The sequence below is a fragment of the Limanda limanda genome, chromosome 1 (assembly GCF_963576545.1).
Source record: "Limanda limanda chromosome 1, fLimLim1.1, whole genome shotgun sequence".
Taxonomy (NCBI): Eukaryota; Metazoa; Chordata; class Actinopteri; order Pleuronectiformes; family Pleuronectidae; genus Limanda; species Limanda limanda.
In genome coordinates, this window is record NC_083636.1 from 12518242 (window position 1) to 12662420 (window position 144179).

At 43.0% G+C, this 144179-nt stretch overlaps 1 protein-coding gene across 1 annotated transcript; it reads right to left on the minus strand.

Annotated features, from left to right (window-relative positions):
• Positions 1–7492: 7492 nt before the first annotated feature.
• dock4b (dedicator of cytokinesis 4b) lies at positions 7493–116656 on the minus strand. The gene is made up of 52 exons (XM_061071210.1): positions 116567–116656; positions 86380–86463; positions 83690–83730; positions 81558–81613; positions 81381–81477; positions 80682–80830; positions 78655–78739; positions 72792–72943; positions 67145–67226; positions 66929–66989; positions 66676–66808; positions 65697–65785; positions 60206–60331; positions 57402–57526; positions 56664–56826; positions 54311–54417; positions 52612–52765; positions 51554–51651; positions 51274–51357; positions 50032–50132; positions 49032–49113; positions 47189–47359; positions 44689–44881; positions 43740–43876; positions 41924–42058; positions 41406–41504; positions 40228–40322; positions 39501–39576; positions 38890–38990; positions 38738–38796; positions 37033–37181; positions 36741–36826; positions 34755–34850; positions 34610–34670; positions 34177–34270; positions 33928–34076; positions 32761–32847; positions 32344–32448; positions 31935–32076; positions 30483–30649; positions 28135–28221; positions 26686–26862; positions 23768–23851; positions 22670–22789; positions 21850–21971; positions 20413–20524; positions 18592–18673; positions 17307–17416; positions 16313–16385; positions 13165–13281; positions 12262–12323; positions 7493–9259 (listed from the first exon to the last, which is right to left on the minus strand). The coding sequence occupies exons 1-52, from the start codon at positions 116601–116603 to the stop codon at positions 8804–8806; spliced, it is 5910 nt and encodes a 1969-aa protein (XP_060927193.1). The 5' UTR covers positions 116604–116656; the 3' UTR covers positions 7493–8803.
• Between the last annotated feature and the right edge of the window lie 27523 nt (positions 116657–144179).

Below are 144179 nucleotides of genomic sequence, written 5' to 3' on the forward strand. Positions count from 1 at the left end.
TCACGATTCAAGCCACATACAATTTGATGACATGACCAGAAAAATCAATAGGAATTCATTGTGAGAAACCCCCTCAGAGCTTCACTGCCAGAACAAAAGAACAATTCACTGCTGTCTAGCTGAAGCGGTAATAGCCCAGTAAAGATATTGTCCTGCAGGAATCAAACCATGCATGCTCAAACAGTGCATTATCCCCGCATTGGTGGACCCCCCCCCCCCCCCCCCCCGCTGCCACGCTCCCTTCATCACATATCCGGGGACCAAATTCTGACAGTGTTGTCTTTTGAAACACCATTTACAGCTCGAGGGCAATGGAAAAACAAGCAGCAAAATGAGAAGTTTGCAGAAAGGCACAGAAACAAAAGTGTTTGTGTTGTTTCTTTTGGCAGCCAGTTAGCTGCTGTTGTTGAACCCTGCAGAAAAAAGTCAGAACCACTTTGTAACCAAGGAGTTGCGAGCGGTTGCTGCGCAGCTTTCCAGCTTCTGTTAGCTCTGATCATGAGCGCTGATAAGAGGGTCAGTAAGTTATAAACATCACTGCTGGATATTGGTGTATAAGAAACTTTACTGATATTTATAGAAACAACAAACTGTATGTTAAAAAGAAACACCCACCATTGACAGATAAAACCTTTTCCTTCTAAAAGGTTTTACTGGTCAACATAAACCTCTTGAAAATGAAGGCCCCTTACTTCTCCATATTGAAACACTGCATACTAGACTCAATAGGGTCTATAACAGACAGCCACTTTTGTCACTGTGCAGCAAGAGGGTGGCACAAAATTGCCAACTAGTTGCAGTCGGTCTGTTTCCACAGGTCCTTCGATTTCTCTGCAGTCATACGCTTTGAACACCAGCACAATATCAAAACCGATTAATTTTGCAATGGCCGCTGCTTCAGGATCAGGACAGATCCACATTATGAGTCTGGTATCCTTGTACTGTGCCGTATAACCCTTCCGCATATCCTCCCTCCTCACTTCCCCGCTGACCTCCCCTCACTTTACACGTAAACATTAAACAGCATCACTAATCAGAAATGATAAGGACCTAAACAGCACTGACTGTTTTTGTTTGATTCGCTCAAGAGTTTATGAGACACGTATTTTAACACATTGGGAAAAAAAGTCCATCATTTTGCACGCACCCTGTACACACAATACGAGACGTGACGCAAATAGCCGGGACATCCGGGGTTAAAGTGAGTGGAACGATCCATATTCATGATGCGACACCATCGATTAATAACTAGATAAATTATGTTTTTTGGAAGCGACAGAGACGGGCAGACACCCACACACACACAAACACACTCACACACACACACACAGGATAGTTCTTCCGGCAGATTATGAAGCAACACAGTGTTTTAACTCTATTGTTGTTTTTGGCCAGCCGTGTGCAGTGCCAGAGTTTTAAGTAATTTGTTTAGAAATATGATGCACTGTCACATAATAGAAATATCCAATAGCACATGAAGCAGCTAAAAATAACACAACACATACTATGATGTTAAAGTACCACTAACATGATACAGTATGCCCCAGTGCACATAAGAGTGTACTGCATGCATGTTCACTAAGACAAAGTCATTAATCAACCACCCCTCTGGGTATTAAAAGCAGAGGGAAGAAAGCAGGATATTACATGATTTATATTTTTAAAAAATGGATGCATGATGCCTGTGTTATCCACAACTGAACAAGAGCAGGGAGCTCCCTGCTCTTGTTCAGTCGTAGATAACAGCAGCAGGTAGGTAAGCAACATGTCTTTCAAACTTCAGGTGTATTTCAAATTTGTAGTCTCCTAGTATCACATATTATTGTCCCAATTATATCACCTTCCCTTCAGGGCACTTCCTCTTTAAACGTATTAAATTGTGTTCTACTACTCTGAGGTAGTCTGGTTTATACTGATAGAAGCTTACTTCTCTCCGCTCCTATGTGTGCCATCCCGCCTGCCATAATGGAGCCTCCGAGCTGGTGGTAAACTCAACAGCAGATGCTTGAAGATCTCACCTGACTTTATGTTTATTCATGTGTGTAGGAGAATAAGAAAGGGCCTCTTCAAAGCTGAGTTATCCAGGCAGAACTAAGGCAATCACCCAAGAGAGTGGAGACGGAAAGGAGCCCAAACATCTAATTTAATACACGGCCCTCTGAGAATGAGGGCAAGTGACAGCAAGAGGTTAGATAAGGGCAGAGCGGTACCTTGAAACATGGCTGGCCGGATGCAGGTCTCGACGCCGCTGCCCTCTGGTCCTGCCGCGTAGAATACTGAACCGCAGGGTCTGGTGTGGAAGGAGGGATCGAGACCCCTTGGTGGGCGCCAAAGCTCAATAACCAGGGTCCCGGTTCACTGACCTTGGGAGGATGACTCACTGGGAGTGATTGGGATATATGATAATGAGATGAGATTTTAATATAAATGCTGGATACAAATTAATCTCAAGAGCCATGAGGCACAGCTGTAGCATACAGAGATTACTTCATACTTTAATACATGTATTTCATAGAAGTTCCCTAAATTCTTTGATTACTTCCTTTAACTTTCAGATATTTCAAGGATTATTTCTTTGCAAATGATCCATATTCAATGATCAGCTTGATATTCCTCTTTACTAAAGTTATGTGAAGAGGTTCGCATGGAGGAAAGATTTTGAAATTGTTTATTTTTTGTTGCAAATGGAACTAGAAGGCTGCTCTAAAAGTGCGGACCTCTGCCAAGGTTACGGCCTAGTGAAAAAAATCCCTAGATCTCATCTCATTGAAATTGGTTCAGATGTTTTTGAATCCTGCTTATTTAATCACAAACGCTGATGAAAACATAACCTTGTTATGGATCTGAGCACTAGAGGGTTTAATAAATACAATCTTTGTCGTTAAATGGGTCAATATAATCAATTATTATTCGGTGGAAATCAAATTTGCATAATGTGTTTAAATTGGGAAAAATTACAGAAAACTGTTGTCAGATTAACCACAGGTGTATTAATGCATGTTTCCTTTATATTTAATAAGTTATTTAAGAGATTTTACAAGCATCAACCCTTAATGTAATGAGTAGTCTTTTGATTTGGGTAAAAAGACATGTATTTGGAATTCCTGATTCCCCATAGACCAATAAACCAAAAATTGCTCCAACATCAATATTCCCTGAAGGATTACAGCTCTGCTGTATTAGAATGGACAAAGATATTAAGGGGGTTTAATATTAGCTTTTTTGAAATCCTAGTTTTCAAGTAAATTTGAACCTTTAAGCTTGGAATATCCCAAACTCATATTCTTCAGGGCTTTTGAATTGTTTTAAGATAACGGAATATTCCACTGCTACACACGCTGGTTCAATGTGTGTACAAATACTGTTTGTGAGCACATTTAGGGACTTAAATCCATCAGATATCTAAAAATATTCAAAGAACTACTATACATCTGTTCTATGTCAGAATTTATTATTCACTGTTGACAATAAACACCATTACTCACATATTTTTGTTCTTTATCATCGTTAAGATTCATACGAACTGCTTACTTCATTGATCTTGTTTTCAAGTGAATACATTTATTTACTCATGTCAACGATTGTGATGATAGAGAGGAAACCGTTTCCTTCTTCTCTTCAACGTTACTACCGTTACTACCTTCCTGCTTTCGGAAAAATACTGCATACGCACTGGCAGGAATATGTACAGTCTCTTTTATAAATATACATTATATATATATATATATATGCACGCGCACGTACACACACACACGCACACACACACACACAGACACACACACACACACACACACACACACACATCGGCCTGATTTAGTTTTGCCTTGTGCACCTCTTCGGCATTCAAAACATCTTAAACCAAGAGTCAACTCCCTGTTCAGCTGAGGCAATTGTCTCCTCTGAGAGCAGCACAAGTCCAAAAATTAAACTTCACTGATCCTGCCATTAAAAACATCCTGGAGTATTTGAAGCTGGCAGGTGAAAAATCCAAGCGGTAGCTGCAGAACACAGGAGAGCAGATATGGGAGAGAGGAGCAGGGAGATAAAACACGGCACCTGTTCTCTGCGAGTTACTCTCTTTGAAACTTCTCTCTTTAGATGGAGGTTCTTTGCTCCCTGCAGAGCTGCTCCAGCTTCTCCTCTCCCTGGGGAGATTTGCAGAGTGAGACAAACACCTTGGGTTTCTCTGCGGCTGTGTGTTCTCCAAAATTCACCACGGGCAACTTTAAATTAATACCTAGCATTGCCTTTCCCCTGATAATTATGTATCATCATCCATGAATGCTATAAATGGGGGATGTTTAGTGCTTGTATAATGGGGCTAGACCGTTCCGCAGAAAACCTTGTGCCGGATATAATGAATGCTGCATCTTTTATAAATGTGCTGAGCGACTCCACAATTACAGTGAGCTCTGCAGGTTCATAATATTTACATGTTATTACAGCTCTGTGGCTTCCAGCTATGGATTCCCGTTGTTGTAAGGAAGCTACCTCTGAACTCCAAATGCAAAAATGTCACTTTCTGGGATGAGCAGAAATTTGTCGCCTGCTTAACTCTCTCTTGTCCTTTAACCAGGAGGGGCTTTGTGTGTCTCCGCTACAGCCAAATGCAGCTCCTTTCTCAATAATGGGCCAACTGACAAGCCTGAGGAGGTTTGAAACTGACAACAATCCTCCCGAGTCCCGCTAAATGGCGAAGGCATGTCTTTCCCGTCGCTGCAGTACGCCCCCCCCCCCCCCCCCCCCCCTGTTAAAAGGGAGACTCTGCGATGAAGCGGGAACTTGTGCCTTGGCGTGATAATTGCTGTCAAATTGCCAACCACCAACAATTATGAGGAGCGATGACAGGTGAATGGTGTTCGTTCTTCATCCGCCACCATCACTTCCAGACGAGCGCACGCAGTTCGCCTTTGAGCAAGGGCGTTGAGGGACTACATGTAATTTACACAAACGCCTAAACAGTTTACAATTGTCCAAGGTCCCCCGGTCGAGCGGCACAGTCCAATCAACACGTAACTGTTGTGCTGATTACAGAGTGAGAGCTGTCTTCAGTTCGACTGCAGCAGTGGGATAATTAGACACTTTGTGATGAACAGGGAACTCGCTCCCATGTGAGAATGTGTCCTCTGCTTTCACACACCAGTAACTGCATCCTTCTGAACCTCACGCGGCAGAACTAGATTTCTATGGGGCTTTGTATGACAGAAACTTATGGAAAGGAGCATTCAAGCTAATTATAGCCGTGTATCAATTCAGAGGTTGCCTTCTCCAGAGGCTGCAATCCATAGATGGGTGCGTCTCAGCTGCGTGAATAGGCAGTCCCATTTCACAGGCTCCTTCAAATATGTCCATCAAATGTGTCCTTTCATCCCCAAGGAACAAAAGCTCCAATACATGGATCCCCCGCGACCAACCTATCCCAGAATCCATTACGCTTCGGCGACGAACCCTTTTCCCAAGAGGTAATGGCGCCTGCAAGCGACAAGTATCTTGCTTCAACTAAACCAATCAGCTTACCTTACAAATATATATTTTTTAAACATTTAAACTTTCTTGTCATGTCCAACTTCAGCTCTGTTGCTAGACGACAACAAGGGCAGGATGAGCTGATGATGCCGATCATGGAAATCCTCTGTAGATCAAACCGTCCTATTTCAGCTGTTCATGGGCAGAGTAGACCACCTTCCTCTGAGACTTGGGACCCAGCTGTCGTTTAAATGCAATGTGAATGGCCCCGTTCAGAAGTACGGACACAAGCTCCTCCAACTCACTGACTAACATTGTTGCGATTTAATTTATTCTATTTTTTATTGTGATTTTAATTGTCAGTTTGTCCTCCTTTAATCTCCTAACCTAGCACTTTACTTGAGTTTTGAAAGGTGCAGCATAAATACAATTGTACCTACTTACTTATTGAGTTAATCGTCAAGTAGTTTTTATTTCATGAGTTTGATTTAGCCTGCCAAATGTTTTATTTTGTATGTTAAAACTGGCAGAAATGGGCGTCCATAGATAACCAACAATTTGCTAAACTAGTGATATTGATAATCATGTTTTTGGTACATATTTTTAACAGACCTGCTGACAGAACTCATCTTTATGGCTAACACAAATACCAAATTGGCCTAATTCATATAACAGACTATTATAACTGATGAAAACAGGACAAGAATGTTATATTAATGTCAGAATAATAATTTAATGCTGTTACGTGATCATTTACCTACATATTAATATAAAGTCTGCAAACATCATACATGCCCAGTAGTTAGCTAGCTTGCACTAAGGCATGCTAGCACGTATACATGGCTGTTATTTAAGCTGAAAGCTAATGTCAACAGGTTTGCGGCAGCATGTTCGATGCGTTAGCTCGTGTGTTAGCATGCTAAGGTGCTGGGAATGTGACGTACTGAACAAAAACAAATGGGGATAGAAAAAATATTAGCATCGCCATTAGCCGTTTTCCAAAGTTAGCATTTCTGCAAGTAACACCAACTACATAAACTAATTAAATCTCACTTTAAACAAGGCTGATAGGAGGCTAACACAGAGCTAGCTACAGCCATAGACATAAAGGCTAGATGTCTCGTCTGTCAGCCTCACATATTTAACCTTGTGATTTTCAATTTGTGAAATATATGGTTTTTACTTCACAAGTTATAATAAAACAAGTCAGAGTTTTCATTTAAATCGACCTTGGTTTTGCTTTTAGACAAATTAAAGACTTATTTTATGTAGAAATTATAATTACCCGTGTTTTCCAATTTCCTCAAATTGCTGAATTTTGAACCATTACTCTAATAAACCTTTTCTTTTTTAATTAGAGTAGACAAACCTTCACCTCTGTTTCCAGACGTATTTCTTTCAGGATTCTCCTCCCGACCTAAGATGACTTCGATTTTCAAGGAGCTAAACGCATCCTTGGGTGTTTTTCTCAATTCTTAAGTGAATTAGCACCCTCCTTGTTTTTTTAAATTGCCATTGTGTTCCTGTTATCACCCCCAAATTGTGTTAACATGGAGGAAAGGCAGAACGTCTAATAATAAATTGTGTAATAAGTGGTTTTAGTTTAAGATCCTCACACACACCCACACAAACCGGAAGTAGAAACAAACGTCCATCACAAATCTCTCTGTTCTCATCACGTAGAAATCCGTCTATTAATGCGTTTGTATTACATAGGGCAGTTTATTGAAATTGTAAATGTGTTAGGTGCCATTATGCATGATCTTCTACACTCACAAAACCATAAAAGTTTGAACATTTATAATAATAATAATAATCATTTGCTGCTTCAACATTACATTCAAAGCTGTAAATTGTTATAGCTACATTTTTGTTAAAAACACAATATTTACATTAATTGTAATACACAAATGTTTATATTTGGCATACGTACATTAATCTCATCGTATAATTTACAGTTTCTCAAGAAACATACAAACAATACTAAAAGCTAACCCCCCTCACACCCTCCCACAAAAATGTTGCACAATATTTAAGATTGATGAATATCTTATACCAAAAAATGTCCATCTGTTTCACGAGGCTGTCTGAAGTCCACCCGCCACAGAACACGTACTCCCCTGCGACAATGGCGTTGAACCGAGCAACTATGTATAGTGCAGTCGACTCACGTCCATTTTTTAATCAAACAGAAAGTAAATTTCAACTGTACAAATATTTGACAATGATTAATTTGTAAATATTTCTCTGATAGAGTCAGTCGTGGTGCCTTTTAAGGTCACCGCTGACAGCGACACTCCTGTTTCAATCACGTCTTCGTCACATGGAGACTCCGCGGTGACGGAGCAGATGATAAAATATTGTTTGTGCTTATCTAGAGTTTACATGTGATCAGTAGATTACAGTTTCAATCAGGATGAGAGGGTACAATTCATTTTTTTCAATTCTTAAAAATGTCTCTTCAGCAGAGCATTTCCAAAACGTCTTGATTCCAGGTCCCAGTTTTAAAAAAAGAAAAAAAGTTTTGTTACAGCACATTGTACATTTTCCTTTGGCACAATACTTGGTAGCCCCCACCCCCCTAAAGATCTGTTACCATTTACATCATGCAGGAGGATAAGGGTGTGTTCACATAATCGGCAATGACCAATGGTAAACTCTTCATTTGAAGGTTTTAAGAAGAGTAGAGTTGTGGCAATTAACTTTTAAAAACTTCTTTAATTTATATGAATCAATATCGAATTAAAATATGTCTTAAAATTGTCAGAGTTTTTTGCTCTGTACCATTGGTTGTGTGGATATGAGAACACACCCTAGTCTACTACACGTCACTGAAATGCATACTAAAGGCCTCTAGCACCTTGTTAGCCACATCCAATACAAATGTACTGAGATGTTAAAAAAAAAAAAAAAAAAAAACGTGCAAGACTCACGGATAAAAGACTCTGTTTCCAATACTTAAGGCAAAAACAACTCTCATATATACCAATATACATATATTTGAGATTATTACATCTATCAAAAACTGTGTTCTGGTAAACATATGTTGTGACTGACCGTGGCGACCTACTGTATGTACTAGAGCTAAAAGTGCTGAATGACTGAGTCGAAGTCAATGCAATGCCCTCTAGTAAATACAAAAAGAAAGTTTCTTCCTTTTGTTTTTTTGACTGCCAGTTAATCTGTAGGCCTGTTTCTTTTATTGGAGTGAAGGTCAGGAATGCCAAACTGTAGATCACAAAAAAAAAACAATTGAGTGCCCAGTAGAAAAGTGCAAATTACGCCAGTGTTGTTTCCTTCCACAAACCCCCCTTTGACCTGGAGCCTCAACCAGCATCTATAGCTGGGACACCTTCCTGGGCAGAGGCCTCGGTCTGGGGACCCGAGGGTCCGAGGTTCCGTCCAGCTTCATGCTGCACGTGCGGAGCTGGTGAGGCTTGGGCGGCAGCGCGGGGGGGTCAATCTGTGGGGGGATGGAGAGGCTGTGGGGCAGCGGCACAGGTCTGCGCGGGTTGTTCCTCTCGTACACGCTGTAAGGAGGCGGGGTCTTGTTCTCCCTGCGGATGGGCTCGTCGGAGCTGCTGGAGACCGAGTTTGGCAAGGTGGTGGGCGGAGGCAGCGGGTGGGGCAGGTGGTCGCCCGCGGGCAGCTCCGTGCCCGAGGCCTCCGACACGCTGCAGCGACTGAGCGACGAGATGCCGCTGCTGTAGCTGCCGGAGAGGACGGGAGAGTTGGAGACCAGGCTGGTCGACTGGCACTCGGTGGGCGAAGGGGTGAAAGGTGGCACCGAGGTCTGGAGGGAGAACAAACAACAGGATGTGATATACATCTTTTATCATTTTTACTTCTCAGATAGATTCAATCCAAGGGCTTTTAGTAGTTCAAAAAATTAGATAAAGTTTGTCACATGCTTTTATACAACACATTTCTTCAGGGCTTTTTTTATCTCCCCGTTTCATCTCGGGAACCCTTTTGGGTTTTTGACCTTTAAGTTGGAAACCACTGTTTCCTCATAGCAAGACTTAGGTTCGGCCTCTTAGCTTCCTTTGACAGTCCAAAGATGTGCAACTTAGGTAAATTGATGATTCTAAATTGTGCACAATTTACTTCATCTTTCCCCTATGTTTTATACTTACGATGATTTTTATGCACCAAACACCGTTGTGAATTACTTGTATGTTGAAAACAATAAAAACAACTCTGATTCTAGATGGTTGTTTGTCTGTCCAACCGGCCCTGCGCTGGTGACCCGTCTACAATGTCCTCGACCTAAACCCTCCAAGGTTAAGCAGTATCGATAATTAATCTTTTTCCCGGAATTTTGTCCTTCAGAAACTCTGTGAGCCATTTCTGTGGTAAGCATGTAGCCATATTGAATCCAAAATGCTGACACAGCCATGAAACAACAATAAAAACTAAAAAAAAAGAAAGTTGAGTCGGTGAACAGATTGAGAGGAGCAGGTTTTCCGCCCCGTCTGCTGGCCCTGTGCACTGAGTTGAAATAAGGCAATATGCTGCACCAACCCCTCCTCCTCCTCCTCAAAAAATCCAATCACTCATCAAAAATGTTTTTCTAAGCAATTACACCATTCTGCTATTATATCTGCTGAGACTTAATTGGATCTAGTGGAGTATGCAATTGATCAGTAAGGTTGTACTGTTCATGCTACAAGGGGTCTACACAAATAGTTCATCCTTTTGACATGCAAAATTGACCAAACATTTCCACGTAGCGGTTAGCCTGGTAAGTGTATTTAAAACAGTGCTGACGAGCTGATCCAACTCCTGGTCAAGTTTTCAGCAGAGAGACTAAAACTACAACTTAATATGATTTCTACCTCTGGAGATAAGAATGTGCAGCTGTTGTCAGTCTGGCACTGTGAGTTTTCTGCCGGTTCGCTACTGTCCTGGGGTTTGTGGTCTGGTAATGGGCCCCTGACTGATGTGTGTGTCTATGTTTGTGTGCGGTTGTGTGTGTGTGCATGTGCCAGATAATGGGGCCAGCTGGAGGTCCGTGGAGGACCCGTCTGTGGCTGCGCCGTGATGGGCAGCTTGAAACTTCGCTCCAGGCCTCTTCTGTCGCAGCAACACACAAATGCGGAGACGGGCGCACACCAATCCACACAAACACACATGCACACACAAATCTGATTGACAGAGCGTGCTGAGTGCCAAGCTGTCACTCACACTTTGGTTTCCTTTCCCTCATCCACCTCATACGCTTGCACACACACACACACACACACATACACATTCTCAGCTGTCACATGTAAGAAGACGCATCACACTTGCAACAAAGCCAGAAGCTCAGCACTGCTGCTTGTGACGAAGTCCACAAAGAAGAGTTAACAAGAGAAAAAGCTTTGGTTCACCAGAGATTCTAAAACCAAACTCATTCACTGCTTAGTTAACCTCTGCTCGACCTCCTCTGCTTCTGCAGACTGCTATTAACTACTAAGAGCCTCATTAACATTACATCAGAGCTGGGAGACAAAGCGAGAGTAATCAGTTATCTGTAGATAAACACAATAAGAAAAGAAAACTCGAGGTCAGAGAGATTAAAAACTTGTTCTATCACATCATAGGTTAGAGAAGATAAAGGGAACATGGAGTACACATGAACAGTAAAGGGAAAAAAATTAACAAAAGGGTTCACGCTTTGAAATTTAAATTCACCGACAAATGCATGTTGTCAAGTTGAATAAATCCATCTGGTTTTGCATATTTTTTAGGAAAGATCCCATCCAGCTTGAATTAAAGAAGCATTATGGAAGGTTTTTAATCCTAAAAGAGCAGCTTCGAAATGAGTTTGATGGTTAACTGACGCCCCTTTTCCGCTGGTCAAAAAAAACAACTAACACCCACTAACATCTGGATTTTATCTGCAATGGATTCAATCAGCACTCACTCCCTCTCCAAATGACTCTGCAGCAGACACAGGATTCCATCGGCTCCGGCTCTAGACTGAATTCACTAGAGTGAAAGGGCTAATTTGGCGAGACAGCGAGGTGAGGGAGTACTTCATTTTTGGGTGCATTAGTGACTTTGAATATGTTGTTCCTGCGGGGGGAAAACAGGAAAGCAAGCTTCTTTACTGGCAATGGCAAAACAGCCAATCACCTTTTCTGAGCAGGTTTACTCACGTTAAAAAATAACTTGGAGTAGGCAGAATGATTTACCAGTCGTAGCCCTGAATGTCTGTTCATGCTCTATGTAAGTTGTATGAGTGGGTACGATCTCCGGTGAGAAGTGTGGAACTGACTGATAGTCACAGTTTAATCAGGCCCAGGAAGTAACGCTGAGCTGTTGGTCAGTTAAAAAGACTTGAAAGTCATGAAAAAACAGCGTTTATCTCTGATATCCAGCCAGGAATTTCTTTTAAATAGAAAGAATTCTAAACAGAATTTGGTGTATATGTTAAAGCGGCAGCTTCAGCAAGCTGGGGATCATGGGTAATAACCACTGTTCAGTTCTTGTTGCTTTAACCCTCTGGAGTCTGAGGACTCATCATCCACTTTCATATATTTCACCAACCTGAAATCATTGATCTCAAAGAACTACATAGGCTTCTAGTGTCTGGTCACACCTACATGCCAATGGTTCCATTCATACTAAAATGAGGGTTTGTATCAGTCTGGCTTTCCATGCATGCATATGTACTGCTATTTCAGTAGGTGGGGACCGTGCGTAACCTGTCGCTAAGCAGGGTCTCGTGGAGAGAAGGTGAGACGGAGAAAAGCCCCCATACTGAAAACTAAAAGGAGAGAGGAAGTGAGTGACAGGAACATAACCAACCTTTTGTGGCGATCGGGACACAGGGACGGGCGAATGCGACCTCGTGTTTTTAGCCAAGGAGCCTGCTGACAGTCAGAGGAGAGAGAGAGAGAGAGAGAGAGAGAGAGAGAGAGAGAGAGAGAGAGAGAGAGAGAGAGAGAGAGAGAGAGAGAGAGAGAGAGAGAGAGAGAGAGAGAGAGAGAGAGAGAGAGAGAGAGAGAGAGAGAGAGAGAGAGAGAGAGAGAGAGAGAGAGAGAGAGAGAGAGAGAAGAAAAGAGGCCAAATTCAAATTAGCGGTGCATTTTCTTCTGTACACGAGGATGACACAGCGTGAGTCATGCAAACATACACACAGGGAGATGAGAGGGCCAGTCGCTTAAAGCATCAATGAATCAAATACGTGCTGATGTTCCTGCAGGTCCTTAAGGCTGCTTTAAGCTGTTTCTACATCCAACAGCTGCCTCTGCTCCACGCAGAGAGGGCACGAAGGAGGAGGGGAGGAGGCGAAAAACACTCCATCTGCTCATAACGCTGCTGGGCAACGTGATACATCACAGAGCAGTGGGAAATAAGTGGGATCTGTTAGATCTGCAAATAAGTAAATAACTTAAACACAGTTTGAGTTGATGAAGGAGAAAACTGTCGTTGAGAGATAATGACATGCATTTCTCAGGGGGATCGAAAGGAGCAAAAATACAAATCCGGGAATTGACTGGAATATCAATCTGCATTGATTTCAGTTTTTTCTCAAAGCTGCTGGCGTCGTCGTGTGTGTGAGCTGAAGCGAAGGAAGCGGCAGCTGAGAGCCTCAGATGGGGGGGGGGAATGCCAAGAAGAGGCGGAGAAAGCACCAGGTGTCAAAAGTCAGAGAGGAAGATTAGTATCGTTCTTCACTGGAGGAGTCGCAGCGACGGGCTGGTTTACCTGAGTACGGAGGCCTAGGAGGGACAGGAGGGCAGAGCAGTTTGCCCACAGAGTCAGTGAAGGATGGGGCGCCCGTTTTGACACTGTCTAGGCTCCAGCTACTGGGTGTGGGTCTCACTTCACAGCACACAGAGACATCACAAGTCACATGACAGGAAATGGACAACACAAAAGACAACATGGAGAGGTGGGATCATGTGTGAAATGGAGGATGAAAAGGTTTATCATAAAAAACACACCCAAAAAATTCTGATGGAGTTTGGTGGTGGAAATAAACACCAGTTAAGTTTGATTGGTGCTCACTTAAGTATGAACTTTTAATAATTGGTAGAACAATAAATAATACTTATAAATAGAAATAACCTTCTCAAATTAATTTAACTGACGGTACTTTGAGTCACAGACTGTCCTTGCTCTGTTCATTAGTTTACAGGTCACTGTTAATCAAACCTTAAGACATTCAGACTTTAAATGGAGAAGTTTCTGTAAAAAAGTTAAGCTGTCTGTCTTTTTAACGATCATATAAACAGTGATGACTTTGAAGGGATTTAATACAATATATTTAGTCATAATGAGCATATGAGTTCTTCAATTATGGCCCAAAACATATCAGATCGAATCTGTTCATCCTTTGAGTCTAGGTGAATGTAAATTACGTCATAATTTAACTTTATATTTTACTGACGCTATATTTGGAACCGAGAGTTAAAGGTTCAAGACGAATTACACTTTTTTATACAATCACGGGTTCGGTGTTAATTCTTGCACATTTTTTCATTGTCATATGCACAAAGGTGTGATGTCAGCACGTTGTGTCAGTTCATCTGTCTCTCGCTGCATTATTCACAGATCCCACTCCAATCACATGGAGGGGCGTGTGTGTTCCTGCGCAAGTCTCACGGAAGCTTTTGCATCCACACACCTCGCACCTCCTTCCGAGGCGTCGTCTCCTTAATTACTTCACAAAGTGCTTTGAAAGCTGCTCCTGTTTTGTGTCTGCGAGCGGCCATGATGGAGGGGGAGGAAGAAACTGCACATGTTCAGTTTTGTGGAAAGTTCAGAGAAAAGCAATCAAACCGCTCAGGTTTCTTGTGTTTTAATTACACACTTGGGAGCAGCTCTCGATTTACATGCACATTTCTCCTTAAAAACATAAATAAATGTATGGATCACCTGACTCTGCTTAGCAAAATGACAACCTCGGGGATATGGATTCATACATATGAATGTCACGCATGTCCCCTAGCCCTGCAGGGATAAAACCTGCCATTTTATCACACTTATACACCAAGGGAAGATCAAATGCTATAATCTAGACAGATTGTCTGGTATAATGGTGTGTGTGTGTGTGTGTGTGTGTGTGTGTGTGTGTGTGTGTGTGTGTATGTGTGATCTGACATGCTCCCTGAAGCAGCTGTGTGAAGACAGATGCCCCCAGTCGCTCTGTGGTCGAACTGTTACACACTCACACTGCTTGTCCAGACAGATGACCACCACGCTGGGCAGTGGTGTTAGCATCAGTGAGTAATAGGGAAGTTGTCGGCTACTGCTGCAGCATCCATGCAATATTATAGCGTTAAAGCAACTCAGCGACCAGAAATAGTTGAGTTCTCGCCGCAGCCTGCAGCTCTATTGCAGGGATCTACTCCGTGGGGTAAATGTCAGAGGATTTTTTAGGTAAACTTTGCCCAAGGGGACACCCACCATGACATGAACACTCAACTCTGGCATTTTTCATCATGGTTTTTTGAAACTAGAAGTATTTGGAGGATCGGAGGGTGGAGCCTGACTCACGGCGGGTTCACACCGGACGCGTAAGCGCTGCCTAAGTGTCGCGTAAGCGCTAATCCCTAGCACGCCGGCGCTAGGCTGGTCACACCGGACGCTGAAGCGTCGCTTAAGCGTCGCGTAAACGCTGGTCACACCGGACACTCTTAACTCCGCGGCGGTCATTCTGCGATTCCTCTCCGTAATCACACATACAGCTGATATTTGTCATTAACTGCAACGGCGTCCCAGCATTTGTCCTTTTTAATGTTGTCTTTATACAACATGTGCCGAGGATCATACAGCTCACTGTACTACTTCTCCACTTCAATTATTAATTTAATGTCATCCATCTTCAAGAACTTCTCCGCTGTGTGCTCCCCCCCCCCCCCCCCCCTGTCTTTTTATCTAAAAAATAGACTCAACGCCGAAATGATCGCTGCACGCGCGAGGCAGCCTTGGCGCAGCGCGGGGCTTCAGCCTCCGGTGGGGCCGGCCCAAAGGATTAACATGGGAGTGGATGGAAGCCAGCTGTTATTTAAGTCTTGATGTTGCGCTTACGCGACGCTTACGCATCCGATGTGAACCCGGCGTAAGAGCTCCAGGAAACTGCACGCCCAGCTACACCTGCAACCTGCACCCATTGGACAGTACTAGCGGTCAATATCAGAGTATCCCCGCCTCAATAGACGATGTGCCTAATCGTTTATTTTACTCTAAGTGGGAGCATTTACGAAATCAACATCATGCTGTATTAAGGACTGCAATCTGTGATTTTACAGACCTTACAAATGAAGTGAGAAGACATTTTATTGTTGATTTCTATAGAAACTGACTTCTTTTTGCAACCAGTGGAGTCGTCCCTACTGGTCATTTGAGAGAATACAGGTTCCAGGCAGTGATGCATTGACACATTTATTTTCAATCATTTCGCAGTTTTAAATTACATTTTTGCAGTTAAATCAGCTGACTATTCAATTAGCTAATGCTTCTTTGCATATGATTTTGTCATTTGAAGCCATGAGCAGTTCTTTATAAGCTGATTTGATTGAGGATTTGAGTCCTAGCATTTAGGACAGCTAAGTAAGCTCACACTGGTCGGCATGGATATGCAACTTGTCTGCTTTGACTCTTTTGTATTTAATCATTCGTATATATCTTTTGGGTATAGTTTTTATACAAGCCATTACTGTTGTCTCCACCCACCCTACATGCACATTTACATTTCATTCATGCATTTATGTTGAAAAAAATATGACTCGACACAGGCTGGCATTATGATTCTCCTGGTGGTGAAAGGTGAGAGTATATTCAGAGTGTTCACGGGAGTGTGAGAGAGGTCATTGGTCGGAGGTGAGATTAAAAAATAACAGTGTTTTACCTTTGTCTGGCGCTGAGAGGTTGGGGTCACTGCGTGGTAAAGTGGAGTCTCCTATCTGATGGGGAGGAGCTCTCTGCACACAGAAGAATGAGCCCACATTCAAACAAACACACACAGCAAGAACACAATATAAAACTGGTATATAACAGTTTTAAGGCAGAGAGGAATAAATGATTATTGTAAATAAATAAATAAATATAGTGTGAAGTTATTCCCTAAGAAAAGATAGATGGAGTAAAGACAGCAGCAGCAGAGACGGAGAGGAAGAGTGTTGAATGTGTATGGATCTATATGTCGAGCAGTGGTGTTTGTAGCAGTCTGTGAGCACATCCATCCTCAAACATATATAAATAAGACGTTTTTTTACCCAGTTGCTGTAATTACAGTAGAATGTATACACTTAATCTATGTTTGTAATAATCAATATTCCATTAGCAGCGAGCAGTGTTTCACTGTTGTCAGGTTGGAATCATTCTTTCCCCCCCCTGACATCAAACCGACTCTTGTGAGTCAACTGGACAAGGGAAACAGGGGAACTGTCGCAGCAGCATTGACTGGAAGACGTACGACTCTGAGCAGCAAACACAATAAGTTTCTGTTACAGTAGCTTTCTCACAGAGGACGGAGTGTGTGGGATTGTGTGACGTACTGCCCTTCAGCGAGAGAAGAACCTGCAGTATCATGTTGTTCAAGTTGGTATTGTGGTAACATTAGTTTATTGTGCGGGAATGTGCGTTTTCTATTAACAATAACTTAACTAATAAATTGACAACTTGACTCAAAAGGCAAAACTCTGCACTATTTGTGTCTGTGGGTTTGTGTAATTCTTTGCTGTAGTACTAACAATGTGGCGATGCCGTAGTCATTATGGTCAAAAACTGTGGTTGTGTCTGTCGTTGTGTCGGTGTATGTGTGTGTGTGTGTGTGTGTGTGTGTGTGTGTGTGTGTGTGTGTGTGTGTGCGTGCGTGCGTACGTTGTGTGTGTGTGTTCTACCTGTGCAGGGTCCAGGGGGTTGGGAAAGATGGCACTGACTGGTCTCTCTCTCGGAGACAAACATGTGTTTTCTCTGGAATGCTTGTGTTTCTCTGCCATTTGGGGAGAACCTGTAAAACACACACAGTATGAGATAACACAGTGTTAACACACAACGTTTACACACACACACACTTAAGAGCGCGTGCAAACGCATAAGGGACCAAATAACAGCAACGTGTTCAACTGTTACCCAGAAATGCTGGCCACAAATCAGGAGAGACCAGTCTCTCCTCTCTCCAAGACTCCACACCGTTCTTTCAGCCTCACTAGCTCCATAACATGATAAATGGCCTGACACACACACACACACACACACACACACACACACACACACACACACACACACACACACACACACACACACACACACACACACACACACACACACACACACACACACACACACACACACACACACACACACACACACACACACACACACACCTCCTCTGTAACACTGGACAATCACAGCTGACCGAGACACGTGCAAACCCTCAAATAAGGAATCGCATGCACACAAACTCACAACTACTCGCTTGTACCATTTTCTTAATCCATTAGCTAAGACGATAGCACTTGGAAGGCTATCGTATGAGGGTGAGATACCCATCACCGGCTCTCATTCAGATTAGACCCCACTAGTAATAATTCTCTAAAGGCTTTATTGTAGACAGAGGCCGCTTTTCATGAGGGTGCAGCCAAATGCCGGCAACTCGCCAAAGGGGGGTGTATACACTCACGTAAACGTCATCATAAATTCTTAATCTATACAATGTGGATCAGGCTGAAAACACAGATGTTCACACTCCACTGTGAAGGTGCACTTGGTTCAACGCTGGCCTGGCGATTGCACTGAGGTCAAAGAGGGACACTCCACGTCGCTGTTATTGTCTCTCACTCGCTCTTGATTCTTCACTGGGTGCATGTTTCTCTCGACGGCATTTGTCCCCACATCTCATCCCAATTCAGTTTTTCAACTTGGCTCATTTCGTATTCTCTCCATTTCTCAGCCTCTAACTTTCCATTCAAGCCTTTCTTCTCATTGTTTTCTCTCTCTCTCTTTTTTCCCTCCTTGTCCTCATCTCCCTCTTCTACATGGATCCCCCCAGCTGTCTTCTAACCTCGCCGTCCTCGCCAGAGAAACCTCTGTCTGCCAGCCACTCTGGATTGAGATATCGGTTAAAAGCTGTTTACTGTGTATCACGTTGCAAAATGAGTGGGTGGCGCAGAGCGCAGGTCTCACCTCTGGCACTGGACGGTGCTGAGCTGGTGACGTTGGGCGAGGCAGAATGGTTGGAGCTGAGGCTCGAGGTAGACGGACTGGGCTGTTGGGGGGGGGGACAGACAACAAAAGAGGCAACTGCATTATCACCAAAAGAATATCATGTACATGTTATTAACGTGATATACAATGAAAAACAAGAATAAGCTTAATTTAAACCACAATTCAAACACACACTGTGATAATACACCTTACACGAAACGGTACTTGATCTATAGAATTAAAGCTACGATGATCAAATATAACGTGGTAATCTCTTCAGTCAGATCCTCTCTCTCTCCTCTCATGCTACTCGCTGTATAGTTCCAGGCCTGCCAGGTGCGGAGTACGAGCATGCCAGGAGTTGTCAGCAGCTTTCTGAATTGGCCAAATCCAGTTTAGATTACTGCCCAACTCCAGCAGGCTCCCTGGACAGAGCGCACAAAGAATCGTGTCCTTATTTGATATAATCACGACAATTTGCTCGGCCAGACAAAGCTCCAAACAAACAGAGGGGAAGGCGGAGAGGGAAAGGGGGCCAGAGGAGAAGAGGAATGAGGCCAGAACAGACGGAGGGTGGATTAAAAAGTATTTTAAGGGAAATCTGCAGGGAGCATGAGGGCAAACGCTGGGATGTGGATTCAATCTACTACCTTAAGCGCCTTTGTTTGGGTGTGTGGTGAGGCATAAGAGATTGCACTGGGTGTCTGTCGGCCTTTTTTTGAGTTTTTAAACTATGTCCACACAAGTATTTTGGCTCAGTTTAAATCCCTGAACATACTAAAGCACCTGAAAACGCACAGCCTGCACATGCAGGTGTACAGAGATATTTCAAATACTACCATAATAACCTACTCATAACTGTGTATGTGTAAAATACAGAATTTAACTACACAACAGCTGTTAGCAATGACAACAGGGTCAGAAACACTTGAAATTGATCATCCGTGTTGCGTTCTACACAGGCAGCCAAGGCTAATGTCTGTTGTTTTCTTACGGAAGGGGGTCATGTGATAGGAGCCTAACGAATCAGCAAAGGCTCCATCGTGACTGAAAGGGACCCAATCAACAAGCTGTTGTGACTCTCTCTACTTCCTCGTTTCCAGGAAGTCAGAAGCAGTGTGGACGAACGGTGTATTCATAACAAAGGACCCTGAGGCGTGCAGGTAAGATTGTGGCCGATCCTTCTCACCCGGGTCACAAACTCTTTGAGGTTCTTCCCTCGGGCAGGAGGCTGCGGGCCATCAGGACCAAAACCTCCCGCCACAAGACCAGCTTCTTCCCGACTGCAGTTGGCCTTATCAACAAGGCCCGGGACCCCCACCTGACTCGGACTTTTATTCCACCCCCACACCTCTAGGATGTGTTAAATTAACACATTATATCATATCATATTATACTGCATTACATTGCATATTGCAATATGACACTGTTAACTGTTTTGCATTTAGCATTTCACTTTTTACTTCACTTTTTATACTTTATATTTTTTATATATTTTTATTCAGAAATGTTTATCTCAAAATAAATGTTACTTTGTATAAATATTGATAAAAAGTGAGTAAATTAGAAGTAAACAGTGAGTAAATATATACTGGTTTCCCATTTTTTATTGCTCTCCATGTATGCTGTATTTATTGCGTCTTTATGTTCTATGTTCATTGTTTGCACCAATTACCAGAGCAAATTCCTTGTTTGTGTGAATGTACTTGGCAATAAAATACTTCTGATTCTGATTCTGAAATGATTTTAAACCGAACCATGGTGTGGATGTAGCCTGATAGAGGAAGAGAGAGATTATACCTGCATGTTGAAGACTTCATCCGAGCTCTCCGATTGTCCCGTGATGTTACTGACTTCATTGGAGGCTTGAGACGACAGCGAGGACGAGGAGTAGCGGTTCACCGCCGGGTAGCTGAGGGGACTGAGGGTGAGACAAGGACAGAGAGAGATGGTTGTGGCAGCTTTTCGTAAATGGAAACAGATGCTGCGTTAGCTTTGAGAGGTTTCACTCACCGACAAATTCAGCAGAACGGGCCGCGCAACGTCAGATGAAAAAGAGGGAACAAGACAAACAGAGAGAAAATGTCAGATTAGAATGAAATAGTCGATTCGGCAATCACAGCATTTCATCAAGTATTTGTCCGGCGAAAGGTCAAAGTGTAAAAGAAAGGTTATGGAACAAACACAATGTGGCTGTTTAAAAGAAGGTGAAAGCAGAGGACTGTAAACCGGTTTTGTGTTGGCAAACGAAAAGAAGCAAAATCAAAACTCAACAAGCAAAACACAAAATGTCACTTGGCGATTGAGGTGATGTGACTGTGTGTATTCCCTCTGTGTGGCCATGCCCCCTGGGATCAGGCTGAGGAGGCAGAATGTCGCAGGTAGACAGAGTGGTAGGGTCAGTGAACACATCAACACACACACACACACACACACACACACAGAGACACACACACACTACGCCTAGATGGAGGCACACTCGTAAAGAACGAAGGAAGAAGAAGAGAGCAGAGGCAGAGAGCGTGATGTTCGAGGTGGGGGGGGGGCAGCTAAGGTGAAGACCGATGTCTGCGGTGAAGGGCAGCACATCAAGAAAGCATAGAAAGGTCAAACACCACGAAGGAGAAATTCTTAATAAATCCTGATCCTAAAGTAAATGAGCCTTTTGGTGCTTTTTAAACTAACTGACATTCAATTTAGTCAGTATTGAATATACTGTATTTATATTCCAAATTGAATATTTGCATACTGAATCTGAGTATACGCAGCATAATCTCTTCAAGCCGTTTGAAATAAAGCTGCCCTGCTCGCCTGTTACACTGATTCTGAAAGGCTGGTCAAATATGGAATAACTTTCACTCGAAATCTCCTTTCGCACTATTAGTTTGGCTTATAGCAACTGGAAAAAAGGTTGCCACATGTTGGAAGCCTCCCAACTCGCTCTCTCTTTTCTTGGCGTCTGATGTATGAAGAGTTCTCATCTGCTCGAGGTCATGGAGCTAAGGGATCAGTTAGTTAGTTCTTGTCTAAATCTCAACGTTCTTTACCTGGATCTGGGGGATGGATGGGTGTGATTCCTTTTTTTCTTTAGTTGTTTATTTTTTAATTATTGTTATTTCGAAATGTAGTATATTTAGGTCCTGTCTAGATACATTTTAAAAATGAAAAAAAGACATACATACAATAAAAACACAGACATACAACATAGAATATTAAAGAAGAGAGAAAAGGAGTCACCTCCGCCTGACAATCCCTCTGCCACCGTCTGGGCTGATGATGTTAGGCACAGAGTTCCTGCAGGTTCGCGGGCTTCCGTTGGTAAAGTGCACCGGACTTGCACCAACGTAAGCAGGAAACTCCTGGGGTTTCAAGTTAGAGACGAGGAAATACACACGATTAAATGCTTATTTACACCAGCATGAGGTATGCGAGTGAAATACACATTTAGTGGAGAGTGCTCCATGAGGGGTGACACAGAGTGCTTCATGAGGGGGGGCACAGGGTGCTTCTGTAAAATATTCCAGTTAATGATTAGAGCAAAAAAGTGGAAAGGTTTTAATCTTCCTTGCACATGATTTATCATCACAAACTAACTTTCAAGGAGACATAATCATTTTTCATGCTCTAATCTTCAAAAAAATCCCTTTCCTCATAGTCCATTGCTGCAGCTCCTCTCTTCAGCCTCTGTCTGAAACACTCGGATTCAGCTGCTGTCTCTTTAAGGTCCCCCTCCTGATAAAGCCCAGTCTGCTCTGACTGGCTAGCTGCTCCACTCTTTTAAGATTCGTCCACCGCCTCCAGTTTGTGTAGCAGACATCAGCCTCTGCTGCCGCTTGACCGGGCTTTATCAGGAAGTGAACCAGACTAGCCACTAGGGGTGCATTATGCAAATGTGTGCTACATGGTGCGGAAGTATCAGGAGCTTCAGGAGCAGCCAGTGTTTTCAGAGTTTGAACTTTTTGACAAATTTTGCACTACACACTGAAGGAAAGACAAAACTAAGATAGCTTCACATGTCTCCTTTCAAAATTCACATCGTCCCCATGTTTTGTCTAACCTGTATGCCGAGACTGGACTTCATCAAGTGAAACTGGTCCACCAGCTTCTTGTGGAGAGGTCTCATGTCCTGAGGAACAACCTTCTCATGCACAGCCAGGCCGTACTCCAGGATATGAGCCTGTGAGAGGAGAGCTACAAGTTAAAGTCTCCCCCAACATCATCTGTGTATCTCTGCTCATTTCTTCCACACATAACGATAATAATAATAATAATAATAATAACTTTATGTGTTTGGCACTTTTCAATAAAAGTAACAAAGTGCTTTACGACAAACAATAAGAAATTCACAAACAATCAGAGCAAAGAAAGTGTAATAACAAAGAGCCAAATAATAAAAGTCATAGACATCATACAATAAAAATATTTATGCTTGGTAAAATAAAATATGAATATATTATATGTAAATTGCAATATTTTACATGATTTTACTGGAACAATTGAATCAAGTGACATATCTGGAAATGATATGGGTCAAATCAGATAAATCAATTTCATCTCGTCATGCGTTATATATGCTAAAGCTGAATTGATAAATTGCGACATTAGCTTATCTTATATTAGCATCAACATATTTGTTAGCTGATAAGAAACCGCAGAATATGGTAGTAGCTGCAAATCACACAGTATCCAAGCCCAAATAAATACATTTCTTTATTGTCTACTTTACTCTCAATGGGACCATAAGTTAGAAAATGATCATAATAATATAGTATATAACATATCACCAATGAATCTACTTTACCTCATTAACATTTTATCCCATTTTAAAAAGACTTTAACCCTAATATCAATTTCTAATCTAAATGCATTAAAGCATTGTCACACTAAAAACCAACACACGGTAGTTTATTGTTGAGCTTTTGACAGCCTCATCAAATCTTCATCTGCAGAACAAGCGAGTTAGAGACCTTGTCTTGAGAGTGTTGTGTCACAAGCTGTATCCGAGGTTATTTTTATATTTTCGTTTCCATGTCAAAGGACAAACGCGTTGTCAGATCATTTATACATCAACATCATAAACATCGTTATTTATTTTCCTTGCATATGAAACACATTAGGAACATATACTCCACCTTTTAATCTCATGTTTACCAACCTGTTCAAACATGAGCTCCCTCAGACGCCCGATCTTCTCTCCGTCCTCGGGGTGATTCATTACGTAGTCCTTCACGAAAAAGGCCTGCGTGGAAACAAAATGCAGAGGATCTGTTACGCACACGCACCAGGAGCTGATGCACCGGCGCTTTCTGCATTGCAGTCATACCTGAATCCCAGCTGGGCTGACAAAGTGAAATAGTGCCCCTAAGTTTTTGTTCTTGCTTTTGTTAAAAAAGCAAACAGAATAAACTAACAACAAGCTCTGATGGGGTGTAATATTCCTGTCTGGGTTTAAGTGTTGTGATATTAATATCAACTTCAGGGACCAGACCAAAGCCAAAAAGCTGCTAAAAATACGCCAACTCTGTGCCAAACGGACGTTTGAGGATTTAAATGATTACACTTTGATTTTGGGGCCAATTTGGTCTCAGGTTTTGAAAGCATTTTTCATGTTCATTCATGTCTTTGCTTTCTTGTTACAGATCACGCCTCTTCAAAAACATCATGCTCCTTGATTACCGCGCCTTCTCTTCCCTTTCCCAGACATAGCCTTCCAAAAAAAACACAAGAAAGCAACTCCAAAGAGAAACGGATGAGATGAAAAATGCCCCCGGTCGGCTCTGAATCACGATAACGCCAGGTCCCCGCTGTTTGCGACGCCATAAACACCTGTGATGTGTCTGCGGATTATGGCAAAGGCTTTTAAATCTTCATCAGAGAATGCAAAGGGGCGAGACAACGGGCCGATGAAATACCCCTGCTCGCTATCACGCTTTCAAATCTGCCACAGAGGGAAACAGGAGGTAAAAGGGGGGAGATTGCAGCGAAAAAAAAAAAAAGATCAGCACAATTTCTCCCCTCGGGACACAGCTGTCTATCTCCAAAGAAACAGAGCTCGATGCCGATTAAAGAGAAAAAGATGCTGCTTCAATAGGGAGCAGACACAAACAAGGAGATACTCATCAATGAATCAAGTCAATGGCTCAGTGAAACAAGGAACAACAGTATTCCAGTCACACCACAACCTTTATTAAAAAAGCAGAAATTAGTATGCACGGTTCATGATATAATGTTCCACTCGTTCAACAGTATTACTACGTGATTATGAAGTATGAATGCAGTGCATCTTCTCTGGTGCTGTCAGGTTGTTTATGCCTTTTGGCGTAGTATTAGGAGATATTTCAGAAACAGACGGTGACATGATTGTGTTGAGAAAAAGACGCATATTCTTTGAATATTTATAAATTTAGAATGGTTAATAAACGTTCATTTATTTAGGAAGGAAAGTAGCAAGGAGGCAAATGTCGTAATGGGTTTCATGTTTTTGTCTTTGAAAAGTTGAAGTCTTTGTCCTTATCAAAATTTAAAAAATAAATAAATTTGTCAAAAAAGAACAAGCGCAGTAGTGCCCACGTAGTGCTAAAGAGAAGTGCTGCGTTTCAGCAAGAAAAATTCCATCCGAGGACCTCCGGAAAAGCCAGCGAAAATAATCAATAATCTTCAATGAGTGATGGAAATTTCTCGTCGGGCTGCGGGGAGAGAGACCTCGGCATGGAGTGGTTCAGTTAATCATTAGAAAAGTCCAATTAGAGATGGAATGCTGAGGGGAGGGTGGGTGGGGGGGGGAATAAATCAGACAGCATTCCCCCTCGAGGGTCTCGACTCATACTTAAGCAATAAATCTGAATATTAACAACGACAATTTCTCCTTCATTTGTTGCCGAGCGAACCTCCACAGCTGTCAATCGGCATTACGCTGAGAAATTAATAGATTTACAGAGGCGCGTTCCGCGGGGCACTGCTGCATGTGAGATTCTGCGATGAGAAAAATGAGCACTGATGTGAGTGGCAACGCGTTTGCTGCAGATATCGTTCCAACTGGGTCCCACTCTTGCTAAATAAAACCGATACTTTCTATAGTGTGTAACATAAACATACACTTTAGAAATGGCTGGATGAAGTTGGTGGTCAATCTTTAGCCACTGAAACAGCATTTACGCACTTGCATGCATGGGAACGGTAGCGCCAAGTAAAGTGTGTTTCTGTAATTGTAATGGAAGCTGAAAACTATGTGTTATGCTTCTTTTTTGTAATGGCAGTAAGGGTGGAAATCACTTGAGCAAAGCCATGCCTTTGTTGCTCTATCAAGTATCCTACAAACCCTAATGGGCTACTTCTTCACAGAGGCACGCTCTCTTTCACAAACCTAATAAACACTTGCACGCAACACACACTGACACACACACACACATGAACATTCAACCCCATCTACGCACTCCCGGTGGAAAAGAATGGTTGCTATGCGACAAAGAGCTCGTCGCCTGATCCACTCAGTCTGTTATGAGAAGATCCTTAGTTGTGTTTTTCTTCAATTGTGCTCCTCCTGGTTTAGAAATTGCTCCGTACTGTTGCCCTGCAATTGTCTCCCATCAGGGAGCTTTTGGAGGAGCAGTAGATACAAGTGTGTGTCAATGAGATTGACCATATTTGGATTTTGCCCCTTCAGCGTGTGATACACCAGCAGCATCAAACACTCCCTTCCCATTATTCCAGCCATTTTTAATCATTTATCTCGCTCCATTCCTTCCTCCCAGCCCTCTGTCTGTCATTTCTCCCCACGTCTATCCTCCCATGCATCCATTCCTGCATCACCATCCATCTCATTTCCCCGCTTCCGCCCCTTCCTGCTCGATACTCATCTATCCGTCCGGTCGGACTTTAACCCTGCCATCCATTCACGCATCCATCCATCCATCCATCTATTCCCTCCCTCCACCTGCTGCAAAACGATTTCTGTCCATACATCTCCTCGCTAAAACCCACCTTCATGCATCATTAGGCAATCCATAAGTCACGGCTTCTCACGCCTCGCTAAAAAAAAAACATCAACCTTTTCCTCCACATATCCATCCATACCTCTTGGTAGCGGGCCAGCCCCCCGTTGACAGCGGCGTCGATGACTCCGTTGAGGCACATGGTGAGAGGGTTGATGTTGGACATCTGCCGGCTCTGACACTGGGTGATCAATGTGCGCAACTGCAGATTCTTGTTCTCGATCACCTCGATGGCGTTCTCCAGCGGGCTTACCTCCACCTGCGAAGGGAGTGAATATAGAAGAGGAAAAAAATACATCAAGAGAAGAGTTATGTACAATCTGAAGGTGCGAATAAAATAACCCTAATGAAAGTGTACTGAAAACAAAATATAGTGCTGAGGTCCATTATGTTAAAACTTACAACCAGAATATCAAGGCCGTGTTGCCTTAACCATTATATTTGTAATGGTCCGTAGCAGCCATAGGTCAAAGATTTCATTAATTTGAAATCTTATATTCTAATGGCTCAGTTTTTGGTCCGCACCACCTGCTGATCGAGGGGAAATCAACCTAAATGTTCCATTACGTTGACCAGCAGGTTGCTAACTCTGTGTTTACACTGTTTGGTGCGGGGTCAGTAGCATTCAGTGTCATTTGTTTAAGTGCTGCTTGCTTCATCAGAAAACAAAGCCAATGCTGTCAGACTGAATCAAAACACCAACATTTTAGGCTGCGACACAAAAACAATGAGCTGAGAGGGAAATGCGTGGTTGGGTGATGGGTGGTTTTATCTCTACCAGTGACACATTGTACATCCATCTGAGCCACTTTTGATATAAAAACAACGACTGCAGCAGCTTTAAATATAAGACATTCTCTCTATTGCTGCAAAAGCACACATGATTAGTATATGGTTACTTTAGCACACACTCACGCACAAAAACAATATCTTCCCCGTTCTTATTCTTCCTCTGTCTCCGACAAACCTAAATCCTCTTGCTAATAGAGCTTTTGCCAGTTCTGTATTTTATATGCCATTGCACTGCATAACCATCGCAGAATAACACTGGGCTCACCAACCACAATTACACACAGCACGCCGCAGCAGCTCGGCACGAAGGAATACGCGCTTAGACAAACAGAGACAGACACTCGGTTGTGTTTTGCATTCGGTGGACAAAACCGCATTTCAAATCCTCCCACTCCTCAGAGATAAGAATGACGAGATCCGAGACGAAAGGCTTCTGAGGGGGACTTACGTGCAAGACGGTGCAGAAATGGACGCAAATGTGAAAGTGATTCCTGGCTAAAAAACAGGGTATTGAAAAAAAAAAAGAATCCTGAGGAAAATATTGGAAAAGTAATGACATTTAGCATCCAAGCAATCCAATGTAGGAAATCAAATGTGTCCAATGACCCTGAACTCATGACCCGGGCTCTTATTGTTTTTCAATGTAATGGCCTGGAATCGATACTCTAAATCGTAAGTTAAATTGTATTACGCCGTCCCCTGTGTGGCTGCGTGTGGCAGTTATGTATTTGTCACTCACCAGCTCCCTCTTCTCCACCTCAAACCAGCGGGAGATGCCCGGGAGGCTCTGGACCAGAGTCAGGGTCGTTCTCTCCACCCACAGGCTCTGCAGGAACACACAAAAACACTCAAGAGTTAATAATAAAATCCATAGCTACTTATACCTGATGCACACACTTTAATTGCTGAGGCCTAATGCGAGGAAAAACATGTTGAGTGCACCCACTGCCAAACACCCTCTGTTAGGTGTAGGTCAGATGCCATGTCTTATATCTCATATCATCATTCATGTTCCACCACTTAGCCTGTCAGCCATCACGCTCGTCAAAATGCCAACATCCCACAAGGTCACTCTGACAGCACGCAATCTATGGAAACTATAGCATTCACAGCAGGTGATTAACATGAGAGTCTTCTTTCTGTTTGTTGTATGCGTGTGAAGAAATTTGGGGTCAAGCTTCACCCAATGATGCTGGAAGTGCACTAAGTGAAGTTCCATCCCGCCGGAGTCTCCGTCCAGTACTTCTACAACGCTTATTTTTGTTTATATTTGCATTCACAATAATAAAGACGAATTTTACTTAAGGTTTAGTTGTTGATTATTTTTTTCCCAACTAATCGAAGATGTTCAGTTATCATCACTTAAGAAAGAGAGATACAGTAAATCATCAAAATTGCGGGAGCGAAGCTAAAACGAGTAAATGTGAATTTCTACTTGAAAAAGGACTGCTTTAAATTCTCACCATTGACTAATCAACCCATGATTTTAGTGTTAGTTTCTGTCTTGCTTCCTGATCTCTATCAAAACTAAATCTAATTTTGCTTATTTTTCTCAAATCAACATTACATATTTTGTTTAATTAGAAAAAAAAGACTTCATATAAAGATCCTCCCAACTGCAGTCAAATCGTCTCAACCGCCTCCTGCTGGCTGGTTGCTGTCTAGGTCATAAATCCTGCCTTCTCGATGTTCGCAGATGGGGCATGGACCAAACTAAAAAGTAAAAGTACATTTTAAATACATTTTTCGTAATAGATGGTTTTAATTGGTTGATGGTATAGAAACAGATAGGCAGCTAAGACTGATTCCTTATTGGTTGAGGGTATGATCCAGGAGACCCTGCTCCGGCTTCTCAGACTAAAATGGCGGTTTTCCTAGCTGACATTTTTGGGCTTCATTTCTGGATAGCGAGAAGAAGTGGAGATGCCATTCATCTTTACTCAGTCTACCTTCTCGATGAGTCAAATATGGTCTGAAAGGTGAAACTGTATTGCTGTGATCACAGCGGTTTTCTGCCGAGCCCTATCCCCACAGCCAAGTGAGGATCAAGGTGCTGACACGGTGCCGCTTAATTTAAGTTTAGGATGCAGTGTCTTGCTCAAGGACACTCCAGCAGGGCAGATAAGTGCTGACACGCCGCATCGATCCAGCGTCCTGAGGTAGAAATGGAGGCTTTCATGTCACTACACGACCCTGTTGCCCTCTATTGATTTGGGGCGTTTTAAGGCTAAGGGGCGGACCTGAACAACACTTGTGTTACAGTGTAGAGAGCAGAGAAGTTAAAAGATGAAAAAATAACTCAAGTCTTGACCTTTCTCCTATAGACACAGGCTTCTTTGAAAACTGATTATTTTTCTTTGTGCCTTTATCGTGACAGATCCATATGCAGGAGGACGCACGCTCTTGTTACCACGCAGACGTTCACCATATTTATTATTCCCACCTGAGGCCAGCAGTATCGAGTCCTGATGGAAATGTGATATCATGATTACATTTATCCAAATAGCCTTGATGGAGCCGCGATAACACGTCTGCATGGTGCGTGTGTGTTATCATTGAATATTTATGAGCCTAATATCAGGGTCTCTGAGATGTGTGTGTGTTTTTGTGTGAAGCTTCATGCAGCACAGACTGGAACCAGTTTTTTGACGATAATTAGTAATGCAGCAGTCAAGATGAATAAAACATTTGCGACACGCAGACTAATACCTGGGTGCAGGTTCAAACTGTCACTGCCTACACAGGCTCACGATCGATGAGCGCGGTAAGAAAGGGAGTAAATGAAGGTGTTTCGGTTCGCAGCGAGAAAAAAAAAATACAATCATAAATGTATAATTGAAAGTTACTGAAAATATTTCATAGCGCGACATCTTGCAGCGACTCCGCTAGCAGTAGGAGGCCATGAGTTATTTTTTAATGCCTGATTTTCCATTCGCAATAAAATCTGTGATTTGTATGGAGTGAAAAAAGGGAGGAAATTGTACAGAAGATGAGAAATGTGTGTATGACATGGCCCTCTTCGCATTTACCCATGCTTCATGTGGCTGTCTATATTCTTCTGTATTTCTGGTGAATTCCCCCCTGTACCTTGAACTCGTTCTCCTTGTCTTTGGTGCCCTTGTGAAAGGGCCGGTCGTATCTGAACCTCCAGATGTGATTGAACTTGTAGAAGCTTTTGATGTTGTCGGGCACCCCGTCTCTCTGCAGCACGTCCTGACTGTCCGGGATGGGAGTGACGGCGTAGATCTGCAGGTCTGGAAGGCGCCGGAAGTTAAGGAAAGAAGCGAGAGAGCGACAGGAGAAAGCACTCGAGACCGAAACGGACAACACTTCTTCACTGACCTGAAAGGAACATCGGGAAGTCGCGAGATGCAATTACACACAGATGACAAGAATACACACACACACCAGACAGGCAGGCAGGGGTTTGCAGGGTTGTTTAAGTGCGTCATCGGTGCAGCATGAGACATTTTAAAGGATCGCACCAGAGGCTGGAAATTATTGGACATGAGTCACAACTAGGAAAACAAATATGGGTAAATAGTTCCAAAACACAGCAATGTTAAGACAAGCAAGTCTGACACTGCCTGTGTCTCATCATCCACGGCAAATTGTTTTTACGGAAAATATTTGAGGAGATGCATCCAAGAAACACTTGGGGTCCATGTTGATGTTCAAGCAGGAAACATAGACACAGGATCCATGTTTCACTGTACTGACTATAACGACTCTTTTTACTGTCACTTAAGATAAGAATTTGTACCCCCGTCGATAAAGCTTTTACCTTCCGTACAGACAGTCAGACCTTGACGTTTTTGCGTAACTGCACTTCCCATGAAATGTTGTTCCCTGCCTCTCTTTAGTCTATGTCCTTGTCACTAGGAATCTGTTGCATGTGAGAGCAACCTTTCTGCGGGTGCACCCCCGCCACTGCCGTAGACTGAATTCGTTCTGTGAGAGAATTTTGGCAGCATTGATCGTAAAAATGCGATATCTTGCCCCACAGACCTCTTGTGAAACCACATATAAATTAACTAGATGTGGATTTTTATTGGGAACTGCACCAAATTGCACACCCTCATGAATATCAAGTCAATATTTTGCTTGTGTGATGGAATCCAGGTCAAAGAAGTCCTCCATGTACTCACTTCGGCTTGTAAAGCTTACCGCGATAAGTGCATCGTAATAAATGAGGCAACTCACATCACCATTTTTATCAATGTCGAGTTTCTCTCATCTGGATTATAGCGAGCACGAGGACGCTGCTCAAAGACGGCAAATCAGCACAGGGAGTTTGTGTGGTTTCCTGGAAATGGGCCGTTTGATAATGACAAGAAAGCGATTGTGAGAGAGGACGAGTGAAGCACGGAGCGTGATAAAGTGCCTCATTACAGGATATAGTGTGTGTAAGGGTCTGTGTGTGAGTGGGTGTATGATGTGCTGCCTTTACTTTGTCTGCGTCTGCTCAGCCTGGATGTATTTGTACATAAACGCATGTTCATTTTGTTGTGTCTCTCTATAAAATAAAAGCAAGGATACACTGTGCGTCCGCCTGGTAGATGGTCTGGTCCGGCTGGTTGACGTGCTGCATGGCGATGGCGTGGGGGAACTCGTTGAGCATCCGCTGCTGGAAAGCCTCCAGCCTCTCGTAGTCATGGCCGCGGCACACAAACTCCTTATTCTGCAAAGGGGAGGAGGGGGAGTGGAGGACAGTGTGGGGTTAGCTTGACATCTGGTGGCCGCGCACCGGAACTGCAGCCTCATCTGCAAACTTCGCCAAGGACGGAGGCTGTTACATCATTAAATGGCATTGAAAAAGAGTGGCTGAATGTCACCTCACTGGCGGAGTCTTATATAAGGGAAGTTAATTCTTCTTGCAGGTCTTGTACGGAGAAGGTGAAAATATGACTGCTCAACCGTCACACAGGGAATATGGAGATTTCTTTACCCGCAAGAAGAAAGGGAACTTTTTTCCATAGAAGCCGACTCTGAAGAACTCCGGTTCTAGTCTTTGCTGGTCCATGATCTTGTCGTACAGGGAGGCTTCCATCATCTAGCAAGGAAAAACACATTTTATCAACAAAAAAAAGCTTTGTTCAGGGGCAGATCCAGGGGGGCACAGGCCCCTGCTTGAATATGATTGCCCCCTGAATTGCCCCTGTCCTTAAAAAGTGGACAAACATGATAAAAAACCCAATTCAGGTTGTAATTGTGAATATATAATTGTAAAGCCTTAACATGTGAGTGCAGAGCTTGAATAATTTATTTTTTTAATCTTCAATTTGTCATGTGGCTAGAGAAAGACTTGATCCAACGATCTTCTCCAGTGAGTGTGTCTGCAGCGTGTTTGTTGTGGTAAACTCACCCTCATCTTGCTCAAGTTCCTGTAGTCGTAGTCAGACTCGTACTGGTCGGCCAGCTCTCTGCACAGGATGATGCCATTCTCCCAACACTTCAGAATAAGAAACACACAACCACACAATTTGAGTGAATACAAACAAAAACAAAAGAAAAATAAATCAGAATCCCTCCTGCTGTGCTGCTGTGCCGCTTCATCCCCACTGGATGGCACTGGTGAGTCAACAATGTAAGGAGTCAGATCAAGCCTCTTCATGCAGGTACAAGCGGCTCTCAGCCATCTTGCTAATTAAATGAAATGCTTTCCTTCCCTGCTGCCTGCTAATCCCTGTTCGGCAGCATCGGCAGATGGCAGAGCTCATGAACGTGAAGGGAAATTGGACGATGAGTAACGGCAGGAGCGTTTTTAATGATTCCGTAGAGATGGTATTTCAGCGGGGATGCAGATTTTTCTTTCCTTTTTCAGAGTGTGTGTGTGTGTGTGTGTGTGTGTGTGTGTGTGTGTGTGTGTGTGTGTGTGTGTGTGTGTGTGTGTATTGGGAGGTGTTTCATAATGTCACTTTTCCCTGAGAGTGTGAAACATTGACACTGGTACTGAAAGCACTTGGGCATCCTGAATCAAATAAGCTCTGTTTAAGTCCATACTTTCATTGCACCACCTAAGCATGTCACGCTTCACCTGTCAGGCTCGCCTTCACCCTCGTCATCATCTCCAGCTAGATTTCTTCCGGGGGTGGCGCAGGTAGGATATTGTGTGGATGATACGGACGCCGCTTTAATTAGCCGGGCTGCCGGCCACTCATCTGATCAGACCGAGAGAAGGGTGCTGACGCCTCGAGCCGCTGTCACAGTTCACGAGAGATGGAAATGAAATGTGTGACCGCCAGCTACATATTTTTTTCACCGCTCTGTGATTTTAATCTTATGTGAGTGACGTCACGTCTCCAATAAACAAGTGGGGCAACTTGTCAGCTGTCGTCTTCTGTCCTGCTGCAGCTGCAATTAACTAAATAAATGTGCGGTGCTAAAACTATGAACAGAAAACTGGTCTCCATGCAGCAGCAGCCTGTTCAGAAGATAAGTGCAGCAAATTCAAATGCAGAGCAGGGAAGAGAAGTGGAATAAAAGAGTGTGTGTGTGTGTGTGTGTGTGTGTGTGTGTTGCTGCAGCTCACCTTCCCCCTGTCGAAGTTCTGGACGATGGTGAGATGCAGATACTCTTTTCTCTGCCACTCGCTCTGCATGGGGTAGTTGAGGAACTCTCTGAGCGGCCGGTCGGACCACTCCAGCAGCTCGTCGTACAGCAACAGAGTGTATGACGCCTCTGTGACACACAAAATCAAACAGTCAGGAGAGAATTCAGTGTCTCAGGAATAGACACAGATCAGAACACATGTACTGTGTGTTCGGGGCCTTTTCTGTACCTGTGTAGTTTTGTGCTTTCAAGTGCAGGTCGTACAGTTTGTGAATGTAGCGGATGTACATCTCCTCTTTGTTCAGCTCCGTTTTGTAGAAGTTCTGACAGCAGCAGTGGGCGGTCGGACGATGATTAAACATAAAACAGAAGAAAAATATAAAAATTATAGAGTTTATACATGCAAATGAGGACAATTTTCAAAAGTGTGGCAGATTGTTCTGTGGTCAGAAAATCTTGCATCCTATCATTTGCCTGATTGAAAAATCTAAGTAAACAGCTACTCAGTCAGATTCTTTTTGTTTCTTTCTCTACTTGTTTCCTTAATTGCTACTGTCTTCTCTTGTGTGTTTGTTGTTGTGTGTGCATTTGTTTAGCTTTCCAAAGCAAAAACAGAGCTGAGAAAACAGACAGAACACAGACAGAGAGTGACTGCTACTCACCAGTAAACTGACAGTGCATCCAATCTTTTTACCGTCCACCTCTCCCAGCTTCATACAATCCCTACAAAAGAAACAGACTCCATTAGACATGCACAAAGATATGATTGAGAAGGATAAATTGTGTGTGTGTATTGTGTGCCCCCACCTATAATCCAGCAATCTCTCCATTAAGCGAGTGACGGTGGCGATCAGAGAGATGCCGCTCTCTCTCCATGTCTCTCTCTCAATCTTCTTCAGAAGGCTGGAGGACAAATGAAGACAGACAGAGCGAGACAGAGGGATGTGAGGACCCAAGGAGACGAGATGTAGACGAGAGCAGATGAGGAGGGACGGGCGATTGGGGGAAGAAAAGAAAGGATAAATTACTAAGAAAAAGAAAAGGAGGTGAAGCAAAGAAAGGACATCCCAGTCACACCAGTGTCACCTATGCTTGCTGGCCTGCCTGTGGGATTCAACAAAGTAAAATACCCCAAATAGCGGCTAAAATTTGAAAGTGTTTAAAAGTTGCAGTTGATTCCCCCCCCGATGCCCCTCACACAGACGACACTGAGAGAACAAATAGGAGAGCGTCTTACCTAGGGTACGGACCAAACAGAGGAATTCTACTCCAGGCGGGAAGCATAGGCGGAATAAATTAATATTAATACTATTAATGTCAGCACACACAGTCACACAGGTTACTTCAGGGGTTAGTGGTGTTAGTGGGAGGGAAATAAATGAACTGATAAATTTATTAAGCAAGGAAACACAAAAAAATTGAATTTGTAAACTGCATTGAGGGTGAATTATAAATCAGCAGCTGTAATGGCTTCTCATGCATAATTCAAATATACAGTACATTATAGATTATATATAGATATGGCTTTAATAATATGTACTTATATAACACTATTCTCAGTATTAATTCACATATAAAAATGGTGGCCAGGACAATGATTGACTATGAAGGACAAAGGGACAATTACAGTAGATGCTTATGTTGGTAAATACTTGGATTCACATGTTTGTGATACTTAGAGACAAACAGCACGTTTGTGTGAATCAGAAATATGGCTTTGTTTCATGAAATTATATTCTTAGGTGTAAAGATAAATAATTTGTAGTTAATTAGAGATATAAAGATATAAAAAGGCACAGAAAAAAATATGGGATATATATATACACTCACACACACATACACATGCTAAAACACACAAAGCATGCAAGAGCACAAACCTGGAAACACAAAGACAGAGTGGACAAGGACTGGACGTGGAGGAGGTGACCGTGAAGATGAAGGTGACTCGAGATGAATAGTGATCACTTACCTCTTATTATTATTTTCTAAACAATCACCTCCAAACCATCACTTTTAAATACAAGATCCCAACATTTAGGTATTTGTCGAGGACAGAAACCTTGCACACGAGGTCCGATGCGTTTTATTATTATTATTTGTTCTGATGATTTGCAGCTTGATACCAGCACAGACCGCATATTAAAAACAGAAAACAATTTCTGTGATCCGGTTGATCTCGAACAGCTTAAAAATTTCTCTAGAAAAAACGCCTTTAGAAATAAGCAACAAAAAAAAAAAAATAGAACCTGTCACGAAATATTGATGCATGAGTGACTTTTATTCTTTATTACCAACAAACTTTCTTTTAAAAGAATCCGAATGCAAATGAGATTCGTTCAATTTCGAAAAACACTTTCCTTCTCAGCAGCAGGTTGTCACAGTTTTGTTCAGGTGGCGCAGGGCTTATCTGAGGAGTAATGCAGTCATCTGTGCAGGTTTAAAAGCTCATTTTCCAAAGCAGGAAACTGAGACGCAGATAAAACGGCTGCTTAAGGAGGAAAACGACCTGCGAGGTGTCGCCCACGCAGGCATTAGCCTGATGAGGTCTTGTGTGGGTCGTATCACTGCGATCCGAAGACTCCGTAAACAGCTATTTTGACTGTCAGTGTAATGGTTGTCCCGAGCTGGCCTCTGTCCGAGCCAATTTGTCACTGCTGTTGTTATTATACTGTCGAGCTCTGCCACTTAACCGTGAAATGCTTCTCCTACAAAAGAACTAAAGCGGCTGGGGAAATTTGAAGCAAATATGCACCCTCACATCAGCAACTATTCCCGTTGCTTTCTCTGACTCACATGCTGTTGAAGAGCTCCCTGTACGTCTCGTCTCCTTTGCCCTCGGACATCAGGCTGTCCAGTTTGTCGATCAGCTTGGCCTCCACCTGTGAAGAAGGGGAAAGAGTTTAAATCTCAAAAGAGGCTGCCGGATCAAACGATTGGAAAATAGCGTCAGTCCTTCAGAGATTGAAATCGTCAGTCGTTGGATACCAGAATTTATTGAAAGAAAGTTTCAGTCTGGATGAAAGAGGTGAAGGATTCTTTTCTCCCCTTGTCTGCTAATGGGAGATGAACTTTTTCTGCTGAGTACCTGTTTGAAATTGCCACTGCGTCTCTGCTCCCAGTCCATCATGTCGTGGAAGATGGGGATCATGACATTCCTCAGATCGGGCTGCGGCACCAGCGTCACCTCCAGGAAGGGACCAATCATCGCCGGGATGAAGTTCAACTTGTGTTCCCCTGGAGGAGAGAGGTGACACTGAGGTCAGAGTCTGAGGGCAGCAAGTCAGAGGCAATTTTCAACATCTATAGAAACTGCTTTTTCTAATGTGGTTTCCGGCATCAACCGAACCCCCCTCAAAAAAGTTTTTCATCAACTAAATAGTGACAAAGCATCTAGTTTAATTAATTTCCGTCACATTGAAATCAAATGTGACAAAAACAAAAATGAAGTGGCTTCATGATGCATTTCTTATTGTACAAAAACGCTATTTAATCCACAAAAACAAACCTGTGATTATTATAAAAACCTACAAATTGTATAAATTCATCACTGAAGCAGAACAGAACAAAAGCCCCCACACAAAGCACAGTGAGGCATCCAGCTTGTTGCCATAGCGACAAATCATTTTTAGCATAAAGTTAAAAAAGCACTAATGTTCAAAGAAATACCAGAGTTAATTTTACTTTTACTTTCTAATGTTGGTGGGTCACTGCCTTCACACTGTTAGAGATACAGAACAAGCTGCTGGAATAAGACAGACAGTTTTCTGTTCCTCACTTTATGGTCTTTCCTTTCTTTTCAGAATAAGAGTTACTAAATAATATTTCACAGATTAAACTAGAGATTTGGTCGCCCTGAACTACAGAGCAGAGATGTTGAGCCCATATGAGTCCTTTAGGCCATTCCAAATTCAAGGCTTCTGTGTAAAGGAGGCTCTACTTTTGCTATCCGGACCCCCTTCTTCCCCCCTTGGAACGACCTGCCTGAGGAGATGAGGCTTGCAGATTCCTTGCAGAGTGACTAACACTTCTTAAAACCTATTTTTACAGACCTACCTTTTATGTGATGTCATCTTTTTTATGTTTCATGACATCTTTTTATTTCTATTAAATTGCTCTTTTCTTTTATTGTTCCTATTCTTTTATTTGAGGTTACGGTTTTAACGGGATGCCGTCCTTAAATGACAATAAAAACAACAATATAGTCCATGTTAAGCATGCGTGTTGGGCCCATCTATGTTTTATCATCTTTTTTTTTTATTTTTATAAACATATTTATTGATTTCACATTTGCAGTAGACAAAACAATCAAAGACAGTTTCATTTCCATTTTGTATAACCCCATGCCCATCCCACCCATCCAAGAGATCTTCAAACATTTTAACAACAGTATAATATACCAGATCGGTTTTAGATAACACGACATACAGACATAGATAAATAAATAAATAATAAACAACAACAATAATAATAAAATAATAAGGTAATAAAAATAAATAAAATAAAATAAAATAGATAAAGAAGGGGGGTGTAATATAAGTTGTTTGCTGCCTGCGTCTCTGCATGCTCAACTGACTAGCCCACTATTCCTGGGTCAGGTTGAGTACCAGGAGTCATATCAAATGGGGTGGGGGTCGGCGGACTATTCAAGGTGTGAGCAAAGGATCAGGGGGACGTTTCAGTGGCAAGGAGTTTACATAATCCAGAAGTGATTTCCAGTGCAAATAAAACTTCTCAGGGCGGCCTCTAGGGCTGAATTTGATTTTCTCCAGTTTCATGTTTTATCATCTTACCTAAATTCTGCCACATGCTGAAGATCTCACAGCCCATCATCACCCTCATGTCTCCGTACCTGCATGAGAAAATGCCATGGTTAGAAATGTTTGCTCGCTGCACTACGAACAGCATGTTAAGTACTTGTTATGTATTTGCAAAAATTACTTACTTTTCTAGGATCTTCTTCCTCTTGGAGGGAGAGAAGGACTCCAGTTGAAGACAGGGCTGGTTGATGAATATTACAGACAGATAGAAATACGAGTCCCACACCTGAAAGTGGCAACACAAACTAATCAGTGAACTTCAATAACAACCTCAGACAAATTAAATGTTCACGAATTCAGGTACAAAAAAATAAACAGATAATTTAATATTTTGGTCTGTATTGAAACTACAAAAGGACATGTGTATCTATAGCATTTGAGAGGGAAGACAATCATTTAATCTCTTAATTTTTGTTGCTGTTTCTTCTTCTCTTTCCTTCCTATGTCACTTCTGTCTCTGTCTATTTTTGTTTTCTGGCTTCCAGTTATTTTTTATCCTCTGCCCTCAGTTCTTGACTCATGGATTTTATCTCCGTTTTATGTCTGCATCTCCGTGCAGGCTTTTGTTTTGGAAAAAGAGTGACGTGCAAAAATAAATGAAAATGTGCATCTGCCTGTGTGTATGTGTGTGTGTGCGCAGTTGCAGTGATGTTTGATGCTCGCAAAGTTTTGAAGCACGGCGGCGGCGCTCAGATCTCCACACGTCTACAGACACACGGCACATCTCTCCACCTACCTTGTAGTCAAACTTGTCATTGAGGAAGTTTTTCCTCAGAGCGTCGGAGAGGTACAGGACCGTCGTGATGATGACACTGAAAGGAGAAGCGAGCAGGAGGTGAGGAGGGTCACCTTAGAGGGAAATGCATCACCATGAACAGTCTACATGTTTATCAAGTAGCACTTTTAAAGAGTTATGGCGCCACCGACTGTCCAATAGGATGAAGGTCAAATAGAAAAACCCACAAAGATAAAAAGAGCCAAATGTCTCTTTCTTTTGCTTTGAGCTCATGACGTTCACTTTCATTTTTATGCATTCGAAAAGTTTGTTTGACTAACGACACATAAGTGTTACAATGTTAGTATCCACAGACTCTGGTCAATTTCTACTTGAGCATTTCCATTGACCTTTAGGTGTTTCACAGTGTCCTCCATTGAGGTGCAGCACGTTAGCCTTGGATTAACTCTCCTTTCATCGAGAGCCCTACATCAAAATCCCTCTACGCTTCTGGTTATATATTTTACTTATGTTTGTGCCTTCACCTAAGACCCGCAGTCTTAGTGAGATAAATCATCACCTTGGTTCTTACTGGTGATGGTTGAGCTTTAAAAGAAGACAATAGACTTGGTAAATTCCTTAAAGCTGCTTTCAAACATGAACTGAAGTACATATTTTTTTTCTGAATTTTTTTTATTTGATTTGTGTATTGTTTTGTATCATCTCTCCCCTGTATGTGTGGTCTTACTTGTTGGTGACCAACCGCATGACGGTCCAGTCTTTGGGGAACATTTCTGGTCGGATTAGGATCCTGAAGACTGTGAAGATCTGAAGGAGGAAGTCCTGGAACCACAACAGCAGACCTAGTGTTAATGGAAACCGTATCATCGTCTCTCTCCATGGTGCTGAAATAGTTGCTGCACCGTTCACTCTTCACTCTGCACTTATTTAATTTAAGACACTATTGCTTTACATCCCTCCTCGCAGGTGATGTGGTGCATACCTGTACTAACATAAAGAATTACATCATAAAATATGATATGTATAAAATATTAACAATTATTACTGCAAAAGTCACATTAAATGAGATTCAACTCAGCCAGAATCGGGCTTTAGGCACTGCAGACTTGTGTCTAAGACTTAGTATGCAGTCTGTGACGAGACAAAACGAAAAACCTCAGATTGAGAAATAGGAATAGAGACAAACAGAGATGCCGCACTTTATCACTTTAACAAGTCCTTCTCTGTTCTTTTGTTTTATAAATCAAGTCTCTCAGTTGCCCTTGAAACTCAGGAGGATTTTCCTGTGGCTCTAATTATGTTTCTGTTCCTCCTCAGAACGCCGCTGTCAGTCTCTACCAAATACGACCTTGGGGTGTTGGCAGTTCTTTATACAGTTCCTGGAGCTTCCTCTGTGGTGATCCACACTCCCTATCCACAGGTGGGTTTGGCAGCCGGGCTCCAACTTCATTGCTTCCACTGAAATGATTACATTGATATAATGCAGCCTGTAGTTGCATCTATGACAAGAATGTGGCTCTGGCTGCAATTTTTTCTGTCTGAGCCCAAGAGAAAACTGATCGGACCAAACCAGAGCAGAACCTGGTTTTCCCTGATTAAAGGCATGTGTAGTGTAAAATAATCAAACAGAAAGCCTGTCCAATGTCACCAGAACCTCATCCAAGCCCCAATATAATTCCCAATATTTTGTCTGAACCCGACCAGAGCTCATCAGGACACATCTGGACTCAGATTAATGAATGACACAGCGGTCACTAACTGTATTCATCTATCATTGTTTATTCTTTTACTTCAGATTCACACAGGTACTGAGTGAATCAAGAGGTTGCCACAGACAGAGGGACAGACAGACAGACAGACCTAGATGCATAAAGAGAGAGAGACAGATGGAGGTGGGGGTCTTACCCTCAGGTCATCTTTGCTGCTGAACGCCTGCAACAGCTGCTGATAGTGTCTGTCACTCATCTGTCGCAGCAGATTCAACAAACAAGCCACAAACTCTCCCTGGTAGGAAAACACACACACATATTTTTATTTTTTACCCTCATTATGATACAGTTACAATCAGCTTCAGGTGATATTTTAACAGACCATAAACTTTATTAGCCTCTACTGGCAACACATCAGAATTGTAGTAACATTAGAAGAACTGTATTACAACCCTCAATCTTCACACAGTGATAATGATGATGGCTATCTCATCATTATCCACTTCACCGTGCTTCACTTCAGCGCTGTATTACAAATTTTAATTATTGCTATTACTGTTAATAATGTAAGTGGAATCATAGCAGCAGCTCAATTTAAAAATCTATAATTACTTTTGCACATTTTGGGAAGTCCCAAAACAATTTACAGGGGGTAATACACACACAGCCCGACACACACACACACACACACACATGCAAGGTGCACACACATACCGTGACATCCTGGAACTGAAGTCTCATGGCGGGCCCAGCAGACGGCGGCCGGTTGCTTATTTCCAGGATGGTCCTGAGGAGAACTCCCAGCAGGCTTTCCACAATCAGCTCCACCTCCTCAGACACCACAGGCTCCTAAACAGTGAGGAAACACACACAAGCTAATGAGAGTGTTCACAAAAACACAAAGGAAGAAACATGAAATCAATTTCTCTCCGAAAATATATGAACGTTCCCTGAAAGCCATCTCGGCTAATTTGCATTCGCAACCGTGATCGGCAGCCGATTTCATTCAGCCTCTGAGCCAAACTCTGCACCTCTGAGCCCAGTTATCGCACTTTCATTACAATTTTAATGAAAAGAAGTTTCAAGGCCAAAAGCAACATTTGTATACAGTAAGTTCACATCGAAGAAGAAGAAGAAAGAACTAAAAGAAGGTGGAATACCAATGAGAAATTGACGGTGAGAGATTAAAGCATTTGAAAGGGAGCAGAAGATAAAATGGTGTGTGTTTGTGTGTGTGTGTGTGTGTGTGTGTGTGTGTGTGTTTGTGTGTGTGTGTGTCTCCCTCTAGTCTCTACTGCTACAGGCAGGTCTTGGACAGAGCGATAATGAGAAGGAGCTTGAGACTGGCACATTGGCTGCCACCGCTGTCACTTCCCTTTAGATGCGGTGCCACTCTGTGTGTGTGTGTGTGTGTGTGTGTGTGTGTGTGTGTGTGTGTGTGAGTGTGTGAGTGTGTGTGAGTGTGTGAGTGTGTGTGCGTGTGTGTGGTTGTACGTGTGTGTGTGTCTGTGTCCCACTGGACGCCTTTACCAATAGCTGCCCCTCTGGCAGCGCACAGTACAAGTCAGGCCAACCCAGGCTGCAGCCACACAAACACACATAAATCACACAAACATACAGTACACACACACAGCTAAAAGTGACTGCCGCTTGAACAATACCCATTGCTAAATTGATGGGTCTCATTACCGCACTGCGAGGCCGCCAAAGTCCCTGTTTCCGAGACTAATTGACCGTAAACACACAACAAAACAATCTGTTGTCGCAAAGTATTGGCGAGGAAATTGCCATAAGACTAATCCCTGGAGCCTTGACTTCCTTTAAAGCTATTTTCCAGTTGTTATGTAGGCAAATCGTACCCGTTGCCCTCTGGAATAGCAGAGAAGTTGTAGCTGCAGCTCAGGATAGTGTCACATGGTTGTGTCATCTATAATGAAATCTATAAGGTATTAATCTATATGAGGGAGATCTGAGACAAAGGTACATCTTGTGTTGGATTTGAACTTATTTGTTGAAGCTGAATTTCTACAATATTTTGGAAAATACACTTGATCGAGTAAACTCTCAACATTGTCAAATTACTCTTTAGAGCTGGTGTACCTTTAAAGCTTGGTTGGTAAAACAGAATCCAATAATAATTATAATAATATTGAATAATAATACCTTATATAAAGCACTGTTCAGTTGCAAAGTGCTTCTCAAGAAGCAAGACAACAAATTAATCAAAATTTCACAAGAGATTTTCACTGTTGTTATTGTAAATTACTGTTCAGAGGAAATAAAATCTTTCATTGACTCCAGTAGCATCGATACTGATGCTTCAACCTCTTTAAAAACTTGTACAGTGTTACATCTATATAGATATCAACACTATTCCAATAGACCCTGTGGTTTGCGGAGATATACACTATTCATTTGAGGCATGACATTTCCCAGCAGGGATTTGGGAAAAGGGCCTTGTGAGCGGGAGGTTAAAAGAAGACACTGATGACTCTGTCGGCCTAATTTCCTCGGGCAGGTGAACACTCACCGCGGTGCCGTTCTCCTCCTTCTTGATGAGCGACAGCATGCTGGTGAGGATGCGGGCGCACATGACCAGGTCACGCTGCTCCTGCATGTGAGCCTGCAGGACACGGAGCACCACCGGCAGCAGGATGCACCGCGATTCTGCAACACACACACACACACACACACACACACAAACACACACACACACACACACACACACACACACACACACACACACACACACACACACACACACACACACACACACACACACACACACACACACACACACACACACACACACACACACACACACACACACACACACACACACACACACACACACACACACACACACACACACACACACACGGTGAGCTCCCAGACATCAAACACAGAAAACATTTGCATTAGTTTTCTGTGCGTGGCTTGAGTTCATGTTTTGCTTTCATTTCATTTCTATAACATAATTAAATGTATATGTGAGGTAATTCTCTATGTGACATTAATGTGTTTTGCATGAGAGATGTTTATCGTGTTCCATTTAGCCTTCAGGAGGAGACTGGAAATAAAACACTGCCACAGTAATTTGTTTCGGTGCACCGTCTTTATTAAGAGCAGCTTAATGACATGAGTAAGTTGCACTGTAGGGCAACAATTAGCCGAGGTGTGCTCTTGAATTAGTGCAGGACTGTGTCCTGTTACAGTGTAATATGGACTAAAAGCCTGTGTGTACAAGCTGCAGGAGAAAACAAAATGCCACTTATCAGTTTGTCAGATTCATTGTGGATGAAGCCATTTATTCTGTTTATCTGTTTGTTTCCCTCTGTGCTGTTTATTTTTCCTTCGTGTTCATAATCTCCTTGCAAACATCTTTTGTATTGGTGTTATTTGCTCACAGTAGTGTGTTTACCAGGCTTAATCGTGCTGGTGTTTCAGAGTGTAAATAAACTGTGCGACTGTTTGGTTACCTGGGTTAATGTAAAGCTGGCTCTCCACGGTTTTGGCGATGCACTGCAGTTTGACGGCCTCCAGGGGGCAGTCAGCGTGGACGGTGGTGGGCAGGCTGCCCAGCATCTCCCTGACGAACCCGGCCACCTCCCGCACGGTGAAGATCTTCAGCAGCTCGCTGTAGACGGCTGGGAATGTCCTCAGGAACACGGCCTGGACAGAAACAGGCAGTGTTGGACATGCAGACACAAAATTGAAAAAGCCACCACTGGCAAAATATCATATATTTCTGAAATTAATTTGCTGATTCTTGACAGGCAAAATCCCTCAAGCAAAGCATTTCAATTTATGAATATAATGCTTAATCAGTACATTTCAACACATTTTCCACATCACATACTATTATACTAGATATTATAAGGGAATCACACTATCATGCTGATGCAAAGCTCCTGGGCAAAGCTTAGAAATAACAAGTTCTGTTAAATGATAGAAGTGCTTATTACACACGATTCTGTTCATTTTATTAGCAATATGCAAACAGAATTTATTCTCAGAGAGCTGGGAGAACATTTCTTCATGTGTGGGAACCTGTTTTAAATCACTGGCCTAGACTGGTTTTGGTAGTCAGGGATAACGTGGATTAATGTGAAGAAGTGCTCACTGTCACGTTTGACAAAAGTTTAGTTAAAACAGTTAGAACAAGGACTTTTACAGTACAGACACTTTTTAAAAGGTTCATCGTTGGAATCTGCTAATTTGGAAACTTTCAGATAGACACTGGCTCCAGAGAGAATTTAGATTTTTGTTTTGCATTTATCTAAATAGATTAAATCCATTCTAGTGAGGTGATTTAACACACCTACCCATTCAACACACCAGTTGATGCCCCCAAAAAGTTTAAAGATAAAGGTTATGTTTCGCAGGTAGTTACAAACCTGGGAGGACCAGGTTAAATAAACAAAATTCTGAGAGCATCAATTGTGGAAACTTTTCACCTTCTAGTTTGTGTTACTATTGTCCAGCACCGAGTGTTTATCAAGTTTGGAGGTTTGTGCTTCTGTGTATTTTCCTGATGAAAAACATGGTGGCAAGTCAACACAGATTGTCCCTATGAGCATTTAGCAGAGGATTCAAATTCCATCTGTGCACAATCCTCTATCGACACGGAATTCACAATATTCATTCATCACCACTCTGATGGGACGACATCAGATGTTGAGTCGACCTGTGATGTAAAGTCTGACATTAGAGGTTCCAGATTGTGTGTACCTGGCCCCCGCGGCCTGTGTGTGCCCACGTCCCACAGATTAACAGGCATTAGCCTGACCTGTATCCTCAGGCTGCAATTGTTGTGTTGAGAATACGGATTAGTCCAAATCAGAAGTAAGTGGAGGGATGACGCAGCGCTTTTCAGATTACACAGAGAGAGCCCGACGAGAATCTAATGTTACACTCATGATCTCACTCTCACGTACGGCGGCAGAGGAGTTTCACTCAAGAGCTTTAACAGAAAACAAGAATTCCAAAAGCAGCCAAAGTGAGCCATTGTTTATGAAAAAACTGAAATTAACTTCTTCACAATAGACAGCTCACTTAACCTAACATCTATGACTTGACCGCAGTGAGCTGCTCTGCTGGTTTCATTGTGAACATCCGCTGTCCCTCACTTCCTTCGTGGTTTTGTTTCCGTTCTGTTGTGGCTTTGCATTAGTGTTTTCAGTTCATGGCTTCAAAAAGAGGCCGACGCAGTACAAAAGGATTTCTATTATTACAAAGAAGTACTCTGCTTTTGATTACGTTACTCTTTCTGTCTCTCGAGCGCATCGGTATAATTGTTCAAATGAGCTGTGAAAAGAAAACCTGGTGGAGGAATAAACCTGATGAGAATTATTTTTGCCTTAATCCTTGAACAAAACATATGCTCAGGGCTGACACGGGGGAGATAAACACCAAGAAATTAAAAGAAAAGAAACTGCTATCACGCTTTGGAGAATTAATACGTGCACAGAGGTCTGACTTGAATAGTGAGAATACAGGAAAGGCGATGAGGAGAAGGAGGAGCAGGCAAATGGGAGACGATGATCAGATAAAACACAAACAGACTCACAGAGGAACACACAGGTAGCACCGAGGCGGTAATTCTGGTATTTCTCGGAGGATAATGCTTAAAAAAAACGCCACACACAAACAGCTGCCGTGTAATTACAATTATCTATGGCGTCTTTAACTTGTTTGTTTAGCTCTGGTTTGAAATGAGCGAAGGCGGCCGTCCTGCTGTGTGAACCTCCCACCGGAAAAAAGGAAAAGCTGCCGCAGAAAATTCCTGTTCCGACTCCAGGCCCTCCGGCGGCGTGAAATTAAATTACAGTCAATTTCTCACCTATCACGGCTGCATTAAAAATCAGTCCTCGAGACAGACAGCGTCATGTGGTGCACATGTGTCAGCAGGCAGAGATTTAGATATTCACGGACGCACACTATGACCATAAAAAGGCAACAGCTGCATGTGTACAGTACCTGTGTTTGTGAGACGGGGCTGATGCCTTTGCTTTCCTGCGACAGGAAGAAGCGGATGGACATGAAGAGCTCGTGGATGCAGACCCTGAACTCGTCCTCGCTCTGGCCTCCCGTCGCCAACGAGAAGAGCCGGCGGGATTGGATGATGTACTTGAAGATGTACTCGCTGGCCTGGAGGACAAAGGGAACAATCATTCTTCATTTGTGCCGGGTAATAAAAAAAAAGCAAGCCAGACTCCCCTTCAAGCGAAAGAACAATGTCATACTGAACTTTCACCTCATGTGTATTTAATCCACAGATGAAGTTTTACGACTCAATTTCATTTTAATTTAACTGTGAACACTTGTGTTGAAATTACAAGGTCATTCACCAACTGTGATAGTAAAATCATTGTTTAAAGTGATTTAGGATTTCATAAATATTTGAAAGTTATGGCAAATGTTTGCTTGACCTTTTTATAGGAGTGTTAACAGGAGATGTTTTAGTTTTTTGAGAAGCAATAAGAGAAATTAAAAATCTTAAAGCAACGCTCTGCAACTTTTAACCTTGAAGTAGCAGCTTCAAAATGAGTTGATGGTTCACTGACGTGTGTCAATCGTAAGAATCAGGCCCGGCAGTTGTTTCAGTTACATGAGTGGTTTGTTATTTTTCAATAAATGAAGCAGGGGGCGCTGTTGCTTAATAAATCAACACAATGTTGCTTTAAGACCTGAACTTGGATTTGGGACTTATGACGGTTAATTTACATGATTTCATAAATTTTATAGAAATATAACTGGACAAGTAATTGAAAAATAATTTTAACTAAAATAACCACATTTTGACAATGATTTAGATAATTTAATTCAAACATTGTTGGATTACTTATAGTACTAGATAACACTGTACTATTGCATTGTCATATCATTAAAAGTATCAGTAAATAGATTTTCTAGGGAAATTGAACTTGTTAAAAGTAGGTGCTCTAAAGCAGAGGTTCTAAACTTTCCAGCCCCTGACCCCAAATGAACGGTGCCTTGTGACCCCCACTGTCTACAGAGATGGTTGAGGCAGACAGAGGATATTGATCTGAGTAAGTCCACAGAAAAAAACCCTACATGCACATGTTTCCTGTGATGCTGTAAACCGACCTGTTAAAAACTGATGGTTTCAAAGAAAGCCTGAAAGCAGAATATATTATATTGATGGTTTTATTTTAAATTTAACTTATTTTCTTTGTCATTTTTTTGATGATCATTGCTAAATGTGCTTCTTCTAATTGTTTGTTTTCTGAGAACCCTCTCGGGCACACCCATCGTCGTCCACAGCTTGGGAACCACTGCTCTAGAAGCCTGATAACAGATGTTTTATTGATCGAGTACATGAGGAAACACATCTGCTCTCTTATTTAGTATTTCCTGCATGACAACAGTTACTTGCATCAAACATTAGCTCCTGGTGCAGGATATATTCAGTGAATGATAAATGGGGAAACTGCACAACAGGAGCTGCACGTTGCTTCTCTGATGGTGCATCTGCATGAGCCATTAGAATAATGTGATGTGCATTCCAAGCACCAGAGGCACTGCATTTTATTTTCTGCTGATTAAAATTGCAAGCGGCGTATCAGACAGAGGAAGGGAATAATGAATGGCATTGTGACATACTCACTGCTGATGTGGAGATAAATTAGCCTGGGGGGAGCTGACAGAAGTGTCAAGTTTGTTTGTTTGTGTTTCTGGATGCATCTGTGTTGACTGTGTAATGTGTGCGCTGCTTGACTCTGCGTCTGCGGAGACGGCTGCATGTAGGAGTGTACGACGGAAATATCTCAGTCTGCTTCAGTGATTCCAAGCGCCTCACCTTGAGGACCTGCTGTATGTGATCCTGGTGCTCTGCGTCAACAATGCGGTCCACGTACCACTTCAGCACTTTGATCAGGTCCCTGGAGAGAAAACACACGGACATGCACGCGCACGCACACGCGCACACGCACACGCACACACACACACACACACACACACACACACACACACACACACACACACACACACACACACACACACACCATCAGCATTCCCCTCCAGCAACATCACACAAGGTCTCCCAGTGGATTTGGAAAAAATATAGATCAAGCAACGCACAGTTTATAAATGAAACACTTCACATCTGTTTACATCAATTTCTGGAAAAAACTTCTACCACTCATTTACTCATAAATGTTTCATGAAGCTTTAATGTATAAAAAGCTGATTTGAATGTTGTAGTGAGGAATACTGATCTTAGGATGACCAACAAATCCAATAAAACATTTAAATATGGACATTTTGGAAAGAATATTAGATATCAGATACTCTAGAGAGGCATTGTTTCCATCCAACAGGAAACTGGTGTCAGAAAAGGAAATTTTCTCATTTTGATCAGGACTAATTGACACCTTGCTTCTCTATTTATAACTTAAGATAGTTCCAATTAATGTGTAATACTTCTAATGAAACAAAATCACAGGTAGAAGAGTTTAAAGCAGATGGATGTGCCAGGAGCAGCAGCAGCCTGTGAGCAGTGAGAACTGAAAAAAACATGAAGACAGCTGCAGCACAGTGTCTTAGCCTGTGACAGATGGGAGGAGAAGAGATGTGATTTAATAATTCACTTTTCCTCAGCCAGGGGGCACCATTTTATTCGCACTTCAAATCAAAGCCTGGAGCTGAGTGGAGCAGCCTCTCAGCTCTGATGCCGGTTGACCTCTACAACTGCCTGTGATGTGACACTTCATTATAATACAGTACTGCAGGCTCGAGCTGTCGTCTTAAAACAGCCACGTTCACAGACATGAAGGCAGAAATATCATCGTCCCACGTACCTGTAGGACAAAGCTCCAGCAAAGTGGCTCTCGATGTAGGTGTCCATGACGGGTTTGAAGTGCTGGAATTTGCTGTCCTGGAGAAGGTTGATGATATGGACCTGGACGTAATGTATTAAGAGAATTGATTATTAAACAGGATTCCTTTACATAGAACATGCCCTTCTTTTAACCCTTTAAAATACAGTTTTCTAACGAGGAGTATTCGGGCAAGCCGTAGGAAAATAAAATGAGCTTTCATTTTGACGACACAGAAAACAGTTTAAATTACAAGATAAGAGTCACTTTAAGAATAAATCAGGTTGTAAAAAGCAATCTGTAGAGTTCATATCACCACCAAGAACAAACAAGTCTCCTTAAATTTAATCATGTGGAACCACATAACACTCACTCGTGTTCATTTCTGGAATTTTTTTCGTCAAGACCCATGAATTATCCACTGATATATTGGTAAAAACGTCACAAGATATTGATGTTTACACTGAGTGAAATATTCAAAGTAAAAATTATATATTTTCCTGACTACACCCTCATCAGATGCATATCTCGTCAATAAATTTACACACATTTACCAAACAGATTTGGTTCTTTGAGGACTTCAGGGAGATTAAACTGCTGAAGACAACTAATTTAATAAATTATAGTGATATCTCTGAAAGAGTTGATTTATGAATTTTCAACTTGAAATTGATGGGGTTGAAAAAAAATAGTAGATTACACATTTGAGTATAGAAAACAAATCAAAAAACGAAATAAAATCCCATAAACCCCCAAAAAACTGAAAGTTAATCAATAATGACAAGCAAGCTACAGCCATTCCGAAAGTTCACTTGTCAGACTTGTTGGATTGATCTCAGAAACCACAAAAAGGAAAGTTGATGACTGCACCGGCTCGCTGGACCTTTCCATCATTTATAATGCTGCACTGCGAGGAGAGAGTGTACTTGTGTCAGTGTGAGAGACTGATGAAGAGAGAGAGCGAGACAGACAGAGAGAAAAGAGACGTAGAGAGAGAGAGAGAGAGAGAGAGAGATATCGATTCCCGACCTCGCTCTATCGGCGCAGTGCAGCATGACCAGGGTGAGATTGGTTCAGCGAGCTCTGGAGCGATACATCACGAGACATTCACCTGTTTCTCTGGGTTTGACTGAAATGCGATGAGATTGTGCTCGACACAAAGGAAACGGAGAATATCACAAAACCTCCACGGAAACGAGTGGACCATGAGGACGACTTACTTACCAGTGAGTCAAACACCTTCAGCCCGTATCTCTGAGAACTTTCATCCAGAATACCGAAGAGAGTGTCCAGTGTGTCCTGAAGAAACTGGCAACGGGAGAGGGAGAAAAAATAAGTTTGAACCTAGTGCCACAGAGCTGAAGCTTTAAATTAACTCCACTTCTACAGAACTTGCTGAAAAACACACGTGGACTCAAATCCAATCAAAAACAATCAATACTATGAGAAGAGAGAGAGCAGGAGAACTCAGGGGGCCCGAGAATGTGATGATCTGTGAGCCTACTTTGACAATCTCCGAGCCATCGATCTCCTTCAGCTTGGAGAGGCTGTCGTTGATCCTTTCGGGGTGCGCTCTCCACTTCAACAAGTCCAACATATCACCTGCAGAGAAATAAGAGGGAGACAAGACAGTGAATGAAGAAGATAGGAAAATCAGAAGTAACAAGCAGAAGAGAAACGTCTTTGTTTGTTTGTTACGCGCACCTCGCCACACTCTTCAATTAAAGCCCCAAAATCCAGATAAATTATATTTTCAAGTGCAGAGGGATAAAGGAGATATAAAGTAATTTTCCTGAGACACGGCCCCCAAACGTAGGCATGAATAAAACATAAACCTGGAGAAGAAAGTCTTTCAGCCGTCTCTTCGGATTCTGTTCAATCTGAAGCGTGCGTGTCTGCAACTTTATGTGGGAATTTGTGTCCATGTGTGCATCTGCTTGTTTATCTGTGCGTGTGGTTGCTTTGTTTGTTGCAATCTGTCAAATAAAGTCTCCTTCAGCAAATACTCGTAATCAATTCACCAACAGACTCCAGTATATTAAGGAAGTCAATTCTGTCCGTAGCTTTTTCTGTTTATTTATTCTACCAGATATTTTATGAGATAAAAAGAAAAATTATTCACAGTGTTTGAAATTCTGAAGATGCACTTGACTGGTAATATAGTGACGTTTGAAATGCAAAAGTAACTGAGTGAAGAAAAACAAACGTCTCCTTTGAAGTTCACTATATTTTAATTCATCCTCATAGTTGGATAAGGATTTTTTTCATCATAGATAAGACTACAGATCCGTACTCTGCAGCCTGGATGCACATACACATACTTTCTCACTTTCTCTTGAGACCAGGTATTAACATCCATCATTTACCTTAAACATGTGGCAGTTCACCCTTTTGTTTGCCCTATGTGAGGTGTTGATCACCATCTTTGGCTGCAGTGCTTCAGTGCTTCGCTTTCTGAATTATACATATGCACGGGACTAGATTGTGCCGCAATATACAAGTTAACTCACACCTCGCTAGGCAAGTAGCCAAAAGACGACTCAATCCCAGAGTCTAGTTTACCATTCTGTGTGAGCTTGGTGGAGCAGAGGAAGCTGGTGATCCAGAAAGACTCCTTGGTGCCCTTCAGCGTCTGGTTGTTGGACGGGAGGTTGGCCTTAGAGAACGGCAGCTTCAGGTAGCGCAAGCAGTCGGCCAAGCTGGTGTTCTCCTCACACTGAAGAGAAACAAGAGAGGCAACAGAGCACAGTTTAAATGAGGAGAAGGAGGCGATGCTACCACAATGCTAAAGATATGATGGAAACACTGTTTAAATGCCAGATTATTTGTCAACATGAGTCTGGATCAACTATGAGCGGTTTGCCGGGTGTTTATTAGTTATGACTGAAACATGTGAATCTACCAGTCCCAGAGCATCAACAACATGATGTGGTTTCTGAGATGTGTTTCCATTCTGTTGCGATGAAGAGACTGCACATAATGGTGAGGTTTAGTTATTTTCAGGGCTTTAATGCGGAGCCCTGGTGCACAGCTGAGGTTGTTTGAGCTCCAAAGCTTCCACACAGTTTGGACTGATTCGTCTGTCTATTTTGGGTCTGATGAGAAACTAGGCCATGCCGGTTTCATTGAGCTTTTCAGCAACTTCCATCTGGCATTACAATGGGCCCTTAACTCCCCCCTCTTCCCCGTCCACCCCGATGGTGGGAACACACCAGGTAACCAAAGTGGTCCTCCCGAACTGGCAGGCTCAGTCTAGGAAGTTATGTAACAGTAAATCTGAGAAAGAAAAAAAAAAACGAGGACCATAATAAGAGGAGACTTTGTTTTATAAGACATCTAAAATAAACCGGAGTTAACAGCGGAATAAATAATCAGACTTTTTGGTCACTGCTCCGCCACAGCAATAAAATGTATTATTGTGCTCCATGCTTTTTTCCGCTCTCCGCAAAAGCCTCGTTTGTGCACACACCCCTCTTGCCTGCAGCTGAGGAAAAGCATGTAGTCTGCAATTATTGTCAATTACACCCAAGAGGATCTCGCACAGGCTTTTAACTCAGGAAGACGGACATTTTATTTGTTTTAGTCGTTTGATGTGTCGAAGACGAAAAGTGTGAAAAGATGACTGGGAGTCTCCGAAGGTCTGTAAAACGCAGAAACTGGACATAAAGGTCAAAACTAAACACTGAGATAGAGACGGGCGCTGCCGCTCTGAGACGACATGCATCAGCCTCGGCCTGAAATGAAATGTGCCAACTTCCATTCGAGCGCCAAGTGTTTCTTACAGGAGCAAACAGACATATATTAACACTCACTTGTGGTAAAAATTGAAACCTCACAGCTTGGCGATGTTGCATAAGTGGACGTTAGTCACTGAGCTGTAATGGAGGGATGTGAGCTGTTTGTCAGGCTGCAGCGGCAAACGGCTCAACAGCAGAGTGACCGTGTTTTGCTATTTAGAGCAAATGATTTGCGTGATCATATCTAGATATAAAGTAGCCTTGACGACCTGTGTGACACAATACTGTGAGTAGGTTCACACATGACAAATTCACTGGGTGATCATGAACATTTGTTCCCTCTGCTTGGAGACATCTACTGTTATGTCCGTTCATATAATGTCTAATCTCAAATATGAGGTATTAAATCCTGAAATTGAATCAAAATATAACTGTGTAGCCCAAATTTACAGATATAGATGAACATTTCTGCAGTGCACTGTGTCATTGTCCGAGTGTTGGTAGTGAGGGTGAGTGGGTCTTACCTTGTGGATAATGAGCTCATGGGTGCCATCTGGCAGAGTCCTGCCATCCTCCTGCATCAGAGGAACAAAGGAGTAGCCAAACAGTTTCTTCTCTCCCTTGTCTTTAGCTGCCAAACAACAACACATGGACATGACATTGAGTCCAAAACACACCAGCACAGGCTGCCAGCAAGCAAATACATATCAAAAGATAATATTGTGACACCGATGCTGCTTTTCCTCATAGTGCAGTCTAAGGTGTATATGTTGAAAAAGGAGAGAAGAAGAACAACTCAGAATTTTAAACTTTTCATTGGGGCAGAAAACTATTGTTGAACTATTATGTCTAGAAGTTAAAGGTAGACTGAGTTGTGCTGCGGAGCGGAGAAACAGTATTACCTCTGCCAAAGTCTTCACACCAACTTTGTCAGCAGGATTATGCAAAAACTACCTTCCATAAAACTTGGTGGAAGGGTGGGACACGGGCCAGAGAACAACCCATTAAACTTTGACATGGATCTGGACTGCACAGATCTATTTTACTTTCTCTAGTGAAGTTGTTGGTCAGGCTTTGATGTGTTCATGTACTTTGAATGTGAAAAAAGCATAACATGGAGGATATAGACAAAATGTGCTGCATTTATGTGATTAGAGAGTTTAAACAAAGAGCAAGAAAAATAATCAGGTGTGACAGGCATATAAATAATTTAAAACATTTGCTTGTTAATCATACAAACATCTGTTTTGGTTAAGAAGTGATATTAGGTGCTTGTGAGAGATGAGCAGCCCTGATGAGCCCTCGATGACAACCGCAATGCATTTTGATGAGAAACACAACAGGAAACCATCAAGTTCCGACCATAGCATGGAAACACTCTTGTGGGCAGCGTGACATCTAATGCATCTATACCCACATAGTCCCCCCCTCCTCCTCCTCCTCCCAGCCCTCTAAACAACCTCGATCGACAGCTCAAACAGCGTCTGATTACGGTGCCTCTGTGTATTTAAGAAGCTTTTTAAGCTCTGGGCATCATTTGCATGATTACATGTAATCTGATTTATCTGCTGCTTTGACAATAATGCGCTAAAGCGCGCACAGCAGGAAGCAAAGGTTTCTATTCAGATTCATTCATCCAGCGTCAGTCTTGTGTTTATGTTTTGTGTCTGTGTTGTCTCCCCCAGGGGAAGCACGAGTTACTCCACCGGTGACATTTTATGTCTGTCTTACTTTGCTGTGATTAAGTTTTCACACCAGGGAATTTATTGCTTGTATGTGGTTTTTGTTTTTTTTGCTTTTCGTTGTGTGTGGTTCTCCTCAGACAGGTTTTTCTAATCTATAAACCTTCACAGACTTGGGCACAACGAGATTAGGGAAGATTAAGTGGTGCTGTGAGAAATGCAGGCTTAGCGGAGCTTGCCAGAACAGGTAGGGGATAGATAGATGTATGTATGTGGAGCAAATACATTACACTGTCGTCGGGAATTCAGGGTTTTAAATTTCTAAACGTTCAAAGACCTCGTATTTTATGCTGTCTACGAAAAGAGAGAAAAATGAAATTGGGGCTCTTCTGACAGCAGTAAAGGTAAAGTACGACTACGACGACAAATTATTTCAATTGTTTGAGGAAGTCAACAAAGAGTCAGCTGTAACAAAACAAAGTATTTGCACTACTTAGGCTGTCAGGTCCTTAAACTCCCCTTTAGCCTCATTTAGGAACAACTCTCAACTCCCTGCAAACAAATTAACAAATACAGCTGCTGCATAAAAGCTACAAATACAAGACCATTTAAGCATATTAACAAAATTGAGCTTTTCTCTCCCTCTTTTTGTCTGCACAGGGAAGTTGTCCCTGAATTTGTGAGATTGATATGATTTCCTCAGTTTGGTGTCCCCACAGGCTCCTGAACCGGGCTCCTAATGGGCAACCCTGGAGTGGTAACGCTAGCACTGGCGGTGCTAATAAGGCTACTATATCTACTGCAAACTCCAGTTTGGCCTGATAATATCAGCTTGTTATGAGAGAGGAGATCTAGCCTTCTCTCCCTGTGGCCCAGAAAGAGGGCGGGGGAGGCCGGTGAGCCGTATTTTGGTCATAATTAAAGCTTTGTCTCATTAGGAGGTGAGGAGTAGGACAAACAGTCTCATTATGAAAATACTGAAACAAGCGCATTATGAGGAAATAATCTATTTTTGAGGCGGCAGCAGCCTTGGGGCTTGAGGCTGCATGGTTGGCAGGTTGAAGCTGGAAGAAAAGTGGAATGTTCACTGTGCTTGTTCTCCATGACAACACCTCTTTACTGCTGCACCTCCAGAGGATGCATGAATCTGTCTGGGGCGATGTGATCGAGTATCGGCAGTCCCAGCGCCACTTACTGGAGCAGTGTCGGAACTCGAAGCGGACGTGCGACCCCCGAAACATGTCGACCGGGATGGGGAGCTTGATCTGCTCCGCCCAGCGCGGACTGTTGTTGTGGTACAGCACCAGGGAGTGGTACTCGTCCCCACCTGGCTCCCCCGAGCCGGCAGCCACGTGACTCTGAAAGACGGAGAGAGAACGAGACAGTGAGCAGAGCGGGAGGAGGCAACTGATGCAGAGAAAGAACAGGAAGTGGAGAGAGGAAATGAGAGGCCATGACAGGATGTGGTATAGAGCGAGCACGCGATGAATTAATATGTGAGACATGGGTCGAAAACCGTACACACGCGCCACAAATGCTAATTGAGGAAGGAATGACCTGGTTTGTGTGTGTGTGTGTGTGTGTGTGTGTGAGGGTTGAATGCGCCACGGCGGCAGAGGCGCGGTGGCAGCAGGGTTATATTTGAGTCTATTTTCTTTCTGAGGCCGAGGCTGCGCAGGAAACCACAGAAGCAGACTGTCACTGTGCTGCAGCAGAAATGAGCAACACACTGGAAAGACACTTCTCAGTTTGTCACCTGGGTCAGCGATATTTAAATAAAGAGCTTGGCTCCAAAAGAAAGACACATACTATTTAGTAAAAAGGTGAGTTGAATAAGATCTTAAATAAGGTTTTTACTGTTCTTAAAGTACTTCAGAAATTAAGAATTTTCCTGATAACAGTGACGGTCTTTGTGAAAAAGATGTTTTCTTACCTTGAGGATCTGTCCGTCAATATCCAGCACGTACACGGTGATCTCTACGTTCCTGGCGACGCTCTTCCCTCCCTTCTCAAACTCTCCTTTCTCCAGTGCGATGTAAAGGTCATTCCTCATCTCTCCTGTAGGAACAGGGGAAAGAAAAAAAAGGCGACAGGGCATTGATTATGCATACGAGCAAGAATTATTAATGATCTGTCTGCAGCTTGACGACAACTTCTGGTGTAATAGTCCGTGACAGCGGTGGACAGCTTTTACATTGTGGCCATTTAAAGATAAATCTTCTGCTGACATGACATCTAAGCTTCAGCTCATGAACTTTGACCACCTGAGAATGCATGATTTAGAATATGCCATATCAGATCCTGTAGCGATACTACCAGTGCAGGTTTTGTGGCTGATGGTTTTGAAGAGCTATACGAATATAATATGATTTGATTGGGTTATCTGGCCCATATAGGGGATATAATGTTTACACATGACCGACATACATGTGCACAATGAAGAAAAACAGTGTATACAGAGTGTGGGAATCATAAAAACAAAAATATGACCCATGAACTCTGATGCAACTCTGAGTCTTTGGTCAAGTGGAGTGTGAGGGAATAATCCTCGGAAGTAATATTCGTTTTTTTTTTGTTCTTAATGCAGCTGAATGCACAATGTCTGGCTTGGGCAACACTTTAATTTCCTTCTGTAGAGGAAGTCAAAGTGATCTGGGTGAGAAAGGACAGGCCTGTTTCCTCTGTAGTCTGACACATTGTCAAATAAGTTCCCTTAGTGTGTGCGTGTGCTCATCATATCTCCATCTCGAGGGTCAGCATTGATTTTCTGCTCTTAACAACAGTAACCATGGCAACATTAGGCATTCTATACACACACATACTGTCGGCTGGCAGCGCACACACAAAGACTTCAGGAAGGTAGACACACAAGGGAGCAGTTTTCTTACGTACAATGGGAAAACAGGAAGTGGGAAAGGTAGGGGGCAGAGCTGCTGGACGAGGAAAAGAGTGAAAGAAAAAAATCGGAACAAGACACAAAGAGACACGAATCCAGCAAAGAGGGAGAGTGGGGGGAAAAGAAGGGGAGACGGTTTCCTGAGCCCAAGGGCAGAGGTACACTTGCAGAAAAAAGGGTGAGAGCGCTCAGCGTTCAGGGTTTGTAGTCAGACAAAGACAAAGACAGTGAACATAAATCTGTGTTAGTGAGACGCTGGGGGACCCACAGTCTGGGCTTCCTCTTTATCTCAGTGACCAGGCAGCACACCTCACTTATTTAAAAGAACTGCTCTGCTGAGGACAAAAAAAAAGAATAAAAATCAGTCCCCTGACGTCCAGCGCTCATAAATGAATGAGGAGACAAAGGGTGAGACAGCTCATTCAGCCGCTTTCCCTTTGATACGTTCCCTCCTGTATATGTAAATATCTTACATATTACATCATGAGACATTCAAGTGGCTGTACATTTGTCACCTAGGCAACGAGGCCCCATCCAGATAGGCCCGGGGGGGGGGGGGGGGGGGGTTCTGCAGGGGTCCTTTTTCGAGCAGCAGGCTGTATGAGTGATGTCTATCTACCTGAATCAGGGAGAATATTTCATCTATCTGAGGGCGCCCTTAGGTGGAGATCACTCACGCAGCGAGCGTTACCAAGGCAACTACAGCAGACGGGATGATGATGAGGCAGATCAATGTCTACTATATATAAACACTGGAAAACACATCATTAAGTTCTTAGCCTCAAGGATGCCAGCTAAAATATCAGGTCGGAGGTACATATTATAAAGATATAGATATAAATTAATTCAGTTTACTTAGGAAACAAGTGTAGATTATCATAAAGAAAAAAACATTTAACTGAGAAAGCAAAAAAACTGGATTGTTTTTTTTATAATTTATTGGTTGGAAATTGTAGTTTTGATGAATAAACTAAATATCGCTCCTCCAGTGATCACCACACTTTACTTTTCCAGGAAGAAACGGTTTCCAAGGAAGTTAAATGAGGGAATTAAAAAAACCAGAAATCCCCATTTCTTCTAACCCAGCTGTAAGCATAACAGTAAATAAATTACGAGTTTTTTAAATGTCCAAATAATTCCAGGAAGTCTCAAAAGAAGCTAAATAATTTAGTTAGGCGGTAATACTGTGTAGGGCTGAGTTGTTCATCCACCATCAGACTAGTTTGTCTATTTGCATGAAACTAAAAATAAGGAAACTTCTCAAAATTCAGTGAAGCCAAAACAAAAACTAAAAAATAATCCAAAAACTTTAACACACAGAGACAGAGACTCTGGTGCACGGACATCTTTTTATACATCTTTGGTACATGTCTGTTCATTCAGATGTGAAGGTGACTCTTAGATCCACATAGCAAGGACACAACGTGCAATAAGCAGGAAAGTCCTCTTTTCAGTTTTTTTTGCAATGAATCCATGTTCTTTCAATCATCCAGGACTAAATTGAGTTTTTCATTTCTGTATTTCTGCGGTCAGCAGTGATATAACCTAAAGCCATAGTTTGTTAAGTTTCAGCTCAATTGACTAATGTATTATCAGATATTTTCATTTTCTGAGCCTGATTTCACCCATCGATTTGTTGGTTCAAAATAATTTCTTATCTGTTTTTTATGTAGGCCTATTTATTTATGTATCATGTAGCACTAGATGAAGTTTAACTAGAGATGATTTCAGAAGGAGGACAATTGAACATCTGGCTCAAGGTTGCGGAGGACGACAGCTTTGCTTTCTTTCAAACACTTGCTCTGTAAGTTCTGGTTCATGCTGTGTTCGTGATGTTCTACCTGGCATGATGACGTCGGAGAAGCCCAGTTTCCTGGTGATGGACACGCCGCGGGTGAACAGGACCATGTACTCCCGTCTCAGCTGCTCGATGTCACCGTGGAGAAGCTGCAGAGCCACCGCCAGGCCTGAAATGAAAAAACGGCAACATTTAAAACGTATATAGTACATTTGTATTTGCAGCAACAACATGGCCATTTTTAAACCTCATATATTCTACCAAAGACACAAATAATGTATTTGTGAACTCAGAAAAAATGTTAACAAGGGAATAATTCAGCTGGATGGACCATATCTGTTAAACCTGCCATCTTCTACACGTAGGTCCATAAAAATAGCATGGACGCCCAAATGCAAACAGCCTGTGAGACAGGCACCGCTTTTTTTTTAACAGGAGGAAATCCTACATAAAGGCTGCTGCCTGGAATCAATATCCTTATGCAATAATTTCAAATGTCAGCACAGCTAAATTAAAACAAAGCTCCAGATACACAGCTCCTTGATGTGCATGTGAGTGTCTGTCAGTGCTCATGACAAGGAGAGGCAGATACATTAAGAGCTAAACAGCAAGGGAGCACACCAGAGAGACAAGTCGACGATGACGATTATTGCTGTGGATGTTTTCAGGAAAGTTGGGCGGCAGCGGTGAAATGGTTCATTAGCTTTGCGAGAGATTTCCGTCACTGAGAGTCAACAAAGAGACGTGACTTGTTTGTAAACGTGTTCGCGATGTGCCAAACTAAACAGAGCAGCAGAGACAGAGCAGGAAGAGGTTGAGGGGAAAAAAGAGGTTTCAGGTTCTCAAGCTGGAGCCAAATTGAGTATCTCATAGAAACGCACTAATATAGAAAACATAATTCTGTCATGTGTGGATAATGTTCTTGTTTTATTAAGTTATGTGGAATGGAAAAAAGGAAATACTAAGATGCCAGGTGGTTTACAATCACTTTTTAAAACATTTTCCGAAACATCTTTCTGTGGCCATGATACCTCTTTCTGGTAAAACACAAGTCTACTCTTAGTCGAAATTTAGACAAATATTGAGTCAACGGGGTTTGCCTTTGTACGGCGGTACAGAGCTACAGCTAATACCCTATCTTGCCATGTTACCTCGACTGTGGCTGCACGCCAAATTCAAATTTGTCTTGCCACAGTTTGTGAGGTGTTTTTCTCTGTTGCTGCATTGTATAGCTTTGTGCAGCAATATCGGCGACCATAAAGTTGTTGAACTGTGAGTTTTCTCACATGTGAGAGCCCGTTTTTCCCTCTTTAGCGCATGGTCACAAATGCGCGAAGGCGAAGCAAATATCACCACCACACCAATGTATTTATTCATTCTCCACCAATGTGGAGTTCAACTTTGGTGAACTTTGAACCTCAACTTTGACCCTTGACATTCGCAAATCTGATCGGTAACAGTCGGATCCTGTGGCCCCATGAGAGGGCCGTTTATTTGCGAGAATGTAAACCTTCCTACTGCCTCAGATTGAATGAATTCTGTGGGAAATGCTGCAGAGAAAGTGAAACAAAACTCCTAGATCCGTATTTGGAGCCATACCAAAATAATAAATAATTCAAACCGACACACAGTCCATCAACTGTAGTTCAAAGTGGCACAAAGGTCCGGTGGGAATTGAGAGGAGAGTCCCATTAAGTTCAGGGGAGAGGTTTTTTTTTCCACTCAGGCCTAATCTGCTGGCCCCTTAATGTGGATCAAGCCTTTGGCATCAAAACACACATTAACACAAACACAAACATGCTCTAAAAGCTACAGCCGGGCTAAAATTAGGCAGACCAGATTCATTACTATTCTGCCTGAAAGATGGAGCTGAGGCTGATAAAATAAAAAAGAATAAAAAAACAATCTCAACCCTTGCTCCTCTCTGCCCACCCGGCCTGCCTCGTCACAAACTCCAAAACAAAACGTTGGAGTTGTCGCAGCCTCTTCTGTCGCTGCCTACGCCTGCGTGTGGAGGTGGGAGCCGAATTAACTACCTGACCTGACTCACGCTCAGCCAGAGTCTTATGAAAGACGCTTCAACAGTTATACTGGGCTACAAGCGAAACGAAAAATCAACCTCTCCTCTCATCAACTCTACGTCTCGTCTTTCGAGTTTGATCATCCCGAGAGTGACCCTGAAACATGCAGGTAAAGAAGAATGAGATATTCATTAGGCTACATGCGGACAAAACAACTGTCTCTCCCTCGCTGCCGCTTTATTACCCAACAACCGCGTGTTCTTTATATTCTAAGGGCCGTGCATTCGTCTCTCCCCTGCTAATTGGCTGCTAATAGGAGACTTCTGGCACGCTGCCAGGTCTGTTTAAGAGGAGAGGATCACAGCGGCTCACACACACACACACACACATACACACACTCGTGCAAAGACGAGGCGCACAAATGGCACACACATATACGCACATTACGTTATCTCAGTCCACTGCACTCTTGTTTTAATTGCCCTCCTGACACTAAGTATAATAAATGGTGGCCTTTAAATTATGCAGGGTGTTCCATAACTCCTGCACGGACATTTTACTGAAACATGCTGAAGAGGAGACCCTGACCTGTTTGCGAAAGATGATGCGTTCAAGTGTTACGTATTCTGTCATGTTTCTCCACGGCAGAGTATTCCCCCCTTTGGAAGGAATTGACTTTTCAGACGAGTAGCACTGAGCGGTTAGCGATGCTACAGCTGTTTTGCATGAAGAGTGGGCAGGACACTGTGATGTACGTGCAATTAAAGGCAAGAAAAATAAAAAGCAATCTCAGACATTAAGGCCATGAGGTTTATATGTTCTCATTGTGTCTGATGCGGGTTTTGTCCGCCCCAGATTCCTCCCACAGTCCAAACACACACAGGTTAAGAAAAGTTCACTCTTCATGATGAAACGCAGTTTGGAGAGCAGACATACTAGTCGGGGGTCTCACTAGGTGAAAGTTCATGTAGTGTGTGACCCCCTGACGCGAGGCATGTATGAACATCTCAAGACCGCAAGTTGTGAAAGAACGCACGCAAGAAAGAAGAGAGTCTGAATAATCCTCCTGCTCTGCTGTGTAATCACAGGTCACAGGCTGGAGGAGAGCTCAAACGGTTCTGTTGACAGTTGTAAAGAACGGACACATTTTTCTACAGTCTAGATATTAAGTCTGTTTTGGAGTCTGATCTCTCACCCAAGTCAGCTGGAATAGAATCCAGTGCCTTGTGACCCTCACATGATAAGCAGGAGGGACGGATGTTACCTAGAAATTTTTAGTTTACTTCAAACCAGTTGTTGAATGTGGATCTTCAAAAAGGCAACTTGTCTCAAACGTTACCAGTCCTACTCACGCCAGAGGCAGAGCAGAGTGAATGTGTGTGCGTGTGTGTGTGTGTGATGTAATTAAAAGGGATAGAGGAAGTTAAAAAGAGCCAATCCGAGCACAGTCCTTGACAAGTGAAACTGAACTATGGGAGCTAATAAAAATGGTGATTAATACACGCAGCCCAGACAGATGAATGGTGCTCATAACACGTAAATGAAACCTGGTATCGAGCGTTCATTATCTTTTAAAATTGAAGCGATTACCTCTGCCTTGTGATTAAAGCGCTTTTTCCTTCATTTCATGGGATCAATGTCAAATTCAGATAAGTGGTGGAAACAGTCTTTTGGGACAAAGTTGTGTGAATTAGCTGCAGCTCTTCTCTAATGCACTTTGAAAGAGGAAGCACTGCAGCAAATCGGCCCGTTCGGCCAGATCAATGTCTCGGGGGGACAGTTGATCAATAGCTAACATCCAAGTGTTTGTGATAAACTGCAGCCAGAGAAGGACACAAACTCATTCATATAATTCACTTACGTCTGTTTATGATGTGTGTGTGTGTGTGTGTTTGTGTTGGGGGAGTGTGCATAATGCTGTCAAATCAAAGCCTGAAGCAAACACGTACAAGATGGAAAAAAACATCACAAGGAAATACGGTTTCTCCAGGCAACATGCAGCCTTCTGTCAGTGAGGTTTGTTTTTGATGAGAAAAAGTCTTAATGACAACCAGCAGGCACAAAACACTGTGCAGCTTCTACTGGAGACACACATACTCATCAGTTGTCTGCTTTAAGTTTAACTACAACAATGATATCTGTGCTTACTAATCTCTACTTGAGTTTTTATTTACAGTTTTTTGTAATAAAATCTATGATTAAAGTTTAAAATATCAAGCCCCAAATACATTGATATGTTGGGGTTTGATAACGATATCTAGGAAATCATTGCCAATTTTTTTATATATGTATGTCGGCCGATATATCAGGATCGGAAATGTTTTACTACCTTATATCGTCCTGAGAGTCCATTTAAGTGCCATTCCTCAGTTTTATGTTTTATCCTGAATTAATATAGACTTTTGAGTCTGCTCAGAAATGCAAACGCTTTACATCTCCACCTGAGATTTGAGCTGGATGTTGCAGTTTGGTTATTCGCGGCTTTGTAGTCATTCAGTTTAATTACCGTATCCCTTCAAGCCTATTCATGATAATTCGAAAACACTGGAGCTGTACGACTTCTCCTCAAGTAATTATTGGTGTTCGGAGCGAAGGTAGAAAGAGGAGCTGACTCAGTAGATCTGTCTCACAGATTCTTGACATTCATATCATGTAGCCTCATCTTCCATCGCTTCAGTTTGCATGCTTCACACTCCTTCAACAATAATCAACCAATTCTATGGAGCCGGGCTGTAATGTTCCTATAAGAATACACGAGGGAGACGTGAGAAGACAACCAGCTGGGTGAACGTGGAAAATGAACATTTACCATTATGAAAATTACAGCCTGGAAAAAAGTTTGCATTTATGTAAATCACATCAAGGGATGAACGATTTGACCTGCCGATGCAAACAGCTGCACAGCGGCCGACGCCTTTGAACGACTACAGCACGTCATCTCGCTTCCTGCTTCTGACTCCACTGCACCTTGTAATTTGAAATCACAATCAAGACGTTCATCATCTGTTTGCATACACAAGATTATTGGCAACACAACTCCTCTGACAGCTGTAGCTTGATGATTTCTTTGGGGGGAAAAAAGCTGTCTGTAATCCACAGGAGGGATGTACAGCCCTCGGAGCAAAACAATCCTTTCAAATATCAGATGACATTTCTTTGACGTTTGAAGAACTCCGTGTCTTAATTCTCCGCCAACCTGTTGCTACGGGAAACTGCCGACGTTGTTGTTCCATATAGTGCAAACGAGTTTATTTATAACAAATCCTCTGAGTGAGTTTGCAACAGCGAGCTCCCTGCATGTGAAGAAAGAGGAACTTCCCACGCACATAAACGCTGAGTCAGACTGACCGGAAGCTGATTATCACATGGAAAGAGGCTGATGATGATGCAAGTGAGCTGCTGAGTTTGTCTTCACGGGATAATGGATGACTAAACCCCCTCGTTGTTTTAAATCTCAAGCGCGATGTGTAAATGTGAGGAAGCAATATTGGTTAAAAGAGATGTGGCTCTTACCGGTGTTGGATCCAGACAGGTTGTATCTGGAGTTGGCCTTCTTAATGATGTTCTCATGGATCTGGTGCCACTCGCTCTCTGTGTTACACCTGAGAAACAGATAATGAATAAAATGGAACAAATGAACTAGAGATTTTCATAATTGGAATTCCAATAACCGAGTCTTGAACTTTATTGAATTTCGGGTGCTCAGGAGAAACAGAGACAAAGATAACACTGGTTCCTTAATTTCTCATAAGGCAACAAATCCAAAATCCCCAATTTGAAACTTTCTGATAGAAATTTGTGGTATCCAAACCCATGCAGACGTTTTCACAGAAGAAACAATTCAACTGTTTCCACAGGCTGGATTGTTGGCTTAAGAAAAGTGACTTTTTTCTCTAAAATTGGATGCAAGTTAACTTAAGTTGTCCCAAGAAATTAGTAGCGTGTCTACTAGGCTGTTGCCTTAATGCAGATCGAATTCCTATTTGCAATGGCCACTCATCTAACATCTTTCAACCGAGAACTTGAATGCTAATCCAACTGGAAGCTCTCAGTCTTAGTGCAGGTGTAGAGAAAGCGGTTGTGTTTTCTCCTGAGCTCAGTGTATTTGGCCAGTCAGTCTGATCCAGATATAATCTAGGTCAAACTACTGTGTCGACAGTAGCCTTCTCTGTCCCTTGGGACATTGTGCAGACTGGAATGGATCACAGAACACTTCCTCGGCTGTTGGTAGACGGAAAAAAAGCAACAAAATACACAACCTCTGAAGTGCAAGAGGGAAAAGTGCAACCTCTACCTTCTGTTTGTGAAATGTTGATGCTGCTGCCAGTTAATTAGACTATGAGGTAATAAGATGACTTGAATTGAATTGCCTGCAGTTGCATGGAGCTTCTTAAAAGGCAATTGTTGCACTAGATTCTTGAGTTGTGAGTTGCGTCATGATGGTATATTTGGAAGAAAATAACTTAGGTGTTAGTTGTCTGCAGTGACTTACGCATAAACCTTGAGCAGGTGGTCGTCCTTCGAGTCAGCGGTGAGGAGATCGGCGATGCTGACGACAGCACAGCCGAACGGCCGCCGGTACTGCACACTGCACAGGTTCTTCTTCTCCCCTGCTCCCATCCTCCCTGCACACAAACACAAAGAGGGACAGTGCCAACAGAACTGTTATTAAAGCCTGAGGGATTTGAAGACAAATAAAGCATGTTGTGTTCAGAAGATTAAAGAAGCAGCATCGTAACTCTCACCTATTCTTACGATGTGCACAACGATGTAGACGTCTTTTCGCAAATCGCTGCTTCCCAAATCCTGACAGATGACACGGGGAAATACACATTAGCATCCAATTCAATCATTGTAAACGTGTTGCAGGGCACTGACTGAGCGTCTTGGTTTTGTCTGCATAATGTAGCATGACAATGTTAGGTCAGCTCTACACAAGTTTAAACTACTACACCACTCACCACAAACAGCGTGCATTGTCTCTCTGTCTTCTCCGGCGACTTGGGCAAGCCGCTCTTATTCAGCCTGACGAAGAACCTTTCACTGTACAAGAGTAGATACAGAGAGAGAGAGAGGGAGAGAGAAGGAACACACACTGAGATGAATGGGGTCAGGAGTGACGGCTGGCTGTCGTCGTAAACAACCGCATCCAAGCCACAGCTAACAGGAACAGAATAAAGATTAGAAACAATGTCAGAAATGTCAAGCACTGCACGGTGGGCACTGGAGAAATGTCTTCAAAGTTCAAACTTCAAACTGAAGCGGTTGGAAAACAAGATCGCGAGGCGGGAGAGAGACAGGCAGACGGGGGTGCTGAGAAAGACGGAGGAAAAAAAAGAAGATATACAGAGTTTGAATTTCTGAACCAAATCCCTAACACAGAACGTCTGTAACACATCCGACAGAGAGCACCTCCACACTGGCTCCTGCACCGCCAGATAAAATATTCATGGTGTTGTTGCATGCTGTGGATTCTCGCTGACACTTTTTAGCCCAGATACTGGACCGTCAGCAAAAATAGTGACAAGCTGACAAGAAGGAATGCAGAATTTCAGTCGTGTAACAGCCAAGCTGGTTTCATAAATCAAGTGGTTGTGAAAGGGGCGAGACTGAAACCATTACCAGCACGTTGAATACAGAAGGAAACTGAGAAACTAACTGATAAGAGCTGCTCAACAACGAAGACACTATGTTGTCAATGGGATTTTTGTATAAAACATACAGAAATAATTGCATGATTCACAAGTGTAATTGCTTGGTTCAGTCAAGTGAAATAAAGCTGTTTGTTTAGCATAACCATCCCAATGCCAGTGAATGTCGACCTTGGAAGTTACACCATAGTAAATATGTTACTTAGATAGAAAGAGACAAAGCAGACACCACAAATACAAGCCTGTGGACTTCATCCCTCTGTCCACAGAACTATAAGTTTGCAGCTATGCAATAATAGATCAGAAAAATGTTGTTTCTTACTGATGCGAAACTGGAAGAATACAAATATCTCATGTGGACAAAGAGGCGCCATACACGAGATGACACCGACGAAGATGTCAACGTGGAAAGACAAGGAGAATCAAGAGCGTTTGGCGATGAGGGCCGATGCCAAAATTCTCAAAAAAGTTGCAGGGACCAATTTACAAACTTTTATGTGACTGAAGTAGAATGAATACAGCATGCCTTGCCCCCTGCAGGCTCTACCAAGACTCCACCCACTCATCTGAAATGTTCCTGTTGTTGGGAACGTGACTGATCCTGACCTTTCCTGCTGTGTTCTTCATATGTGAAAGACAAACCCTAGAAATATCCAGACCAAATTTTTTAGATTCAAAGTTCATGTCTGAAAACAGTCTAGGAGTAATAGATAAATCAGTCTGGGCCAAAGTGGTGGAATGACCAGGTGACCGACAGACTGACATCCCCATCCCCAGATCTGCGATGCTATAAACAGCTGCACTGAGACAGTGTGGCTGGCTTCCTGTCTGGAAAAACACTGAATCACAGTTTGGATCTTTTGAACACACTCGTCAGTGAGACTTTGAAATATAATAGTTCAAGAGCAACACAGCGAGCTCGGAACAAACTGCCTGAATAGAACAACCCTGGCCTCAAACGCCCAATGCAGCCGTTCGTGCGCAGGCGTCCAATGAAGTGCATGTCGGGCAAAAACAGAAAGGACGGACACAGATCGCCTTTTGGTTCTCTTTGTGCTCCGTCCTCTCTCGCTCGCTCGCTCTCTATCTCACACGCACTCTGGAAGCGAGCGGGAGGCCTCCTGCTGGGCCCCGTCTCATCCTGGCTGGTGAGCTGTGGGCTAATCCAGTTAGGTGACTTTCACAGTCCACTGATAAGCAGAGAGAAAACCTTGTAATGCACTGGCGGCTGATAATGAGCCAAGTCGTTGGCAGGGCTAACAGGCGAGGCTACGGCGGGGCCCATTCACACCAGAACAGAGTTTACCCCCACAGATCCTATATGACTTGACTTCCTGCTGCATGCAGCTACAACGGATTAGGATGTTTTATAATAGCTTGAGCTATTAAGAGCTGTTACTACAAGCTTGGAAGTTGTCATTGCTGCTTTCCTCACTGTAACTCAGTGCATCTGTGTATGTAGGGCAGTGGGTGCCCACGTTTGAATTAATTAGGCGCCTGATTATTAATTATACAAATGCTTATGATTTTTCAAACATGTATTCCTTCAGTAGAGTTCTCCTTTTTATCGGCCGTATAGGAGTAAACCAGTCGAGAGCCAGTTAGCTTTGGACCCGGTTGCTCATCATTAGCCGCTCCCCGTAACTTCCCAGGCCATTTATCCCAACATATGGAGACGGATTCCTTTGCATTAGACATGAGACTTGCGTGCATGCATTCCTCAACCCTAATTAGTGCTCTATTGTTGAAACCCCAACCACCAATTAACAGCCACTCCTGCAAACACAGACACACACACACGCCAGCCCTCTGCTTCCCTTCGCACGCCCTCACAGCTGCAGCGTGTTGATCACCCGAGCTGCGAGGACCAGCGTCCCCCAGTGGGACCTTATCTCTCTCTATCACCACTCGCATTAACATAACATGAATAGGCGATTTCCCTCCCCTCCGGGCCCCCACAGCGCTCGCTATTCCCTCTCCTGATATCGATGATTGCATTAGGAGCTGTGAGCTCACCCGACATGGGGACTGAGGAGAGGGGATTGGGATAGTGACTGACTGGCGTGTAAAATACTGGATAAATTAACTGCCAATTGAGCCTACCATCCCCAACAGCTAATCTACTCTTAGAGGCCATGTGCAAAGGCTAGAAATGACTTTTGAATGGAAAAGACAAGGAAAACTTTACCCTGAAACACACAAAAGTGTCTTTTCCTCTGGTCAAAAACCCACTAACACACGCTAACATTTGGCTTTTGTCTGCAACGGGAATTGAGACAAACATCATTTACCCCTCTGGTCAAATTAATCTGCAGTAAACACTGGTTTTAATTGACTCCAGCTCCAGTTGGCAGTAATGGAAATCACGTCTACTGGCAATGATGATGTTTAAATGTGTTCAAAAACCTGTGTGCAGACTAACATTTTGTAAAAGGGTTGAAAAAATAAAAAGAATTGACAGCAGAGTCATGCAGAGAGACACAAATGCACACTTAGCCTGAGGTCTCTTCTGAAAGAACACACACACACACACTGCACACACACTGTACACACACGCTGAGAGTCCAAGTCCAGCCATCCATGGATGACCTTGTTAGACGTGAGCGGAGGTCAAAGTCTGAAGAGGGAAGTGCAAGTGTGCGAAAAGTTGCCATAAATGTGTGTTTGTTTGGAAATAGCCACTAAACACAAACAACACAACAGAGAGAGCGGGAGGATTGTGTGAGGATGGTACAGCATTCCCCTGTGTGTGTGTCTGTGTGTGTGTGTGTGTGTGTGTGTGTGTGTGTCCTGCTGAAGAGCCATTCAAGAAGTCTGAACTGAGCACAAAGAAGCTGCCATGGTGCACAGGGGCTGCTGGTGTTGGCACAGTGCAGAAACAACGGGTCGGACACCCATCTGGTCGCAGACACACACTCGCACACAAACCCCCGGCACTGAGGGAAGCGCAGAAATGGCTCCCTGCCAGGCAGCTTGTGTAAATGTGTGTGTGTCTGCTTGTGTGCGACCAGACAGTGAGAGACAACGTTGGCAAGCTGCCATTGCAAGATTTTCCTTGAAGACAACCGATGTCATTGCCACACACACACACACACACACACACACACACACACACACACACACACACACACACACACACACACACACACACACACACACACACACACACACACACACACACACACACACACACACACACACACACACACACACACAAACAAAAGACACAATGGTGAAGACCTTTCTCTGCCTTTTATCTCCCAAAACTGAAAATTTGTAATTAGCTGATTTACGAAACAAGATAAACCGTATTGAGGAAAGCTTTGTTTTAGTTCACTATTTTTGCTCCATGCTGTATTCACTTTGAATAAATGAGCATCTTGTTTGCAATATACACTGAATATCTGAAGCTGCAGTTGTGTGATAAAGGTTTTCGCTCAACAAGTAAAATCGACATTATTATGTTTCATTTAATGCAAATCAAAGTGTAATACAAGAAAGAAGTGGAGGAGTCTAATGACTCATACCTGGCTGAGATACTTAAGCTTTAAGAAAGAGAGATCAAGACAGACGGAGAAAGAGAAAAAGAGAAACATAATGACAGAGCCGGTAAGAGACAGCGCTTCAAGTGGAACTTAATTTGATGCTACTAGGTGGCCATTACCCATTTCAAGACAAGGCACAGACTGGGGATCAGAGAAAATGTACCTGCATAACTGCCAAGCCTTATAGCTTACACCCAGATTCTGGATGTATGTGTTAAAAGAAACAGGAGCATATTTAAATACACTTTGCAGGTTAAAAGTGCTTCTGATCTGACGATATATTCTGCGCTCAGAAGCTTGTTGTTCAGGGAAACGTTTACGGCTTTCAAACGTGAAATGAAGTCCAGACATTCTCCTGAAATTGTCCGAAGGGGCTGTAAGTGAAAACGCAAATGTTTACGTTTATCCTGCAAGCCGCCTGGTAAGATTTACAGGAGACGTACTAACCCATCTGAGAATACAGTGGGAAAACAGTGGGCACAAGTGCTATGGACATTTTCCTGTTGTTGTGAATGGGTCTGACTCCTGCTGCCTTCTTCTAATGTCCGTTCTTTGAAACAGCATTTTCACTTTCCTTGTATAACACAGAGCCCATTTCCTTGGGAGCTATTTATTCACACTGACGAACCTTCTCCGTGTGAGGTTTGAAGAAACTTGCATCAACCCACTTTGCACAACAGTAATTTTGATGACTCATGAATTGGATTTCAGCAGAAAGTAGAAGTGGAGAAACAGTTCCCCTGCAGACAATAATAAAAACAATGAGTCCCATCAATGTCGCCCCCGTTCCTCTGATGTGACCCTAAGGGGCGGAGAGCGGCGTCAAACACGAGCACGACTTATCAAAAGTAATTTCAACCCACTCGTTTCCCCTTTGCCTGATGGATCCGCTTGTTTGTGACTTGCCACGAAATTTCGCTTTGAACTGTGAAACTGAGGAGCTTAAACACAGTGTTCCATTTGGCCAACGCCCAATCAGGAGGCTGCGGTGAGTGTGTTGGCGTGCGTGCGTGCGTGTGCGAGTGACGTGTTCAGACTCTGATGGTGACGGGTCCTTTTATGTGGACAGCAAGGACACTTTTTATGTGAGAAAAATAGCACGGCCTGGCCCACTTTTATGTGTCCAAGTGCGTTTTAACAACCTGCTTCATTTAATAAATCTTCACGAATATAATTAGAGCAGAGTTTGTGGCAAGAGAAGAAGAGAAGCTATTAGAGACAACCTATGAACACACATATATCCTTGATTTAATATCAAAAGTATAATTATCAAATAGCTAAATACAAAAGTGACTGATTTTCCCTCCTTTAATTCAAGCTGCTTTCAGACATGCACCTGGTTTCAGAATTTTTTTCAGAGTTCCTGAAAACGATATAAAAACAGTTAAGGATTATTTTCTCTAAGCTTCTACCTGAGGGGCCGGCTCTCTCGTCCGTCGTAAATGTGGAAGAAGACCTCGAGCTCCTCTCCCAGGTTGGCGCTCATCAGGCTCTTCACGTGGACAAACAAGTGATGGGTGCTTGCAGGCGCGGTGGTCTCCTTCTTACGATGCCGATGTTCCATCTATGGAGAGGGAGGAGAGGAGAGGAAATTTGACCGGGCTAGTGTGCAAATACACACAAATGTAAAGATTCAATAAATAAATAGTGATTAAAATACAAAAATTCTATGCGGTTGTGTGAAAGGTTTGAGGGTCTGGATTTTGGGAGGGTTAAAAAAACTGTCAAATCCATAAGCCCCTTAAACCCAGGCTCAAAGCTTATCAAATTCAGTTAATGCTCGGGGGAAAAAACAACATGTTGGTTCCATCTCTCGAACAAGAGCTGCTGTATTTTAAGTGCAGAGTTTCCAAGTCAAAGATTAATAACATCCCTCTGAGACATCTCATTGTTGGGAGGAGATTTTGTTTTTGCACATTTGCATATATATTTGAAGACAGTCAAAAAGAGATGTAGATTCGGTTGATATTGATTTGAGTTAATATAGCTTGTGATATCGCAGCCTGTCAGCGGCACCTAAGGCTAAGAAGTGAGCTTCATTGTGTGACAGTATCTTTGTTGCCAGGGAATCACACAGTATGTATATAAAGGTGAGAATACAGACGCTCACATAAACACTTTCAAGTGCTTGGTGATGTATTAACGCAATTTGTGCTTTCACAGAAAACCATTATGTCCTTTTTACCTAGAGAAACATGTTACATAATCTCAAACAGGTATAAAAGCAACCAATTTGTATTTATGTACCTCTTATCTTTAAGTAGGCTAATTAGATTATTGACACAAAGACATTTTAGTTGCCGTGATCTGCATCCCTCTTTCAAATGGATTCTTAATCTCCGAGAAATAGGAACAGAAGCTGTACAAATCACGCTGAATACGAATGCATGTGCAGGAACAGTCGCACAACGTAGAATCGAATCACATCTCAGTGTGTGGTGGTGCAGAGGCACTGTCTGATAGTGCATGCTTTATTAAGTTAATCTATACCACAGTATATCAAATAACGCCCCACAGAGCACGGTGCAGCCTTCGTCCTAATCTGCCGTCAAAGATCCAAAAATACAAGGACACACAAATGTATCCAAGCACACACAGAGCACCAGATGGCCAAATGTGCCCCCTGCCAAATGTTGCTCCATATTAACTTCTGTAGTGGGATGTAAATAGATGGGTAAGGGAGAGGGGAGAAGGGAGAAGGAGGAAGATGCAAGGTTAGAGTGCAGTGGAGCATCAACACAGGAACGCATCAGTGAGTATTGAGGGCCAAATGCAGTATATCACCTATATACAGTAGGTATACTACTGGAATGGATCAGTTACCTTATAAAACCACATTTGCTGCATTTTTTTCATCAAGATCCATGACTTATACTCTGAGAAATCAACGAAAATATTGGACACGCACTAAACTTTAACGTGATATTTCTTGACCCATATCACATCTTTCCACCAAGTTCTGTGGGAATCCATCCAGTAGTTTTTGCATAAACTAACTACAAAACAAATTGAGATTTAAAAAGGTTAAAAGGAATGATCTTTCTAGAGAACTGTTACTTGCATCTATTTTGGAAGTTTTATTTTAATCAGGCGGTGCAGCAGAAGCAACCATGTTTGAACACTATTAAAAGGTAAAGTTCAACATTTTGGGAAACGCGTCAAATCTATGAAAGTGTATTTTCATGCTGCAGTGAAATGTGAGATTTACAGCGACTGTCTAAACCACAGGTTCCTAAATGTTTCACCCCCCGACCACTAAAATAACAGTGCCAGAGACCTGAGAGCACTATTATACCAAAAGATATTGATTTGAGGAAGGAAATATAAAATGTGCTACTTGCTCGTGTCAGAATGTTTCCTGTGTTGCTGTAAATTATCCTAAAAGCAAACGATTCTGTCACAGTTTTGTCAAAATCCTTGCAGGTTTTTTTTCTCCGTCTTTCATCTTTTGTTTCAATAATAGCTCAAATGTATTTATTTAATTCTTGTGAAATTGTTTGTTTTTCTTGGAAATCATTTTTCTTTTCCTCGAAACCCCCCAGGGGGTCCCTACCCCTGGTTTGAAAGGCACTGGCCTAGAGGGTAAGAAACAAAATCAAAAATACATTGTACACTTTTGGAAAACAGCTGACTGCACTACATAAAGACACACCCATGGTCCTCTAAGAATTAAACATGACAGATAATTACATCACAAATCATTGTACAGCTGCAATATATGTCAAGATGATGTTTCGTTTTGTCCCGACCGCTCCGGCCTATCTCAGCTCCCAGAAGAAAACACACTGGAGGGTGATTGAACAACAACAAGTCACCAACACTGTTTTTAACCAGATCTGTTTTTTTAATTCTGTGCACAACTGGGCTGAGCTGGCTTTGACGCAGAATGGCTACGTCTTGAAAGGTCTAATTTATGCTGTGGGATTTTATTACGGTGGGTTGTATTCAGTTTGTCATTAAAGCGGCCCGGCGGGAGCACTGTGTGGTTATACAACGGCTTCAGCATGACTAGACACAAAAGGCGTAGACGTGACAGCGTTGTAAGAAGGCTGGCGGGCCTGCTGGCAGCACATAATGCTTCGGGTAACGAGGGGACGCCGAGAGGGAGAGATCGCTGAACACAGGGGGCATGGCCGTGTCTGTGTTTGGCGGAGCATCTTATTAGTGTTGACTGTGTAATCTTTCCATAAACAGCACGACACAGCACAGAGAGGAGTGACTGTCAAAGCACAAGGAGATTCTAAAAAGGAGAGCGGGGTCAAACTGAGGCCAGAGTGAAACAGCCACATCCCTCCACCGTGGAGCCATCTTTCTCTCACTTCCACATCAAGCTTCTTTTTATTCCTCAATAGTGCAATAAATGAGTGTTCAGGTTTTTAAATTCTTTTTAAAGATTTTACTGCAGCACGTCCAGGGTCCAGGCAAAAAAGTGCCTGTTTTCAGGAGTCACATCAAACGAGTCACATTAAAATCTGACCTCAAACTCCAAGAGCTTTGTGGGTCTGTGTGATACTACGATATAAACTTCGTAAGACTCTACCGTCTTTATTTCATTGTGACACATATGTAATACTCGTTGTATTTTTTACCACAAATAGTGCACTACATTTTATTTAGTGCCCGACCAATATGGATTTTTGGGTGTGGTCATCATAAATAAGTAAAATCTAAACGTATATTTAAAAAGCTTTTTCTGTAAAAAAAAAAAAGATTTAGTATTGGCATAATGCTCATATTTGAAATCTCAGATACTAATACTTTTGTGAAAGGGTCAAATTTTATGATTTTTAATTGGCCAAACAATAAATTGGACAGGCTCTGGTTTTATTGCCAAAAATTCATCACAAATGTACACAGATTTTCTTTGGAGAAGTAAAGTAAAAGTCTATGAGTCACCTGTGTGAAATCTCTCTTATTCAATGCACTGACTTTCCTTTATCCTTCTCAGTATCCTCTTTATTTCTCCCTGGGCAGAGATCCCATAATTCCTCGACACAATGCAGCAGTAAAGCTACTGTAGATTTTTTTCACAGTAACACCCCACTGCCCTTTCAACAGACACACACACACAGCCAGACACACACACACACACACACCAGGTAATCTCTGTCTCAATTTAATTAACCCTCACCACAGCGGCTCGATGCAGGATAAAAAACAAAGAAGCTGCTCTCGTAAACAAAGATCTCACAGAAAAAGACTGATGTCATTAAGCTCGAGTGTGTTATGTCTTGTTGTGAGCCAGTGTGTGTGTGACACCAGTGGATGCCTGCGCCTTCATCTCGTCCCCAGTAAAGGACTGGGATTGCAGTCATTTGCTGATTGTGTACTGTACACCATTTAATAGAGGTGCATGAAGCTTTCATCCTGCTGCCTGCTTTTGTTTTGACTCACAAAAAAAGAAACAGATGGATTAAGAGCTTCAATTACCCCTACAAGGGAAAGCCGTCACAGTGTGTGTGTGTGTGTGTGTGTGTGTGTGTGTGTGTGTGTGTGTGTGTGTGTGTGTGTGTGTGTGTGTGTGTGTGTGTGTGTGTGTGTGTGTGTGTGTGTGTGTGTGTGTGCGATACAATTCTCGCCGCACCAAACCAGGGGCAGAAAAGTGGTTGCCACGGTAACAGCGGTTGGGGCTTGGAGAAAGCGGGAAGGATATGCAGGGAAGAGGGGAAGAGGGGAAGGGGGAATGAGGGAGAGAGGTTTGAGGACAAATGAAAAAAAGAGGATATATTCATTTGATGCTCGTACTGGTGCTTATCCAGAGTGGCTAACACTGAAACTGAGGTTGCTGTTTGTTAATATTGTGTAAGGCAGATAGGATGCTCAATTTAGCACAAAATTCGAATATTTTTTGGTTTGTAATTGCCGCTGGATAATTTCCAGCCAACAGGGACACAAATGCCTCAAAAGTAAAATAAATAAGTGAGGCTGGAGTTTCTTCAAGCCTTTGAAGTACTCAGACAAATTGATATTTGTTTGCTATGTGGAGCATGATACCTCTTATAAAATAAGAGTTTCGGATTAGGGTTAGGGTATATGCAGGTTTTCTAAATGTGGGTAAACCCGCTTAAAAGGGTGGTTAACTTCTTTCCCATTGTCAGAAGAATAGCAGTCCACTTTTCCAGTTTAGGGTTTTAACCACATTTTAAATGTCCTCAATGTCTTGTATAGGGGCTTCCTGCATTGCACTCCCTGTGTAGCTTAGCATGCTGCCAGGCTTATCCACGGAGCATTTTATAAGTGGATCCGTCAGCACCAAGCCTAATTGTGTTTTCCATTAGTTGCGATAGATGGTGTAATTATGATGAGAGTGTTGCTGACTGAACTGAGTTTCATATCTTTCTAAAGCTGGAATTGTGAAATCCCAGTTTAAGGGACCTGGTGTGCTTAGGTGGCAGAATGGTGAAGGTGTGATCTGCCACCTGCCAGCTGAGAGCAAGAGGTTTCACAGACTGCTGTCAGTGATGGATAGCTTCTCTCCTAACCTCGGAGGTTAGCTAGAAGAGAGACACTGGTAAAACATCCCCTCGCCTGCCTGATGCGATCAGCTGACGGATGTTCCTCCCCACGCAGGCTGCTTGAAGCAAGTAGCAGCTGTAAGTCAGCGAGGGACTATTTCAAAACATATTCTTTTCGGCAGAATGGTCACAAACTCGATATATGACTGTAGCTATAGATCAACGGATCCATTTATTATCTCTACAGCCTTTGAGGGCAGTGGCTGACATTAAGCGAGAGGCGGGGTACACCCTGGACCGGTCGCCAGTGAATCGCTGGGCTAACAACCATCATTGATAAAGTTCAAACCTGTGAGGTGCTAACCGTTGCACCACCATGCCCCTACAACAGTTCCACATATAATCAAAATGTACAGAACCATTTTAAGCTATTTTGAGTATATGTATAGCCTTAGATTTGGGGTAATCTCTCTCAACGGATTCTGTAGGTGAGAGGACAAGAGTTTGGGCTGCTGGTTTTCTAATTCTTCTTTGACCAATCACGTATGAGCAGGCTTTGGTTTCCCGCAGGTAAAAAGTCTCTTTGGAGAGCAAGAGCATTGACTGAAATGCATCAGCTTCTTGACTTATCTGCATTTTACAGCTACAGAAACTGTCAGTAAGAGGCTGAGATGAGTTATTTTGGACTTAGCCTCTCATACAAGGACACTTCAGCAGGTAAGTGTTGAAACAGATCCTGTAATCACCGGCACTTCACCCCCCGACTCCCCAGAAGAGAGGAAATACAGATCACGTGAAGAAGAGGTGTAAGACCACTCACCAGTTTGTAAAGCTCTGTGACGCTGATTTCATCTGGGTCCACCATACTGAACTCTTGCCTGGGCACCAGGTCCAAGCCTAGTTGTCTGTAACACAAAGACACACACAGGATATACACAGGATCAGACAGATCATACACATATTACAATGATATTTAATTCATATCTTACTCTGTGGTGGACAAAACAGACATGGTCGACTGAATTGAGAATCATCTACAAGTGCACACACACAGACCAGTGCTGTCAGATCATCCTCGTCTCTGAGGAAGAGATGAAATAAAACAATTCTCTCCCTTTAGCCGTCTGCTCTTCCCGCTGTCCTGTTTATCCACCTTCCTCCAACTGCTGCCCTGCACCTCGTCCTCTCTCCATCCTTTAACCCTCTCTGTTTCTATGTGTCCCTATCCGTTTCTTAGAACTACCTCTCACTTTCTCCTTTCGTACTCCTTCTTTTCCTCTCCTTATCTTCCTCTAGGCCAACTGCTTCTCGGTGACCCAAAACAGAGTGTGTCTCCTTGGCAGCAATAAAAGAGGCAGGCGCGGTCAACCGCACAAGTGCCCACGAAGAGGGGCCTGTCCGGCCATCTCCTCAATAAGGAGGAGGGAAAATGAAGGAGGGTGAAGGGTAAGGACGAAGAGAATGAGAATGAGAGAACTTGTGAGTTTTTTTGTCCTTGTTTCACCCTCATGGCATGGAAAGCAAAGAGAGAATAAAGAAAGAGAGTGCAGGGATGTCTGTGTGAGAGGGGGAATGAGACTTGAAGGAGTGAAGAGAGCGCCTGCAGGGAGGGTAGGTGACAACAAGAGACAGAGGAGCAGGGAGAGAGGAGAAGAGCCCAGGGAGAAAAAGAGAGAGTCGAGAGAAGGAGTGAAAGAAGAGTTAGAGAGCTGCAAGGAACGAAGAGTGAAGCCAAGAAGGGAGAACAAACAAGTAACTCTTTTATGTGAAAACCCAAGTGAAGGAGCTTAATATAAATCGTCTGATTAACGATTCATATTTTAGTGAGTTTGCAGGTTTAATTGTAGCTCATTAACTACAGATCATATATGCTTGTATTATAAACAACCATTAAAATATCATCTATTTCCTTTATGCTTTGCATTTTAAAGCAGTCGTCGTAGAAGAATAACTTCTGCCTCTATCCAGTCGGATATTAAGCTTATTTATTAATTTGTTATATATATTTGTCTGGAAAAGGATGTGATGTAGAATCAAGCAACAGACGACGCATGAACAGACCAAATGTGCACGGCTGAGTCCAAACAGGACCTTTGTCAAGTTGAATATAATAAAACTGTTATCTTGGGGCCAGCGCCTGCAGCAGTTCTTCAAACTGTCTGACAGACATCCTGAAATATGTCCTGAAGTGGCTGTAATCCAGTGAACCAGTGGAAATAACCAGTTCCTCCTCTCAGGTGGACCCAGGTATTTCCTCTCCTCGTTCTCTTTCAAGGTAAAATAAGCACCTGAAGCAGCCAGACTCCTTCTTGTTCTCTGTAACCGTTTCTTTCAAACCACTTGGAAATCCAATTACATAATGTAACCTTGTAACGTCAATAAACACAACAAGAAAGGTCCAACCATCCCCCTAATGATGTTAGTGGCCGCCAGTGGTTGCCTGCTGTGGGTGTGAATGAAGCTGTACAGGAGTTGTGTTTGACCATCCCCAGAGCCGGGACTTTAGTGCAGAGCTAAAGTTCAATCAGAAAGACTTTCTCTATGTCCCATTCATTCCCAGTTCTCACACTCCCACTCCACTTATCAAATAAACCATCAATAGTGTCTAGAACTCAGTCGGCTTCCTATACTACTCAGGGCTTCACCCACCTTACAACCACAATGACATCACAAGGGGTGCAAGATTGACATAACTATAAAGGCATGAAATATGACTGAGATTCATTCAAAAACCAATAAGGTTATTTGATGTGTGATTATAAAACATGGCTCTGCTCTGCGTCTGAAGCCATATTTTGGACAGTTGAAAAGGAATGCCCACTTCCTCTCTGCTCGTCGTCTACTCACTCGTTGCCCCAGTCCAATCTCGCCGTGATGTGCTGCTTGACGTCCCTCATGCGGTCGTGGGTGAGGTGGCCCACCAGCACCTGCCTCCTCAGGTCCAGGATTTCATTCATCACGTGCCAAAGCCGGTGGAACAAATCCCCCTCGCTCTTCTGCGGAGGGAGAAAAACGGAGAGGCGGAAAGAATGAGAGACAGGCGAAGGCGATGAATGAAAGGGGAAATTGACAGATGAGAAGATAGAGGGGGAGGCAATTGATAATGTGAAAAAATTGTTGTAATCAAACCCCAGAAATGTACAAAAGAAAAAAGCGGCACAACAAACAGGAGAAAGCTGTAGAGTTGGAGAAGAAGCGGGCGACCCAGACAGGGAGGCAGACAGAGACCTCGAAATGGATTCGTGCAAATTAGCTTCAACGTCCTGCTGCTTCTTTGCCTGAAATGTATACACTTTGATCCGCAAGTATTCATCAGCTCAATTTAATCAGCACCCCAGATAGCTTAATAGGCCACAAACACAATCAATCTCACCAATGAGTGTGCACGAAAAAAAAGCTTTGACTGTTTGTAGCATTTAAATTACCCAGGGCCAGATAAATTCCCTTCATGAGAAAAGCTACAAAAAGGCCGTTTCGCTAAAGCAGAATTGCTATTTGAATCTGTGTGTGTTTGTGTGTGTGCCGGTGTGTGTCAGATGTTCTTACCACGTAGAGCTGTTTCCACATGGCACCCCAGTCTCGCAACGTGGAAGTCATCTCTGTGATGACGGAGTCTTCGACGGGGGTGACCGTCTCATATTGCCTGCAAAAAGGAAACGGATAAAACCTATTTTCACAGCCTGCACACACATAGATGAAAAAAGAAAAAGGATCATTACTCACCCTTTATTCTTGACGTGGGCATTTTTCAAGTGGATGTAGCTAGAAGGGAAGATCCCCTTTGGAAGGAAGGTAAACAGGTTATTGAGAAGTGCTTCAAATGATCCTCAGCCTTTCTGCAGCATTCGAGTTTAACTGTTTATGTGGAAATGATGCATGTGATCAATAAAGTGTGTTTGTGGGTTAAAAGAAGGAGCTGAAAAATAGATAAAAGCACAGAGCACTGGGATTCAGGACACAAAATAAGATGAAAGTGTGTGTTTGTGTGTGTTTGTGTGTGTATGTGTGTGTGTGTGTTCCTTTAATAAACTCCCTCCTGCTCCCCACTGACTTGTGGATATCAAAGTGGAACTTATGTTTAAGTATCTCTGGATAAATGCAACAGACACACACTTGACGCTTCACTCCACAAGCGACTGCCAGTCACACTTTGAGCTCATGTCGCTCGTCTTCCTTTTTTTTTGTGCCGTGCAGTGTGTGTTTTGTGCATGAGATGTGCAGCCTAATTAGCATAAATTATTATACTAGGTTTAACTGGTTGGTTTTTGAGCAGGAAAGGTATTTTTATTGAAAACATTTACAGAGTTTGATATTTTTTTGTTGTAGAAGCTGTCATTCACCGGACTTTTGGCCTTTTTCTCTGCAGCTATTTGTCAAGCTAATAGTTTATTGATCAAATTAAATTGTCAACAGTCAGAATGTGAGTTTGCCTTTCACATATGAAGAATGCAACCGGGTCAGAGGCATTCAAATCAACAGGAAAATAGCTGTATCATTCAGATGAAGGCTGGTGCTTGGGTAGAGCATGAAGGTGACAGGACATGAGATCAACTTTTTTTCTTTTGAGAGCATCAACACATCATCCCTTTTTCTTCCTCTATCCACGTTAACATCTTAGTTTTGTCTCTACGTGTAGGACCCTGAAATATCAGTATTCTTTTTGTTTCGCATCATCTTTGGATATTTTCCTGCTGAACTCTCACATGGGTTCGCCCCGACATTTTCCGAACTCTGACAATGTGTCATGTGGCATTTTACATATCAGAGAAGATACGTAAAATGTTCAGTGCATGTTTGAAAACAGCTTATGAAGGACTGTATCATTTATTATAAACAGTAATCTGTTTGACTTAAATGCCGAAGGGGTTTCGACTGCTAGCAACTGGAAGTAATTAATATCTTCACATATTAATGTTCTTTGTATTTGTTTGCTCAACCGAGTAGAGGAAACTTCTGTTCCTGTTAGAGGGGGATTATTGTATCATTTAATTATTTTCATAAAAATCCTGCTACAACAATCATGGAGGAAATTAAATTATATAAAGTCTGTTGAGGCCAATTAAGGATTTGTGATAATGGGCCTATTGATGAGGTTAAAAGGGAACTTAACCATCACTCATTTAGTTATATGTAAATGTGCATTTTCTGCTATGACATGTCAATGAGAAATGGCTGTTATTAGACAATTTTCCAATAAAGGTTCTGAACGCCCACGTGTTTCAACTCTCTGGGGCTGATGAGGCCTCTACTCGGGTTGAAGCTGCTGTGGGAATTAAATGATGCCAACAACCTCCGCAGAGGCCTCATAATAAGACCCAACCTACGAACAGACCTTATGAACTGTCTAACTGCAGGAGAAGCACAGGTGTTATATGAATGGGTGCAAAGAAACTAACAGGCGAGTGACTCAGGCACAGTCTGTGCACGCCCTCACAGCTCGAAATAAAAATTGTTATCGGGCAAAATAATGCAAAACACGTGTGAGGATGGATCATGTGTGTGTGAGATTTAGATCCAAACTTAACAGATGAAGGGATGGAAGCTATACGCACATGCAGCCGAAGATACACACATGCTGTGCGTGACTAAAATGTGTGGTTGAAGCGATTGACAAACAAATGTGATAACAATAATAGTTTAGCTGATGAAATGTGTCATTGACGTGTCTGAGGTGATAAAATTCATCCAGCTGGGACAAATAATGATGGACCTGAGGGAGAATTTTAGTTTGAAATCCTTGTGTTTGTTTTCAGTTTATACAGCATTCATTAAAAAGAAGAGCAAGAGTTGAATTGGTGTGTATGACAAAATATGCAAACACACACACACACACGGCAAAGGGTTGTTTAACTCACCTTGATATTAGGATTCTTCAAGATGAATCCTCGGTACCAGCCTGCAGAGAAAAAAGCACCACTTTAATTTCCAGTATGTCACTATAAATATTGCACCAGATCCCATCTGATATTGATTTTTCGGGGCTGATTCTGATATTAGGGACAGAAAAATAAATGCACATCATTTCTGCAATGTTCACTCTGTAAAATAAAAGCCTTCATATCGCAGCATCAAGGCCGATATAGCTGCCTGTGAGAGAGAGGCATCATCTGTGTTTCTTCTGTGTCAGAGCAGCACTGGGAGAGCCCCGTGTTAGATAGCAACTTGTTTTATCACAAGCTGTGTGTGTATAGTGACCACAAGCTAATGCAACGAAGAATAAAGAGACACACAAAGCCAGTGCACGCTCTGTAAACCTCAATATGACTTGTCCTCCTGAGGTGAGGAGAAACACAGAAGAAGAAGTGTAAAAGCTGTGGCTTGCATACGCTCACACAGTCCAATCTTAGCTCAAGCCAAATTAGTACGTTCTTGATGCTTCAGCAAATCCCAACACTGACTGAAAAAATCTAATTTAATTACAATGAAAGACTAGAGCTCATGCTTTTTCCCCAAACATGTGATATAAAGCTCATTTCATTGTTCTAGTCATTGGAAGTCCCACCAGATAACAGCACTCGCTAAATAGCTCAAATATATTAAGAGTCTAATAAACGGGAGTTTAGCTAAGCATCTGTGACCTAGGCTGGGTTTTTCTGATTTTTTTTCGAGACATGCACGGTTAGAATAGCATCTCGTAATGTGTCTGGGTCTGTGCTGTGGAACGTCAGCTCAGTATTTCCTAGATGAGTCAATTTTTCAGTAGCAAAGGTCAAATGCTGTGGTAGCTCTCTGCAAGGTTTTTATGTGGGTCAAGGAGGGAACACATCTGCAATAGGTTGTAAAAACTGATCAATGTTTAAAAGCAGTTATTCTCATATACACTACCGCCGAGTTTTTCCTACAAGATATAATATAGTCCTGGGACCCCCTTTTGTACAGTATGTCCCTTGGAATACTTTGACAGAGCCTTTTTTGACACTACTACTTTGTCAAGTGAAAGAACAACATGAGATAAATGTCTTGGAAAGATATCAGACATGCTTCAAGAATATATCACCATTATTTCACTGGATGAAACTTGTCATGGACCTCCAGTCACTGCTGTTACGTGACATGATTGTGATCCTGATCTTAAATCAATATTATTTTTCACAGAAACCAGTAAACGACCTCCACCAATAGGCTGAATGACAGTCTGAGGTACAATACTTTCACTACACTTACTGCAAGATAATCTGCACTTTGGAAGGCGTGGGAATCTCAGTGGTAGACAGGGTGTCAATGCATTTTCACACTAGAACATGTGACCTACACGTTTCAATTGTATTTAAACATTACGTAATATCCACCATACTAAATACTGTTCTAAACAACAGCTCAACTTAGAGCTCAATGACAGGTCAGGTCAAAAATGAATTACTGGGGTGTGTTTTCAGGCAGGAGCTACATTTAAAAGTCACCTTCACTCAGAATGCTCCTGTGTTTTGACGTGTCAACAATGTCAACACGAGGTAAAGTCATTAGTCTGTCTCTTGTGTTGTCAGCAACCCATCTCTCAGCGCCCTCACTGCTTCTGCTGCTGCTCCTGCTGCTGTTGGCAGGATTCACATTTTGTTCCTCCCTTCTAGGCCAAGCATTCCACTGGCTGTGGTATTGTCTTCTTCCCCTTTTACCGCAATATCACATCCCTCAAGCTGGCAGGCTGCACGACTGACTGACTTACTGCCTGATGCTCTCAGTGCGAGCGTGGGCTTCTGCCTCTGAACAGGAAGTGAGACGGAGTGTGTCAAAAGCTTCGGAAGAGGGAGATGTGTGTGTGTGTGTGTGTGTGTGTGTGTGTGTGTGTGTGTGTGTGTGTGTGTGTGTGTGTGTGTGTGTGTGTGTGTGTGTGCGTGTGCGTGCGTGTGTGTGTGTGTGTTTGTTAGTGTGTCAAAGGCCAAGGACAAAACAATTTTGATTCTCTAATGCATTATGATCCCCACTCTAGCTCCTTTCTAAAAATGTTATATAATCGAAATCATTACTTCTCAATATCTTTCCATCATTACCTTTACTCTCGGATACAGAAGGAGAAAGAAAACTTTAACATACATGTGGAGAGACAGTGAAGGAGAGTGAGAAAGCATGTGTAGGAGAAAAACAGACACTGTGTGGGCTGGAAGGCGGGAAACACAGCCAGCCCCGTGGTGCAGGAAATGGTTACAAAGGTGAGTTTCCACAGGCCTTCATCACAGGCACGGTGCTGCTCACTTTGTGTGCACGCTCCACCACGACTGCCTCAGTAACAAATGTGAGAAGTGTGTTATCTCAGTGGAACCCCACCAGGTGAAGACACAGTAGTTGCACTCATGGTTGCATGCTTAAATCTGTTGATCAATGTATACGTGTAATGAGTGTGAACATGTAACCGTGCACAGTGTGTGTGCAAGCCTGTATCTATTATGTGTGAAAGCTTTCACAGGAAAAGTGTGTCAGTGCCCCCTCACTTCTCTCCTCAATTGAAAGCAGTTACTTTTATTATATGTACCATTCTATTACGTTTCATTTTGTTTCCTCACATAAAGCAGCTAATTGTAGAGTAACAAATATTAAGTGTGCAACGTACCTTCACATTTCTCCAGGATCTGCACTGTGTCTCCAATCTCCAGTGGGAGGCCATGCTGGACAGTCCCCCGGAAACTGGCCAGCACTGCAACGAGAAGAGGCACACAAACACCCACGTAAGGTTTTTTGTTTTTTGTAAAATGTTCGAGCTTGGTTATGTAGCGTCAGCAAAAGGTCCTGAGCCAGAATAAGTCAAAGATACAAAAAAAAATGCTAGATGAAAAAATAACTTTGAGAGAGGAGGTGCAATCAATATTCTGTGTAGGTGAAGTAAAATGAAAGCTTATAAAATATCCCTGCACTTCTGCAGAAACTCAGAACTGCAGTGATACACAAAAGTTGCATGAATACATTCAGACTAACACAGAATAAACGATGTTGACCTTCTATTTAAAGAGTATTTTAAGTAAAAAAACTAAACCTTCTGAAGGGTTGTGAGGAGAGACACATTGATTCTAACGTTTGCGTTTTGCAGAAATGCAGCACAACTCCTTCCATCCTGAACACAAACACATGGGTGAAACACGTGGAGGGAACAGCCTGCGTTCGAGTCATCCTCAGCCAACCCAGGGAATCCAGGGTTTAGGATGATTGACCCATACACGTGACTAAAAGATGTCTTTGACACGGAAACACAAGGCTTTTGATTAAATGTTCCAAAATATAGCTAAAAGCTGGAATGCTGCAAACTGGAAGAGGGACACTGGTTTCCATGTGCCTGACCATGCACTGGTCATTGTGGTTCAACAACATTGTAAGGAATTAGTGTTGTGATTGTAAAATCTCAGCAATGACTGAAAAACTAAAGATGACATAATAACTTTGGAGAAAATGTGACTAATTTAACAAAATGACTTGTTTCTCAATCTAACTTTAGCTAATATAATCACTTATAATACCGTTATATTGTATATAAAGGATTGCATACTGTAAAGATACATGGAGCTAGAGAAGAGATATGAGAACCAATTCTTTGTGACCCTGTCTTTCCAAAAAGTTCAAACTTCCTTTGGTTCCATACATTTTTCATATGACAGACCCAGCACGCCAATTCATGTGTGGCCCAAAAGTTGTTGGTAGAGATTGAAGATTATACAGATTTGAATCAATGTTGAATAAAAAATGAAGAACCCGAAAAATAAAGGAGAATAAGTAAAGAAGCAGGGGCAGTGATGCTCAGGTTCCATTAGCATTGAGTGGTACATTGAGCTGTGAGGATGTAATAGTCATGAGAAGAGAGTGTCAGCTGACAACTCTTCATGTAGAACTGACACACACATACACAGACACACACACCTACACAAGATGAGTTAACTCACACACTTAAAACTACATGTACAAACCGATATGTCACCTGCTGACCTCTGATGGCCGTTTACATAAACACACCAACACACACGCTGTAGAAATGTCTACACAAGCTTTTACACAGACTCACACAAGTGGCCTATTTAAAAAAGCATGTATGCGAGCACACATGGACCCATAGAGACATGCATTCACACACGGACACACACACACACACACTCACACACATACACACAGAGGGAAAAGACAGCTTCACTCGGATTTGGACTGGAAGCATAAATATAACAAGAGTCCCTGTCATGCAGAACTGAGAGCGATCCTGTCACAGCCAGAGTGTGCACAGAGTATTTCATACATCTCCTCTGCCTGCAGGGATTGTCCAGTGTACCTGAATGCACCGTCCAAACAGCAGTGAGAAAATTACCCCCTCGCTGGAAAGGGATTTCATTTAATCCAAAACAGTTTAAGGACAGTGAGATGCACCCAGAGACCATGAGTGCAGAGACAGTGGACACTGGTGTTAGGTTTCATGGACTGGAGAGCACATAAAGATGCTGCATTTGAAGACACACCTACGCTAATCAATGAATCCAAAACAATAAGTTGAGTTGGCTTCCTTGGGGACATGGTTCCAGAGCTTTTAATTTGGAAATCCCTGCTATTGTAACAGAAAATATTGGATATTAAATATTGGGTAAAATTTCTTAAAATTGCTGTTCCTACTTTACAAAATTGCTTTGATAAAAACTGTTAGATACTTAAAAAAAATGCAGTACGTTGCACTTAAAAGAGTCGCAAATCAGAGGTTGACTGCCAGAGAAAATTCAGCTGAATTAACCATCCACTCTCTCTCATGTTAACATTGGGTCTGCTGATGAAATAAAACGGCAGCTCGACCCCTCTGTGCTGCCTGTAGCTCTGTGCATGTGTGTGTGTGTCTGTGTTAGTCTGCGTCCTTTTGCATTTTACGTTGAAGCTTCGCCCAACTCCTTGTTATCCCTCAAGCTGCAGAAACACTGTCTCTACAAGGGATTTGTCACAAGTGTCACATCTGACTTTGTAATTCATTCAAAGAGCAACCGCTAGCACACACACACACACACACATAGTGAAACACAAAACTTGGCCACTTTCTGTATTTCATTCAAAGCCCAATCACTCACTCACACACAGCAGCAATCACTGCAAACACACTTATACTCACTGTGTGCCCATTGCATGAATTATCCAAGTGACTTTCCCAGCTGCAGTGAACTGAATTATTCAGTTGCGAGTCGCCTTTCTTTCTTTCTTTTTTTTTGCTGCTGTGAAATGAAAGCTTCCCGCCTGTCTATCCACAAGCCAGCTGCTGTCTGTTGGTCTGTCCCTAACTGCCTGTCATCCGTCTGGCTCGGACTGTCCTGTCCGTCAACATGCTCAGACTGGCCAAGAACCAGATGATGAAGCGCCGAGGAGACGGGAGAGGTGTTCACTCTTGAGGGAATTGATTAGTTGTTGTTTTGTCCCATTGGCCATGATTGCAGTGTGGAAAAGTGGCGGAAAAGACGTCATTTGTGACTGTTCGATCACACAGTTGACGCAAAGTACAAAATCCAATACAGCTTGCAGAGAGTCAGCCATTTCTACATCCAATCATGTGTCAACTGTTTTTTTTACTGACCAGTGAAGAAGAAGTGATTTCTGGTAGTGCAGCAAAAGCCAGAGCAAGCAAACATGTCAGCAACTGGAAAGTCTAAAAAGTTAAATGGCGACATGTAACATATGATGCTATTGGTGCATGAATATCCTTTTGCGAACACTGAACAATCCAGACCTGATAAAGCTTGGATATAATTAACACTCACATACACACACATCCCCCGTTGATTGAATGTGTTAGAACCAGTTTCCACATGACCAACATTTTACTTTTTACAACATTGTACAAAACTCATGTTGTTTTAGAAACACAAAAATCCCCACGGTCTGATTCTATGCGACACTAGCCCACTGGGTCATGGCGAGGACGCTGCTATTCTTAACCAGACCATCATCCCTCAAATAGACTTTACACAAAAGGCGGTAGCCCGGAAGAGCAATGTACACACGGATAAACGGACAGAAGCACACTGACGAGGAGCGAGAGAGGCCGGGTAAGAACAATCCACGCTGTCAATTTCCTCGAGAGAAAACGAGGGATGAGGGAATAGAGACTGACAGAAGCATCAACAGAGGAGAAGAGAGCAGTTACAGAAGCTAGAATAATACTCAAGAGGGTTTCTGGCGGAGCGTTAGTGGTTTGACACTGATGTGTTGTGTCACTGGGGCTTCACGGGGCAGCAGACATATCCATCACTCCACTTGAGAATGCCACCAAGAGATGATGGTGCAGAGGTCACAAAACAAGGACCAGCACTTGAAACAGTGAGGTTAAATCACAATTTTAGTCACGACTTATTTATTGAAGTACAATACAAAACACTTAAATCAGAAAAATATGAAACATATACATCCTTTGTTTTCCCTTTTTCCCTGAAGTATCCTGCACATATTCATAAATCTCAGTTCCCGCTAAGTCTTCAATTTTTTTCCTTCAATATCCAGAATTGTTCCCAAAGAAAACTGTTGAAATGTCTGGATTCTGGATCTAACCCACTGATCCACATCCACACCCAAATTGCATCGCATCCTTTCACCAGGTTTCATGGAATGCAATACAAAGCAAGCAACAAACACATGGACAGAGGGGGAACATAACCTTCTTGGCAGGAGGTGATTATTAAAAGCAGTGATAGCATCATCTTTAATGAAAACAATAACTTGTTGCAGCCACAAGATAACTAATCAAACTGCGCTGAGAGCAAACAGTCTATTTATCAACTGACAGCAACTGTGTCCACATGGGGACTTGAAGTCAGAGTTTGCATTTCGATCTCTGTGATGCACTCTCACCTCGCTCTAATCCACTAGTGCTCGATTCGGTGTTTGCTGGTTTGCGAGCACATCCCGCCGAAACCAGTCGAGATCCCTTGAAAGCCTACTGGCTTGGATTAGGCTTACATGTGTTTTAGGCTGCCACTTGGAGTCGTGGCCTGTCAGCCCGCGTTACGTTTGGTTTGCTCGTCGCTCCGTCTAAGCTTCTTACGAGGACAAACACTGCCACGAGCCGTGGGGAAGGAGAACGCCGAGCCAGGTAAAGCCTGCGATCAAAGCTCAACATTATGTTGCTGCTACAATCAAATTTATCGAGACCTCGCCTTTAAAGTAAAAGAGAATGAGCATGAAACAACTGATTTCTATCTCAATGCCCTAAAAAAATTTGCCCTATTCACTAAATCGAATTGCATTCAAAGCACTCAGTGTGCTTTCTAACCCCATTAGCCTGACCCTTTCTTCTCCTCAAATGATCTGACAATGATTCACGTGTGTAATCCACTCCCACATGTTAATTATACAGCATTTATATCATTAATATGCAAATCTGACAACAGGGCAACTGGTTGCGCTCCACTGGCCTCCACCGCTGCCAAATGTAAGGATCATGAATATTTCATTGGTGTGTAGGAATATATGTGTGATTGTTACGAAACGCGCACAGTCACACATGCAAACGCACATTTCTGAGAATGCTTAGATTCAGGGGGGGGGGAAGATGGATGGGTTGATTCTGAGGAAGACAAGAGAAGTGATAAACGGGGGAAGTTAAAATCTGTTTTTATCCCGTTTCTTTCTCTCTAACCCACAGACGCTCTTCACTTCCTCACTCAGAACATTCTGCCTCACACTGTCCAGAAGCATTACAGTCAATTGCCAAACCCAAAACTGCCTTTTATTCCAGCAATGTGACTAAAACATTCCTGCTGAGACCAAAACCAGCTCAGCTATGTTTTCTCTTCGCCAACTTCATGGACACTGTTTTCCTAATCAAAGGCTTCAGGCACTTTTATTTCAATGTGGTAAAGAAAAAAGAAAATATGTTAAAATTCCTCCACGTCATGCCTTAATACTGTATGTGTCCCACCACCTTGTAAATTTAAGCCAGCGAGAGGGTGAGTGTGGTTAGCAAGACACAAAGACACACTCACAGATCTTGTACAGTAAGAAAACCCAAACCACAAAGACGTGTTTATGCATATATATGGAGCGCACACATGCAGGGGCAAACTCACAAGTGTGACGGAGCAGAAGAAGTATCTGACAGCTGTAGTGTCGCAAAAAGACATTAAGTCAGCCTGTGTGCACTCTTGTGCATCTGCGAAAAGGGGATTTTTCCGGTTGAGCTTGGGAAAAGGCATTTGAAAGCAGGGTGTTTCGAAAGGGCTCAGCGACAGGAAGACGAGAACATGCAGGTATCTGAAGGCATAGCGATGCTGAAAGCGCCTTGTACAGGAATCAACTTGGCAGAAACAGACGAAAACACACGTGTGTGGATGTAAAGGTCTGATAGGCAGCGCAGACAAAAGCCAGGCTGGCGGAATCACCCAGGAGGAACGGCTTTCATTTCGCCTCCTCCATCTCTATCGGCCGGCCCGCCAGGTTCCCTTCGCCGCCTTTGTGTGTGCAGAGAAGCATCATCACAAAACCGCTCACTAGCAACAATAACCCCTCGTTCGAATCACCCCGCCGGAGGAGATCCTTTCAGAGCGGAGTCGGTAAAGGAAAGTTATTACGTTTTCTTTTTTTTTTAATAGCTGCGTGACAAAAAGTGCCGCTCAGGCCTCAATAACATTTCAGCAATGTCTCAGTGTCAGATGCTGAATGTGGAATCCTCTGCCTAACTATCAGACTGGTGAAAGAGCTCTAAAGCAAACACAAACTGTGCAGGTGAGATGCAGAGCCACTTATTAAAAAGAGAACGTGTCTATAAACTGTTTTGAACTCCTGCTGCTTTCAGCTCCGCGTCTCCACCAACACGATGATCACTGAGGAGCCTGCTGCTGTAAACACATCCACACACGCAGAGAAACACTGAGTTTCTCAATTTAACATAGAAATGAGGAAAAAGCAGCTTTTTGATCCATTCGCTTTTTCATTTGGATGTTTGCTTAGGGTGTAAATTTGAAACGTTTAAGACCACCTGAAAAGTATGACCATATTTGTGATGGAAATACGCACGAAAAGTGAAAATATATACACATTTATGTTTGTTAGAATCCACCACCTTCATCCCTATTGTCCCAAGTTTGATAGACTTTTTGACAGACAGCAAAGTTTGCTTCATAACCACCACGAGTCATTTTCAAGCCACTTGTCAAATTAGCGTTACTCTATTTATAGACTAACTAGTAGGCTGACTACAAAGCCATTGGTTTAATGTATCAACTACAAAGTGTAACTTCGGCCAGAAGAGGTCTGTCAATCAAAAGAGTATAAAACCACCCAGTTTGATGACATGGTGAAGCAGCGTGGGATCATGGGAGTGGGAGACATTTTTTGCTGTGAACTTTAGCAGTGACAAGCCTAAAATAATGAAGACCCGTCCAATCTGAGTCTTAGACATTTTAATACTTTTTAAGAACCAACAGGAACCTGGTTACAAGCCAAGACTTGGTTAGCTTTTTGCCTTATTCATAACATACAGGAGCACGGACCTAGAGTCTGTCCTACTGGCCTGAGCAGGAGAAATCATAAATGACTAAGATTAAATAAAAATATAGGTCAGTGCGATAAAACCTTGATTCATTCGCAGACATTAATCTGACTGTGTGTGTGTGTGTGTGTGTGTGTGTGTGTGTGTGTGTGTGTGTGTGTGTGTGTGTGTGTGTGTGTGTGTGTGTGTGTGTGTGTGTGTGTGTGTGTGTGTGTGTGTGTGTGTGTGTGTGTGTGTGTGTGCATGCACGTGCACGTAGTTTCAAAGCTAGTTGCGGCATTAGATGCCCACTGCTGCCGAAGTAGAGATATAATAATTATTATAATCCTTTTGGGAGGTTTTATCTCAACTACATAAATGTGTCAGATTTCACCCCTTGTGTAGAATTGTAATATTTCTGTCTTTGTATCTGTGATATCTAAATAATTAAGAAGGGAAACCACGTGAAAACACTTAGGTCTTATTTATCCCAATCATCCTCTTTAATCCTATTTTACAGAGTTCATTTATTTTGTAACTCAGGATGCTGCAGGATAGTACAAGGGAAACTTCACCTCCCAAAAAAAGTAGTGACTTGACATCAACTCTCCCTGGAGGACAAGATGGCCGCTGCCAAGTTGCCACCAGTTTTTAATTCCAGTGTTTTTATGCCTGTTAATAGACCCTCAAGAGTTGTTCTATGCCTATGTGTTAGTTATGATGATGGGAATGAAAAATTTGTTTTGTTACATAAGTAAAATATTGAGTGCTCAACAGGTTGCACCTGCAGTGGGTTGGGGTATAAATAACAGTTCCATTGTCCTATATTTTAGGACAATGTGCCTCCACATCCTCCCACTATCCAGAAATGAAGCCAAAATATCCTGAAGACAAACGCTGACATCTTGCTTATTTGGAGCCAGAGTCTTTGCAGTAGCAATGAGGGGATGGAAGTGCAGCAGCAAGGTCCCATACAGGCTCGATAAGTCTCAGCTGTCAATCATGAAGTTTCACCCAGATTGTATAACATCAAGTTACTAAATAAAACCAAGCTTACCAGAAAAGTAAAGACAAACATCAGAGTGATAAGAACTACCTGAAAGGACAGAAAGCATCTTTGAAAAAAAAAAGTATTTAACATTTACTTTGACTTTATTTTGCGCCGTATCCCATCTACTAACATGGAGGAGGCAGGGTTTAATTATGTATTCTGAAATCAGCCACCAGGGGGTGCTCACGCTGCTTTGGCTTCCCTTTTGAAGAACTATAATCCATCCATAAGTACATTCTGTGTTCAGAACGATGGAAACAATTAAAGCAGTTTCAGAATCATTACAGTCCTGTTAGGGTCAGGGCGATAAAATTATAATAATCGCAATTTAAATTTAAAGACCAATGCATGTTGATGTATTGCTTAAGCATCGTCCAAACACAGTGAGGAAGTGTAACACATCATCGGTTGTAATCCTCCACCTCAGATTTCTTTACGATTATCTCGCAATATGAATATTTTCAATCTTGATAATAGTTTCAGCCACATCGCCTAGTCCTACCAGCTTGTGGTTACTTGAGGTTTCTGTTAAAAACCAAGACCTTAGACTGACTTAAGCAGCCAACCTCTCCCTCTGATAATCTGAACCCTGACGACGTTGAGCTGCAGTGTGTTGATTTTTCAGCAGCATGCTGGTGCCTTCCCATCCTCCCACCCTGAAGAGAGGAACACGGAGAGGGGAGGAAGAGTGGCTATAATATACAGAGAAAGAGGAGGGAAAGGAAAGGTGTGGGATGAGGTCGGAGATAAAGCTGCAAGAAAAATATTTAAAGAGGGAAAGAGATACTTGTAGAAAGTGAATGATAGAGGCCGAACAAGAGATAAGTGGAGAGTAGGATGTAGTTTCCACTAGCAAACGGAAGAAAGATAGAAGATCTTTTCTTCCTTCAGGTGCAACGGTTAAAAGCGGGAGTGTCAAGTGAAACCCAACGCATCGAGCGGCCTCTCGTTCTGACTCAGCCACAACCTCTCTCCACATCCTCTCTATTCTCACTCGACCATCAGTCAAACGCTCTCTTTCAGAGAAGGGGAGGTGTGACTCACATCAATCTTTACTTGAGCCTCTTGTGAAGCAAATTACAGATTATGCACTTCAGCTGCAGTAACACACACACACACAAACACACACATTCTCAATCCATGTTGCGTGTGTTGGTTCCAGCAAGAGCATTAAACAGTGTCAGAATTCACACTTCACTGACATGACATCAGTGCAAAAGATCCTCACCCACCACCAACGCTAAAAAGAAAGAAAAAAGAAAGAAAAAACCCGCAATAGTTTCATTGCTTCGGGCTACAGCTGCCCAAACAGCGGTCAGGTCCACATTGACGATGATGAAATCATGATGTAAAAATGATGAAACTAAATCCAGCAAAAAAAAAAGCATCCGTAGTTTTATCTTGAGGAGCTGGTCGACCACAAAATACAAAATTGAAGGTGTAGCATTTATATGAAAAAGGTTAAAGTGAGGGAAAGCGCTTCTTCAAAGTGAAATCACCGGGATTCTCTAAGAAGAGCAGGTACAACTGGGATAATGGCTTCCTTTATTTGTGTTTAGGTGTCTGTCAAGAGTCTTAGAAATTGGAGAGAGCTGCAGTGTTGCCTGCAACCAGCCTCAAGCTCGTTTACTGCACTGTACAGACAAAATGTGATTTGTGCTGAGTGGGGAGCAACGGGAAGGCAAAGACCGAAAGAGACAGAGAGCATGAAGGTGAAGGACAGATAAAGACGGCGGAGCAGGGAGAGTGGTGAAAAAAAAGCAGCCGAAAGAGACGACAGAAACGAGGAGAGACAGAAAGAGTGAGTGAGGGAGAGAGATAGAGAGAATCAAAGAGATAAGTAGATGTCGGCTCTTCCTTATCTCGACTCCACTTCACTTTGTTTGCCGCTGTGCTGTGTGTCGGCTCCCTGTCAGCTCGCACACAGGTGCAGGCCGGCAGCAGCAGGGCCGGCGGTCAGAGGTGTGAACGAGAGCAGCGAGCTCAAACCACACGGCCGCGGAGAGGAGAGAGAAGAAGAGACGGCTGCACGATGCAGAAAAATATGTGATAACAACACGATATGAAGTGAAGGACTTGCTTAAAAATGTAAAGGTGAAGGGTTGAGGTTTTTAAAAATAAATATAGTATTACTGCACCGACAATGCATTTTCCACCAATCAAGCACTTCACACGTCCCCACATGTCAGTTTCAACATGCTGTGATATTAATGTGTAAAAAAATCACGTATTGCAGTTTAGCTGCAGGCATCGACAGCATGTGCCCAAAGAAATCGGAATAGTTTACCACTTATTTTCATCTTTACAAACAGACAGACGGTCCTACGCAGAAGCTACTGTATGTCAAAGAATGACATAATGGCGGTGGGAGAAATCAGGAAATGGCAAAGCTCCCACTTGTAAGTTACATATGTGAGTTATGGATTTGATATTTGTATACATCTGTATGCAGGAAGGAAGCAATAAATGAGTAAGACACTATCATTCCCTCTGAAGTCGACATCTTGCTACCAGAATGTCAGCTTATGAAATATAACCTGATGCTAAAGCAAGCCTGCTTCTTCTGCTGCCTAATGATTGTCAGTTTAGTGTAGAAGCAAGGATGGGATTTCCTGTTTCCATTAGTTGTCTTTGAGGTGTGATGTCAGATCTGTATTTCTATTTTAAAGGAGACATATTCCGGTTCATATTTTTAATTTGGGTTATTACTTCAGACTTTGGGCTTTTAATCTTCTCCTGAGCTTAACACACTGCGGAGGAAGGGTGAACAACTGAAAAAGCATAATATCTCTCCTTTAATGTTCATGAGCTGCGTCGAGTTTTTTTTCTGTCTGCTTTCATTTAATGTGCAGGTGAATTGTAATTTTCAGGCTTTCTTGAGTGAATAAATCAGACCTTGAACTCTGAGGTGTTTTTTGTCTCTCCAGCCTAAGGACCCTGCGTGGCCGTGTGCAGCTCAGCGTTTGAAGGATCGTTCTCATTTGCACACTCAGCATGTGTCAGTGTGCTAATGTGCTGGAATCGTACCATCCGACTCCATTGTATCATATTGGACAGCTGGCGCTTATCACCTCATTAAAAGATATTTCCCCACCCTAGTCTGATTGAAAAGCATATTGTTCTGCACACATTTAGCCTCTCAGCATGCCTGAGACCACCAGAGAGGTCTGTGGAGACACACACACACACACACACACTTACACCCCCCCCATGTGCACGTTGTTGGCGTGGTGAGCTGGGGGGGGCAGTCCAGCGTCTCTGAATCGGCACTGAACCACAAACAACCGTATGGAGTCTTTTCTCCTTTGTTAAACCCGCTGCATTGTTGCTCGACACAAACCTGGGAACAAGTTTTGTTTTATTATTGCATGCAGATGCAGCTTGTTTTGGACACTGAATCGTTGTTAAGGCAACGCGGTGCCCGCAACATCGCCACCACTGCTCTCAATTGCAGGCTGCGAGCCGTGACACACAAACCCACAGACGGAGGATGAACTTGATAGGACTCCACAGAGCGCACAAATACACCTCCTCTGAGCTCAAATGAAAAGCATTGTTTGGTAGAATGAGATCCATCCACGTATATCGGTGGCCTTCCGTCTCTTTGGGAGCAGATCAACACATAGATGTACTTAGAGGTAATTCTATCATGCATGGGCAGCGATACGTTCTCGCTCTCATATTTTAAATCTGTGGCACAAAGGTCTGTGAGGAAATCCACAGCCTGGCCTCTTGCTGTAAATACACTTATACCTTGGTATCTATCAGGTAACTTATCGAATGCCTACAGTGTGTTTTTGTACGAGTGCATCTGTGTGTTAAAGTGCACTTTTGTGTGTGTGCATTCATGCCAACAGTATCTAAACAAGCCTAAACCACAGGCTGTGTTATTATCGTCCCTGTGGGCTGGAAAGCCACTGCCTCATCTGATTAGCAACCCTCTGCTCAGGGGCTGCACACACACACACCCACACACACACACAAACACAAACACACACACACCCACGCATGCAGAGAGAAGAGAAGGAGGAGGTGAAGGGTGAGACTGAGAGTTGGGTCGATCAGCTATAGGCTTGGTGAACAGATAAGGTTGAAAGGATGAAGCGTTGCAGGAAGAGTAAAGGAGAAGGGACAGTAAAGCAGAAAGAGATCAACTTTAACTTTAGAAGGCGAAGACCACATTAGAATAGTATAAAAGAGAAAAGACGTTGGGTAAAGATGCAAAAACCCGAGAGCGAGGGTAGGAAAACTGAACCCTGCACCTAACTGTAAATGTCAGCAGTTAAGCTGTGGGGTTAATATTGACTTCAACCTCTGCAGCCATTTTCAAGTCATTACCACGCTGGTTACATGTCTTCCATTAGTGATGAGCCTGACCATACGTGTCCCTTTGAAGCACGATATCAGTAGGTCATGGACAAATGACCCCATGCTGCTTCGGCTAAATGCTAAGCCTCCCAGAAGAGGCAGTAACTAGAGTTCAAAGTAAAAGAGCGGGGAAGAGGGGAAAGATGCCAGCGTCAATGATAGGGCTGAAGCTAATTGGAGATGTGAAGACAAATCAATCATGATATCACTTGTTTCCCCGTCTACTCATAAAAAGTTGGTCGTTCTGGCACCGACCACAAAGAGTCTAATTTAGCCTAGTTTGTTGCAAACAAAGATCAATCGGGGGAGAATGAAACAATCGAGACAAACAGATGAGAAAGAGGAGTATCCCACTGGCCAAGGATCCCAAACGCTGTGTAGTCATTATTCTGTATGTTCGCTTCACATCCTGGCCTAGTGGCCTTCATTCGCTGCTCCTCCCAAGGAGACGAAACAAAGGGCTCAGTGACAAACTTGAGACAGAGAGACTGTATAAGAGAAGAGACAGCACTGGAGCGTCCGTGAGTGATTCCAGTCAGTGGGGAGTGAATGAAAAGACCCCAGAGTGGCTTGTCTGCGCTGAGTTGAAGGGGCTGGCTGCTCGGCGTGGGTCTGGATGTGAGATCAGGTTAACTGCGTGGGCTCAAGTCGCAGGAAGAAGTAGTGACTGAAACGTGCACAGTCACACAAGCAGTACACACACACACACACAGACAGACGGTCATAGCCTCAGAGCACAGCCAGGGTTATTGAAGACACTTCACAGGAAGTGGCAGCACGGAGGAACTCTGAAACGCACACACGCACTCGCACACAGATCACTCGTCCACACAGTGGATGCACTCAAGGACACACAGATGGCAGGTGCAACACAAATACAAGCCACTGGAGCATTGCTTATTAACAGTTCAACCTGCCAGCCAGCCTGCAAGTCACTGCCTCACAATAGGAACCTTCCACAGCCACGAGTCTGTCCGCCCCCCAGAACATGAGGGAAAAGAGAAGCTACGCTAAAAAAGTTCAAAGGGAACTTGCTTATATCAAAAATACAAAACTAACTGTATTTAAACCCAGTGTTATCAGCATAGTGGAATTTTATGACAAACAAAGCGGCGCAAATTAAAACAAAGCACCCAGACCTAATACGCTGACTGCACACAGGGTTTTCCAATCAATGCACTGCTGAAGAGACGTAAGAGGAAAGAAGAGGAAGAGCAACTGAGACGGAAACGAAGTTAACAAGCATGAATCCATGATGCGCGTACCGTAGATCTGAAAGGTGTCTTGGCTCGTTTCAGGATTAGTACAGCTACATTTGTAGGTGTCAAGATGGAAACAACTGCTTGATATAACACATTTTTATATTGTTATTTACCATACTAAAGAAGACAATTTAGACAAACCTGCCCTTACTAAGGCATCTGCTTCAAAGTTATTATTATACACAAAAACAAATGCACACTGCAATGTCAAAGTAGTAGGTGGATTTTTCAACAAAGCACCAAGGGAAGTCACACAATTTATTGAGACTATTGACCTTATTAGGAATAAGACATTATTCCAAAAGTGGTGTTTACATGAGTTGCTTATAGAACTTTCCATTTACATATTACAGAGCATAATTTGATTATGACGTCATTACGGCTGAGGTTATTGTGCCAGTTTTAAAACCCTAGCCTGAAATAAATGATGTATGATGCCACCTCATAGCCTTTTGGATGTTTTCTTTCCAAATTTTCAAAGCTACGACTCCTTTTTATTTATTACTAATTATTCGCTAGTTATTAATTACTAGCTAAATCTTGACAAAGGCTGCTTTTAAATTCCACAGTTTGGTTTCCTATGCAACCAGCAGAGGTGCCACCAATATAGTTTAGCATCCTCTTGCCTTCAAACAAAAGGTCATTCAACAGTGGCATTGCCAAACACACTTTGTACCACTGGGTATCAGGCGATTCTAAGCAGCAGCGAAGCTTTGTAAGCTCTGCCACAAGTCCGTCAGAGCTCAGCAGACAAGAAAAAGCAGGAGGAGAACATTAAATATTGAGACGACAATGGAGCCGAACTAAAAATTACAAGATGACGAGGGCGGTGAGGGGTGACTAAACCAGTGAGTACGTAAGTATGCAATCTGTCATTTAGCCTCCGAATAAAAATAAAATGTGTTCATGTGATACTGCTTTCCACAAGCCACAAAATATGGCGAATGAATGTATGTGTGAGTGTGTCCATGTCGATATTGACACTAATTTTCATTCTTTTCAATAAAAAATAGCCTAACACACTGAAAAAATGTGGGTGGGATTATGATGTCCTGTTGGAATGCCTGTCCTCCTGACATCTGCTATAACTTAGATCAATAATAGATGTCACACACACACATTAACACACATACATACACACACACACAGAAATATGGGCATATCAGAAAGGAAAGTGTTGATATACTGTGGGTGCCTCACAAAATACTGCTTTACTGGAAACTACAGCCACAACTGTCAAACAACTGGAGGTTATTGTTTCACGCCCACAAGCAGTGTGTGGATCAGGGAACTCATTTGCTTTAAGGCTCATTTATGCTCAACATTAGATGAGTATTGTGCACCTCTTCTGACAGCCTACGGGTCCGGATGAAACAGAGAAAACAGAGCAGTACCACTGGAACTTGTGGTTCCAGTGGCAATAGTTCAAGTGAGACAACTATCGGCCTTGAGTGAGATATTTAAACAATGGCGGAACATTTTTGTAAGATTTTGCGGGTTGGTATGTTAGACCATCATTGTTTTAAACGTGACTGCTTTTACCAACGTAAGGAACGCATGGAGGTATGTGGCAGGGACGTTCACGTTATTCCAAACTGACTCTTTTCGTACATAAAGGATAAATGAGCCTTTACGACATCTAATGGGTTTCTGTAGGAAATGAAATCTCCTTCCTCATGCTTTAGTCACCTTGCATGGGGCCTGCTGTCAGGAAATGCAGGCCTCACAAATAAAAGCTAAAAGTAAACAAGGTGAGGAGGGGGGGGGGGCTGCAATATTTAGAATGAATCACGTTGTTGTGCTCTGCACTGTGCTCCACTATGTGTTTGAATGTATGGCCAGTGTGTGTGTGCGTGAGTGCGTGTGTGTGAGTGTGTGTGTGTGTGTGTGCGTGTGCGTGAGTGTGTGTTTGTGTGTGCGTGAGTGTGTGTGTGAGTGTGTTTGTGTGTGCGTGTGCGTGCACATGGTCAAACATTCCAGCCGAGCTAAGGGGTTCAGCTGTCCTCACGGCTATTTTCCCGTGCACTGCATGCCATTGGTGGATCATGGAGGATTATTCCTGGGGTCGGAGGACTTTGGGCTCGAAGAAATGAAGAAGAAAAAAAACAGAACCACTATGGTTTGGATCGGTTTCTTTCGGGAATCAATCTCGGGCAGGAGGGAGTGCGGTGCGGAGCTGTGTTTATCAGAGCAAACCACATAGGAAATCACAGAGCCAAGAGCTCCGTCGAGCGAGGGACACTGAGGGACAGAGAGAGTAGCCACTCAAGTCATCTTGCACTATCAAAATAATTAACCGATACTCAACTGTCACAGCAGAAAATTCCTGAGTGCCTGCTTTGAATTTTGCTCCAGTTCGAGGAGTTGCTTCACACTTTTCCTTAATCTTATCCATTACTGGCGACTACAGTGGTGTGAACAAAGAGGCTGCTCTGCAATTTGTTTTTTAATGGCTGTCGTGCTGCCAGGGACCCCGAATGGATGGGATTCCCAATTTCCCTCAGATACTCTCCAGATTAAATTGGGAGGAGAAGAAGAAGGAGAAACATTTGCAGTGCACTTTAAGTTACGCGCCGGCTAATTCAGGCTAGGCTAATTCAAATGCAGCAGCGGGACCGAGAGAGCGAGAGTGTCAAACCGATGGCCGCGCTCGGCTAATTTGCTGGTGCTCACAGACAAAATCAATAGAGTGGAGTAAGAAAGTTGGAGGGGGCGATGTCCCAGTTTCCTAATTTAGGTCAGCGACAGTTGTGTGCACCCTCTAAAGCTTTCTGTAATTACATAAAACTAGTTAAAAAGTCTGCAGGAGCTCGGAACTTGAAGAGGGACGCGAGGAAGGAGGGGAGGGAGGGAGGGATGAGGCTGCAGTGATTAATTTCATCTTTGTTTTACTCCTACCATAGTTGCGAATGAACACCATCGCACAAAGTAGAAAGGTAGCCTCATTTGCGCCTGCTGCTCCCCTGGGGATGCAAAGCATAAAGATTCTAATGAGCAACAGAAAGAGTTCCTGAAACACAAACGGGTAGGACACACACACACACACACACACACACACACACACACACACACACACACACACACACACACACACACACACACACACACACACACACACACACACACACACACACACACACACACACACACACACACACACACACACACACACACACACACACACACACACACACACACACACACACACACACACACACACACACACACACACAGGGGGACGGGTGCTCTGCCAGCCTTGGCAGCTCGGCTCAGAGGAGGAACTCCGTGTGGACCCGGCAATTGACAGCCCATCAACCATCACATTCCGTATCCGTCTGATTCTCTCCGCCTCACTATATCTCCTGCTCCATCTCCACCTCCTTTTTATTTCTCTCCCTCTCCCTTCACATTCGCCTCTCTTTCTTGAGGGGTAAAGCCTGGCACACATGGTGATTGGGACAGTTGATGCATTAAACATGATTAGTGATGCACCGGTGTATCTGCAAACTATTCCTATTTTCAGCTTAAATGTTCCACAACTAGAGATTTACTTAGCGACGTCTGATGATGCCAAGATAAAGCACACTCCATCTAAGCACTTCAGTTATGTAAAACCCTGTTATCTCATCATCTTGTGCACTAATCATCACAATACATGTAAGCGTATTTCCCCGACACAGATGTATGTCGTACTGTAGGTCTGAAACAATCGATTCAAAGACAATGACAACTTTTTACATCAACTATAAATCGTTTAAGTCCTTCTTTTCTAACAAAAACTTCTAACATTCACAATAAGAGGATTTTATGCTTCGCTCTGTTTTATATCATTCACTATGGATTTTATGAATTTAAGAGAGTATTCAGCAGATAAGTCAATCATGACAATAGTCAGTGTTAGCACTTAGCAGCCCTGAATGTGTGCACATTTACATAACAATGCAGTCACTAATACTTCTTTAACAACGTCTGAGATTGAATAAACACTATGAACACTGAATGAAAGGTTTAGTATAACAGCTACTTAATTAAAACAAGACCAATGCATATGGACCACACATCTTATACAGGATCAAACACTGTTCACTCTCCGTTTAGGAGCATCAGCTTTGTGTATCACTGCTGGCAGCTCCAAGCAGGACGTATTGCCTCAGTTATTATTGGTAATAATTTATAGAAATGTATATATATATTTTATTTTCTTCGTGTTGAAAAGTCAGCTCGGCCACACCTTCAACCTGAACCTATAATGGTCTCCAGCTTCTGTCAGTGATGTCTGTCAGCCACGAGCCACCCACACAAAGCTTCACCTATCAGCTGATTATATTGTGGTTCATTTTGGAGATGGTTAGAGCTCATCAAAGGAGGAAGGATTAATACGCTGCCTGACAGGATGTGCTCACAGTGGGCAGGAGATGTTTGTCCTACAGATATGCCCAGCGGATGTTATGAATGATCAGGGGGCAGCCTACAATCATCAACAAATATTGCAAAACTAAATGTAGGTATATTTAAGGCCTAAAATAGCAATTGCTTTGTCTGCAATTACACTGCAGTATGAATAATAAACCAACAAAACACTTGCATAGCTCGCCTGAAAACATAACCTTCGAAACATGCTCTCATATTCTAAAGTATTTAGGTAAAATCATAAAATGATGCACAGTAAGGTAACACCCCCTACTGCTATATTCCTAGGGGACTTAAAAGCTTGCCTGTAATATTTCTATCCATTCCAACAGCTCTATGCCAGACGAGCAGACACAGCCAGCCCCTGTCCCCCAGTCTCTATCCCTAGGTGGTGGTTACAGTAAGGTTACTAGTGCACCAGGAAAGACTGTGCAAAGAGGATTATGGCTGCTGTCCAGATGAGGGTCCAGGAGGGGGGGGAGCTTTCGGGTGACGCATCACCAAAGATGATGCCTGGAAACAACCCCCCCCCCCTTGCAAATCAATTCGCCTGGATGCATGCCTGTTCAATCGCTACCATTACCACACTAACCTCTGAACTCAATACAAGCTGGAGGAGACGCCACCGCTGAAGGCTACAAAATGTCAAACTGAGCACATCAATGTACCTGCAGATATTGTGATATATTATATCTGGATCTACATGTGTAGTCCAGGTCACCATCCGCTGATCAAAGGCGTCTTCAAAAGGAAACAGCTGCACTTTGGTTTGGTCATAGGGGCCAAGGAATATTTCCTTTCCTGCTTCAGATAACCACAGATAACACCAGCATCAGCAGCCGCTTTAAAACATATGTTAAAAACGTGTGCAGTGCAGCATGCTCCATTTGTGCATCAGTATTTTTAGCATCCACACACTCATTATGTCAGCACGGTGCAGCAGAAGGCCCGAGCCGCTCTGAGTGAAGGGAAAGACGGACAGGGAGGAAGACGGGCCGCAATTCTGCCTCAGCTCGGACAGCTGCTCAGGCATGATCCTCCATCACATGGACCCTGGCAGCGCAAAGCGTGTTCAGCTCTTCGCTACTTCAATTCAGTTTATTTTTCAAGGGAGATGGAAGAGGAATATGCCTGGTTTCCCTGGCGTAGCTGTGAAACCAGCCTGCTCCCGAGGTGCTTTGTAAACAAAGCTGAGAGGATGGGATTCATGTTTCAAAGAAAAAAGTCATAAATCACAGATGCTAAGCTATCCTATTCACCAGTCTTTCAAGTCAAATCAAATGAAACAACATGAAAGCATCTTACTTCAAGCTCAAAGTGCCCAAAGACTGAAATATGATACTGGGCTTGGTGATGACCATCAAGGTCAAAAAGCATCCGGTGACAGGTCATTAGGCTTAAGATAAATAGGTAGGGCGATACGTGTTACAAAAAGAGATTTCCATTATTGATCCATTAACAGCACAGAAAATACTTCCTGTTGAGCTGTGATGCTATTTCTGATGTCCTTGGGAACGAAATGGAAACCACCACAATCTCAATGTTTTGACTTGACCAACAAAACCATTTGTCGTCAAAGGGATCCTTTGCAATAAACAGCAGTAAATGTGGGCCTTTTCTAACCAGCTTCTGTACTGTTTCCATGCCAGCGTCTGTATATTTTATCTGAGGCCGGCTCTCAACACAAACTGCTTGTTAACAAGAATAGCCAGGGGCCTCACAAGGTATGAGAACCATCCGCCGAGGGAAGCCACTGCAGGATCGCAATTTGTGCTCATGTTGTGTACATAGCTATCATACGTAGCAAAACATATTCTTTGCGTCATCTCTTCCGCCGTACTGAGCCGACAGCCCGAGGTGTCGGTTTGCCACCGACGGCCCGACCTAGGGCTTTTACACGCTACACAAAGGCTGCCACAGTGGGGAGGGTTTCCTTCACGTTTCCCCTCCTGCCCCCACACAAAGGGGATCCATTTCAACCACTTTTAGCAGCGCCACTTTCCGCTTTTAGTTCTTCAGACTCCCTCCCCTGAGGGTATGACTGGCTGATGGAGGAAAATAAAAAGGCACCAGGTGGATGCTGGGAGAGGGATTAGGCTTGTGGCAAACAGGGGGCACTCAAGCCGATCCCACTGTGACGGGATGTTGTCTGTGTTTGGTAGCGCCTGTTAGAGACAGAAGAAACTGATACTCGAGCCGGGAATGTCTGGTTTAATGATGTGTTGCTTCATGTGATCTGGGAGCTGGCGCAGCATATACGCTCTAGTGAAAGGAAAAGTTTAATATACCTATTCATTTTCCTGAGATGAGAAGATTGATACTAAAGGCTATAGCCATCAAATGGTTACTGATGACTAAGACTAAAACAGTTTTTATGCTTAGCTTACCCAACCATCTGCTTGCTCTTGCTATACATAAAGTATATCGACATGAGTGGTATCAATCTTCTTATTTAAATCCCCACAAACAAGCAAACAAGCATATTCCCACAATCTTGTAATTAAAAAAACACATAAAATATCTATTGTATTTACTTGTAGATGTTCTAGTAAAATGGTGGGAAGAGGAAAAAACCAGCCCAAAAGGAATGCCCCGATGCAAGTTGTAGAAATGGAGGACAAACAAAGCAACTAAACTCTACAACGCACTGCGACGCCAAACTTTGGTGTCGCTGGAAGAAAGCTGTAAAGGCCCCATTCAATCAACGATGAGAGGCAAGAAGGGGGAAGACACTTGGTTTTCTCCCCTCAGACAAACAAAACTTCAAATGATCCAGCAGCTCAGATGTTTGAGGGGAGGGGGGTTATTGATTCAAGATTCAAGCATTTAACTAAGAAATCTGTTTCTGTCTCTGCCTGGTTTGAAGGCTTTCCTCTTAACTGGATAAACATCGCAAATAGGAGCAGTCCCCGCTGAGAGGCTGGGTTGAAGGGAGGAGTCGTAAGAAGTGAACTGGGTCGCAGTTGGAGGTTTAGTCAACCTGATGAATTAAACAGACTCTGTGAGGCAATAACACTCTACAACACCCACACAATTAATTTGGGAGTTCACAAGAATCGTTCAGCGGGGAAAAACCAGTCAGTTTTCTGAGTAATTATATATTGGAGCTTTGTCACTCAGATTAGAGTAAATCTGGTTTCAGAGTTGTAACCCTTTTCTTTTGCCCCATAAATCTAAATGGAGAAAAACCATTCCATCCTATAAGTTCTCCTACTATAAAATAAAGCCATTTCAAACAGCTGAGCAGTCTTGCATTAAAAAAAAAAAATCAATTGCAATTGGCCTGAACACTTCAGTCTGTTGGAGGCGTGACGAAAGCAAGTGAGGGAGCAGCAGCGGGCTGCAATGAAAAGACCTTTTGAAAGTCAACCTGACATTAAACTGGCTCTTCTGTGTGCGGGGCAGAGAGAGGAAGTGAGGGGAGCTGCCAGAGGAGAGGTGAGGAGCATGGGCCGCGAGCCAGTGCATTGCATGCAGCAGGTTGACATGCAGAAGAGCGCCAGGCCATCATCTGAACAGCACACAGAGAGCAGGAAGCAGATCGCACGCACGCACACGTACACGTACTTCCAAGGGGGACAGGGAGCGAATGTAGGATCCAAAAAAACAGAGCAGAGGAGGAACAAAGTGAGCGGGTAATAAGGCTGGTAACAGCAAGGTCAGAGAGGCTGCTGCCCAGAAATCAGCCAGGCATCAGCGGATCCTCCTGGTGTGATCTTTACAGAGATGGTGATGGGCCAAACAGTTCAATCGCACTCAAGACAGAAGGATCCTAACCGATCGATGTCACTGCCTCAGCTCCTGAGCTCACAGTCAATATACACCACTAATATGACATACCCATGGTGGACGTGTGAAATCTCTGTATTTGCCAGAGAGATTTTCACGGTCGCCTCTGTGCTGATCATCGCTAAAACCTGCTCACTGGTAAATGGTTTATCCAATAGAAGGAAGGATGTTTAGTAGAAGCAGAGTAACCGGTCTACAGTCGGTGCAGTTCCACTCCAAAGCCCCTATAGTACTTTATCATCTTCAGACATGCAGTCCACTGGGGCTGCCACAAACACACACACACAGAAAAACAACATACAAACATGCACATGTGCGCTACTTTGCACACAAAACAGCATATGCATGTATGCAAACACACACACACACACACAGTATCTGGGGATATCTGGGGCAGGTGAGTATGGATTCAGAGGAGGGGAGAGTGAAAAAAGAGAAAGAGACACGTGCTGAAGAGAGATAAAGGTCGAACTGGCAGCAGCACAGATAGAAGAAAGTGGGCTACAGAAAGAAAGGGATGAGGGGGAGAAAGCCAGAGAGAAAAGTGAGTGATAGATGAAGAATAAAAGAGGCAGAGAGTGAGAAAAGGGTCATCACAGTGTGACCTGCTGTCTCTGGAAACAGCTCGCTCCACGGGAATGAGCGGGAGGAATGGGGGAAGAGGGAAACGGACACAAATGGAGGCAACAGGACGCAAAAGGAAAACCAATTCAGTACAACAGAAAAACACAAAAGCATTTCCATTTAATTGAGGGTGCTCCAAAACAAAAGTAGAAGGAGAGAGGGAACAGATGAGGGCAGGTCTTGAGGACAGCGAATGTGAAAGACTGAGTCAAGGTCGAGCTCTGGCACCCAGCAGCTTTCTGTCTGAGGATTTTTTGCTTTTTTCCCTCTGTCTATGTTCCTCTCGCTGACGTTAATCCACCTCGCTGCTGATAAACTCCTGAACTACCTGCTATGAAGAGGAACTAAGCAGAGCTGAGCCATATCTATCTCTGCATGATTTGTATTCAGAGCATCTTCTATTGGGGCCATCCATCCACATTAAACTACTAATGTGGCCGACTACAATCTGATCATTGGGATACGTTGGTTGTAACTCTTTAAATAGAGACCAACCAACAAATTGACAAGGCTGGTGCTTCCACCTACATTAGCATATATTGTCAATATGCCATTATGAGTCTACCTACATATTGGTATCAGCATGCCATTATGAAAACTGTTGTTTTTGAGAGTAAACAGATGCATTAAAGATTGTACACAAGATGTATCCTTATTTTCTTCATGCAAGTTCAATATATTTGGTTGTATATGTGCTTTGTGTTTATTCATAATAAGGTTTATGCTTAAACTGCAGAATATAAATTCTAATAGAAACAAAATTGGGCTAATATATAATCAGCCAATATCTGTGTCAAAAATGTTTTACTACCCAATATCAATAATTGTATCAATATCAAAATCTTACCCATCAGAATCTAATCATGTCTCAAGTATCCAACCACGTGTCATATGTTGGCAGACTTGATATTTTTTCTGTTGTTTTGGCATTTGTGAGTGAATATGTACAGTATCCAAATGTGTCATGCTACTGTGTCACCACAAGAGAAGATGAAGAGACAAAAAACTGCCCTTGTATTGGATTTGGACTGACGAGGGTCAAACATCCCACAGAGAAATAGATTAAACAGCGTCACAAAACAAAGAAGTGAACCACAGTGATCTGTGTGAGCGGCTGCACATCCCCCACTGTGACGTGTGAATCACACTAGAAGACACTTCTGTATTCAAGAATTAACTGGGTAATTTAAGACAAGACAAAACCCCAACCATTACCTCTTCACTTTCTTAAATTATGCATATGTTCTTTAACCAAGGCTTGACACTGAATTAGCCATCAATAATCCATTAATGACATAAGATTCAACCCAAACAGACCATAGCTACTCTTTTTTAGTAGCGTGTTAATAATAAATTAAGCACATTGGTTTTGGTAAGTTGAGGTTAAACAGAGGTTGCGGCTACTAAAGTGAGATTTGTGGGAAAATGAAGCGCTCGGGGTCATTACAATGCACTGGGTCACTCACACAAACGCTTGTACAAATCAATGTAGTTCCTTCCTTTATGGTCAATACATGCGAGCCTGGATTACAGCCACGGGACACAGATAACTGACGCTGGACCGGCGCAGGCGAACATCTCTGTGGCACCACACTAGTGCGTGCTCGACGCGTAAACAGCCCTTCTCACTCGCCAATCACAGTTATTGTCACTGGCAGGCACCCCTTCATTTAAGAAAATGGCACGTCAGTCATTTTTCTCCTCCCCCCCTGCCATCCCCTCGATAACAAAAACACACACATGCACACTCTGCACTTGCCTCCACTCCAGGAGCGCTACTGATCAGTTAAGCTGCTGAATTCCTAATAGGACATATCCCATTAACCTCCTTCACGCAGGGATCACAGATTGATATCGAGGATGGGGGAACCACAACTGTACAACAACACACACAGAGCAGCGCCTAACTGCCAGCAGGGGAAAAAGGGTTTACGTCTTCAAAAGCCACAATCTTCTTTCAGTTTTATGAAAACAAAGAAAAGTCTCATTACCAAAAATATAAAAGATTCTTTTGTTTGCCAAGATGTTTCTGTGCGTTTCGGCGTCTGAAAGCTCATTAATACAAGCTTTACATATGAAAAGTGATGCGTCAGTTTCAAACGATGTAACAATGACAACAAACATGTTTAATGGTGGTAGTTTCTTATTAATAAAAATTGTCCGATGGTCATCTTGTTGAACTTTCGGTGGTATTGCTCCGTTTTATTGCAGTTTTGTCCACTTCTGTAAGCTTGCCACAGATGTGCACAAATACATAGCAAATGAACACAGAGTATGTACAGAAGGCTTCATCTGTTTATGTAGATGTGTTGAACACTGAGCACTAATTAGCTCCTTGGAGTTTTAGATGGACAAGTCACTGACAAGTCATAAAACGTATACTTAATGTTTTATGTGAAGTACTGTTTGTAAAATTAGGTCTGTTGTTTACAATTAATTGCTGTTTTGTTGCATTGTACTGCACGTATTTTATATTCTCCTGCCTAGGGACCACAGATGCAAATTAGCGTCTAACTTTGGTTCAACGGTTGGGTTGGGTTGTGTGCATGGCCCCTGCTCAATAGACTTAAACTAACTAGAACAAGTGATTAATCCAGCAATCAACCACCAGAATAATTCAAAATGATTGTTTCAGCCCGAAAACCAACAATCTATGAGAAGAATATTAGTAATCAGCAGACTGACAAGCATATGACACTAATAATTTCTGTCAACCATATGTGGAATAATGGCCATTACAACAGCCAGATGCATTCTGGTAAACTAGAAATCATTCGGCCATGTCTGAGTGGAAGCATCTTCTCTGCAGCAAGCACGGCCGACTGGAGTGAAAATGCATAAAAGCTTTCTCCCGCTGCCCATCTCCACATTATACATGGATGTGGACACACAATTACAGCATATTGGTTTGTTTGTGTCCAGTGAGATTTGCAAGGGTGTCCCTGGTGTGTGTAGTGAAGACAAGCTCAAAGGAGTTGAGAGAAAATATGTTTTCAGTTCCACAAAACACAACTGAAGTCACACACAACCGTCTCCGCTGCTGTCTCTTGTGTTTTGGGTGTTTTCTTTCATAATGGAGGGCTCCATCAGAAATGGAGAATGATTTAATTGAATAACACAAACGAACCAGCAGTTGCTTAACTCCAACTCCGTCCCCATGTCATGGACCGTGTTTGTGTTACAATTGCTATTATTGTCGGTGTGAATCAGTCATGAATAAAACACTAGCTGAGGCCGTCACATGTCACATGTCCATGTAGATTTATTTAACCCTTAGATAATGCACACACCAGGGAACAGCTTGTGGGACTGGTGATTAACTCTGCTGCTTTCTTTTATTTTTTTTATTTACTGCATCTGTTTAATTCACCAGGGAGCCTCCCACTCTCTCCGTCCCTGCTGAACGACCGCTCTGGAGGAGTGTGTGAGCAAAATCGTGGGCGCGCACGGAAGAGAAGGGGCGCTATCTCTGCAGATGGGGATGAGGTGACGGGTGAGGAAGCAATTACAAGCTGGTAGGCTTCGCCTCACCCTGCCCCACCCCCCACTCTCACCCGTAGATTGGGCTTGCCGCATTAGGGAATCATGGGTATAATGGTGGAATGGGCCTCAGGGCCCTCAAAAACAACCTGCTAATCCCCTATAGAGTGGAGGGGGCTGGATCTGGGGGTAACAGGGCAGTGTGGATGCCCTGACAATGAGTCCACCCATGACACGCGCCAGCATCTCTAACCCACCCACTACCCCCACCCCTTCCAATCTCCATCAACCATAGCGACATCGCCCCAAGGGAGGAACCAGCCATGTCAGCCGTGGGAGAGCAGCAGAGAGCCCAGGGCCTGACATCAGCCTGGGGAGGACACCGGGCCCGGGGCCATTCAATCAGGCCCCAGCTCCATCCTGTCTTCTACCCGATAGAGCTAGTTGCCTTGTCCACAGAGCTCGAAGAATGGAACAGGGCTACTCACTAAATCAAGCTTCTCCAATCAACCTCTGGCGGTGAACTGAACTTGCCCGCACGCGGATCAAACCCAGCTCGTTAAAATGCTTTAATTATGTGTCTAAATTATGATGAGCAATGACATGCTCGACTGGCTGTATCAGACGGCCTTAATGAGGAGAAAGGCCTCACTCTGTCTGTGGACTGTCTTCAACACAATGCAGCCTCAAGTACTTTCTGTAGTCAGTCTGAGTCTGTTTGTCTTTGGTTACATTAACGACAGATTGTCCATCATCTACTTACAGAAAGACATCATCCAAGATGCTGTTTCCTTAATTCTGAATCCTCTAATTTTGTGCTTCCCCTTAGGCTGTTTCCATTCTAAAAGTTTGTCTTGTCACAGAAGGACATTGTGCGGGACAGATGTGTTCATAACAAGAACTTGTCCGCAACATTCAGTCTAGGGGTGGCGCCTGAGTCGGGCATGCAGGAGGCCAGACATGACGTATGAATTCTGTGGAAAGCAAATGTTTTTGTTTACCACACATCAACACCGGGATTGGCCGCTATAGCCAAAAGCTCTCAAGTCTTTGTCTTTCCAAGCGGACATCTAGATTGGTGTCTTCTAGATGTATGACACCTCCCTGACATCCTGAGATATTTATAGGAGGGTGGCAGGAAAAGTTCCTGAAAAATGTCTGGATCAACTGACTTGCACATTTGCATTGTGACATACAGCAACTCCTCAGAATTTCTGGAAACTTTCTGGACTTCTGTGGAAGTCTGATTTGTCTGGTTTAGTCTATTGGACCTTGACTTATTGCAGCTTAACCCACCTTTGCCTGTAAAAACATGAGAGATACAAAAGATTTCCCCCATTGGCTCAATCTAATGTCTGCATATCCCAAACTCAGCGAGTCCATTAAGGAATCAGATATTAACATCAGCTCATAAATCTCCCACCCTTCTTGCTTCAGGTCAAAAACCAGTAATCACTCCACTGGTGGGCTAATGGGTGCCTTAAAATCCACTCACCCACAGCCCATTCATATTTTATCAATGGTAGAGGCCCCCGTCCAACCTCTGGCCTCACATCGCTAGAAAGGCGAATCAACATCAAACGCTGCAACCTTCCAATTACACAGCGACACATTCGGATCTCATCTCGATTTGGCCCGAGATCAAATGTTCAGGGATCAGCAGAAGCCCCTTTAGTTGGCCTGCCTCCCTGTCAGAAGGGGATCAAATGTTGGCTGAAAGCACCTGGAGGAGATCACATTTAAAATGGCTAAGGTAGGGACTTACTTGTGCTAATATTTAGCACAATTCATCACAATTCTACAGAGAGGATATTCACGGAGGAGCCAACACGTCTGCAGAGAAAAGTACAAACAGATGTGGATCAATGACGGTAATTCAACTGAGGTGTGATGTAACTCGGTGCCATTTCAGGTGGTGTTTTGGAAACTCGTGGAAAAGGAAGGAGCCGTTCCTCCTGGCGTGAATAACTGAGGATAGAAATAGAATTGAGGATCAATACTGGTCTAAGGATTTTTTATCAGGGCAAACATTTTTTCATCTTTACACTTGTAAAAAACATTTAAGACACGCTGATGGAATACTTTTGGCCTTGGAGACATTGCAATAACCATAACAAACAAGTACAAAATTATTTAAATGCAGGGTGGCTGAGCATATCTTGTGCTGAGAGTAAAGGCTTCAGTATACGTCATTGTGGTCGTGTGACTCATGGTCAGAAAGTAACCTCATTACCTCCATTAACAAACTATCGCTGCATGACAAGCGAGGTGTAATCTAAGCACGGTTGGACCTTCTCTCCCAAGCTCACTCTTTCAATTGTTACAACGTTTGTGACAGGACGTGCAGCGTTATCCTCATGTGAACACATCCTGCATGGCAGCAGAATAACATCTTCATCCAGCGATGTACAGTACAAACAAAACCACAGATCAGATGCACATACACTTATCTTAACCTTGGACCAACCTGTGCTGCCAAACAGACCCTCCCCATATCTGTGTGTGTGCGTGCGTGTTTTTCGCAGATCATGTAACCGGAATTTCACAACAGAAAAAAACCCAAGTTCCTTCCTGAAAAGATCCAGGCCACAGAGAAGTGTGCCGCTGCCAAAACATGTATTAAAAAATAAATCAGAGCCAATTAACAGAGTCTTATTGCTGTTATTGAGGAGGGGAAGGGGATAAGGAGCCGTAATCCCATTAGCAGGGCCCCTTCTTGGAGTTTGGGGACAATGGCGAGTATTTAGCCTTGAAAATAACTGTCCTCCTATTATCCAGCCAAGTGAACTTTGACAGGAAACGGGTTTAAGTGGCCAAAACGGAAGATATCTATCGTTTCCTATCAGAATATGGAAGCTGTGGGCTCCAGGGGGCTCAGCTCGGGATAGGATTAAGAGTGATGTAATATAACTGCCCGGTAAGTGACATCAGGTTTTTAGCACATTGACATGGAAGGGAAACAACTCCAAACCAGGGGGAAATTCAGCCTGAGCAGTCAAGTGACCAAGTGTGACCAGGAGAGGCCAGAGGCTGGTCTCTGGTTCCCAGTGCCTCACTGGTTTCAGGTCACAGTGGCAAGGTGGCACCATAGTGCATTTTTAGGACTAGAGGGAACATTTATAAAAGAGCCAGGGAGCCTTATTATGCAACTGCACATGATTCACACGGGGGAAGTGAGAACAGCAAGGGAGGGAGACGTGGAATTGAGATGGTTTAACACTTATCAAAATACCACTTGTATTAGTTTAAGGAGGTTTCTACGGGGCCACTTCTTTCCTGGCATGCTCGCCAGAAAAATTACAAAATGATTACTGGCTCGTTTTCACAGGGCTGCGGGATCATGTAGGGACCAGAGCAGCACACGCACACGCACACACACAGAGGAGGCAAACATCTCTAGGGAATATTATTATGGGACATTTAAGCCGCCTCTCAGCAGCCGCCTCTCAATGAGCCCTTATTTTGCGTGTGTGCGTAAAGACAGATTCCTGCCACACCAACAGAACAAAGTCTGTGTGGGATTTTCTATTTCTCCTTTTTATTCCTCCTCTGCTCTCCTCTCCTCCCCAGTTTATTTGGCTTTGGCTGCCTTGTTGTCGCTTGTTTGTCTCACTTCGCCGATCCAGAAGCCCCCCCCCCCGTAACAATGCAGTGTGTGGCTGCAGGACTCAATCCCGGTCCCTCACATACAGCAGGATCAATACAGATTCTCATTGTCTTTGCAGATTAGCTTTTCTTTCTTTCTTTCTTTCTTTTTTTGAGAGAGAATTAGCAGAGGTTGGAGAGGGGGGGGGGGGTGTACACAGACATTCAGCGACTGACTGTGGTAAGCAGCTGATTTCGCTTTCCCCCCCCTCCACACCTCCTCCTCCTCCTCTCCCATTCAAACAGCAGCGAGAGCAAATACACAACACTCCAGAGCCAAATTGGAGGACACCCGGACGATGCACACAAACACAAAAGGAAGAATAGGGCGAAAACAAATAAAACCGAATGTGGCAGCTCATTTTGCAAACCATGGGGAGGGTCAGAGCTACAACCTTCTGCTTTGCAATGTGGCAGCGGCACTGACCGAACGCAAAGCTCCCATCAACCGAGGAAAAGAAAGAAAGAAAGAGAGAGAGAGAGAAAGAAAGAGAAGCTGATGCTGCCTGACATTTAAAAACACACAAACACCCCCCCAGCTCACCTCTACACACAATTAACACATGCCCTGCGACTGGTGCCAGAGGACAGCGGTGCGAGGAGAAACACACACACACACACTCTCACTCACACACACACACACACACACATACACACACACACACACACATCTATACACGAGATGGGGGGGAATGGAACTTACCGACGCCGTATTTCTCATGCTCAGTAGGTATCCACATGTTTACGGTGGTTGCATTTAAGCGAGGAGTCGGTGGAGCAGCATTCTACTGACGTGCCGTCCTCCGGTCTGTAGTAGGAGGCATTGTTTAGGTTACAGACGGGGAGAGAGAGTGAGGGAGTGAGAGAGAGAGAGAGAGAGAGCGAGAGAGAGAGAGAGAGAGAGAGAGAGAGAGAGAGAGAGAGAGAGAGAGAGAGAGAGAGAGAGAGAGAGAGAGAGAGAGAGAGAGAGAGAGAGAGAGAGAGAGAGAGAGAGAGAGAGAGAGAGAGAGAGAGAGAGAGAGAGAGAGAGAGCGAGAGAGAGAGCGAGAGAGCGAGAGAGAGAGCGAGAGAGAGAGAGAGCGAGAGAGAGAGAGAGAGAGAGAGAGAGAGAGAGAGAGAGAGAGAGAGAGCTGCTGCTGAGCGTAGTGGTACAGAGACCTGCTGCCTTCACGGGCTGTCGGAAGATGTGGCTCCCACACAGAGTCAGCCGACCCTGAAGACCCTGTGAAATTAGATGGATTCATAATGGCCTTTAAACAAAGTGCTGGAAACAAGGAAGTAGATAATATAAATTGTACTAATAATAATATATCATCACACTACAAAAGATGAGTTTTATTTTTTAATTTTGAGGTCTTGTCTTTATTATGCTATGATTTGGTGCTTAAAATTGAACTGAATTGAATTCCTTTTATTTTCGTTCATTCATTTTTTTGCCATGGCTTTTGTAAGCAGTAAAAGATGTTATTATTATAAAATCGCAAGGATTAAACCTGATACAGACATTAGATATCAGACAACATTTCTAAAAACAAGTTGATTAGGACTCGTTGTGTCGGATCAAGGCTCACATATTTTGAGATGTTTAATCTAAACATACATTTTAATAGATGTTCTCCCCCCCCCCCCCCCCCCTGTCTTTATTCAAGAGGGGGCTTTTCAGTTTGAAAGCAGGACTTATTAGTTTCAAGTTCTGGTTTCGTAACCTTTTCCCTCAAAACACTGCGCTCGCACTCAAATAGCCCCTGGTTGTTTCTTAGATGTGCTCTGCTTGTGCTCAAACTGTGCTCGGACAGATTTCCTGCGCTTCAGCATCTCTCCTTGTGCTGCTTCTGTGCTCAGTGAAACGGCTGCTCTCTGATTCCTCCTCTAATTCTTTCTTCTGCTCTATGATTTTTGCGTGCAACATATCTGTCAAAATTCCCCAACCAATAGAATGACAGGTGTAGTGTTGACAAATTAAATGTTCCACCCTCAGCAGAGCATGAGAGCTGGGGACATTGCTAGCCACAAACATGCAGCTTGCACTTGTCCATCTTGGAAGCTTCAGCAGCATTTTAAATGCATCATTATCTGCCACCTTAGGTGTTTTCAGTTTTGCATTACTGTGGCTGCACCACTAATGAGCTGGGTTAAATGGAGTACAGTACAGTAGGCTCTGAAAAGGGCGATTGTACCATCATCTTTACACATGGAAAATGTGCGTACTATTAGCTTGTGTGCACATCCTGATGATCACATAAATTGTTCCTGATGATGGGACCCAAATAAAGTAAAATAATAAAAAGATAAGATAATGAGTGAACAAGTCAAAACACTGATGAAACTTAACAGATATTTAGACACATAAATTAGTAACAGTTATGTTTATGTGGTTATGTTTGTATGGTTAAGAAATACCAGGTCTCACACACTAGACATTGTTAAGTCCTAACATGAGGTTATAGAAAAAGTTGTAAGATTTAATATCTTATATATTCTAAGAAAATTACAACTTTTGGAATGACCCGCTTGTCACCAAGTAAAATTCTAGTTGCATAAAAGGCTAGTAGGCTAACACTTAGCTTACACCTTTTTTCACAGAAAAGGTTAAGCTACACACCTTAATAATAGCTAATTTTCTACATCCAAATATATACGTGTTATCCCTTACCTCATAACATGCTAGCTTGTCTGGGGTTAACAGGTAAGTTTCCCATACTGAATTTACTGCCTGTTTTAAACGAGATGGACATATAGCTTAGCTTATTAAGAAAACAAATGTTGCTAACATCTTTAAAGGTGTTGTAGCGTATTCCAGCAAATCAAATTGTACATTCACACCATACTGCATGTGTAAATAAATCTAGTGCGTCTCGCTGTGGAAGTTTCAGATTTCAGAGGTATCCTTGAACGCAGCACCGTCGCGAGAAGCGGGTGCGATGCATTTTGGGACTTGTAGTAGCATCCAGTGACGTCAATGAAGGCTGTTCGTCCGCAAGCATCTTCACATCTTCGCATCAAGCTGTTATTATCTCTCTATCCAATAACTAGATTCACATTTATCCATTGATATGCAAATCACACATTATAGACAATAATCAGATTCAGCATAAGGGTTAATTGACAGGAGGTTACAAGGAATTAGCTGCGGTGTGTTGAAAAATAGAAAAACAGTGTCAAATTATTTTAAACACACAAACTAGAAAAAAGACATGTGCGAAGATATTTACAATTTGATGAATTTACAGTTATGACCTTCATTGGCCTTGGAAAGCTCAAGTATGACAGTCACAGGTGAGGACAACTGTACCTGTGGTGTAACGTTTTCAAGAAGTGCTACAGAGTTTGTCTGCGGGTTGGGAGGGGTCGGCCACAATCTAACCAGCATGCCTCTGAGCCACATCAAAATGGCAGCCTTATGCCATTATTAATGCCCCATGTTTTTTTGTTTTTTGCACGACTATCAAGTTGAAGCGTTACACTCAAGCGTCGGACTTCTCTTGACTTGCCACGACCTCTTTCATTGAAAATTCACTGAAGCACAATCCTAAAGCCTAGAATAGTTTGTGCCGGTAAGGATCCGCCCACTAGAGCCTTAGTTTCTCGAGGATGGAAGGACGCATTTGAAGGAGCCTTCGAAATGGGAAAACGTAGTTGCGCTGCTGGGAGACAATCGATCCTCAAATGCGATGAGAGTGCGTTTGTACATGAGTTTGTTGCGTCCAGGTTGAGTGCTAAGGCTCGTGGGGTCACACATCTTTTACGAGCATCACCTTGTTATACATCCATGTCGCTCAGTAGTTTTCAGTATATAAACCTCCTCACCTGTCTGGATGTACCTTGGTGTTGCATCTGAGGACAAAGGTTTTTCTTTTACTAAAATCCTGACGCAGGTTCATTTCCCATGCAGCAAATGGCGCATTAAAAATGCTTTGAAGTGTCAAATGTGCCTCTCGTCTCTCTCTGTGTCTCATCGCCTGTTCGCCTGTCCACTTACCCATCCACCTTTGTAGTTTCTATGGTGCATTATGAATGGATGTGCCTTTTAAAAAAAAGCAAGCAACCCGAGGCCCGCTGCTGCCGGCTTTGTGGTTTAAAGTGCAAAGGTCACCTTTTCTAATCCGCCCTGTTTGTCAAAAAAATACATACATTTAATTAAAACACAGACTTTACAGGACACAAGGCTGGATTCGTTTTACAGTGCGTTTCCACACATTGGATTTTCCCTGATTGGAAAGGTGGGGGGTTGTGGGTACAGGGTGCGGCGGTGTGTGGGGGAATGCTCTACTCTCTATATGAATAAATCATAAGCCGGCGAGCGAAGTAAGACAGAAACCCCATGGATTCATTTCTGAGAGGGCTGGAGCCGGTGTGCACTTTCACAGAGTGGAAACTATATGTTCTACATCAGTGAATCTACGTGCAAACTACAGCTGCTGTCATATTTGTTTGTCAAGTCAAGGACTCATTAACAGATATACGCAGTGGAAAGGAAGAAACCTTGAACATGCTGTCAGTGGGCGACCATCTGCCTCGTGTGGTCGTGAGAGAGAAACAGCGAGGAGGAGACAGAGATGTATTGTCAGTCATTTAATTTAATTTGATTTGTATAGCCCATATTCACAATTTGCCTCATATAGGGCTGAACAAGGTGCGGCATCCTCTGCTCCTAAGCCTCGGCAAGAGTGAGGGAAAAGTACCAAAGAAAAACTTGAATCGAACAAAGTGGATACCTCATTGAGATGTGAAGGATCCCTCTTCCGGGAAGGACAGAAGTGAGATAGATGTGGTGTGTAACAGAGCACGTCAACAAAATAACAATAGTTACAACGTTCATGAGAAAAGAGTGTTTCTAAAATAAGTGGAGAGGTGTTTCAGTATTTTTTACAAAAGATTATGTCTGACAAGGATGAAAGGAGCTGTAATGACAATTGTAAAGATAGAGGTGTTTCCAGTAACAACAACAATGGTACAAGGACAAATAACAATAAGACTAAAAATAGTAATCACAGATCCAGACTCCAGAAAGTACAGACATGAGAGAGTACCAAACTGCAGGAGAGGGAAGGAGCCAGGTATGTAATATATATTAATGAGATATGAATGTATTCAGATAAAGAGGGAGAGGTGCATCATGGGAAGTCCCCCCTGCAGTATAGGCCCACAGCAGCAGACCTATAGGGATGTTTCCAGGCAAGCCTGAGCCAGCCCTATAACTATAAGCTTTACTAAAAAGGAAAGTCTTATAAAAGTGGAGAGGGCTCCTGGTTCCACAGGAGAGGAGTCTGAGAGCTCTACACTCTGCCTCCTGCTGCCTGGGCGCACAGCGGTCTAATGTTATACTCTGGTACTATGAGCCCTTAGGATGTGATGGTGTTATGGCGCCAATGCAGAAATGCTAACACAGGAGATTTATGATTTCTCTTTCCAGTTCTTGTCAGGGCCATTTTCAGACTTCAGAAAATGCCCGAAAAAATTGGGTCCAGACATTTTCCGGAGTTAAACATATGAATAACTCAGCAGGATATTTTCCAGGTCTGAGACATTCTCTATACCTTCAAATAAATATATATTATAAATATTATAATGAACATTCGGGCGAGTGACGGTATAAGCACCTAATCACCAAAAGCTCTACAAACTCATTGACATCCCAAGGTTACATTTTAACATTTTAAAATTTAACTTATACTTCACAACATTTAATTTGGTAGATAAAGTGACATTTCAGATTAAGATTTCCCGTATAAAACACAGTTAAAACAGCTTTAAAGAATTGCTGACATGAGAAGGTGACTGATTCAGCTGGGGGTGTTTCTCTGTGGAGTTTGCATGTTCTCCCTGTGTCTGTGTATGTTTTCTCCATGTCCTCCAGCTTCCTCCCTCTGTCCAAAGACAGATGGTTTGATTAATTGGATCTGTCCATGCTGTACCCTGCCTCTCACCCAATGTCAGCTGGGATTAGCGACCCGCAAAGAGGCAGTATTCACAGTGGATACGGGACAACACTGACAGGTCATGTTGTGTTTTGTGTGTACTTTTACTTTTTGGGTACATTTTTCGCATCCCCTTTGATCCGTCTTGAATCCACAAAAAGTTCTCATACTGACAATATTAAGCACCTGAATATTAATCCTACATATATAGAGAGAGAAATGTATCGTCCCCTCGGTTTACTATAGTGGCAGCAGAGGGACTGGCAATGGAAAAAAAGAGTGATCAGAGGTGTTCACAGTTCACAAGCACACTGCAGGATTATCCTGGTGGACTGAGGAAAGACTAAGTCGTCCAGCATCCTCCTCTGGTGCTCCTGCCCTTCATCCCTTCATCTCCTCTTCTCTCTCCTCGTGTACGTTTCTTCATGTTTGCTCAGAGTTTCATCAGGGACACCCTTCTGTTCCCTGTGGGGTGTCATCCAGATGATAGAGGGAAGATAGAGACGGCCATTGCCACAGACAGATCCACTACCCACAGATGGGTTCTGTAGAAAAAGCTCAGCATTTCTGCCACTCAGCCATTAGCGTCTTCTCGTCTCTGGCGCTGCGTTGTCACAAGTAAATGAAACGCCTGCGCTCAAAAATGGCCCGAAGGGGAGAGGATGGATTTGTACAGGACTCAATAAACAGGTTGTATCTTATAAAGGAGATTGAAGATGACATGGTCAGTGATGTGTTTCCAGTCCCATGTTGGGACGGCCCTGCATGGTGTCTTTTTCTCATCCTCCCCATTTCCCCCTGAAACTACAACTAGTTTATTCGTCAAAAAGAAAGTGAGACGACACAAGGCTGATTTACTTTTGCTCGGCCGGCTGGAGCAAAAACTGACAGTGGCTTATCTCAAGAGAACACTGCCTATCACCACTTCCCAGTACTCCTCAAGCTTTGATTTAATTCACACCAGGAAGTGTAGGTCAGATGGAGGAAAAACATATGCCTCCCTCAGCTCACACCCAGCATGCGATATCCTCACCTCCAGTAGAAACAGGCGGCTAAATATAGCCAAGAAAATAGGCTGTGCCTTACAAGAAAAACTCCCGTCTCAGTGTATTGTTCCATATGACAACTACATTTTACAGCCCGCTGCCTCTAATAAAGGCTTTTCATACGGGAATACAGGCCTAGACAGTAGGCCTAGAGAGTACAGGCACATGTAGTGTAGATTAGAAGGGATTAGTCCTTTGTTTTTTATACCGATTATTGTACGTCATCCCTTATTAAGACATAATCCAATCACACAGCTCATTCATATTTACAGATGCATGTGTATGTGCATGCACACACATAAATACAGAGCTCACACATGCAAGACAGGCTAGCTTGCCAGCATTGCATGTGTGAATCTTTAATATTTTAAAACACATCGACTGATCAAAAATGGGTTGAAAATGACAGCAAATTTGAGCAGAATGCTAACATCAGCATGCTAGCACACTCAAAATGACAATGCTAGCTTGCTGATGTTGAGCTGGTACGCGTTTTCTGTCTTATTTCAGCTCATGGACTTAACGTAAAGAAAAAAGTGAAGCCAAATTAAGTGTACGTCTCAGTCGCCATCTGTTGGCAGGCTGCAGCATGGGTCATAAAGCCAGCCTCCTCCATGTTAGCAGATGAGACATGGGCCAGACTGATTGATATTAAAGGTAGTTATTGTCAAACTGACCTTCATGCATTTCTTTTCTAGTAGTTTAGTTTGATTAGTTATGTGATGCTGGTTGAAGTGTCATGATTCACAGGTTAGACTGACTTACGATTGGTCGAGCTTGTTTACCAGTGGGACCTCACTCCATCCTCTAGCAGTATGTCAGCTATCAAAGCCATAGGTGGACGTGTTTCATTTTGGGCCAAAGCTCTGGACTGTCCACTCTTCAAGCTACACCATGCTGCTAAAAATCCTTCACAACCAACACAAATGTATTTTTAACCAGATTAGTGGGCATCTTTCTCTATATTCTCCTTCTGAATGATGAAGCAGATCCCAGCAACTGTGGATGAGAGCGGCACATCAGCTCAACTTTCATTCCTCCTCTCCGCAGGGCCTTCACTTCAAACCTTGTTTTGGCTGGATGTAAAAATAGACCTCCTCCGTCTCCCTCTTCGGCATGAGCGCGGAATGCACCGCGGATGGTTTTTCATGGGTTTTGATGTGTGAAACCGCGCTCAGACGCAATGAAAACTGATTTGCTGTACAAGAAGGTGTCCTGTCACCTTCAAGTGGGAATCAAAGGACTGCAGAGGACAGCGTTTCCCCCACTCATGTTATCTCTTATCGAGTTTAACTGCTTGTGTGATATACACCAAAAATGTTAACCATCAAAAAGCTCATGAGTCAGAGCCGACGAGCGAGATCCAATTATTTCATTTCTGTTTTTCGGCTAATGCTTCCTCTGTTCGCAAAGTGTTTCAGCTCTCAACAGATTCCCACACACTTCATTGTCCATGTGATCTGACTTTAGCCTTTCAGCCACTTTACCTCCACTTTCTATTAAAGGGAAATTAATGAAACAGAATGGAAGTGTTTTAAATTTGTAGTTTGCTGCTTGGACAGGTATTTTTTTATTTTATTTTCCTCCAAAGATACAGAATCGACGAGTAATGGGTGTAGTCATTTTTTGAGTATAACGACATACGAAGTGCAAAAGTCTTAACAATCAACCCTAAAAGCCAGAGTAGCACATGTCCTCAGGGAACACTTTTTGGTTCATAGTCGCAGCAGGATACACATTTGGCATTTATGAGTGTATTTTTCTGACTAACGTGCTCTGCTGGGCTCCTGCATCCCCTGTGCTGTTGCACATTGTGTGTGCAATATTACAGTATCCAGCCACCTGGACCTCGACACCCACCAGCGAAAGCATAATTGTGCCTGCAAGTGTATGCACACACACACACACACACACACACACACACACACACACACACACACACACACACACACACACACCACTTATATGCTGGACAGATGGCTGTCATAAATGGCTGTATCTGTTAGCAAGTTGAAAGCAATCCTTGGCAATGTGTCCCCTCCCTGCACCTACTCAATGACCCACATACATTTTTCATCTCATCTGCTGACAGCACACTCTTTATACACAAAAACACATACACACACCTATACACACGTATTTAAATAATATGTTGAGAGTCCGTGTTTTGCAGTACCCAGACATGCAATCATTTGTTTCTGTGCTCAATCATCTGTCTTAGTCATATCTGTAAGACCACAGACTAGCGAGAGCCTGACCAGCTCTAAGTGGCTGTTCTGCTCTTTTTCTGCCCGGCGTGGTAACTCTCCCACCAGCCTGTTGGTCTGTGGGTGTTTGGTGTGAGGAGCAGTCTGTGCTGCAGCGTCTGTAACCGCTCCACCTACATCATCTAATCCCCACGAAGGGCTGGTGTGAAAGATTCACTTTGCGGGCGAGGTGGTAATTTCTGCTTCTCTGATGCAGCGGGGCCCTGCATATACAAAATGTCATGAAGGGTGTGATTACCCTTGCGGCAGGTTCACATGGACTAATAAGGTGAAAAAGAAAAAAACATGCTGACCCATGTAAATTCTGCCAATGACACCTGTGATCCTTCTAATGCCGTGAAATAACATACTGTAATTGCTGATGCTCAGATTTAGTTGAAGGTCAGCAGTAGGTTCATCTCAGCAAAATACATGTCAACGTTTTCAAGGACCAATAAGGTGAGAGTTATATTTCTTGAATTTTTTCAATCTTATTTTCAATATTATTCATTGTCATCTTCTAGTGTCTTTGTAGTACTTGTTATTTATTTAAATTAGCAGTTGCTTCTGTAAAGAGTACATGTCGGCTGTTCTGGTAAATTTGTATTCTTCCAATAAAATTGAATAAAGAAAAATTTAAATAAAAAGATATATAATGAGATACAAAATATATATGTGAGATATTAAATATGATAAATAAATAAATGTTTTAAAAATATTTTAAAAATACATAGCAGCAGGAAGTACAACTTGGTTTCTGGAAAAACACAGAGGCAAATATGAATTTCCATATATCTCTGTTTAAATTATAAAGATTACTGTGCCATGTGTGATCACAGTGAATATAACCAGTATTGTGTGTGAAAAAAGATATGGTGTTTTTGTGTCTATGTGTGTTTGCATGGAGCCAGTGTGTTTTTCTTCTGAGCAAGCAAAATACATTTTTTCATTTCAACGTTACAAACTGACCCATCCGATCCTGATTTTGTTTGACTGAAACTTGGCGGAGCGATAACACAAGGTCAACGGGCCAGTTAATTTAATTTCAGCGGTGATCTAAATCTGGGATTTCCGCCATGATGCGATTATCTTCTTCATTATTGTTGTGGTGAGCTCATGCAGCAGTGGGAAGGCCTGGCACTCTCCAGAAATCCTGGAGATAAATCATGAACATGATAAACTGCAATAACAACTCTGCTCAAAGTTGTTAGAATACAAGTTGAATTAATTTACATACAAGCTTCAGTCTGTTTCTGTAAAGACCCTGTAGTGTTAAATTGTATTGTTAGGTATGCATGAGGGTGTGCATGTATGTGTGTGAGCACTATTGTGGCTCGTGCACTTATGTAGTTTGAATTTGGTTTGTCAGCAAAACCAGAAACAGGAAAGACTGATCTGCACTGATAAGTCAACAATATTGCAAATCACAGCAGGATGTGGAACAGCATAGATTTTTTGCCTTGATAAGCTCGGTCAGGCGTCCTGTGTCACATACAGTATACATGTATCACTAACCGGCCTCCGTGCTGCACTGTCACATACAATATACCAACATGGTGCAAATAGAAATCATGAATCGACAATACAAAACATGTTTCTCAGGTTTTTAAGGTGTTTTTTCTCCTCAATATCAAATGCATGCTATACTAGAACTCAGGCACTCAGAAGAGCGCGTACCTCGACAAGGCCCAACAGCCACCTTAGATTTAAACAAGCTGCAGGTATTCTGTCATAAATCAAAGTATCAGAAATTCTTTGACCTGATGGTGGCGCTAGATCAAAAGGGAAAGGATCATCAAAGTTATTACAGTTCATCCTGAGGGGGAAAATTAATGTGTACTTCGAATTTTACAACATTTCATCCAATAGCACTCAAAAGTCAGGAGCTCAACAGAGTTGGTAGGGTTCATCTTCTGGGGACCATGCATGTCTGTACAAAATCTCATGGCAGTTGATACCATAGCTGTTTATATGTGTCTGTTTGGACCAAAGTGGTGGACTGTTCAACCATCATTGCCCTCTGTTAGCTAAACCAAGCTGCAAAAGTCCTTCAAAACCAATAAAAAACTATTAAATGATAGATATTCGGGCATCATTCTTGATGGTCTCCATCTTGGGGTGTTTGTCCCTTCGATAACAAGTGCATGCTATACTAGATTGGTACTCAGTAGAACACATACCTCCATCAAGGCCAAGTAGTCCCCTCAAATTCAATGAAGCTGCACTAAATTTAATACAATCATAAATATCAGTTCCCTAAATGGGCCTGATTGTTTTCATCAAGATCCATGACTCCCTGAGAAAATGCAGATCCAGGATCCGATGCCCCCTGAACCGGGTCCCTGCCAAAATTTAAAGGGTTCTTCCCTGCGAATGCACAGGGGTGACAACATAACCTCCCTGCTGGAGGAAATAAGCAAAAGCAAGCAAAAGGATGAAATACATTTCAGCATCATTCTCTACTATCTCATAGCAATGCTGGGAATCAACTTGTTAACTGCAATAATCAATGCTAATTTAACTAGGAATGTAAATTCAGCACTTTGTCAGTTCCTGTGACATTCTGCACCGCCACTCTCAAGTGAACACTTTTTAATGGTTTCCAACCCTCAACCCAGAACCTTATCGACGAACCAACAACACCACAATCAACACTTGCCGATACCAAATAATTAACGCTGCAAAATCTTGCTGCGCATGTGTGTGCACTGACAGAACATTTTCACCATCAAATGTTCCCGATGAAGCTGGTTTACAGGTGAGAGGAAGGTTTGGGTCCAAAATGAATGTGACAAGGTGGAAAAAGCCTTTGCGAATAAATGCTGTGAGTGTGTTTCTGAGTGTGTGTCTGATTTCACTGCATTAAGGCACAGATGAAAGCTGCTGCAGGGGCAGGTCTGTGCCTCCCGGCTCAGTGGGAGACACACCAGGCTTTACCCTGATAACTCTCTGAAAGTGAGGTGAGGAGGGGGGGGGTCTGCGAATTGCTGCTCTATTTGCAGCGGACAGCAGCGCAATACAGAGACATCCATGTGAATCCAATTGCAGCACACACACACACACACACACACACACACACACACACACACACGCACACACACACACACACACACACACACACACACACACACACACACACATGCACACAGTGGGGGAGTGTTGTAAGTGCATAGAAAAGGGAAGAGAAATAAAAGAGAGGGTTGTCAAATATTATGCAACTGACAGAAACAAAGACAGACGTGCAGTTAGAGGCGGAGAGAGACAGACCGATTTGCAGCAGCAGAGAGAGACAGATCTGTTCTGCCTCCCACATCAAAACAAAAAAAGGCTTCTCTTCCAAAATGTCAGGGCAGCTTGATATCAGTCCTGCCTGTGCTTCTGCGTCAGGCCGATCCTGGTTTGTTTCCCCGACCTTAGACCTTCACTGGCCTGTTACATGCTCACATCTGAGAGGCAGCTGCAGCCACAAGGAAAGGGAACACAACAAGAAATGTCATTCCACAAGGGCAGTGTCCATTTTAAGCCGGGCCTGTTTGGAATGGGTCTGGTGGTCTGTGGTGATGCTGGTTGCAGCTCTCTTCCTGAAACCAGCAAATTCTGGTTTATTTGCGCCGATGTCCTCGTTCGTGCTTCTTATGAAATGAAACCGAATCTGCTTTCTGCTTTTGCTGGCTTGTATATAAATATGAAGATTCATGTCAGCGATTTCAGAGACACAGTCTACCAATCTCCTTTTCAAAATAAAGCTCTGCATTCCAATCGTCTGCATTTTTATTCAAATTATATTAACAGTTAAAGTCTCACAAGTTCAAATCGCACCGAATTTAACACTACACTTTCTCTGGCTCTTAACAATACACATGCAAAGTGTGAAGCCGAACAGATGAACGGTTCACGAGATATGCGCTCCACATACACACAGACAGCCAGACTGACAGGCAGACGTTTGTGGAATTAGTAGGTAGATGAATTGATGCATGAGAGCTCGGGAGATAGACATACTGGCACCTGCTGGTATACACAGAGGAACCGAAACAGCAGTGATTTTCCCATGATTACGATTCATCACTCGAGGTACTGTGTATGTTTAAGTCAGACCAACCGATCCCGCCTCTCACCTTTGCTCAAAACCTCGCAGGGGCAAACAAATAGACTGTGTCCGATATCCCTGACCAGGATGTTGTTGGATAAGCTTCAATTTATCCCTGAGCTCGGGTGTTGTTTATATATAAAAACACAGCCTTGAGTGAAACTGTACCTCCTCCTTAAACGACACTACTTCACCTGCACAGATGTGAATGGCAGCACGACATTAAATCAAGGGGATAAAATGCAACAATTCACCTTCTTCTTTTCCCCTCTAGCTTTCATGATTGCAGCAATTTTTCACTGAAGGCTCAGCCCGGGATATTGTTAACCGAACATGACGTGTAGCACTCGAAAATGAAGACCGAATCGATGGAATGATTGCAGCACAGCACAGTGTTTGGAAATGGCAAAGTGGACCTTAATATGTCTCTGGAATTGAACTATCGACAGAGAGAAAACAGTGAGGAATGAAAGAAAACTTCAGTTTAGGAAGATTTCAATTTTTTCTTGAGTATTGATGCCATACTCATAAGCAACAAAAACACCCTGGCAGGACAAGCTTGTGACGCAAAAGGTAGACCAGACCCTCTCATTCCGGTTACTATCAGAGCCAGGCTTGAGGCCTCCTCTATGTTTCCATTCTTTATTATCCTACACGAAAGCTATGTTAAGAGCTGCTAGCAGTAGCTTCATATTGCTGTATTCTAACCGTTTCAAAAAAAAAATCAACCCATTTTTTAAAATACACATATACATTATGCGATAATTCGGCATATTCTTAGCCACGAGGCTTGTAGTCGAGCGTTAGCGCTGCTTGCACCATCCTGCAGAGCTTTATTTACTTAGGGTCAGTGCAGTCAATCTACCCTGGCTTTGAGGCATCACAATCAGTGATTCACCTTCATGCTGGAGCTGTATAATTTAACCTCGAATGAAGGCGGCACACATGGAAGCATCTGACATCAAGACCCGCGTTCCGTGTCCTCTCGCCTGGGGCCTCGTCATGGCGCTTTTGAAGATATACATGCATGCCTGTTAGCAGCTCACATACGTACTCGAAAGGGGCAATACCAAAATACGATCTACTCTATGTGTGTGTATCTTTGATCTCTGCGCTGGCTGCATACATTACCGTGGTGGATTTGTGGTAAAAGCACCTTGGAGGAAGAGAAATCTGGAAAATTATGAATTCTCTGGCAATTCTCCTGAGGGAGTTAAGGCTTTGTTATACATGAGGCAGGTTGGGGGTGGATTGGATTTGTGGCTGTCATTTTTTTGCGAATGATGTAGGCTATTAACACTGAAAACACAATGTAGTATGTTGTAGGTATTTTCAATTTCAGTGAAAAGCCAATGCATGTCAGATATGAGCACAGATTTACAGATCTACGAATCATGGTAATGGCGTTTGAATTTTTTTTTAGATTTTCCAGTGTCCCTGCGTCACTTACACCAGTTAAGTACAAGACGGCTCATCAGACAGCGTGCTGCAGTCTAGTGTCAACAAGCTGGATCTCTTGTTGCAAAAGCAGAGGCAGACAGGGGGTCTAACACACACATGCAATCACACATGAGGGTGAAACACACTGGCATTGCACACAAACAAACAGCGGGAAGCAGCGCTGCCTTGAACACAAGTGCCAAAATCAGAATCGATAAGTGAAGGAAGTAAAACAGTCACATGGGAGAGACGGATAGTGAGCGAGCAAAGAGGAGAAGAAGACTGGAGATATAGGCGGTGCACACTAATGTACAAATAGTGTTTTTTTGTAAACGCCGTGCTGTCTCTCTGCCAGGACTGTTTCTTTTAGCTGACAGCAGCCAGACAGCCAACAAAACATCCAGGTGGGAATAGACAAAGCCTCCTCAGCCAGCTGTTTACGCCCCAACAAAAATAAGAGCCTCTCTGTTATTCAGCCTAAACACATTATGCACGAGAGCCTGCAGACCAAACAAACCAGTAACAAGAGCTGTCTGCACGTCGGAGGATTTTCTTCTCCTCTGATATGAGCCTGACTTGAAACTGAGAACAAACAATACACACGTACTGTGCAATGATATGTTCTTATGGAACACATTTTCAATTTAAAGCAGTAAGTGCAGAAGTGCAGTTATATGGCATGGAGGTAAAAAGGGATGTTTGAAATTATGGAGGGGGAAAGAAAGAAGCTGTAGAGAAGATGCCTTTACATTACAATGTAGTTTCAATAATGTCCCATCTGCTAACATGGAGGAGGTGGAACTTATGACCTATACTGCAGCCAGCCACCAGGGGCCGATTAATACGCTGAGATGATGAGATATTTCCATTATGTGTATTTCATGTTTTTTATCGTTAATACAGTTAATACAGTTCCTTCCAAGTGCCATTTCCCAGTTTGCAGCTCCGACAGCACCTCCGGCCCATAGAGACAATGTAAACCTGCTCCAGTAAAAAATGACTGGAACTGAATACAGGCTGTCCAGCGCCTATGTAACAAGTAGCAAAGTAATTGATCGGATTTAAGGAGACCTATACTCTGTAATTTAACATGTTGTACCCTTTATCTTCCAGGGTTGTCTCCTTCTCTGGCCTCTCCGTGTCTGTCTCTCTGAATTACTGGGCGCCCACTGGCCTCGCAGGCCCACAGTGGTAATAATTCACAGTCAATCTGTGCACTGGACCGCCACACAGACTCATTTAAATACTGCCTACAGCCATTACGCTACTTCTCTGTCTCTATCATTTCTCTCCATCGCTGCTCACTTGACCTCCCGACGCTTTCTGCCTTGACTCTTTTTTGCTCTGTCACTCACTCCTGTTTTCACTATTTCACCTTTCCAAAAATAATAATTACAATTTTTATCCCCCTTTCATTTTCATCGTCTTACTGTTTACTATTACGCTGTTTACCCTTTCCTCGGTAGCTCGGGGGCTGAGCTGCCTGGACGCCATGTAGCTGATTTACTTGTCCTTGTTTGTGGCCGCTGGCAATAATGTTAGGGTTCAGGCGGAGAGCGCAGCATGGGCCGTGTGAATGTGGGGAATTAGTATGCCATCAAGATGCCTGGATGCACATACTGACTGAATACTGAATGAACGTGTGCGGACTGACATGTTTAATACATGCGCATTCTAGTATCTGTTGTACGTTTGGCTCTCCTCCCGTGGACTGCATGCTTTTTATAAACTCCATCCATCAGTTCAGAGGTACAGTAAAGTCATATATAACATTCTGCAGAGTTTCCATACAGCACTTTCTGTGTATATACTGCACTGACTCGAAGCTTCTCTACAAATTTTTGTTTAGCACACATGCCATTGAACAGTGTCTTGTGTTCAGCCAAATATAATTTCAGGCATTGTTTTGTGAGGATGCACAGTAGTAGACGATTTAAACTTACCCATTATAGCTGATTAAGGTATCATGGCTTCCAGTGTGCAGGTGAAATGGGGGGGGGGAAAGGGGAGACAATTATCACATGTTGTTGTTTACAGCACATTGACTCATCATCAAAAAGCTCTCAATTCTTTCAAGGGCAACATCTAATTTGGTGTCTTCCACGTGTACGACTGCTCTTTTTCCTCCTGAGATTCATTCGTTTTGTTTTTGTGCTTTTCCATTTTTTGACCTTGAATCTACCTCTGCGTATGAAATTTGCTTTATATGTTCCTGCTGTATTCTCACAGGGGCTCACTCTGACATTTTGGGAACATTTGACTTTGACGGTTGTGTTCTCACACACAATCCCTTCGAGTTTTTTCAGAAAGGAGCTTCAGTAAAACGACGTTCTGGCAAAGAGGTGGTGATCAGCGCGGAGGTGAGGGGTTGGTTGCAGAATGGAAACAGGTGCATGGAGAGATTTCTGTGAAGGAGCAGGAACTGGAGATCAAGAGTGTGGGGACAAGCAAAAATATGAATAAAAAGACCCAAAACATCCCTGCAACAAGAGGTGACCAGAAAATAATCCGCAATCCACAATCTCAACATTTATCCCGATGACTTTGCCGGGATGTGACAAATGCATGTGTGTTTTTGGAAAAGCAAAGAGCCAAACAGACTCTTAATGTACCAAACTCACTTAGTCACTCCTTATTTGGTTTGATGGGAAGAGCAGAGTGGATCTCAGCGCACCACAGGTGTCCCTCTGCTTGAAGACGGAGGAGAGTGAAGGAGGCGGCGAGGGAGGGGGAATTGGAGCATGGTGAAGGATGCAACCTGGGAGTCCTAATCATCTCCAGCTGCTGCCCACCATTCCTTCCCCATTTCTCTGTCGTTTTTCCTTTCTCCTCCCCGATTCTCCGCTCTCTCTATCCAAACCGACCCCCTCTTTCTTCCCCTCTTCTAACCCAGTGTTATAACCCACCACACTGCTGCAGGCGAATCTAGCTCACTGCACCCATGGGCTGTGTTTATCCCAGGCTCCACGCTCCCCAGGGCGGCCGGGGAGGGGAGAGAAGAATCCCCTGCCAGGATTCACCGCAGGTTCACCGGAGGTTCTCATGGCTTCATCTCATGCCACCCTGCAGCGCACAGCTGGTGCTGACCTACGGAAAAGAAGACACCATCATGGATGATGAAGGCAGGGTTATGGATTGTGAATCTATCAAAACAAACCTGTGTAGTCTATATGTAGTTTATATAAGGCAATTTTTTAAGACTTTAGAGAGGACGTTACATCCTGAGATGCAGATGTTATTTCCCCCAGTGGGAGATTGGTTAAGTAGATGCAGAAATTCTCATATTCCGGTTTATCGTTTTTACTTGGAAAGGTTTAAATGCTCTAAAGTTCATAAAATGCTCAACTTTACTTATAATGGGAAGATTATAATTCCTGCAGCATTTTTCAGCCTGGCTTCATTTTTAACTTATGTCTCTTTATGGCGCCTCCTTCCAATAAAGCCCAGTCGGCTATGATTGGCCATCCTGACGTCACAATACCCTTGAATTCTCTGTTGGACAACTGAGGAGCTGCTATAAGGGCTTAAGGAGCAGAAGTTTTTTGTGTTTACTGAAGACTTTTGTGTTTTTAACTGTGCAGATCTTTCTCAAACCTATATAACACACTAGAAGAAAGAGAACCTGAAAAATCCTCATTATATAACTCCTTTAAAGAGAGTAAATATTGTTGGAAGCAGATCGTGGAACCTAACGTGCTTTAATACATTCTTTCTTCTCTTTCAATTTTGTTTTCCCAGATTCTATAGAAGAGAAGAAGTTCTGGGAAGGCATTGTTTCAGTCTTTCTCCACAAACTCATCCCTGCGGTTACATAAGGCGTCATAAGCAGCACCACACTTCCCCCTCTTTGTGGCTACAGAGTTGCCAAGCAACTCCAAGAATGTCTGCCTGCCTGCGTCCCTGCAACCTTTTTGTTGCTCTCTCTCTCTCTCTCTCTCTCTCTCTCTCTCTCTCTCTCTCTCTCTCTCTCTCTCTCTCTCTCTCTCTCTCTCTCTCTCTCTCTCTCTCTCCCTCTCTCTCTCACACACACACACAAAAACAATCCTTTTAATCACCTGTTCTCTCCTGTAAGTGTGTTGCCTCAGAGGTAGAGGGCTATCCAGTCCCGTTATCTCTGCTTACCTAAGCTAATGATGCTGGGCAAAAGGAGAAGTCTGGAAGGAGAACAGAAACTTCCACTGAACACCAGATGACAGCGTCAGGTTTCCCAACTAACTTCCTGGACTCGGACGGCCAAAGGAACTTGGACCCACATTGAGCCTGCAGCAGAGTCTGTGACCTCTCTGAAGTCTCGTCTGTTTGGAGCTGTATTATTTTTGCCAAAGGGTTTTGTCGACAAAAGAAGACGAAAGTCTGCTTCTGCTTGATCTGTACTGTGTCTGATTTAGCTGCTGCAGAGCTGGATGATGGAGTAATGGTTCATAGCGAACAGGGAAAAACACAGAACTGACTGAGCCACTTCAGAAGTGCAACATTGTTTTTGCTGAATGTGCCGAATTGTCTGGAAGCTGTGAGTCTCCGTCCGGCGTCTGGTCACTTTTAGTCAGACAGACGTGACTGAAACGAATATAGATTTGTGAATCATCAGGATAAACAGGCAGTGAGACTGAGCTGAAGAGGTTTCTATGTGACTTAGTATTGCACATACATATTAAGTATTTCACATACATAATGAGCAATAGTACTAACATGATTTAAAAGAAAAGTCAAAAGCAGCAGTCAGACATTTTCACACTGTGGCTGTATGCAGGGAATTCAACTGTTTGTGCCAGATGTAATAATATCCCCTATGGACTTTAGATCAGTTAGATCGCCAAATTCCTTCAAGATGTTATTGAGATGCTGCGTTCACAAGGTCACCTTGACCTTTAGCCACAAAATTCGAACTGTGTAACAAGAATAGGGGGAAACAGACCATAAATTCCCATAATGCAACTCATTCATTTGGCCCTTTATACCCTGAAAATAACCAGATCCTTCCAACTGCATGCCCCCAGTTAATTCCACAGGCTTTCTACAAAAACCTGAAAGTCCAATCAGAGAAAAACCCTGATGACAAGTAAATACTCACATATATATTTACATATGATCATGTCCAAACAACATGGCAACTGGTTCTAACTAGATATGTGTATTTCGCATCCAGTTTCGCTTGGGTTACAAAAGATTTGTTAGATTTTTATCTGAGCTTCACATGACCCTGTGCAATACTCATTTCCAGTAGCTGCTTGGAATGACCACTGTGCTCTCTGTGTGTTTGATTCACCGCAGTTCTTCTATACTGTGATTACACTGTGCTCTCAGACCGGGGGCTGCAGGGGCTCCACGAGTGAACAACCCACTCACTGTCCATCCTCTAGAATGCATCATTATGGGTCTTGGAGATAGATTCTCTGGTCCTCTGTGTGGCGGCTGCAGGTGCATACACACTGTATGGTATGGCAGACAGAAGCAGCTCTTGTAGCCACGCTTGCATTAAGTAAGCAGAAAAGGTTTTTCTGTCACACAAGAACTAACTTTCTGCAAAAATCAAACTTCTCTCCTTCTCGTAGTCTTTCATCTGCATCTTTTATATTCTGGGGAAACCCAGAAGAGAGGTTGAGGAGTCGATATGCACCTAGATATCCCAGTTGTGGTGGTTCCTACAGGCACATACCCAGACATTAATACCAAAATGAAAAAATAAAGAGAGGGAGTGAGGAAAGAGGTGGGTGGGGCAAATATTGCACGATATACAGGGGGAAATAGATGGATAACATACAACAGTGCAGGTGTAGTTATCCTCTGATGCAAGCCGGAGCGCTTGAGATTTCCCAAAAGATAGTTTGCCTGTTATAATAGCCTTTGGGCGTAATGTCCTCTCTTAAGATGGAATTCCATTGTCTGGAAAGCAGCTGCCTTCCCACACACACACTCACACACTCACACACACACACAGACACACACACACACACACACACACACACACACACACACACACACACACACACACACACACACACACACACACACACACCGCAGCAGCAGCATCCACAATTACCCACGGTGGGCATCTTATCTTTGTTAAATTGCTTATGATCCCTTTTTGCCTCTGAGTTATGAGGCTGACTCACGGAATATAACTTAAATCTTATGACATAAGATATATGTAAGTAATACGTATAGCTGCATGTCCTCCCTCCTTACTCCCCCCCTGACCTGCGCTGACTTTACACATTCACAATAAACAACAACACTTATCATGAAGTTATTGTGACCTGACCAGTACTGGAGTGTACTTTGTGTTTGTTTGACACTTTGAAGAACAAGTCCATCATTTTGCATGTAGGCAGTTCAAATGCCCCCCAGACACGAGACAAGGACAACAGGGTTATTTCAGAATAACACTGGAGCACTGGGGTAGGGGGGAACCCAGATTGCCACAGGGTATTTCGCACACTTGTCCTCACAGCTCATCTCTGAACTGTCTTGCTCGGTTCAGTCAGCCTCTCCTAATGGCTGCTCTGAACCTTAAGAGAGGATGTCTGAACTTATTTCAAGTGCTTTCCTGCCAACCTGTTTTCCACAATCGCTCCCGCGGAGGAGGAAGGCGGCAAACAGAGGAAATTCCCCTAATAGGAGAAGGGGGCTTTTCAGAGGAAATAGAATTGCACAAGACGTCTATCGCTGCTCGGACATCTATTGATTCAGTGCACGGGGCTTTTCGGTCTAAAGTGGTTAGTGGAAACCTGCGAAATGGACCTAACGTCCCTGTGGTTTGTTTTAGGTCAGCTACAACATCACAAGTGTCCCGACTGCAGAATGGTGGCTATCAGAGAAGGCAGCAGGTAATGAGGAGTGTGTGAAGGAGCCATTCTCCTCATGAAGCCTTAACAAGCCACTGAATGTGTTTTTTTTATAAACCTAATCAGATGACAGCAACGTTACCTCATAAGCTTCGGGCGTGTGTGTCTGGGCTGCCGCCATTGCCAGTCCAAGGCTGGCATTCAAGAAATATGAATAGATCCAGCTTGTTTGGATTGTGTGATTAATTTGGCTTTAATTTGCAAACAGCTAATCAAAGCCGTGACTCTCGGCTCGGAGCACGATCGAGTTTGAAGTCCACATGAAATGTCTGAGCAGGTTTGCGGCATACAGGTGTTTTCTGGCTGACCCCCCCCCCCCCCCCATCCCAACCTATTCTCTATTCTTTTTAACTGTCTTTGATCCACAACAAAAAAAAAATCATGTCAGGAATTCCTAGCACACCAGGACTTCAGAACAAAGACGACCCCTCCCCTTCATCCATCTATCTGCCAGGAGCCTCCTTAAAAAAAAAAAAAAAAAGGTTAATGGTCTGAGATCGTAAATATGAGCCGGTAAGACAAATGTGCAGGAGTGGGGAGGTAATTACATCGACAGGAGCGCGGCCTGGATGTCACAGTATAAGCTGTCTGGCTAAAACTGTCTCATTACAAGAAAATAAAGAGGAAGGAATATGGGATTCAGCCAATGACTAAGAGCCTGTAATTAGGAGCTGGATGGAGTAATTTGCGCAGCACACCTCCATCAACAAGCAGCTGAAAAGGGCTCAATATTTATGCTCAAGCCAGAAAGAGTTAGAGTCAATTTTCAAACGAGTCACATCAAGTTAAATTGACTTTGAGTGGTGTTTAAACAAAGAGAAAAGCCAGGTATGAGTTTTTTGTATTGTATCATACAATATTTAAATTAAAGGAGTAGTTTTCTATCTTATTTATACAAGAGTTGTCTATTTCCTTTTCCTGTATCAGATTTATAAGTATACCTATCCGGTTTAGTGAACTAAACAGACATAAGTCAGGAGAAATGTTTGGAACAATTGACTTGAGAATGATTTAATTACCAAATTAATTATAAACTGGAATAGTTGTGACTATGTATGTATATAAAGCTTGGATTAAACACATGCAAAGCTAAGCTAACATCTAGCGGCTTTAGCTTCATATTGACAATACAGCAAGGACACTGGAAGGCAGCACCCCCTACAGGTGAGACAACAACTGTAAGGCAAACAAGTTTTCAACAGTAACCTTTTGAGAGCAGCATAGGCTTAAGATTTTTTTTTCTAGAATATTGAATTTCATTTTAAGAACATTCAGTGTATTTTCTATGGAGCGCATTCAATGCACAAATGATGTGAACTGCAAAGACTGTGGATTTGTGTTCAGATCTCTGAAGCCAGGTTGGATGGTTGTTTGCTTTTCTAAAAAAGAGACATGTTGCTGGTCATTCAAATGAATAGGAAAAGGCCTTAATAAGAGTCGATCTTAGCAACTCCGACTGACCTTCAGCAATCTTTCCCATCGGTTGTAAGTGTGCACACCAAGAGAGGCCTGTTCAAACCCAAACCGGATGTTTCATAGGTACAAATGTCTCATGATTCAAATGACCAGTAAAGGAAGCGAGCACACATTCTTCTAAAATGTCAAAGAGAAGCTGTTCAGGCTTTTTTAAGGGAGAGCTCTTCGGCCGAGCTTTTTGTACGATGCATTACAATCAAGCTACGGAGCCTGAGATCCTTTCCTAACCCCGCTCCCTTCCCCGCCAGGCTTAACCCGAGCAGCTTCACCAAATCGCTCCAGGCCACTTCATTTATGAATTATTTAAAAACACACATGAAATTAAAATTCAGACATTTTTCATTATATGCTGTCAGCTCCCTCTCACTCCCTCCCTCCCTCTCCCGGCTATCTGTGATTTGGGTAATGATCTGTATTCCTGAGGCATTAGGTCAGCCCGGCCCTGTGCCCATTGATGCAACGTGTCAGGCATGCTGAGTGAGGCTAGACTGGGCCGCTCTGTTGTTTCCACACTCCAGCACCGGTTTACTGGCAGGTGATTTCTCCTCTTTCCACTGCTCACTGCTTTGGCTCGCCTGCACCGATCCAAGCCCCCTTCCAAATAAAAGTCTGCTTTGAATACTTTCATTACTGATCATGGATATTTCAAAATGGTACTTTTACACTCTTCCTAACTGGTTTTTGTTTTGTGATATTTTTTCCTCGCACGCTCCGGCCTATTTAACATTTAAAGCAGGACTCGGGCTCAGCGGTGAGCACAGTTCACTGACTCCATAAATCATTCATCAAAAAAAAAAACATCATCTCTGGGAATTTCACTTGCTGTGGTGCGGTGGGAGCAGCGTGTCCTTGGAATTTCATACATAATGGCTCCCCCTAGTGGTGAGGACCGTTGTGAACTGTGGAGGCTGAGCATATAGTGCAAATATATATATATATTTATGGTGTATATGAAAGGGACCAATACAATGTACCGTACATACACAAATTGAGAACAGCTGTATCGCAGTGTTTTACTTTTTAAAAATATTAGATTAAAAAGAGGGATAAAAGATTGAGAGAAAACAAAGGAATAAAAAGAGTGACAATTACTATAATATACAATAAAACACATGTAAAAAAATGTGAGATGATGAGACTATGCAGCTTAAAATACAATCAGAAGAAAGTTACTTGCTTCAATTGAGGAAAATGGTGAAAAGATATCATGTGACAACCAAAATTACAAACATATATCGAAAGCAGAATTATGGCACTGAATCTTATGTTATAACAAACTTATTGAGGAGTCGAGGGTCTTGAGAAAAGGGATTCTCCCTCTGGTTCTCAAAGTCAGTCAATTTAAAAACCTCCCAGAGGACGTCAGGTTGTGTGAATTGTGTGAGTTAAGAAATTGAGAATAAATGACAATTTCATCTGTATTGGTCTCATTGAGATATCTTGTAAATCTGTTCTAGGCTGGGCATGACACAATGATAGAAATCACTCATGTTTCTTGATGCTTCCTCTTTGACCCCCCCACGCTTTGTTAACACAAGCCGCAGCTTCACACCTGATGAATAATTCAGCGTGTGATGCCACAAACAGAACAGCAGCTCTGTCCATGCGCTGTGCCCCTGAGGTGCTCTGTGGCTTTTCTCTGGGAAAACGAGTGCAGGCTGGTTGTGAAGCATCTTCAGGGTAAAAAGTGTTTGTCACCTCCTGTATTTAGACTTTATTTCACATGCAGTTACTCAGCTCTTCGGTGCTTCACTGTTTTGTGAAAGTCACACTTAATCTTTCTGTGTCTTACCCACTACTGAAGGATTTCGAAGGTGTAAGGAGCTGTCTGTGCTTTGTTTAGTTGTAGATTGTAACTGCTGAGTCCTCCTGCCGTTGGCTGCTGCCTGCTGTTTGTGCTCTTGTACGAGGCCATTGTTTGTTGGAGCTTCTGCGCTTGTTCTTTATTAATGTCTTGGCAGAACATTCAGGAGAGCTGCTGAATGTGTGTTTTTTTTTAGCCCACCCAAGTCTTGATAGTGCACCTGCTTCCCCGGAGAGAGAAAAAAACATGATAAAAAAGCAGCTTCATTTTTTTATTTGAATTTTGAAAAGGTAAAAGCTGGAGGATCTCGACCCACCTGTAGGTGTGTTTGGGATGCAGCCCTGGAAACGTCCCAGTGGCTGAAGATGAGTTGCATGAGAAAGGAGGCTTTGGACGCTGCCAGCCTGTGTTGTGATGTTTGTCAGGTTGTGTAGCTGGCAGGAGCGCCGCTGACAGTTGGACCGTGGGAACGCCAACAAGGAGGCTGCATCTGTGAGATTTTCCACTCGGGTAAGAGATGACAGGCGTGGGGGGGAAGCGAGCACACATTCTGGCAAAAGCCAGAGTGACTGGAAGTAATACAAAAAAGCCAGAAATGATAATTAACTGGAACGAGCTGTTCTCTGGTCCAGGTTGGGCCAAGATTTGAGAAATGTTTATTAGGACATCAGGCAGTGGCAATGTCTTGTAAGTGGATGCTGTGGTTATTGGGATGGAAATCTGATGAGCTGGTTCAGAATAACGAGAGAAGGGGGGGCCTCATTTACAACTGCTGCGTACGCACAAAACAAATTGATCGATGTGTACGCCACTTCTGCAATGCATGCAAAAGTTTGGATCTATAAAAACAAACTTGACTCTGACCCATGCTTGACTCCATATCAGTGTCTTCACCGCTGTACTTGAGACAAGCAATTAAGTTTTGCTCTTGGGGTTTTAGACCTAAAGAGAGAAATAGTCCTTCAGCTATCACAGGTCGATTCTGTGTTCAACCTTCAAACTCTCCATAGACTGTGGAAACCAACATACCAGCATTACACAGCTGTATGTATGTGTATGCAAGTGTTTCAGTTATAAATATAGCAAGTGACTGTGCAATTTGAATATCTTATACATGCAATCCGGTTACACTGCTTATATTCTGTTAACATTGTATATATTATTCAAAAATAAAATGTATTACTATTTTTCAACAACCCCTTTGCTGCTATAACACTGCAAATTTCCCAATAGAGGGACTAATAGCGGATTATTAGTTTCTTATTATAAAATGAACACTATATAACGTTCATGCAACTTCAGATATGCCTTCAGTTTACCGTCAGTATAAAATAAAGGAAACTGGGACAGACAGAGCAGAAAACTCTGAGTATTAGAGAACAGATACTGGCCACATGCCTGGCTTTTACAGGCCAAAAAGGTCCTGTACCACTGATGCACACTGTTCCACATATAGCTGAGGAAACCTACTTCTGGCTGCACTACTGAAACATTATTATTATCCTTGACACTAACTGAAATACAAAAGAGGCTTTTCTTTTGCAAGCCAAGCTGTGATGGCACAGTAATGCAACTCTGAAATGGTATATGAGTATCACGGTAATTGTAATGTTCCCTGGGAGGATGAGGCGTCTTCTGTCTTCTACAAAACAGAATCACACGATTATACTTATTCAAACCGGTGAAACTACTTTGGAGTCCATTACCATTGGATTGTGATTTTGCCAAACAAGCATTTCAACTTTTAGATTATGAGAAACCAACTTTACGCTGCGTTACTTTATGAGATTTGCTGTTTACTGCGATGCCGCCAAGCTTATGTGAAACAAGCTGGATTTGATTCTCACTCACAATGTTAGTATTAGAATAAATCCCTAACTCCTTGTGCTTCTGTAAATAAAGCGACAAGACTGAAGCCAAGTTGGGTTTGTGTAGGGAATAAAAACATGTATATTTCTTTCTTCTAAAAAGGGAAGACATTAAAATAGCTTAGTTTATCAGCTGTACGTGTTGAGAAAAATGTTCTGGTTGTATTTGCCTTTATTTACACCCCAACAAAAGATGCTAATGTTTAGATAGAGGACATTTACTTGATGTGATTTGCAGGCCACTCGTGTTAATTGCTTTCTACAACACAATGAGGAAATTGATTTTAATGATAATAGAGCAAGAGCAATTGAGTTTTTTCATGTTCTAATGCATTACATCGAACAATGAGTTCATTCTTACTTATTGTATCTCATTTATGGATCTGCCACTTTGCATTTAGTTGCTGTTTGCATGAGTTAAAGGGAAAAAAGGACGCAATACGCCTACATTTCCCTCAGGATCATCACAAAGCTGAGCTTAAAGTGCACCTTCCCTAAATTGATGGTTACTGAGGACAGAATTAATTGTATAGTAATCCTGTTACTTTGTCCAGCCCAGTAAGAAAACATGATTAAATGTATTCTGGATCGTACATAAATGTTGGAGAACTGAAAAAATGCTGTTAATTACAACACAGCATCACATTCTATGAAGCATTATGTAATACAGCACTACAACTCTGTCAGAGGAATCTTTTGAAATGACTGCATCAACTGCATCAGCTGAGTCAGCTGCATCACAGAGCCCAGTGGAAACAGTGTCAGCTGCATCACAGAGCCCAGTGGAAACAGTGTCAGCTGCATCGCAGAGCCCAGTGGAAACAGAGTCAGCTGCATCACAGAGCCCAGTGTTAACAGAGTCAGCTGCATCACAGAGCCCAGTGGTAACAGTGTCAGCTGCATCGCAGAGCCCAGTTGTAACAGAGTCAGCTGCATCGCAGAGCCCAGTGGTAACAGAGTCAGCTGCATCACAGAGCCCAGTGGTAAAAGTGTCAGCTGCATCGCAGAGCCCAGTGATAACAGAGTCAGCTGCATCACAGAGCCCAGTGATAACAGAGTCAGCTGCATCACAGAGCCCAGTGATAACAGTGTCAGCTGCATCGCAGAGCCCAGTGATAACAGAGTCAGCTGCATCACAGAGCCCAGTGGTAATAGTGTCAGCTGCATCGCAGAGCCCAGTGATAAGAGCGTCAGCTGCATCACAGAGCCCAGTGGTAATAGTGTCAGCTGCATCGCAGAGCCCAGTGATAAGAGCGTCAGCTGCATCACAGAGCCCAGTGGTAATAGTGTCAGCTTCATCGCAGAGCCCAGTGATAACAGAGTCAGCTGCATCACAGAGCCCCGTGATAACAGAGTCAGCTGCATCACAGAGCCCAGTGATAACAGGGTCAGCTGCATCGCAGAGCCCAGTGATAACAGAGTCAGCTGCATCACAGAGCCCAGTGGAAACAGTGTCAGCTACATCACAGAGCCCAGTGGAAACAGTGTCAGCTGCATCACAGAGCCCAGTGGAAACAGTGTCAGCTGCATCACAGAGCCCAGTGGAAACAGAGTCAGCTGCATCACAGAGCCCAGTGATAACA

Excerpts from the sequence above, each read along its gene's own strand:
- dock4b (XM_061071210.1), bottom strand. The coding sequence starts at position 116,603 with ATGTGGATACCTACTGAGCATGAGAAATACGGCGTCG. Across the intron at positions 34,077-34,176 it reads GAAAGCACAAAACTACACAG|AGGCGTCATACACTCTGTTG; the intron begins GTACAGAAAAGG and ends TGTGTGTCACAG. Across the intron at positions 18,674-20,412 it reads ATGAAGTCTTCAACATGCAG|CCCAGTCCGTCTACCTCGAG; the intron begins GTATAATCTCTC and ends CCCCCCCAACAG.